General features: G+C 46.9%; 1 long non-coding RNA gene across 2 annotated transcripts; it reads right to left on the bottom strand.

The window, feature by feature from the left end:
• Positions 1-25,766: 25,766 nt before the first annotated feature.
• LOC121824388 (uncharacterized) lies at positions 25,767-141,834 on the bottom strand. Of its 2 annotated transcripts, none has more exons than XR_013046542.1 (3): positions 141,299-141,834; positions 104,581-104,847; positions 25,767-26,300 (listed from the first exon to the last, which is right to left on the bottom strand). It is a non-coding gene; the product is annotated as an uncharacterized LOC121824388 (long non-coding RNA). The 2 variants fall into 2 exon arrangements; XR_006066272.2 differs by lacking the exon at positions 25,767-26,300 and adding an exon at positions 95,424-95,638.
• Between the last annotated feature and the right edge of the window lie 2,345 nt (positions 141,835-144,179).

Here is a 144,179-nt window from a genome sequence, read left to right as displayed (position 1 = left end):
TGGTTATTTTGTTGTTGTTGTTTAGAAATCTGATGATTGACAGATCAGGGCTCACATCTAGACAAAGTCATCTATGATGGTGCCTATGGGGACTGTCTCCTCAGGTGGGACATGTGAGTGGGACTTCAGCACAGAGGCAGATTGTTTGTTTGTTAAGATCATTATCTCAAAATGCCATAAATCCAGTGGCTAGAAGAACAGTGATCCAGGGCTCCTCACCGAGGGGGCCGAGGTTGAAGAGGAAGGCATCCCCGAGGGCTGGCATCTTGTGAGTCGGGGGGGGGGGGGGGGTCTGGTTCTCTCTCTGGTTTCTGTTGGTTTGTTCCCTGACTTCAGCATCCCCTGGCTTACATCTGTAGCCTCAGGTTCCATTCCATCTCTGCATGCTATCTCCTTTGTGTATCTGAGCCCAAGTCCTGCCTTTAAAAAAAAAAAATATGTGTACAAACCATGGACATCAACACCACCCTCTGCTACAGCATGGTCTATGGACACCATCATGGCCCTCAGTGACAGACCAGGCCACGGATATCAACATGGCCTCCCGGGCACATGCCACAAGCACCAATATGGTCCCCAATAGCCATCTTGCCCATGAACATCAACTCAGATTCAGGAGACAGCATAGACCACAAGCATCCACATGGCCTCCATCAGTAGCATGGACCTTGGACCTCAACATGGTCTCCAATGGCATCTCAGACCATGGATATCAATACGGACCTAGGCTGCAGGATGAACCATGGACACCCCCATGGCCCTCAGCAGCAGCACAGTCCACAGACATCCACATGGCCTTCAGTGGTAACACCAGGCACAGACATCAATACTGCCACCAGAGACCATGCTGAGGTCTGTGGCTCATGCTGACACTAGAGGCCATGTGGATGTCTGTGGTCTATGCTGTTGCCAGAAACCATATGTAAGTCTATGATTCATGCTCCCATTGACTGTAAAGGGCAAGGAAGCTACTTTGGCAGTGGTGTTGATAACTGCAGACTCACAGTTGAGATAGAATGTCATAGGAGGCTTCTGTAATGATCACTACCCCCATATTGCCCCCCCCCCAAAAAAAGCAACATCCTAGACGGGAAGCTGATGGGGATGCTGTGAATGTGTTGTTCTGATTGATTGGTAAATAAAACACTGATTGGCCAGTAGCCAGGCAGGAAGTATAAGATAGGTGGGACAAACAGAGAAGAGAATGCTGGGAGATGGAAACCTGAGTGAGGAGAAGCCAGTCTGCCGTCCAGGGAGCATCATGTAAAGGCAACAGGTAAAGCCACGGAACATGTGGCAACATACAGATTAACAAAAATGGGCTGAGCTGAGTTTAAGTGTAAGAGCTAGACAATAGTAGGCCTGAGCTAATGGCCAAGCAGTTTAATTAATATGAGCTTCTGAGTAATTATTTTATAATTTTATAAGTGGTTGTGGGGTCCGTGGGGCTGGGCAGGACTGGAGAAAACTCCAGCTATAGGACGCTATTGAAAAGAACTCTTAAAAATTGTGATATAGATGCTGAAGTGTCGCTCTCCACAACTGATAGTTTCTGGCAGGGTGCTGGTGGGGAAGAACTAAGTTTTCTTTAAGGGGATGGCCACTGGAAGTTTGACCATATTCCAGTGATTATATGGGCAACACAAATTGGACTTGTGTGTTTCTGGTTTTGTTTTCTTTCTCCTTCTTTTAGGGGTGGGGAGGTCACAAGATAGACCTGGGAGTACTGGGAAGTATGACCAGGGTACATTATGTGAAATTCCCAAACAATCAATAAAAATGTTATGTTGGAAAAAATTATGTGTATGTGTTCACATCTGTGTGTGGGTATGTGCACATATGTGCAAGTGTCTGTGGAGTCCAGAGGAGGGAGTCAGATCCCTTGGAACTGGAGTTGCAGATAGTTGTGAGATGCCTGGCGTGGGTGCTGGGAACCAAACTCTGGTCCTCTGTAAGAGCAGTAAGTGCTCTTAGCCACTAGCCCCCAAGGCTCTTAGCTTCATGATGGCACTAATCCCACCAGATGATCTATCTGAACACATGGCATCACAAGTGACTCCCTTTCTAAACAAAATCACTTTGCAATACTTGGGGTTAGGTATTCATCAAGAATTTTGAGGAGACCCAATAGTCCCCGGTCCCTGTGATTTCCAGGTCAGGCATCTTTAGATGCTCTCTTGCATCCTGACTCCAGTGGGAGCCCACATAACACCGTTACCTCTTTGCACAGGATTGGCTGGGTCTTCCCTCTCTATGCTGCTCCCAGCCCCTTCTCCGTAGACCCAGCTGTCCTGGATATGAGGATATGCAGTAGGAGACTTCTCTGCTCTGTTTGTCAGAGATGCCTGCCTGGGGACCAGCCTCAGACTCCCTTAGCAAGTTTTCCTCAGACCCAGCCCTAATCAGACCCTTCACAGAACCTAGAAATTTCTAGATCCTTGGCCTACTACTGTGAAAATTCACCTGCATGCTTACAGAACAGTTCCCTTAGTTATTGTAATTAGTGTTTTCACTGACGGGGTCTGGCTCTGCTCTGTTGTGTTGCTGTTACTGAACACCACAGACTGGATGGTGAACACATGAAGGAAATTGATTCACTGCTCTGAAGGTTGAGATGTCTGAGATCAAGACTCCACTTCCACTTCATGGGGTAGATAGCAGAAGAGCAGGAAAATACAGGCCAGTCAGCACTTTGGCTTTGTACTGCATGGGGAACTGAAAGCCTGAATCCCACTCCCAGGGAGGACCCTCTCAGACTCCTCCCCTAGTGAAGCTCCACCTTTGCACTGTCAAGGACCCTCCCAGACTCCATCTGCCATGTGCTGGCCCCTACTCCCATCTGCCATGTGCTGGCCCCTACTCCCATCTGCCATGTGCTGGCCCCTACTCCCATCTGCCATGTGCTGGCCCCTACCACCATCTACCATGCGCTGGCCCCTACCACCATCTACCATGTGTTGGTCCCTACCACCACCTACCATGCGCTGGTCCCTACCACCATCTACCATGTGTTGGTCCCTACCCGCATCTTCCATGTGCTGGCCCCTACCCCCATCTGCCATGTGCTGGCCCCTATCTCCTGGCCCTGCCTGCCATCTGCTCCCCACCTGCCATGTTCTGTGCCCCCCCCATACTATTTGCCATGTCTTTCCTTCCCATCCCTGCATATTCTCTCCTTTTATCTCCCAGTAGCACTAACCACGAACAGCCATCCAGAAGCCCAGGTTACTGACCCGGCTTCTTGTCCATGAAGTTATCATTACTTGCAGACAGAGAAAGAAAGTCGGGGACCGAACCAGTTACTTTCTTGTTGCTATGTCAAAACACCTGACAGGAAGCAGTGTAAGGAAAGGGGGGTGCCCAGCTCAAGGGGACACGGTCCATCATGCCTGGGAAGGTGTGTGGCCGGAGCCAGGGGCTGACTGATCACATTGCACCTGCAGCCCGGAACCTGGCAGAGAACGGGAAGTGGGACTGTGCTCGAACACCACAAAACCCGCCCCAACTACTCACTTCCTCCAGCAAGGCTCCACAGCTTTTAAGGGCCTACGACCTTCCCCAGTGTTAGTAGCTTTAACCAAAGATTAAAATATATGAGCCTGTGTGGGACATCTCCCACTCAAAACACAACAGGGATGCATAAGTGCATCCCCCCACAATTTCCTGGACAGCTAAAGCAAAGTCAGGTTCTCGAAGGAAGCCATCAGTGTCTCCGGATGGATAGACCTGGCCTTGCTCCCATCTACCACCATCTTGAATATAGCCCTAAATTGGCACCCATGCAAAGACTCATACCATCCTGTGGTCCCCAGGAATGTGTGCCCAGAAGCCCAACATAACCACCCTGGTCACTGCTGAAACCAGCTCAAGCTAAGAAACTGGCACTAAACCTAGTGGAGAGATGTGAGGTGAAGTTGGGTGCTGGGTGCTGGATGCTGGGTTCATGGTCCACCCCCATCCAGGGTCCTTAAAAGGACCCTCTACATCTATCTCCCCCAAGTGCTTATTCAGATATGTTTCTCCCAAAGCTAGACTCAACCAGCTTTCCCTCCCATCCCTCCCCCCGCAGAGAAACCATCCACACTTCAGTGCTTTTACAGTCTTTATTAAGAGAACCGAGAACTCAGCCTATTTGATTTATAATTGAAAATCATAAACTATAGCATTCACCTGCTGTTGCCATGCACCAGCGAGATGACACAAGGCTGCTCCATCACTCAGCCTGTAATTGGCATGAGCCAGCATCAGCATGCACGGGCCAGTCCCGGAGGCCCCCTGTGTAACTCGCTACAGACTCACGGGCCGCAGAGCCAGGGTTCAGTGCAAACACTGCCACGTGCCGACCCGTTCTCCAACTCCCACGTGGAGAAGAGAAACAAAGACGCACAAAGACACCTCATTATTGGAGCCTGGAAGAGGCACGGGCCAGGGCCCTGCAGGGAAATGGTTTCCCCTACAAAGATTTCTCTCCTTGACCAAAGTACAGAGGGGCTCCTGATCTTCCTCAGTGCGGTGCCCCTCGGCACACCTCCTGGAAAGGCCAGACTCAGCAAGAACCTGAGTGAGCCAGTACATCAGACCCTCCCACCATCACGATCCATAGCTGAGAGGTTTTCATCCTCTACAGCCCCCAAGGGATGTCTGTCTCTCTGGATAATCTTCAGTAATTCTGTAAGATGGGTTTAGCCGGAGTCCCTCTCTCCTGGAATCTCCCGGTAGTGATTCCCACCCTCCCCACACACTCACTCCCCATCTGTGCTCTCCATTGCCCATGGATATGTTCTTATCTCCACTTGCACCCTCGCGATGGTGGTCCCTGGCCCTATCTTGAAGGGTCTAGATAAAGCTTACTTTACCATGCTGCAACAAGGGTCACCTTGGGGCCCACCTATGGGACTGCTCAACCCCAGCCCAGAGCAGAGCTGGGAAGCACCCTATATAGCATGCCCTCTAGTCCCTGTGCACCCACTACAGCCCATGAACCCGGGAAGAACACTGTCTTAGACTCAAAGACCTCTCCTTAGGCAGGACGGTCCTGACACAATTACAGTGCACAACTCTGTCCCGTCTACCTCGTTGTCTGGGTCCCAAGGACATATAAAGAGTGGAGCACACAGGTTGGGCGGTGGTGGCACACACCTTTAATCCCAGCGCTCAGGAGGCAGAGCCAGGCGGATGGATCTCTGTGTGTTCAAAGCCAGCCTGGTCTGTAGAGCGAGATTCAGGACAGGCACCAAAACTGCACAGAGAAACAAACAAAACACAAAACAAAAAAGTGGAGCACAAACCTCACCCTCACCACAGGGTGCCCTGTTAGTGGAGGCTGAGAGGATAAGACATGGGTTGGGGAGTTACAAATGGTCCAGACTGAGAGCTGGTGTCAGCGTCAGGAGTTTTGGCCTTGTCATGTGTATACTCTAGGGAGTGGGCGTAGTCTATTATTAAATCCCTGTGCTAATCAGGACCCCTCATGAGCCAGGACACAGGATAAAAGGGTCTGGTGTACTGAGTGAGACCCTTCAAAAGCTGTTCACAGGGGAGGTAAGCCTTAGGGAACCCTTCTGGGTGACCACGGACAGGGTGCTTGTCTAGGACCTGGGCATCCACACTCAGCATGTCTGTGAGCTCACATTCATCTATCCCACAGCAAGACAGTAGAGCATTCTGGGCACCCAACAGCAATGAAACCAATGGTATCAAATACACTGAAGAGGCCTGGTTTATATAGTCTAAAATTTGCTTATCTTTTTTTTTTTTAATTAATATGTGGTAAGTTGATTGGCAGATCTGTGGGACTGAGAACAATCTAGACACCTCAAGTCCTCCCATAAGCCACTCCTTTGTAGTTGTCACCGCCCCAACCCATGCCACTGACAATCAGTGATCTCTTCTTTGAAGTCATGGTTCAGTCTTTCCAGAGATGTCATCGTCAGAATCCTAGGGAGACTCATCCATGTTGCAGGTGTCAATCCATATTTCTTCATCATCCTGGAAATCATTCGTCATCACACAGAAGTGCTGTCCTTTATCCTACCACCAGCTAAGGTGCCTTGAGCTGTCCTCACCCTTGGAGGTTATTGTCACACAGCTGCCGTTGTCCCTCCGTGCCCATCGTAAACCCCAGAAACAGGTTGCAGAGACTTGCGCTGAACTCAACATTCCTGTCTTGAATTCCCCTATACCTTACACGTATGTTTGGACTGCACCACCTCCTCACCAGCACTTAGTCATGTCTGATTTAGTTTAGCATCTGTAACAGGTGCACAGAGCCATCACATAGCTGTTTTAATTTGTGTTTTCTAACGGCTAATAATGTTAAGGATGTTTTTTCTCTGTTAATTTATCACCCACACACTTTATTTAGCATGGTATCTGTTCAGTGGCTCGTCCTATCCATAGAGCTGTCTAGTTCTGGTGGTTGGTTTGTAACTGAGAGTTCAAGTATTGCGGATAGACATCTCTTATCAGATGTGATTGGCATCTATCTGGTTATCATCTTCACAGGGCCTTCCCCAGGGCAGAAGCTATTAGTTTAACAGGATTACCCCTCCCCCAATTTCTTCTGTGGGTCATACTCTTGGAGTTCTTTGCCTATCAGGTCACTTTATTTACTCCTAAATTTCACCTCTAAAGTATTTCACAGCCTAGCACTAGCAATTGGTTCTGTGACCCTTCCTGGGTTTGCTTTTGTATGAAGCATGAAGTTTAAATCCAGATTCCTTTGTACATGAGTGCCCAATTATTCACACCACTTGTTGAAAATGACAGCCCCCTTTTAAGGCAGCTGTGTTGAGTGAATTTAACACAATGGAGGAAGAGGGTTCTGAAACTTCTATTCTGGTCCTTTGACCCAGACTTCCGTCTCCACCACGCAGGCCACTGTCTCCCTGACCATGGCTTTGAAGTCAATATCAAGGCCAGGTCCAAAGGGTTTCTTCTCTTGAAAATTTGTTTCATTTATTCTACTCCCTTTGTTTTGCCGTATGTGGTTTTTTTTTTCATTTTTATTAGTTCTTTGAAATTTTCGCACAATGTATTTTGATCATATTCACCCCCTCCCCCAACTTGTGCCAAGCGCACACCCCTTCCCGACCCAACCAACTTTGTTTCTTCTTTTTCCTTGAACCTGCAGAGTCCAATGTGTGCTACCCTTACGCTCTCAGATGTGTGCTCTTCTACTGAGCATGGGGTCACCCTCTTAAAGAAAGCAGACTCTTCCAGCAGCTATGAATTGCCAATAGCTCCCATTTCGGGGCGGGACTTCGTTTCTGGCTCTCCATGCTGCGGTTTTGGCTGGCTGGTGCTTGCCCGGGTTTTAAACATGCTATCCCAACCACTGTAAGTTCCCATGTGCCCCTGCCCTCTTGTGTCCAGAAAACATTGTTTCCTCGTAATCATGCACTGCCTCTGGCTCTTGCAGCCTTTCTGCCCCTTCTTTGATGCAAATCTCTGAGCCTTGGGCTGGAGTAATATGGAAATGGTCCATTAAGGGCTAGGCATTCGGCAGTCGCTTATTCTCTGCACCTTGACCAACCTTGGGCCTCTGTGCTAATTGTCAGCTTGGAGTTTTCTGGATTTGTATTAGATCTATATGACTATTGGGGAAGAATTGACCTCTTAGGTGTATGGAGCCTTCCCAGTGGCAAGCATGGTATATCTCTTCATTTCTCTGTGTCTTTTTTCATTTCTGCTTCTATATTTTTGTCTCAGATACTATCCTGCTTGTATATGTTGTATTTAAAGACAAATATTTTGCTTTGAGTGGGATGTTATTGATGTTTATAATAATTTGGATTTCTGCTTGTTCATTCTCAGTGTGTAGAACTAGGATGGATATTTGCTGTTGACTTTATATTCTGCATCTGTTAAGCCCCATGTCGACTTATTTGAGCAATGCCTTTTAAGGTTCCTTGGGTTTTTGGTGCACACAGTCACATCATACACAAGTAACCATGATAATTGTATTTTGTCCTTTCTAGTGAATAATGCAGTTAAGTGTTGTTATATTCCATCTATGTTATATTTTATACATTTATATATGCTATACTATACTTTTCTTCTATTTCCTGGGGATATCAACCCTTCTATTACTGGGCACTGTCCCGCACTTTTTTTTTCAGTTTTACCAGTTTGAGCAGCCTTTCTTTCTCTTTCTGGAAACTCCCTGTCTGGTGTTGTAATGAGAGATAGCAACGTGCATCTGCCTCGTCTTCCTGGTCTTGGGAAGAATGCGTTAAGACCTTCATCTTGGTGTACAAGGGTTAACTGAACATTTCTAGAAGATTCCCTTGACCAGGTGAAGGTCACCCTGACTGTTCCTAGTTTGCTGACAGTTTTGCTCATGAATTAGACTGAATTTCATCAAATGATTTACTGCAATATTTATTTTATCCTTTTCATTTTCTTTCCCCTTTTACTATAGTGGGTTACATTGACCTTGAAAGTTAAGCAAATATTGTCTATTTAGACTCAGTTTGGGGACGTGTGTCTATACCTCTAGTCACAAATGACACCAACCTTCAGCAGTCCACTCTTGTGTTGTTTTTCTTAGCTTGACTGTCAAGTAGTTCAGTCTCATAACATGCATTATGAAGTGACACCCCCTCTCCAATTCTCTGAGAAAAAACAACATACCTAGACTATGCACCCATCACTTAGTGTGGTGCTCAGTCCTTGACCCAGAAGTGTCCTTGTGCAGTGGATGATGGGTAATATAGAAATTCCCAAACAAAATACAGAGACTGTCAGTGGAGTTCTCAGCTGCAAATTGGATAGCTGTACCACATGTGTGACACACACACACACACACACACGGACTCTTGTGGCAGACAGAAAGATTGTAAGACCCAGAGGTTGTAAGGACCAGAGCAAAACACTGACATCTGGACACAACATGACTGTGACACTCAGAAACTCATGTGCATCTATGGCTGCCTGCATATGACCAGCACAAGATCAGGCCAGTCACCATTCTAGCAAGAAGTGGGGAGGGGCTTGTGAGCACCCACCCGTAACTGAGGACATGGACAGTTGGTGGCTTCTTGGGGAGGGAGAATCAGTTCTCTTAAGAATGTGGCCCCTGGTAGGTCAGCTGTGTTTCAGAAGATGGCACTGTATCCAAGAGCATATGATCAGCACACATTGGACTTGATGGGTTAATTTTTTTAAAAGAAGACAAAGAAGAAAGAGGACACAGACACGAGAGGGTGTGGAGAGGTGGATATGGCTGGAGTTCAGGGTACAAACAGAAGTGAATATGATCAAGATACATTGCATGGAATTCTCAAAGAATTAATAAAACATCCTTTTTGAAGGCATATAAATGTGTTGCTTAGTCAACTCCTGTAAAACCCACTGGTGCAGCCCACTCAAGCCTGGGGATTTCTTTTCAGAGTGTGGAAGTTTTGAACTATGAGTTTGATTCTGTGATTGATGTAAGCCAGCTTCAGGCTCTTTCTCTTTATGTAAAATATGTCAGAATTTATTAAAAGTGAGTTCATCATTCCTCAGTATATATAGAATCGTATATAGACTCCCCTTTTCCAGATAGTATCTAGGGGATGAACAAAGAGATGGAGGAAGGGCATAGACCTTATGTGTGGGAGAAGATAAAGCACAAGATATAAAAATAGAGGTAAGACTCGGGGTGGAAAGATTTAAGCAGGTATCAGGATGGGGAGAAGGAAAGGAGCGCAGGTTAGGAGGGTTAACTAACATTGAAAGTTATTGGGGTCTAGCCCCTCGATAGCCTTCACTCAGAGTTCCAGAAGAGACAGTACAGGTAGTGGATTAATGTGAGGGGTTCACTAACAAGTTTATATACATGAAACTCTTTAGTCTATACACTTTATTCTTCTGAGTCAGTTCTCTCTATATACCGCTTCGATTCTGCTCTCATGCCTAGCTCCTTTCTTGCCAGATTTCTCTCTACATTTATCTGCTGTCCCTCTAAATGCTATCTTGAGTCCTTCATTAGTTCTGTCCCATCTTGGTCTTTCTTAACTTGTTCTTACCCACCTAGTTCTTCCCCATCAGGCTCTTCCTCATCTTCCATCTTGTCCTTCTAGTTCTCCATCCAGTTCTCCAATCCAGTCTCTCCAAGTCTCTGAGGTTTACAGTTATATACCCCTGCAGTAGCAATGCTCTGGCTAATGCAAGGTTGCCAGGCTTGAATTCTTACAGAGTCATAAAGGCAGATAAGAGTTTTCCTCAGGCAGTGACTGTCAGACTTTCTGTTACAACCCAAAAGGAGAGTGGTTACAGGAGGAGGTCAACTAAGAGCTAAAATTGGTTAATATATCAGAAAGAGGGAATTTATTTGCTCAAACTACATTCCTAGAAGTGGTTAGGTAAAATGTTAGGAGTCTATAATGTTAGTATAAATACCACTAAGGCTGTATAAGAAAGGAGGGTCTGAGCTTAATTTGCACAAGAAACAAAGCTATGCACCTAACATCACCTGTCTCCTAAGCCTAGGTGGTTTACCTTAATTCAGGAGACTCGGCAGTTGGTCTGAAATGCTTTGTCCTATTGCCTTTTGGCTTTGAATGCTAGAGAAGTATATTGGATAAAATACACTGTTAGAAGTTCTTAGGAAAGGTATGAGAGTGCACAAGAAATTCATAGCAGGAAACAGCTGATATATTAAAAGCCAAATAACATCAAATATTCCTTGAGATTTGGGTTCCTCTGGAAGAATTCCCCTGATTACTCTAGGTATAGCTTTACCATATTCAGCTGAATTCCTACTATATTCCTGTGGCTGGTAGCAAACTAAGAGTATATAAAACACAGTACAGAGACTCACAGTGGGAATACGAAGGAAGGTATCTTGCATGAGTAGAGAATGATACTACCATAGGTTATTAAATGAAAATCCCAATTTCAGGTGTGGGATACCTCCTTATGAGTTATTAATCAGTGAGACCCTAGAGACACCTGAAACTCTATAGGCTCTTGTCTTTGCCTTAGGTGGCCCAGAACAAGATTATAAGACCCCATCGCTGAAAATGTCACATACTTTGGTTACAGGGCACATAGAAATCAAGCTGAGACTAAACTGGAAGCTTCCTTCCGACTAGGTAGCTTTCATAGTACTGCAAAGTGCTCTGTAGGCAGTTGGGAAAGAAAAGTCATCAACAGTCCCATCCAGCTGTGAACCCTGAAAGCTGCAGCACTAACCTACCAGGGCACTACTGCGCCCACTGATACAATAGTGGCATGACTGTCATAGGGGCAATCAACTACTTTCTGACCAGATATAATGTCTGTTCCACAGGAAGGAACTCATGCCTCATACTGTAAACCTGGTCAGATTCCACAGCTTAGGAGATCACAGGCCCTTTGGGAGAATCTACTGCTGTTGTTTTGTTAAATGGACATGCTGTCAAACTACCCTCAATGCTTGTGTTTACGTCCATACATCCATACATTAGTGCTTCTGTCAGCCTTGGTTAGAGAAGATGGTTAATACAGAGACTCATAACGGGTCAAAGTGTTGACATCTGTATCAATCCCCTTTCAAGGCTCAGGGAAAATCATCACAGAATCAGGAGGTAGAAAGAATACAAGACCCAGAGGATGGGGAACAGTGCTGTGAATGCTGTCTTCTGGTCATGACAGTGCTGTCATACACATGAACTCATAGAAGCTATGGTTACCACCACAAGATCCACAGGATGGAGCTAATCAACATTCCAACATGGATAGAGGAGGTGCTCATGATGTTCTATGCTAGCTGAAGAGCTGTTGGCACCTGGTGGCTGCTAGGAGAGAGGGAGTCACTTTTATTTGGTGGTGTAGCCTCTGGTAAGAAGTCTATGCTTCAATAAACACTTCCACACCTATGCTTATATAAATAGCCCTAACTAAACTCAATGGATCATTAAAAAAACACATATGAAAATAAGACAGAGATGCACTGGGATAAAGGAGTCCAGAGGGAGTAAGAGGATAACAAGGGAGGAGAATGGGGAAAACTTAATAGAAATACATTATATACAGGTATGACATTGTCAAAGAATAACTAACTCTAAAAGAAATAGAGATAGATGATGGATGATTGACAGAAAATAGATGATAGATAGATAGATAGATAGATAGATAGATAGATAGATAGATAGATAGATAGATAGATAGATAGAGATAATAGATAGAAGATAGACAGGTGTTAGATAGATAGATAGATAGATAGATAGATAGATAGATAGATAGATAGATAATTGATAGATAGATGATAGATAGATAGATAGATAGATAGATAGATAGATAGATAGATAGGAAGGAAGGAAGGAAGGAAGGAAGGAAGGAAGGAAGGATAACTGAAGACGACACCATATGGTCACTGCTTAGCTTTCCCTCTGTGGATCTTCCCACTCAGAACATTTCCCTCACCAGGTGCAGTGTGCAGGATTTGCTTCTAATCTCTGTCTTTCATTGGTTCACATTTCCACCATTTTGATTCTGTCCTCTCCCTCCAATTCCCATGTTCTGATTAGATCTTTTAAATGCTTTTTGGCATTTTTCTCTCTCTAGCTTTTCATTATAATTTTTTTCAGTGTCTGTTCTGGGCAGAAATCTCTCTCCCACCACCCTGTTGACATTGCAGCCGTCATCAGAATCACACCGAGAGTCACTGAAAACCTGCCCACATTGTAACTTTCTTTCTCATGGCTAAACTCACTTTAGACTCTAAAGTTGAGAGGGTGCTGAGCTGGCTGCCATCCCTACCCACAGGCTCACTGCACCTCTTGTCTCTCCTCACCCCAGAGCCCCGGGCTCCCCACAGTGTAGCCTCCCTTCTCAAAAAGACTCCATTGAGTTGTCTGTTAAAGAGCTTCAGGCCCCCAGAGCTCACAGCATCCTCCAGTCTGTCTCTTTCCACTTTTACTCCTGGAAGAGACATTTTGTCGAACATCGTTTCTGGGTCATCCTTTCTTTCCTTCAGAATTTTAAAAATGTTATATCCATTCTTCTGGCTCTCTGATTTCCCACGAGAAATCTGCAGCCACCTCATTCTCTTCCCGGCTGCCGCTCTGTCTCCCACACCTCCTGCCTTCCTATATCTTCTTTCAGTTCTTGTTTTTGAAGTTCTGGGGACGACAGCCAGGGATAAGCTTGCATGCTGGGCAAGCACTCTTCCATTGAGTTCTAATTCCACTTCTGAATTGCCCACATGGGCCTCAGACTAGCAATCCTCCTGCCTCAGCCTTCCAAATAGCAGTGACAGCCCCAAGCCCCAGTGCTTTCTGTTCTTGTATTTAGTTTCCATCAGTTTTGTGATTGTTCTGGTCAGGTAGTTCTTTGGGTTGATTTTAGTCATTGGATCTGTACATTTACATAGCTCTTCATTACGCAGAGTCCTCGGCCAGTATTCCTTTCACACATACTCTCTGCACTTCCTAGTCTCCTCCAGGACTCTGATGACAAGGATATCAGACCTTTTGCTGTTATCTCAAGGCCATTCCCATTCCTCACTGGTTTTTGGTAGATGACATCATTTCTGTTGGCTATTTACCAAATCTTTCTTCACCTCTAGTGTGCCAGTGAGCACACAGAGACATTCTATTTGTTATGTTCTCCGAAGTAGAGCCTTCTAGTGGGTTCTTTGTGGGGTTATTTTTTTTTCTTTCCTGTTGTATCCAGAACGCTTGCCCTTACAAGGCAGAGCAGGTCAGGGTCATCCATGCTATGCTCAGATGTCTTTCTAGAAGTTCTGTAACAGGCCTCCAGACCTTAGAACAGCTGATGCTGTGATGGAAGGACCATTCAGGCCTTGAAACCTAGCATATAGGCAGAAACATCTTCCAAAACAAGAACAAACATCAAGGTAAGGAGACTCGGGACAGTTTTCACTAGGCTTTTTCTGAAGGATTAAAGACAGCTGCTAAAAATATATTGCTTTTGCTCTTGAGTCAGACTTAGAGATTAGAAAAGAAACTTCAGAAGTTAAAAGGGTTTGAAAATATAAATAGGTTGCTCAAGAGGTTTATAATAACCATGATTCTATAAAAAAAAAAAAAAAAAAAAAAAAAAAAGGAAAGAAAGAGAGTAAAACAAAAGATGAAAGAGTTCCCAGAGGGGGAAGCCAGAGACACCAGGAGAGGAAGAGGGAAGAAGGATGTTCCATCTTATAGAAGTGATTACAAAGGGGGTCTTTGCCCAGATATGGGACCCTGGAAGATGCTAATGGCCTATCTGTCCAAAGACTTGATCCTCTTTCTGCTAGTGGCTGGCTTGTTTTCAGACAGTTGCCATTATAGTTATACAAGTAAAAGAAACTTACAAACTGATTTTGGGTCCAGAACTGTTCCTAACCAACCCACACGCTACAGTGACCATCCTGAGTGGGGACCCCAGAGACATGGATGTACAATGTCTAAATAACACAGCATTAGCCGGGTGGTGGTGGCGCACGCCTGTGATCCCAGCACTTGGGAGGCAGAGGCAGGCGGATCTCTGTGAGTTCAAGGCCAGCCTGGGCTACCAAGTGAGTTCCAGGTAAGGTGCAAAGCTACACAGAGAAACCCTGTCTCGAAAAACCAAAAAAAATAAAAATAAAAATAAATAAAAAAAAATAACACATCATCAGGCACTTCTCCTGGACTAGCCCAGGATCTGATTTGGTAAAACTTCAGCCATCAGCCCAGCCAGCGTGCTGTCCAACGATAACCAACAGAGCCTCTCCGACACAGCAGCCAAGTTATGGTTGTCAGACTCCAACCAGATAGGAGACCCAACAGGGTATGATTCTGTGACATTGCAGTGGATGCAGACAGGGTTCCGGGGCATCACTTCATGTAATCGGAAATGCTCTGGTCCATCCATCTCCATCTAGCGGGAACTCATCCTTCAGCTCATCCAGGTGGGCACTAGCAATGCAGAAGTGCCTGGTGAAAGGTGGCTCCAGCAGCTTCAGTTCCCACCTCAGGCAGGGCCTAGCCCAGGCTGCTGCTGCCCCTAAAACTGCATCTGCTACGTTCTTCAGTCAGCCGCTGGACCGGATGACCAGTGGCCTCCAGCCTCTGTCCACACTTCCTGATCCTCACCTTGCCTGGCAATGTCTGATGCTCTCCAATCTGTCACACCTGACCTAACGGTTGCCCTGCTATGAGGAGGAGAAGAAGAGGTACTGTACACTGATGGGAGAAGGTTTGTTCCAGATGAAATCAGGTATGCTGGACACCGTTGTCACCTTGGACAGGATGGTGTGAGCCCAGTCCCTTAGCCAAGGGACTTCAGTACGAAGGACTGAGCTTCAGCCCAGACACTTTGCTGGGGGAAGTGCAAACCCATCATTGTGTACATGCACAATTGGTATGCATTTGCCATGGCCCGTGTCCATGGGGCCCTCTACAAGGAGAGAAGGGGCTTGTTCACCTCAGGCAAAAAGGAAATCAAAAACACAGATAAAATTCTGGCCCTACTAGAGGCCATATGGCTGTCAAAAGAGGTAGCCATTGTCCATTGCAAAAGGTGTCAAAAGGGGGAACTCCCAGAGGCCTAGGGGAACAGAGCAGTAGGCTTGACCATCCAGATGGTAGCCCTAGAACCAGTGTGGCCTCTCCACATCTTGGTTACCCTACCTGAACTTGAACTGATGCAGAGCCCAACCTATATACAAAGAAATCAAGTGAACAAAAAAAGGGAAGAGTCCAAACAGGAGGCCAGTGGACGGTGGTTCTTGCCAGACAAAAGACCCATACTCCCTGCCTTTACTGGGAAATTGGTGCTTGCCAAACTCCACCAGGCCACCTGTGGTAGTTTGAATAGGTATGGCCCCCATAGGCTCACGTGTTTGAATGCTTGGCCTATAGGGAATGGCACTATTAGGAGGTGTGGCCTTGTTGGAGTAGGTGTGGCTTTGTTGGAGTAGGTGTGGCCTTGTTGGAGTAGGTGTGGCCTTGTTGGAGTAGGTGTGGCCTTGTTGGAGTAGGTGTGGCTTTGTTGGAGGAAGTGCGTCACTGTGGAGGCAGGCTTGGAGGTCTCATACATGCTCAAGTCAGGCCCAGTGACATTTCTGCTGCCTGAGGATCAAGATGTAGAACTCTCAGCTCCTCCAGCACCATGTCTGCCTGCACGCCACCATGTCCCACCGTGATGATAATGGACTAGACCTCTGAAAATGTAAGCCACCCCAATTAAACGTTTTTCCTTTATAAGAATTGCAATTCTTATAAAGGTGTCTCTTGACAGTAATAAAGCCCTAACTAAGACACCATCCATCTGGGAGCAACTAAAACTTTTGTATTACTCACGCCCAGATATTCTATTAAATTTGGGTTACCTCTCTGCCTGGGGTCTTACAATGGCAAAAGTTTCCTAAATCTGTCAAAGGACCTAAATGCTGATTGGGAACTATATTGTGCCTAAAGGCCACAAAGCTCAAGACAGGTAAACTAAATATGTCCTTGAGATGGGGAAATTGGGCCAGCCTCCTAACTTTTGCACTCCTAAGGGCCAGGTGCACCCCCATATGGAGATGTGGGTGCACCCTATAGCAATGAAGATTGCCAGAGTCACCCTATGGATCCACCACACTCAGCTAAAGGAGGCAATAGAAAATAATAACAGATGAATTATCACCAGGTCCTCCAAAGTCCTAAAGATAAGACTGACACGAGCCCTGTAATTATGGTTGTCTTATTTTGTCTTTTTTCCCCCATGGGAAAGGCCCCACACCCCCATAAACCAGAACCTTCGATGGGAATTTAAAAAGACCTGAACCAGGAGCTCATAGTCAGTCTATCCACTGAGACCCAACACACCTTCCAGGTAGATTTATGTAACATATTGCATTCTTGCTTGCTCCTGGAGAGGAGTGCACCCATAGGGTTATGGGTCCACCAGTGAAGAGAAGAGGCTCTGGTATATCCAGTACTCTGCCTGGCTGGCTGATGCCTCCTCCATCGAGCCTCACCAGAAGCCAGGTGAATACCACTGTGCTCAGGAGACTTGCAAAACCAAGTCCTCCTGGGAGCACACTGATCCCTTCATAATCCTAAAACTGTTTACACTGAAGGAAAACACACTCCTTTGAGCCCTTGGACATGTTATACCACAAGTGTTCCTCTGTAATGGAAAAGAGCATGGGGCCCACCTCAATCTAGATTCTAGGCTTCCCGGTACACCCAGTAAGCTATCCCCATTCTCATCCCCCTGTGGGTGGGGTCAGATATCTCAGGCTCCACTGCAGTTGGAACTTCGGTCCTAGTTATGGGGGACAAAAATCTAAGAAACTCAATGCTCAAGTAGACATAGACATCTAGAATATTCTGCTGCCCATCTAGAAGTCCAGTGAGACTATTTAGCGAAGGGTTTCCTTCCAAATTAAAAAGGATTGAACCTTCTTTTTATGAGACAAGGAAGTCTCTGTGTGACACTGGGAGAGGCATGTTGCTTCTACACCCATCACTCAGGGTTAATTAGAGAAAGTTCAGCCATGGTCAAAATCACCTTCAAAAAAGAAAGGAGGTACCAAGAATCTGACAACTGGTACCCATCTTTCTCCTTCTGTTCCCCCTACTTAACTACTCTCCTTTTGAGCTATGGTGGGAGGGCTCTTTGCTCCTAGCTCTCACTATAGCATTCCACTTGCTCTGCTGCCTACTTAGCTGTGTAAAGCAGAGCATAAACTCTGTTCAACCACTAATGCTAAGGAGCCTTTGAGATCCTTATCCGCTCATCAGATAGCAAACCAGGCTCTTCTGTACTCCTCACTGTACTTCCTCTTTGTGTCCGTTTAGGCTTCCACACATCACACTGCCTCCAGTGACATTTGAAAGACAACCAAAGGAAACACCCAACAGATGCCACCCACCATCCTGGCCTCCTCCCATTCCCACCCACCACATCCGCCTTGGCACAGGTTTGTGTGGCTGCCTTCCCCACATGGCAGAGCCCTCCTGCTCAGGGTTAATATCTGCCTCCAGGGAGGACATGGTGTAACCTTTCATCCTTCTGGCTCAAAATACATTCCATAATGATATACTTTACTTTCTAACAGTCTTATAGAAAAAAAATATGGTCACTATCATGTTGCGAGTAAAGAAACTACCACGTCAGTGACTCGGGATCATGGAGCAAGTTAGAAGATTCCTGGGATATAGCCTGAGGATGCAGCCTAGGGTACCAACTGATATAACAGGTGCTCCAGTGGCCCTCAGTAACTGCTGTGCCATGAATGGACTCATTCTATTACTAATGTTTCCCCATCATATCAGACAAGGAACAGAGACGGAACTTTCTTGAAGAGCTTTGACTGAGGTCTCTCTTTGAAGACACACTCCTTCAGCTAGGTCATGAGGCTGCAGACCATGCCCAGTGCCCATCTTCAGTTTAGTCTGGTGACCAGTGTCCCACCTTCTGTCCATACAGCATCCTTGGCATCTCCCCTCATATCTGCCCCATCTTCCTTAATCTGAAACGTTACTTGAAGCCTAGAAATGTGGTGAATTCACCCTCTTGCCTCAAGACCCGTGTCCTCCTGGAAGTCCTTCAGAACTCTGACCCTGGAGCACCCCGGGCTCCGCCATGCACTAGCCTCCTTTCTTTCTATTCTTGGATCCCATCTTGTCTAGACTGGGCTGGAGCCTGAGGGAAGGTCCTCAGCTGATCCCAGCTGGACTGTCTCACAGTTTGTGTTTATCCTGCTGGGCAAATTCGGAGCCCAAAATAAAGCCTGGGGTTGCTGAACTGACAAGCAAATAGAGACACATAGGGTCTTCCTGTCTGAGAGGGTGGTACCTCCACTCAGCACATCTCAGTGCTCAGACTTCTCACACCCTCTGAGCCTACAGAGCTCATGCTCCTGAGTGTAGCTAGAGTTTTCCTGCCTGGCACACAGTCAGGACAAATCTCTGTCACCTACCAGTCCCACAGCCACTCAGACCTAACCAAGTAAACACAGAGACTTATATTGCTTACAAACTGTATGGCCGTGCCAGGCTTCTTGCTAACTGTTCTTATATCTTAAATTAATCCATTTCTATAAATCTATACCTTGTCACGTGGCTCATGGCTTACCGGCATCTTCACATGCTGCTTGTCATGGTGGCGTCTTGCAGTGCCTCCCTCTGCCTTCCTGTTCTCTCAATTCTCCTGTTAGTCCCACCTATGCTTCCTGCCTGGCCACTGGCCAATCAGTGTTTTATTTATTGACCAATCAGAGCAACAGATTTGACATACAGACCATCCCACAGCACCTGAGAGTCCAGAGTCTCTAACAGGTGACCCGATCTACCAACCACTTGGCATTTCTGACTCCTAGGCCTTCTTCTGGTACTCCCTGTCCACAAGGCCCCATGCAGCCCCTGGGCTATCCCCAGAAGGGCTCAGCATTAGGCTCCTCCATCTATAGGACCCAACCTCCACTCAAGGCTCTTTGATTTATTCAGGGCAGGAAAACAAGTGTTGTTACCTGAAGAACTTCTGAGCCTGAGTCTCCAGCACCCCCCCCCCAGATTGCACAGAACCTCTAGAGCCCCCAGATCCTGAACCCAAGGACAGTTGTGGCTGCCTCCCACTCCACCCGAAGCCCAGGGTCCAAAGGGAGCGATGATTTGCTCCTGTATTCCGAGCAGGCAGCAAGCTTTGTGCTCCACAAATGGGGTTTTTCTGGGTCATGGCTCAAAAGGAATAAAGGGTTCTGATGCAGTTACTAAGAAGCAGCGGGCTCCTGGGGTCAGACGCTGCCTGATGGGAGAGCAGAGCCAGGCTCCGAGACATCTGCCCAAGACGATAAGGAGGCCTGTGCAAGGGGACCTGGCCCTGCCATCCAGGCTCCCTGCCACTAAACGCCTGTGTGACCTTGAGCAGAGCACCAATTTTCAACCCTGTCCCCACATCAGGGAGACACAGTGGGAGGCAAACTTGGAGTTGTCTGTCACTGCACAAGAGCCCCTGGGTCTGGAGGGCTGAGGTAAACTGCAGCTAGGAGCAAACCAAGCTGGCTGCTGTCTCGTGTCACGGACAGAAGTCAGTCGTACAGACAGAAGGCTTGGGGTTACTTAGAACCAACTTGGCTATTGAACAAAGTAGGCAGGTCGTTCCTTGGGTCCCCAGGCTTCTTCCTGAAGCTTCCATGCATTTAACTCAAGGCTGGGCACATTGTGGGTTTTGAAAGAAGCTCATGTGCTCTTGTAGTACTTCCTTCTATAGGCCCTAACCCCTTGACATTGTAATAGAAAATTCGTTCTTGGTCATTTACTAAAGATGGCACTGGGGCCATCAATATCAAGGCTTCCATGACAGGGGAGAATGTTGACAGCTACACACTGTGGGGCAGCTGGAGCAGCTCAAGGACAGAATACAGCCTGCCAACTCAAGGTCAAGGGTCAAGTTGGCTCAGAGGACATGAAGGAAGTTTGGTCAAGGAGAAAAACTTGGTTAACAGGCACCTCCCTCATAATTTATCAGGCCGTAGTTAAGGATGGACTGTAGCCTCCCTGTCTGTCATATTTCTTCTCTGGCTCACATCTTTCTGAAGCACTCTGTCATCCTGTCTCCTTGAAACATCCTTCTCTCCCATCTCAGGTCACCCCTCTATAAAATGAGGAGGGGGCTTACGTTCCTTCATCTAGGGATCCCCCCTCTAGATACACAGGGGCTGAGGAGGCCTGGGTTGGTCAGTATCATTGTATGAATGTGGTTGAGAAAAGTCTCCAAGGGTCTAACATATTGAAGACTGAATGGTGGGAAGAAAGGAGCCGAATGAAAAGTCCTTATGGGCCCAGGAGATGTCTCACTGTATAAAGGTGCTTGCTACCAAGGCTGACAACCTGAGTTCAATCCCTTGGACTCATATGGTGAAAGAAAGAAAAAACTGCTTCAAGTTGCCCCCTGACCTCCATATTTGTGCTGTGGTATATGAATTCCCAAACACACACACACACACACACACACACACACACACACACACACACACACACATATATATACCCATACACACACATGTAAATGTTTAAAAAGAAAAAGAAGAAAGGAAGGGAGGGAGGAAGGATGGAAGAAAGGAAGGAAAAGAGGGAGAGAGACCCTCAAGGTAGATTGTGAGATCCAGCTCCTCCGGCTTCCAGTGACTCATTGCACACACCCATCATCACTATGAGCTAATGTGACCAAGTCAAATCCTCACCGGAGCCCATGCACACCATCTGGATGTATCTGCCTCCAGAACTGTGAGTTAACATAACCACAGCTGCCTCCCCTGTTTCCCTATAGCAACACAAAATGGACTAGCCATCAGGCTCTCCAGAGAGGCGCCAGATGGGTTCCAGGGTCCTGCCAGGTAGATTCATGACCCCAAACAGAGCACACAGACGTAGTGCAGCTGAAGGGATCAGATACGAATGGGAAATCAGACTGAACGAGCCATTCTAAACAAGACACCCAGGTTCACTCCTATTCCCACATTCTGGAAGCAGAAGTCATCCTGAGGCTTCAAGCAGCAGATGAGGTGGAAGATGAGGGCCATATACTTCCTAGTGTCCCAAGCCCAAGCCCAGCAGCCCTGTTCTCATTCTGAGATCCTGTGATACCCCAGGCATGAGGCCACAGGATTTAGAACACTTCTTGCCTCTAGATGCTCAGAGCACCATGGATTCTGCCCAATGGCCACACTCCTATTTTGGTCCTATTTTCAACCTATGGCAACCCTGTGCTTATGTCACAAAAACGAATGGCTATTTCTTTTCTTGAGACAAGGGCTTACTATGTAGCACAGGCTAGCCACAAACTCCTAGCAACCTTTCTCCCTCAACTTCCAGTGTGCCAGCATTACAAGCATGAACCATCAACCTGCCATCAGCTTCTTTTCAGCAGAATGGGTAGAAGTTCCCATCAGTCCACAGCTGGGCTTCATTCACTCATTCATTCAGCATGCATTGCTCAGGCCCTTGTTGCATGGTAATCTTGAGACAGGCCTGTGGCCACACTGAGCAATACAGACTGGCCAGTATTCTCAGAGCTGACATTCATGAATAAAGACAGCACAAACAAATGTACAATTAAGAAGGCTCTTAATTGTATAATGAAACAAACAATAGCTGAGGTCAAGTGACTGTTTGTACCTGCCAATCTCTGTGTGTAATTGTTCCCTTACAGCAGCACCTGAGGTATAGACAGGGTGAGGCATCATCAGGTCCCATCATTGATGGGCTGTTTTACTCTTTTTAATATTTTTTTCAAAGTAAATCTTGAGGTTGATGGTATAGCTTCTTCATACTGCCCATCTCTGTGCAACTAGCCATGAGGGCAGGAGCCAGGCACCTACAGAGCCAGGCTATAAAGCTACCCTCCCAGGACAGGCCTGGCAAGCCACAAATGCAAGGTTCTCATTCAAGTTTAAATTTTACAGTAGCTACATCTTAAACAAAAAGTAACAGATATAATTAATCTTTTGAATGTATTTGTTTTTTTTTAATTGACAAATAAAAATTGCATCTATTTACAGCATGCTATGTGATGTTTTGATATATGCATGTGTGCACCATGGAATGATGAACCATGCTAATTAGCATATCCATAACTTTGCATCATGTCATCTTTGTGGTAAGAGCACTTAAAAATCTATGCTCTGCAAAGGATAACCAGGCTACAAACCACAACCCCAGAGAAGCTAGGTAACAAGGAGGACCATAAGAAGGACATGTATGGATCACCCTAGGAAGGGGAAACAGGTAAGATCTCCTGGGTAAACTGGGAACACAAGAGGAGGGATGAGGGATGAGAACATGAGGGAACAGGATGGTTGAGTTGTGGGAGGGACAGAGAGGCAGAGCAAGGAAAGAGATATCTTAATAAAGGAAGCCATTATGGTGTTAGGGAGAAACCTGGTGCTAGGAAAATTCCCAGGAACCCACAAGGATGGCCCCAGCTAAGACTCCTAGCAATGGTGGAGAGGGTGCATGAACCGACCGTCCCCTGTAATCAGATTGGTGACTACCCTAATTGTCATCATAGAACCTTCATCCAGTAACTGATAGAAGCAGATGCAGAGATCCACAGCCAAGCATTGGCCTGAGCTCTGGGAGACCAGTTGAAGAGAGGGTGGAAGGATTATATGAGCAAGGGGGGGGGGGGGGGTGTCAAGATCATGATGGGGAAACCCGCAGAGACAGTTGACCCAAACTAGTGGGAGCTCACAGACTCTGGACTGACAGCTAGGAACCTGCGTGGGACCCAGCCAGGCTCTCTGAATGTGGGAGACAGTTGTGTGGCTTGGGCAGTTGGTGGGGCCCCTGGCAATGGGACCAGGATTCATCCCTAGCACATGAACTAGCATTTTGGAGTCCATTCCCTGTGGAAGGACACCTTGCTCAGCCTTGATACTTGATACTTGATACCAACTGTAGTTGGTATGTAAAATGAAAAAAATACTCAAAATAAAAAAAAGAAAAAAGTAAAAAAAAAAAAAAAAACCCTATGCTCTGGGCAATTTTCCAATGCAGATGACATTTTATAAAACAAAGTCACCTGCTATAGAACAGACTCTAGAACCCATCCCTCAGACTAACTGGAATTTTATACCCTTTGAGTGAAATTAATTTCAATAATATAGTTCTTTAAATCCAACACACCTAAAGTATTATCATTATAATAAGAAACCAATATGAAAAAATTATTGGATCATTCTACTTCTTTTTTTTTTCTTCCAATGGAAATCTTGGAAATGTGAAGGGCTCTTCCTATTTATATAGCAATTCAGAGCAGAACAGGCACACTGTGTAGCTCAGAAGCCACAGGCAATGAGGTTCCTGAGCTAGGAAGGGAAGCTACAGGAGCTGGCTTGGGACAGAAGCAGCTGACACTACCTGATGGCCAGACATTTCAGGGGAGCCAACCTTTAGAAGGAACTTTCTAGAAAAACAAACAAACAAACAAAAATCAGCCTTGAACTAGGGATAATCTTGGTATGTTTGAGGAGCAAGACAAAAGGGTGCTGAACCAGAGCACATGGCCCAGGAAGTATGCTGGGAGGCAGGTGACATGCAAAAGATATGAAAGAGAGAGCAGGGAAGATGGGTTTGGATGTCCCTAGCACTCAAATGCCTGTTGGAGCAGAAGGATCCAAAACAAGAAGAGAAACCCCATTAGAACAGGAAGTGAAACACACTTAGAACAAGAAGTACAAAGCACTCAGAGTTACACGGTTAGACGAAGAAGAACAGAGCATGCTCAGTAAACTTGCAGGGCACAGTGGGATGTTTTGGTACATATATGCATGGTGGAACCTGCCTTGAAAAGCAGAGCAGGGTGAATCCTGTCGATGAGCCCTGCAGGGAGACAGACCGGGGAGGGCAAAAAGGTGAGGAGGGAGGAGTCACAGGGAGGATGGAGGAGGGGTCACAGGGAGGGATGGAGGAGGGGTCACAGGGAGGGAGGGGTCACAGGGAGAGATGGAGGAGGGGTCACAGGGAGGGATGGGGGTCACAGGGAGGGAGGAGTCACAGGGAGGGATGTCTCACTCTGGAGGGAAGAGGAAATAGGAAGCAGAGATGGAGGTGCTGCTCAGACTTAGAGCATTTCTCTGGCTTCAACTTTCTCAGCCTCTCTGGCCTGCAGGAAGCCAAGGACCTTCAGCCACGTGAAAATTTTCCCTCCATTTGGAGCTTGAACAAACAGAGTAATCAAACCAGTAAGCCGAGGGGAGCCACCCCTCCTGTGTGAGAGTCAGTGGTCTGGCAGGAATTACCTTGTTTTGACTGATGAAAAGGGAAGCGGAACAGCAAGGCCATGAAGGAAAAGCAATTGCTCCCACCTGAGGCAGACAGCAGGGCTGGCGATGGCCTGGTGTGCCCCTGTTTCTACTCACTGTGGCATTTAAGACCCATGACATCCATTGTTGGTTGCCATGGAAACCACCATGCCTCTTTAGCCTCTCCAAGGGGGGTGAACACAAAGTCTGACCCAAGCCTATCACCTTTTCCAAGCTTAGTTTAATAAGCAGTTGTCTCTGGGAGGAACACCCAGTGTCTAGAGAGACACCCAAACTCAGTGGCCTCAGGTTTTTATCCTCAGAGCACTGTGAGAGTGTGACTTCTAGGCCATATCAGCAGCCACACCTGCAGGAAGGCAGTGTCTACCTGAGGACCTGGCCATGGTACCTCTGGACAGTCCCTGAACTCACAACTGGGGTTCACAAGAGAGGACCATTGCCTTCACTACAGAATTCCAACCCAGGAATAGCCAAAGAACAATGCAGAGCAAGGATAGAAGAAGGTTCTAGATCAAGATGTCAGAAGCTTTTCATGGCTCAGTCAGTCACTCTGTCTACAGATCTTCATGGAGTATGAACCACTTTCTGAGGACTGTTCTTGGACCAAGAAAGCCATTATGCAGGCAGCAGACTGAGTCCCTGAGCCCAGGCAGGAAAGATCCTGGTGGGTCTCCAGCAGTCATTCCAGCTACCCACCGTTACCCTGAAGCATGTCAGCACAGTCCCCAGGAATCAGACATGGCCACTGTTTAATGCAAGCAAGGGCAGACAGCCTTTTTGAAAACTCTGTGATCTGTGGCACAGGAAAGTTCCAGATAATGCACTCACAATGACCAAGAAGAAGCAACCCACATGCTCACTCACAGACCAACACATAGCAAAATGAAGTGCACTCATTGGGCGGAATATTGATGGCTATTTAAGAGAAAAAGAAGAAGAAGAGTGGATTGTGATGTATGTTATACTATAGATAGATAAGCTTTGAAACTATACTAAAAATAAATAAATAAATAAATAAATAAATAAATAAATAAATAAATAAATAAATAAATAAATAAGCAAGCAAGCAAGCCAGGGACAAATGCTGAATGATTCTACTTGCATGAGTTCTCCAGAACACACAAATTCATAGCAGCAACAAGTAGCTAGGTGTTGCCAAGGGGTATGGGGAGAAGGAGGGGATGGCTGTTGAATATGGTGGAGCTTCAGTTTTGCAGGGTGTAAAGGCTCTGAAGGTGGGTGGTAAGGAGGGCTACAGAACTCCATGAATTTGCTTAGTACCCATAGTTGTGCCCTTAAAGATGGATAAAATTATAAATTTTGTTATGTATGTTTTACCATAATAAAAAGAAAATGAGAACACTTTTTAAAGGGCTTTTGCAAAGGGAGGCATTAAGGTTATGGTAACTGCGGCACTCCAGCATGGCCACGAGCAGACCCTTCCTCTCTCCAACTCCTGTGCCCTTGTTATCACTCACCAGTGTTTGCAGAACATGACTAGGATGAGGAAGCATGCTGTGTGCAGGATGCCATGGTGAGCCGGTGACATTCTTGTCCTCTTCAAGTCTCGACTGGTGCCAGGATCACACTGCCAATAAGCAACATGCAGGAGTCAGAACCTTGGGTTTCAAGGGAATGATGTGTGTGATGGCTCATCTCCACGGTCAGCTTGAATGAGTTAAGAAGCACCCAGAACACATCTGGCTGTGTCTATGAGGGTGTTTCCAGAGTTTAACTAGGAAGGGAAGACCCACTGTAACTGTGGGTGGCACCATCCCATAGGCTGGAGTCCTGGGATGAATAAAAAGGAGAAGGAAAACTGAGCAGCATCACCCATCTCTCTCTTCCTGACCTTGGATGCAATGTGAGCAGCTGCCTCCCTCCTGCCGCCATGCATTCCCTGTCCTGATGGACTGCATCCTCAAGCCATGAACCGTAAACCCTCCCTCCATTCAGCTGCTTCCTGGCAGGTACTTGATCACAGAGACAAGGAAAATGGCTAATACAATAGATTAGAATTTTTTATTTTGACCAAGTTCGTGAGATAACAAGTTAAGGAGACATTTAACAGTAATTTCCTATGATCTGAGACCTTCCATTTGGAGGAAGACACATAAAACTCAGGGAGCGCTAAGGGTAGGCTCCTTAAGACTCCGGAATGTCAGCAGCCCATAAGTCTCAGAAGTTCCTGAACCTACAATAGCCACAAGGCACCTCCCTCCCAGGCTGAGGAGAAGGTCCAGTCAATAAGACACTTTCTACACAAGCTCAAGGACCCAAGTTCACTCCCCAGCATCCACACTAGGAAAAAAAAAAAAAAAAGACCCAGCTGTGTGTGGTAGCCTAAGTTTGTAACCCCAGTGTGCTGGGCAGACAGAGACAAGCATATTTCTGGGGCTCACTAGCCAGCCTACTTATCCTACTTGGTAAGTCCCAGGCCAGTCAGAGACCCTGTCTCAAAATGCAAGGTGGGCAGTACCTAAGGAATAGACTCAAGATTGCCCTCTGGCCTACACACACACACACACACACACACACACACACACACACACACACACAAGAACATGGGGCAGGGGCAGAGAGGTCAAGAGACTAAGATAGAGAAAGGGAAGAAAGCAAGGCAGAAATGTAAAGGGGCCTAGAACCCAAAAGCTGGGACCAGACAACGCTCAGTGGTGATCATTTACCCTCATGAGCCAAGGCCATGGGTTCTGTCCCCCATTCAATACAACAAAGGAAAAACAAATAAATCACAGAAAATGAGAAGACCCGATAATAGAGACCAGACTCCTCTGAGCTTGTTTAGAGACAGAGGGTGGGCAGGGCAGAAGGGATTGACAGTCCCTGCCTTGTCACTGTCTCCTCACCTGGAAGGATCACTTAGCAGTTCAAGTTACCAACAGCAAAGATGGGAAGGCCTGGCGCCTACGAGCTCAGAACCATACCTCTAGATATACACCTATGTCCCCAAATGTGAAGACCCCACAAATGCCCCAGGAAGCCCTGGGAAGGAAGGCGGGGATTGTCCCAGACATAGTGGACCCTGTGCAAATGTTCACAGAGGAATGAGGGACCACTCCGTGGGTCTGGTACCAGTTGGGTTGATACTGCAGTGGAAGAAGGGAATGAGAAACCTGTTCTAGCTCGGATTTCATCTCAAAACCCAGCCTCTGAGATATGCAGGGCTCACAACATTTCTACAGGGGAGAGGCATGCAAGGTGAAACACAAGATGGCTCCAGTCAGGATGGGAGGTAAGGAGCTGAAGGAAGAGAGAAATGGGGATCCAAGCAAATCAAAATGGGTTCGGCTCCATGGCCAATGACCTTTTCCATTTCACATCAGCAACATGGCAGCCGCCTGCACTGAGACCCACACAAGATCAAGCCAGTCAGAATTCCAGCATGGATTGGGGAGGGGCTGCTGGCAGTGGATAGGTGCTGAGGGAGGGAGAGGGCCACTGATCCTTGCCCCCAATGGATTGCCCCGCATACATATGTGCATATGGTCAGCACTAACCGATCTCGGAGATGATGATGATGATGAGACATGATGTCAATGGGGAGAACTGTTACCTTTCTGTTGCTCTGATAAAACATCAAGATCAAGGCAGCTTATAAAAGGAGCAGAATATTCGGCTTACACTTCTAGAAGGAGCATCCATCGTTGCAAGGAGGCCTAGCAGCAAGCAGCAGGCATGGGAACCGGGACAAGCAGCTGACAGCTCACACCCCCACTGCAGGCTTGAAGCAGGGAGAGCAAACTGGAGGTAGGGTGACTCTCAAAGCCCACCCCTAATGACATACTTCCTCCAGCAAGGCCACACCTCCTCATCCTCTTCCAGTACCAGCAACAGGGGACCAAGTGTTCAAATGCCTGAGGACATGGGAGACATTTCTCTTTCAAACCTCCACAGAGGGGATCCTAGGGGGAGTAGCGGGAAATGGGATATTGGTGAAATTTATTGTATACATGTACAAAATTAAAAATAATTAAATAATATCATAAAAAAACAAATGAACAAAAAATGACAATAGACTGGGTTTGGAAATGATCTGAAGCAAAATTCTTCTAGATTCCCCAAAGCAGGGAGGGGCAGGGGTCTGAGCAGACGTTAGATCTTCACAGTGTGTTCACCTTATTTTAAAAATTAAGCACAGATTCCACCAAAAGCAAGTGCCCGAGAATGCAAAATTTTGTAGAAAGAGCACACACATATGAACTCTTCTCCGATGTGTGTGGTTCATGCAGACTGTCACTGCAGAACCGCAGTGGTTAAAGCAAGATGGCAGTTGCTCATTCTAAGAACTCTTAGAATCTAGCCAGGGCAGAATTCGTCTATGGTCAAAGTGTCCAACCCACTTAGAGAGTGTTGCTGTCAGAATTTCAGTGTGGAAACAAATTAGGAAAGTGGCACCCTGCCATGTGAAATACAAGTTACAGGTGGCTGTCACTTCGTTCTCATGATAGGAAGCACCCACTAGGCAGCTCACCATGGATGCATCTCATGAGAATGCATGGTGGAAAGACTGTACTGTGAGTGTTTCACAGGAAAAACGTACCAGCGATGAGCTTGAAATTAAAAACTTGGAACCTAAGGGGCTGGAAAGAAGATTCAGTGGTTAAGAGTGCTTGCTGCTCTTGCAGAGATCCTGCAAGAGTTTGGTTCCAAACAGCCATATCTGGCAGGTCATTACTGCCTGTAACTTCAGATCCCAGGGATCCAGCGCCCTCTTCTGGCCTTTGAAGATACCTGCATTCACATGCACACACCCATATGCAGACACACATATATACACATAATTAAAAATAAAATAAATCTTTAAAAAAAAATTGTGAGGCTGGAGAGAGGGCCTGAGTTCAATTCCCAGCACCCACACAGTGTTTATCAACTGTATGTCACTCCAGTTCCAGAGACTCCCATGCCTTCTTCTGGCTTTCTTAGGCACCAGGCATGCACATAGTACACTGACATACATGCAAGCAAAACACACATGTGAAACTAAAAAGTAAATATAACATTTAAAAAGAACTTGAAAGCTGTGCCACAGACCCAACACTGATATCCATAATATGTAAAGATCTCTTACAAATCAATGGGAAAGGGCAAACTATCAGATGGCAAAAACATAGAATGAACCACAATGGAGGAGCTCTGCAGATGAACCTTAAACGGCCAGTGAGATTCTAAGTGGGGCTTTTGTTTCCTAGGGATCAGGGCAATGAAGATGAAACCACAGTGCAATTCACCACAAGCCTCCCCGTTTCTGCAAGCCCTGAGTGCTGATGAGGGGAAAAGCCCCAGGGACACAGTCCACCAAAGGGGGATAAGTGGCAGAACACCTTGGCAGTGTCCTCTGAGAACACCCGCAGATGTGAGGCTCCCTCCTAGGTGGGGGGCAGAGCAGCCCTCATGGTTTGCACCAGGGACTTCACAAGATCCTGCCCTGCTGCGCTCTGCTGCCATCAGAACATCTGAGACTCCTCAAACGTCACTCAACAAAGGAGTGGGTACATTTCGTGCAGTTACCGGGTGAAATATGAAGCAGTTACAATGATTTCTAGACCTCAGAATACCAGTAAAAAAATTAAAAAGCCAGTAAAATATGATGCCATATCTGTAGACTTTAAACACTCGAAACGGCATTATGATTGCTGAACACACACGCGGCTCATAAAATCATGAGATACTGATTGGAAAACCCACACAGACGTCAAGGTGACAGATGCCGGGGAGAAGCAGAGAAGGGAATGAAGGGACCTAGCTGGGCTTCCTCCTGAGGTAGGCTGGGAGAGAGTGTCACCACTATGAGGTGGATTCCTGAAGAAACAACTCATTCTGCCTTGAACCCTGAATTTGCTCCTCTGGTCAAGGGTGATACCATAGACCAACAGGAAAGTCCACACATTCGTGCCTGTGGTTAGGACCGAAGAGTTTTTGTTCAGTCCCTCTCCATTTCCAGAGCCAGGAGAGGGCACAACACACCGTGCTGATGAAAGCCGTTAGAAATGTAAACAAGTATATAAGGAGAGGGTGGAGGGCTGGCTCCATGGCTAAAGCACTTGTGGAGCAAGCTTGTGGATCTGAGTTCAGATCCCCAGCACCCATGAGAATGTGGGAGTGCGTGGCTGCAATACCAGCACCCGGGAGGGAGAGACAAGCAGGTCCTGGGGGCTCGGCAGCCAGGCAGTCCAGGCAAACAGTGAGTTCCAGGTTCAGTGACAGATCTTGTCTCAAGAAGTAAGGTAGAGAGATTAGGAAGACACCCGACATCAACTGTGGCCTTTGCATGGGTGCACCTGTTCATAGGAATAACACACACACACACACACACACACACACACACACACACACACACATGTGCGCGCCCATACATATACACACATACCACATACACGCACACCACACACACACACACACACACCACACACCACACACACATACACACCACACACACATACACACACACACACACACACACACACACACACACACCACATATACACACACAGGGTGGGGAAAGGGGAGAGGGAAGGAGAGAGACGGATGAGGGAGAGCGAGAAAGACTCACACACTTGGGAGGGAGAATAACAGGAAACAGAGAAGGCTGTTTTGTCTCAGGATTTGGTTCACTGTACATGTGGGTGGTAACTAAAGTGTGAGAACCACAGAGGGGTGCCCAGCACCTCATTTCTGGACTACTTCCTCACCTCATCATTAGACCACTTCCTCACCTCATCCCTGGACCACTTCCTCACCTCATCCCTGGACCACTTCCTCACCTCATCCTTAGACCACTTCCTCACCTCATCCCTGGACCACTTCCTCACCTCACTGGCCAATGGAATGTACAGGTGAGGCAGAGGAGAGCAGACCCTACTGTGTATGTGGGGGGCAGGGCGGGGAGGGAGGCAGTGGAGAAGGGCTTCCCAGCCTCAGCAGAGTGCCCCTCCCCCACACTTCATCCACAAACACACTATAAAGGGAAGATGGATAGAATTTTTTCTATTTTACTACATAAAAATAAAAAAAAATTTATTCCTGCAAAAACACTATAAACAACATTTAATAGCAAATGACAAATTTTACAAGGTCGGGGGGAAAGAGCTGAAAGAGGGGGGAGCTGAGAAATCCCCGCATACCCAGCACAGGGGCTTTAGATAGGACGGTGGGGAGTTCGTGGCTGGGGATGGGGCTGATGAGCTGTTCCAGGGACCAAAGCACCCCATCCTTTCTTGCACCATCCACCACCCAGGTCCCCAGCTGCTACCTCAGAACAAATGTTTTCTGACCAGGACTACAGGGCACCCAAAAACAAATAAAAAAAAATGGAACCAATTGCTGGATGACCGAACCCCAGAACAAAATTTCTAGGAACTGGCTGAGCAGCCCAGCAGTGAGTCTGAACCCTCATGATGTGCTGATAAAACTTTCCCTCGGCACCCTTCAGCTCCACCAGCCTTGGGATACAAGGGGTTCCTGACCTCAGTGTTCAGCCCTTCACCTATAGTTCACCCACAGGTACATCCTGTCCTGATCTTAGTCACTGACAGCCCTGGGCAGGCAGGCAGTCCTCAGTGCCCTGGGCCCTATGGCCTGGAGAGTACTGCCCACCCATAATCCCACAGAACCATGAAGTGCAGGCCCTGAAACCTCATCCAGGAGGCTCTAGCAGATAGTGAAAAAGGAGATAAGGAGGCAGGGTAGCCCATATAAGACGAGTTTATGTGCAGATTCCAAGCTGAGGTCAGCCCTGTTAGGAGAGGACAGGACAGGCCCTGGAAGTGTCCCTCACACAGCACTGGCCTGAACCTCTAAATGGCATCACTCCTGTGAGCTGCTCCAGAGCTTAGCCACAAGTGTTCCCAGACCCTGAATCATCACAGCTGACCCCAGGAGGCGCATAGGTCAGGATGGCAGTGGAATGGCTGAGTGGACAGCAGGGCTTCCTGGGAGGGGAGATGGGAGGTTCACAAATTCCACTGCAGCCACATTAAGGTGCAGGTGCCCCAGAGTGGGTAGAGAGTCACACCGGCAGTTGGATCCAGGGCTAACTCAGCGATGGCAGTCCAGAGGGGCCTTCTTGTGTGGCACATGCCAAGAGTGCTACTGTTCTCTTCGGGAGCTGCTGTTACCTCTGTGTCAGAGAAACATCCAAAGCATAGAGCAGTCAAGAAGACCGCCCAAAGGCACATAGCTGTCTGTGAAGCCAAGCATTATAACTCAAAGACTAAAGTTGCATTTACCCAAGGCCTCTGGGAAGAGCCCTGCAAACTAATGGGCCTCCTCTCACTTCTCCCAGATAGAGGTAACAGGATCAGTTGTAAAGATGCCCCTGCCCTGCTGCTTCTGATGTTTCTGAAAGAAACATTCCAAAAGAAATGTTTCCAAAGGAAATATTCAAGTGAGGTGAGTAATCTCATGACCATGGGGGGACCCTAAAGCAGAGCCTGTGAGAAGGGGAGGGTACCCTACTCTGGGAGCTGAGCAGAGACAGGATGGCCTGAGGTGTGCGCATGTGCTCTGTTCTCACCACCTAGGGGTGCATTCAAATGTCCTCATCCAGAGCCTGTGTCATTGCCCCTCTATGCCTTGGTCCCTCTATCTCCCTTACAACGGTAGCCTTAAAACAAAACACTGTCATGGTGACTCATAATGGTGCATTGGAAGTCTTGAATATTTTATCAGTCTTGAGGGGTGGCTGGGGAATGTGGGCTGGGTGCTCTGATTTGAACATGTGTCCCTCCCCTACACACTGATGTGTGTGCTGCTATTTGGGGAGGAACAGGAACTGCTAAGAGGTGGGGCCTTCCTGGAGGAATAGGTAATCCAAGGATATCTCAGCATATCTTTGAAGGATTCACCTACCAAAGCATCACTCATGACAGTCTCTGGTCCTGTTTTTAGGAAACTGACCCTGTCACATGTTGTCTGGCCTCCTAAGCTTTTCTTTAACATCTGGGTGGAAACTTCCACAGCTCTTACATTTCTATTCCTAGGAAACTAGCATCCCATGGAGGTCAACAAGGTCTGTCATCAGCCCGAAGAGTAAACAGGCTCCCTCTTGGGCTATGGATGCATTGTCTTTTCAGTTCCCAAAGGCTGAACACAGAGCTTTCTGACCACCATACCCTTCTACTGCAATGCTCTGCCTTATCATAGCTAAGAAATGATGGAGCTGGTTGAACATGGATTCAAACTTCTGAAAGGATGAGCAAGACTAAAGCCTTCCTCCTCCACATTGTTTCCTTCAGATATTGGGTTACAGCAACAAAAAAGCTGTACAAACACACAAAAAGAATAGTACCAGAAGTGGGGTTGCTGTCTGTCAATATGATCAGGATGCTTTTGGAAATAAATGATAGGCAGGAAAGAGAAGACAGCATGTAACAGGGCCATATCCCTAACATCAGACTAGAGAGTACAGACTAGACAAGTTCTAGAGTGCTGTAAGCAGAGCTCAGAGAGGAGTCTGGTGGGAGCACAGAAGGACAGACTGCCACTAAGAATATGGGTGGTAAAGACTGTGCTTCTGAACTTCTATAATGGCATTACTGTTGGGAACTGGAACAGGAGCTTTGTATATTATAAGGTGTCGATGAATCTGTCTATGCCTTGATGAGGCTATGTAGGAGATAAAGTCCAAATGTGATGGACTAATTTACAGAATGGAAGTGATTTCAAGGAAGTCCAGACTGTGGCATGAATGTCACTGGATGTTTTCAGTCAGGTTGACAGTGAGAATCAGGAGCAAGAAACAAAGCAGAAGGTTTTGAAATTGGAACCAGAGACTAGAGGGATGGCTCAGGAGCTAAAAGCTCTTGTTGCTTGCTCTTCCAGGAGTCCCAGGTTCAATTCCCAGTACCCACATGGCAGCACACAACTATCTGTAGCTCCAGTTCTAGGATATCTGACATATCAGGTACACACATGATACACAGATATATATGCAGGCAAAACACACACACACACACACACACACACACACACACACACACACACACAGATAAATAAACAACTCCAAATACTTACAACCAGAACAATAGGTATGATGTCCTGAGGACATCTCAGGACTATCATAGGCCTAAGAGTATACAGAATTTCTCTTCAGAAGAAAGTGACAGGGCACCCAACTGACACAAAAAGTATGCTTCTCAGGATTCCTCATACTGTACTCAGCCATGAGGCATTCAAAATACAATACTGCCTTAGCCCAAAGGGCCTGACTACTCTCCATGCTGGCAGCAGACCTTGTTGACCTCCATGTGCTACTGGTTTTACAGTCATAGAGGATGCAAGAGTTATGTGGTCACAGATGACAAATGAAAGCCCCCTGGGGAGGGGCAGATAACATGTGCCAGGGTCATATACCTAAAGACAAGATTTGGGGTAGTGGATAGTGGCAAAATTGTGACGGTGAAGCATATGCTACAGAGGAGACCCCAGGATGTTGGGGACTCTAGTAATATCTGTTGGGGAGAGCTGCAGGCAATAAGCAAAGTCAGTCTAGGAAAGAGTCATGTGAGCTACAGCCTACAAGGTGGTAGGGGTGGTTCACCAAGACTGTGGAATATTCTTTTGCACTGTGTGAATACATGTCACTGTGATTGGTTTAATAAAGAAGATGACTGGCCAATAGCTGGACAGGATAAGGTTAGGCAGGAGAGCCAAACTGAGAATGCTGGGAAGAAGAAGGGTGGGGTCTTGAGTTACCAGCCAGATGCAGAGGAGGCAGGAGATGAACGTGCCATGCTAATAAAGTTACTACCACATGGCAGAGCATAAATAAGGAATATGGGTTAACTTAAAATGTAAGAGCTAGTTAGTAATAAGCCTGAGCTATTGGCTGAGTATTTATAATCAATATTAAGATTCTGACTGGTTATTTAGGAGCAGGTGGTTGGGACATAAAACTACACCTACACAAGACACTATGAGCTACAAAGTTTGGATATGGAGCTACAGAATTTGTGGAGCTATAGAATTTCAGATCTGCTCTGTTGCTTCATTTCAATTTCTCTTTTCAATTCTCTGAATCCTTCCCTTAGGGATGGGGATGTTTGCTCTTCACATTGTATCTTGGAAGTATAGCATTAATTTTTCTTTTGCAGAAAAAAAAATAGGCTCAAAACAAAGAGTTTGCCCTGGACTTGGGCATTGGAACATTGCTGGAGCTAGTAAGATGGGGGATGGGTTGAAATGGGCTGGAAGCATTCTGCGTTATGAGATGGCCATGATGCTTTGGGGACCAGGGATGTAACATTACAGTTTGACAATGAAGTGACCCCCACAGACTCATGTGTTAAAGACTTGGTCCCGGTTGGGTGGTGGTACTATTTTGGGAAATGCTGAAAAGGGAAGCTAGGGCCAAGCTAGAAGAAGCGGGTCACGGGGGAGTGCCTGTGCAGAATATCCTTTTCCTATGCCCCCTTTCCTACCTCCTCTTTTCTTCCTAAACAACATGTGGTGAGCAGCTTTGTTCTTTCATACACTTTCACCCTACCCCAATCTAAGTGGGGAAAATGGAGCTGGCCAGCCACGGACTAAAACATCTGAAGCCATGAGCAATAAATAAAACAATAAATCTCTACTTCTTTTTCTTTTTTCTTTTCTTTTCTTTTTTTTTTTTTTTTTTTTTTTTTGGTTTTTCGAGACAGGGTTTCTCTGTGTAGCTTTGCGCCTTTCCTGGAGCTCACTTGGTAGCCCAGGCTGGCCTCGAACTCACAGAGATCCGCCTGGCTCTGCCTCCCGAGTGCTGGGATTAAAGGCGTGCACCACCAACGCCCGGCAAATCTCTACTTCTTTAAATTGTTCCCCTCAGAGATGGTTAACTGGCACCCTGGGCCAAGACAGGTGTCTGCCCCCAGAGAACCAGAGAAGCAAAGGATGCTGAGGAGTGGAGCAGGATAAGTTAATTCAGATTAGAGTGTGAAATTATAGGACGGGAGGAGTTCTAGGCAAGGCTTCTCCAAAGAGGAAGCAAGTGTCCCATGATAGACCATCTGAAAAAGCAAGAGCAGTTAGAAGCAGAGGTGGGGGACCAGTGTGGGAGACACAGGAGACAGAATTCTATAACATGAGTCACAGTCAGGGAACAGGAAGCATGAAGCCATGACACCCACCATGGCTGGCAGGTAAGGGACAGCCACAGAGTGTCCTTGAGTAAAATGGCAGGAGAATGGTCTGCTTTAAAGTATGGATCTATCAGCCTGGGATCAGGGTGGATTCTGGGCCAGCAGTCATTTTAAGTAGGCTGGGTGTTCATGCTAGGTGACCTTACAGTGCCCCCCCACCCTTCCTGTATCTTGATCCCCTTTCTTCACCAGAGAGAACCCCACTCAAAAGCAGAATTCCTCATAGGGACAAGATCTTTGAGAACTTGCTGTAGTGGCTGCTCGTCATGGGAGGTGGCCCCTGCTTTGGGCATCACTGCCAACAGCAGCCACAGGGCTAACATGGAGAAGTGAAACGTGTCTCCGCTGGAGGTTGTGTTGAAAGAACTGGGCACAGACAGACAAGGAGCCAGCCTCTTAACTCTTCCAAGGTCCCAGCCATCTCTGTCCATGGCACCCCCACTTCTGTAGCTGCTCCACGGATCCCAAAGTCTGAGGAGCCCAGAGACCTCTAGATGCCCACAAAGAAGACCCCATGGGACCCAGACCCAGTAGTCTTCATCATACCTTCACCTCTCTCTTCAACGTCAGCTGAGGGCTCCACAGATCCAGAACACAGACCCCATCCCTCCGTGTTTCCCAGTTCCACAAGCTGGTCTATCCCCACCCCTGCCACATCCTGTGCCCAGCCGAAAGTGGCTGGGAGTGGGGTCACCTCCAGCACCACCTTGGGCTTGCAGTGTTAGAAGGACCAGGCAGGTTGTGAGTGCAGCATCTCCCCACACAGCCTCCTTTTCAAAGGAAATAAATAAATAAGAGAAGGGCTGCTCTCCTGCTGGCCGCTCCTGCAGGGTGAAATGGATTATTTTCTCTGTCCTGTGCCCAATATCAGTACTTATTGAAAAGCATATATCTGCAGTGCTGGGTTTTTAGCTCGTCAGCACGCCTGGAGCCCTCAGGAAGCATCTTTTTTCTTTGAACAGCCTGGCTCTCGCAGTGGGGGTCTGCTGGGCCTTTTTATACACAGCCAGGCATTTTTCTTCCCTGAAATGAGGGTCTGGTCGGCCAGGCTCTGGGGGTAGCCAGGCTGTTGGCAGAGAGCACAGCCAGGGCCATGCCTTCTGTCCCTGGAGACCCTGTGCCTCCAATCCAGGCTACATTGTCAGGTGGGTGAATCTCAAACCCTAGGGGTGGGATATGTGCCCATGGGGCTGAGAGTCAGCCATGGGGTGGTGGGAACAGAAAGTAGGCACACGCTGGTCCTAGAGTGAAGGATGAAAGACTCAGAGAGCAGACACTGTCCTCTCAAGGAGGTCTGTGCAGTTCTGACCCCTGCACTATCCCTCAGCAGCTGCTTCACCTTCCTCTGTATGAACTGTGGCAGGGTCAAAGGCATTCACATACCTCAGTAAATAGAGCAATCATGTTATGCCTTGAGGTGGCATCTCAGAATGCTCACACCACCTGGGGGCTCCTGTTGTCTGATCACGTCTTCAAGCAGATCCACATGAAGCAAGAAAATGGCCAAAGGTCGCTTCCTCTCACCCATCGAAGGACCTACAAGCTCAGCCCATTTTGGCTCATTTCATAAACGGTGAGACCCAAACTCAGAAAAATGGGCTCAACCAGCCAAGAAAAATCTCATCTGCCCTGTGTCCCTGCTTGTCCCACTAGTAATGCTGCTGATCTAGAGGAGGGTTGGGCTTCCCAGCTGGGGACCCACCAGTCCCCTTTGCCTTCTCCTTCCCCGCAGGAGAAACCAGCAGCTCAGAGGGGCTTTCCAAGTGGCCAGAGGGCTTGAGAAGGCCCTCTTACCCTCCTGCCCACATGCCCAGGGCTCTGCTTCCCCTTCCCACTGGCTGGCTGCTGTTGTTCAGACGGCCCTTGGGGTAGTAAACTAAACACTATCATTAGCATTTTTCACAGCCCCGCTCTGTAGCCAGAGCAATGTGCAGAGCTGTAAAGGGAGAGGACAGCAATCGAAGCAGAAAAATATGGCACTTTTTAGACTAGTTTATGAGTTAAACAGAAAGAAAACTCTGGTATTCCGTATCGGGATATTGAGCAATGTTCCCACGGCTGTTGGACTGTAAAGCAATATTGAACGGTGCCTGTAACCTAAACGATACAAGATGGACATAATTAAAAACAATTGATTCAATATTTTTTTTTTTTTGCTAAACCTCAGGGTGAGAATATAAACTAGTCATGATGGAAAAATGCCAGGTGCAGAGTGACCCGAGCCAAAGCCATCCCCGGGAATACATTGGGTGTGACATGACACATGAGTGCCATGGAAAGAAGAGCAAGATCCAGTGGCAATAGTGATACTCTGTGGGGTAAGTAACAGCACACATGTCATAGTGGTCTAAAGGCACTCCAGACAATGGCAAGTGATGTCATAGGGGCAGAGTTGGCCAACACACACACACACACACACACACACACACACACACACACACACACACACAATGACAGTGACATCACACAGAGGGACAGCTGACCATACATGAGGATGGACATGATATAGACACAGTATGCAGTGCCTCATACCAGCCGTGACAGTCCCACAGTCACTAGAGATTCCACACAGGCACTGTGGATTCTATCAGCATGCTGAGAGGCCTTTCAGTGCTGGAGCCAGGCTGCAAAGCTGGGGACGTCGTAAAGAGCAAAAGCAGATGCAGGTCACATCCCAAATGGTGCAAGGAGAGATAGATTCTATATGAAAATCACATGGGTAGCCAAGCTGCCTGAGCTAGGAGGTGGGCTGAGCCTGCTACCAGGCTGGGTACCCTAGGCAAGCTCTAATTGAGCCAGAGCTCAAAGCAGAAGAATGGATTCAAACCTAGACTGTGTAAGCCACCAAACAGACCACTGTGCCAGGAAATGGGAGGGATGGTCAGTATTATGACCTCTACTCTGCATGACATCACACCCCTAAGTACTGAGCCACTGGGCAAAACCTTGCTAAAGAGCCAAGCCCACATTCACCATCACCGATGACAAGATGGCTCCCACAACATGTTCTCCCTCTGAGGCAGAGGGTATGGCCATGGCCAGGGCCAACATGGGCAGGGGATACAGCCACAAGACACAAGCTTTTCAGATGGCATATAGGTACACTGAGGCTGTCAAGACAGAGAGTCTCAATGGAGAGATTAGGATGATCACAAAGCATGTTTGGGGAAAACGACAGGGCCTCAGCATGGCCTGTTTCCAGCTGTTGGATGGACATTGGCAGTTACTAAAGCTCCCAGGTGTTTAACTAGCCTTTCTTGGAATGGACCAGGCCAACTCTAGCATCAGCAAGCTCCAACTCTAGTGAGCTCCAACACCAGCTAGCCCAAGCTCCAACCAGCTCCAGCCAGCTCCAAACAGCGCCAGCTTTAGCCAGCTCCAGCATCAACTAGCTCCAGCTCCAGCCAGCTCCAGCCATCTCCAGCCAGCTCCAGCTAGCTCCAGCTCCAGTCAGTACCAGCATCATCCAGTTCCACCTCCAGTGAGCTCCTACACCAACTAGCCCCAGTTCCAAAGCTCCAGCCAGCTGCAGCTCTAGGCAACTCCAGCTTCAGCCAGTTCCAGCACCAGCTAGATCCAGTACCAGCCAACCTTAACTCCAGCCAGCTCCAACCAATTCCAGCACCAGTCGGCTCCAGCTCAAGACAGATCCCACCAGTTCCAGCACCAGTTAGCTCTAGCCCCACCCCCTCTAAATGCTCTGCTTTCTGGAGAAACGTGATAGGCACTCAATTCAGACCCCTTTGTGATGATGGTGGTGGATCCCTGTGGTCCATCTGCTACAGGCCTAACACCACAGTATCCATTCCATTTACGGGAACAGTCAGTCCACTGATTCCTTGGCATAGCAAATACACACAGAGTGCATGGTGTTTTCAGGTTTCTGCTCCACCAGAAAACTATATATGAGGCTGAGCCCATGTTTAAGGAACCCTAGAGACCCAGCTGTACCATGCTGGGTGCTGAAGAGTGGGCTGAGGCGAAAGGAAGTATTTGTTGAGCATCGTGCAGAATGATTGAAGGGTGGAGGAAGCAGCCTGGAGATGCTGGACATGGCCTTGTTCCTGATTGTAGTTAGAGGATGGCAGAATGAACAAGTACATGTCAACAAGGACTATGTGGGAGGAGACAGGAAGGCGGCCTAAAGAGCAGAGAACCCTGGATGGTCCCCGCAGGTATGTGAGAAAGCAGATAGTTACTATGCCCCTCTCAGTTCGCTTTGGATCCTGTCACTCTGCAGTTATAGACCACATTTTATCATGGGTCCTCCCCCTTCCCCACCAGACAGGAGCATCCCTGAGCCCACTCATGAGCCATCAGCAGCACCCATCAGGGCTCAATGTTGGCTGCATACAGAGAGACCTGTCCTCAAGCTTACTCCCCATGTCCCAAGGCCTGAGTCCTTCCACCTGTGGAATGCTAAGATCATGTGTTGACCAGGGCCCAAGTGTGTGAGCGCCAAGAACAAGGAATGGAGTGAGGGGTGACTGAAGAAACTAGGGTCCAACAGGATGATGCTTGCCACTGCCGTAAACCCACAGCTTATTGAGAAGAAAAGCTAGCCAAGATGAGCAGTCCCCTGATACACGGTCAAGTCCTCTGGCCTGGGTTAACAGAGCCCTGGCAGCTGTGGTCAAGGTCAAGGAGTGATTGCTGTTCTGTCACGGCCTCCCTCTGGGGCCTGTGTGGCCAGAATTGATTAGTGTGATTTAAACTCATCAAGGGCAGCAGGCAAGGGGGACCCCAGGGGAGCTTGATAAAGACACGTCTCTGCTCCAGCGCGCCTGCCTGCTAATAGAGTCCTGGCCTCCCGCCTTGCCACCCCATGGTGGAGCCAGCAACTACTCAGACTTCGAGAGACTCCAGACACAGATGCACTTGGACAGAGGCTCCAGCTGTCCAGAGCATGACTTTACAGGTAGCCAGAGAGCATGGATGAAGCTGTCCTCCAGCCTGGCTCTGAGCTGATGCTTAGAGGGTAAAGAGGTCAGAGGATCAGGGGTCTCCCTTTAGTAGAGTGTAGTCTGGGAGTGGGCCACACATGCCAGATGCCACAGCTTTTCCGGACAGGCAGCCCTGTAGACCTCAGGGTCTCCTCTCACGAGACTCAGAGCCAGGATGCCAGCAAGTCCTGAACCACGTGCACAGCCCTGGGAAGGTTCCCACAGTGACTTGGAGATGCTGAAGCCCCACTGGAGGCCAGGAGAGGAGAGGCAGAGTCTCATTTGCTCTCCATTCAGCCCTAATTTGTACCACTGGGTGTTTTAATTTACAAGTCAGAGTTAATAAATTGTGTGCAAGCTCGATTACCTCACGCTCCCCTGACTTCCTCCCCTGCCTGTGGGAGAATGATGCACCCTGGGAGAGATCTGGAAGGAGGCTATGGGTATCCCTCTTGGACCCAGGGGATCTTATCCCTGTCCCAGGAGCCCTGGGGAGCAGGGGGAGCGGGGGAGGCAGTAGGTAGGCTGGGCCTAGTGCTTCACATATGATTTGAGCAAAATAAATAAAGCTTGGGTCCTTTAAGAGGGAAGGGGGAAAGGCAAAACTGATTGAAAACATGTCAGCAATAACAATACTAAAAAGCAAGGACCCGGTGTCTTCTAGGGCACACACACTTACATGTGACACATGTCTCTGGAATAGACGACCCTCCTGAGTGCACACACTAGAGTCCAGGGATACCTCCATGTGGCAGATCCTAAAGACCAGGGGTGCCTGGAGAGAGAGCCATCCTAGAAAGTTCCAGAGACATCTAGAGGTCTTCTGTGTCCTCCTGAGATAGGAGCCTCCAGAACAAGGACTGAGAAGTGGCTCATTCCCTGTGCGCAGAACACTCAGAGCATGGCAATGTATGGAAGGAGAATCACTCATTTACAGGACCAGAGAGGACTCAGATGACATCACTGGCTCCAGCTGAAAGTGCACACACTAATGGCCTCTAAATAGTAGTGCCCAGCCCAGCCCACATGCCTAGCCCACCTGCAACACTCTGTCTCTCTCCCTGGCCCATGTCCATCCAGGGAGCTTGCAGAGTCTGAACCACTCAGCTGATGTCACCCTGTTCAGGGAGTCCTCCATCCTGGACGTCTTCTCCCTTCCTATCCACCCCTCATCACCGTGCTCATCAAACAGCACCATGGGTTTCCACAACAGGGGCCCAGCATTGCTCTGGCTGCCCTGGAAATGAAAAGAAGCAATGTCCCAGAGTGGCTCCTTAAATGTGCCCCCAAACAAGGCTATTACTACAAAGGGGTGTGGCCTTCTCTTTCCTTGCACGTCCAGCTCTATGAGAGCACACCTGGTGGGGGGTGAGGAGTGAGCAAGTTCAGAAGGCACAGAAGCAGCCAGTGTCCTCTGCAGGTGCCGCCACCTACCACCTATATCATCTATCAGCAAAGAGGAGCATGGGTCCCCTAAATCTTAGGCACTGTTCAGAGCCCAAAAGACAATGACGACTAGGACCCAAGCACTTTCTGCTCTTGTGGAGCTTAAAAATCCCTGAGAGGGTGAGGCATGTGCTCCATAAGAACGAGCCTTACCCGCTCTGCGGTCCATACCATGAAAAGATGACCTATCATACAGACGTGTGTTATCTAAAGCTGCAAGCATATTCTAATCTGAAGGAAGGCAGGAGATGGCATCCATCTGAAGCAAAGTCAGAACTCAGGACCTGGATAGCAGAGGGACCTCTGAGCTGTGTATGGTCTACGCAGTGGTCCTGGGCTATTATGGCCACACTGAGCTAAAACTAGATGGCTATGCAAGGTACATCCACCTGAGGCCACTCAAGCCAGAACAGGATATGAGAGACTGCCCACTGAGCAAGGAACTGAAGAGAGACGCTGTGTCTGCCCCAGCTTCTAGGGATCCAAAAAGGATCTTGGGAAAATTGAACATATAAGCTCTGGCCTGAACTGACAGGAGCTCCATGAATAATGGTGCTCAGATGAACAAAGCCCTTGGGGCCCTCTGCATAGATGAGTGAAAAGAAACACACAGCCATATACTTGGATACTCACACATGCACAAATGTACATGCTCACATGCATACGTACTGGCACCAAGCCTCATGTATGGCTTTTGCAGCACTTGGAGGGCATTGGGGATAATTTTGATTACCAGTCATTTCAGCTCCCAGGTAGGTGACTTTAGAACCAGGCTCTTCATAAGATGCTCTTCACTGTAAGCAAGCCGCTGCACCTAAGTGATGCTGTGGGGACGCAAGATGCGCTCCACCATAAACAAGCCACTGCGCTGAAGTGACGCTTTGGGGACAAGAGGGGCGGAGGCATAGAAGGACAATAGAGAAGGCTGATCATTATCTCAGTGTGAGATTTTTCAAGAGACTCTTCAGATGGAGAGAGGGCAGGCTGGACTGAAAGGAACTTGACAGGTGGTGGCATGGGCAGGAAGCAGCCATGACGGAAGCTGGACAGCTTAGTGTGCAACCGAGTCATACTGAAGGGAGCAACCAGAGAGGAGAGCAGGCAGAACTACCCATGGTTACTCAGGCCTCCAACATCCTGGAGGACACGTGGAAGCATAGAGAGCCCTTATGAGCACGGTGTGGTCACACACTATTGAAGACTCCTGTTGCAGTCTAGTAAGGACAATTATTGCAAGGGCAAGACAGCAGAGATACATCAGCAACTTTGATAGTCCAAGGAAACAGGCAGGCTGTGAAATTTGGCTGGACGGTAGGGGTGGGCAAGGTGAGAGCATAGGCAGGCCACATAGAGAGTGGCTGAGAGGGATGACGAGGCCAGGAGAGGGTTGTCCATGCGGGTGAGATGGGGCCACTGACCATCAACAGACATACTACGCCTGCACCTCTTATTAGCAACACCTGGGGCATCCACCCACACCTGTGCCATCCCCCACTATGTTCAGCATGGAGGAGTCAGGCTGTGATGTGGGATGGGCATTCAATGGGCGTGGCTGGATGAACAGATGGCAGATTTGAAAGGATGGGGTCCCAAGTGCAGAAGGACGTGTCCGATGTGAAGTCAGCAGCCTCACCGAGAGTTCCAACAGGCAGCTGAGGGAAATGTGAAGTCGCTCTACAAAGGTCCTTCACTGCACCCTATACAAACTGAGGGAGACCTCAGGGCACCCCCAGGCTACTCAGAGCACCATCAGAGAGAGGGTGAAATTGCAGACTGACTCCCTGTTCCTATGCTCGAGGTCTAATGCTAACTAGGGGAGTGGGTGCCTGACTGGTGATTGGCTGATATCCTTTAAGAGTCCCGAGCAAAGAGAGAGGAAGGCTGAAGCTCAACCTCCCAGATGGTGAGAACACTTGGGTCCCTCTACTGTCCTCAGGAGGCGGTCTTCAGGTGACCATGCACTCTGCTGGTGTCTGCCCCAGCCATACCTGTGCTTCCTGATGGGGGAGGAAGGGAGCGGTTTTAGAGGCAGGATGGCACTGTTCATAGGCCACTGCCCAAAGCCTTAAAAAGGCATCGGCAACAGCCAACACTGACTCCTTCATCTGGTACCACATACCTGGTGCATGGGCCAGCTGGGGATACTAAACAGCACCTTCTCACTGAGCCAGGCAAAGTGGGCATTTCACATAAGAATATGTCTTTCCCAGTTCCACAGTGTTGTCTGTGGCTTCAAACGCCATATCCATTGTCACAGGATCCCTCAATGTTGCTTCTGTCCAAGAAACCGTTTGGATGGAAGGGGCTAAAACCCATGGGTCTGTGGACATGTGGAACACATTACTGAAGCCTTGTTCTGCCCTGCTAGATATAGCGCAGTGGGAGATGCGTGCTCTAAACCGGCAGTCCAGACAAGGTGGCAGAGCTGTAAGGTGACCTGGAAGCCTCCACGCCACAGGGATACACACTGCCTAATTCCTTCCTAGTGTGAACAGGGTGTCAGGGTGTCGGGCCAGCACTTTTGTGATCAAATTAGCTTACCCAACAAGGAGACTGAAGTGTAACTCTGCCCTAGTCAGCTGGCTGTGTGGTAAACTAGGGGAAGGTTGCCCTGGGTGGGTTAATTAGTTGATAAATTGGCGAGTAGCTTGGCTAGATGATTGGTAAACTGGTTGTATGGTTTTGTTAGTTAGTGGGTATGTGTGCTGGTTAGTTGTCTTTCTAAATGGTAAAGTCTTCCATATTCAACAAGGAATGGTCTGGCTACCCTAACTAGTCGATCTGAATTGGTTATCTGTGGGGAGCCACACCATGTACATTACTAGTACCTCAACTCTATTTCCTTGGTACTGTAGGAAAAGCAGAGCTAAGAAACTTCAAGCAGGGTGGTTGGCTTTTCCTGTCTTTCCACTCACTGGGTGCTCAGACATAGGGGACAATATGCCTCCCTCCCACCCCCACACAGCCCTCACAGACCTAGCAGCTTATTGGCTATGTGTGCACACGGTGTTACACAACAGAGCTTCACTACAAAATGGCCCTCAATGCCAAACAACGGCTTGATCTCATTTTCAACCAAAGAAATGTCCCCCGGTTACAGTGCCCGGAGCTCTCAGATATCACACCACAAAGATGCTTACAGGTGCTTTGAGGAATTATCAAAGAGAAGTTCACTTACACGGGGCTTCTGTCATGTCGTCACAGAGAGCCGAAGCCCCGTGTGAAAAGCTCCTTGACTGGCACTCGATTACATGCATTGAGCCTGTGGGGCATGCCACAAGCATGCTGACCAATCTTGACATGCGATCCACGAGCCTGAGTTGGCCCTCGCATGTCTGACCTACCAGTATCCCTAGGGAAGTCCGTCCTCAAACTGAAGAGCCAAATGATACAAAGAAGCTTAATGGTATTTGCTCATCATTCATCTGGCCATTCATTCAATAAGCAAACACTCACTCACTGATTGAACTCTATATACCACATCCTGTTATGAGCCTAAAAAGCCAACAAAGACGATACCACTCAGAGACATAAAATCCGGCACCTCAAATGACAGTAGAGCCCCAGGTCTATCCCAGAATGCAACAGGTTTCTGGGCTTGGTTTTTCAATGTACACTTAAATGATGTTACGGTTCAATCTGAAATATCTTCCTAAGGCTAGTGCCTGAGCATCTAGACCCAGCTTGTGTGACATTTTCAAGGCTACAGAGCCTTTAGAAAGCAGGGCCTGGCTGGCAGAAGTCACTGTGGGTGGGATTTTGAAAGTCTGTCTTTCTCTGTTCCCTGATCTGCCACCACATGAGGAGTCTCTGCCACACACTCCCACTGCCATCCCTTTCCCGTGACAGGCTGCTCTTTCTGAAACTGAGGGCCCAAATAAAGTCTTCATGGGGTATTCTGTCACAGTGACATGAAGCAGCTGGTAGATGCTCAGAGTTGTGTGCATGCGTGTGTCTTGGCGCTCATGTATCACATTGCCAGGAGAAGCAATGGGCTCAGAAATGACTCCTGAACAGAGTGGAGAGTGATGCTGCTGCCATGGCCTGTCCTGGTCCTGACAACACAGGCTTTAGAAGTGTTTGCTGGAGCTCCTACTGGGAGACTCCCAAGAGGTAGCCAGGGAGTTTGTAGCCCTGCAGTCTATTGGGGTGTGAAGAACCACATCCCATCCATGTTTATTCATGTTCTATACTCAATTAACTCAGAAGCAGCTGGAGGCCCAAGTTCAGAAGTAAAACTCAACCCAGGAGTCTTTTTAAAAATCCCTCTCCTGGCAGGGTTTTTCTGGGAACAAAAGCAAACCCATTTAACTTATTATTGAAATTGATTATCCATTCCGCAAGGCGCTCCTTGGCACTGGCCTGGAAAGAAGGCGCGTGACCGATTATGCCAAAGGGAAAATGAACCAGAACCAGAGGAGATTTGGCCCAGCAGGGTCCGCCCACACACAGTGACTCACAACCACTCTGTCACATGGAACTGAAGACTGAGGGAGACCAGGCAAGCACATGATGTCCTGACTCAAAATAGCCCTCTGTGGGCACTGCCATTGCAGATGGCACCTGAGAACCCAGCTTGTAGTCATGGCCTCCTGTTAGCAAAAGAGGTTGGTGCCTCCTACCCTTGTACTAGCTGACTGGCGGTGACATGGCTCTGGGCATCATGGGTAACCCAAACATGAGAAGCACCAGTCTAGTGGGTAAGCTATTTGGGAAGTTAGTAAAGTACCAGGCAGCTGCAGCGGAAATGGAAGTGAGGGGTTCCCAATTAGGATCACTTGACCAGTAGGACCCTACCACAGGTCAAGCTGCAGAGAGGACTCAGAGGCTACCCAGGGTATTTGGGGATTCTGCTCAGAGAGGCTGAACCAGGACATGAGATGGCCTTGGTGATGAATGTGTAAGCACCTTGCAAAACACCCTCCATTGAGTAGTATTCAAGTAGATGAGGATCGTGCTCCACCATCCCTACATCAATGAATGTGGTAAATCCTGAGAGAAGCTCAGGAGGCCCTGGCTATGGGACAGTGTTTGACTTCTTAAGTAGGAAGGAAAGATGAGACCACACACACACACACACACACACACACACACACACACACACACACACACTAAGGGGCAGAAAGCTATTGAGGGTTATGGTATTATATGATCAGGGCTGTGATCCATACCTGGGAGACAAAGCCAGGACATTTGAATTCCAACTTGAAAGCAGGCCTCCTCCATTCACCACTTGCTGTACCCGTGACACCGCAGAGTCCACACTGGGGCCAGGACAAGAGCATAACAACTTCCATGACAGATAGGAATTCTTTATTCACTCATGCCCAGCAGTTTCTGGGTCCTGGAGTCTCTAGGCAGGTTCCTGATATCAGATCTCTTGTCCTGACACAAACCTCCAAGGCAGCATTCCTCGTCCTGCTGGATCCATTTTGTTTGTTTCTTGTTTGTGTGTTTTGTTTTGTTTTGTTTTGTCTTGTCTTGTCAACTTGACATGAACCAGAGTCATTTGGGAAGATAGAACCTTGGCAGAAAAAAATGCCCCATCTGATTGACCCATGGACAAGCCTGCAATGCATTTTCTTAATTGATGATTTATGCTGGAGGGGCCAGCTCTCTGCGGGTGGTGTGACCCCTGGGCTGGAGGGCCTGAGTGCTATAAGAGCAGGCTGAACAAGCCATGAGAGGCAAGACAGTAAGTAGCACTCCTCTATGGCACTGCATCAGTTCCTGCCTCCGAGTTCCTGTCCTGGTCTCCCCCAATGATGGACTTAAAAATTGTAAGGTGAAGCCAGCTTCCTCCCCAAGTTGCCTTTGGTCATGGTGTTTTGTCACAGCAGTGGAAACCCTAGCTAAGGCACACCTCTTGGAGCCTCAACTCTCCCTAAGCAGGAAGATCCACGGCACAGCCAAACTGGGAGAGAAGAAAAGTGGCCCCCTCCATCCCTGAAGAGCCCAAAGACTGGGAGAGTGGACTTCATGGGACTTTGCTGCCAGCTGCTTTCATTGTCCCAGAGGGAGGCAACAGTTTCTCACCTCTCTGTCCCCACAGCCTGACTCAGAACCTGGTAGCCTGAGTGCTGCTCTCCTGGGATGAGTATGTGGCTTAAGAGGAGGGCATACGGGTCTCACAGATGGAACCAGCTGGGCTTACCAGCACCTCAGTGATAGAGGAATGCCCCCCACAATCTATGTAAGATGGACCGCAGTCTATGTAAGATGGAGTGAGCCTGTGCACCACTAAGACCATCACTGAGAGGCAGGTTCATCCCATTCTGGTGACCTAGGGAAGGTACCTGACTAAGAAAAGAAGCTGCTTCAACTCCATTTTTGTACTATACATTGATCCTGTAGGCTTTGTTCCTTTAAAGAGCCCTCACTAATACAAGGGCACTTTCAGACCACAGTGGGCACTCATTCAACACGGAAATGCCAAGGCTTCCCACGAATGTGCCTGGCACATGCCAACCTCAGAGATAGGGCAGAGACTGAGTTGTCATTCCTTGTCAGGGCAGAAATCACATGACTGCCCTCTGCTTCCTTCTTTCCGGCAACCTCACACCTGTAAGGAGGGCCCTTGCAGCTCCGTTGGGCTGTGCTTGATAATAATGCAGGCACTGTCCTTTGTAAGTGGGTCCTTAACTTCCTCACAACTACCAAGTCCACCTTTCGAAGTAGCTAAGGTTCTCAGGTTCCAGAAAGTGGGACGGGGGTGTCTAGGAGTGCCTTCCTCCACCCAACACTGAGAAGGGAGAGAAGTTTCAGGCAGCCAGAATGTGGTGCAGAGAGATGTCCAGCCTCATGTCCAGCCCTGCAGACTTCCACCATTCCCAAGGTAGCCTTCTTATTGATGAGACCCAGAGGCCTGGGGGTAAGGGGAGGAGCCTGGGAGGGAGCAGACTAGGGAGGCTGGCCCAGTGGAATGGGCATCTGGGATTCTGTCTAGTAGAGTAGGCTGAGCCTTGAAGGAGGACCTCTTGGGGTTTGGTATGTTACTTCCCATCCTGTGGTGCTCAGTACCAACACCCGGGCACCTGGCTCCACTTCATGCCAGCTGTAAATAGACAGGTACTCTCATCTCCTCTCAGGACTAATAGGATGAAAAGATCCAGAGGGGATGAGCAGAAAAGCAAGGGGGTGCTTGGCTCTGGCTAGGATCCAGGGGTGGAGATAGTGAGCAGGGCTCTCCTCCCATCCTCAAGGAAGCCTTGGCAAAAGTGCCCCCCTCCCCCCGCCATGTCCCAGTCCCCTGTTTACTTCCCTGTGTTGTTTGTAGTCTCTTACCCCTATTGATTTGAGTTTTCACAGAACGCCCCTCATTCCCCAGTGCCCTGGCTGAAACAGTTTCAGCCGAGTACCTATCCTTCCCACACCTGCTACCCTCTTTCCTCCCTCAATACTATCACTTTCCAACCCAGCACTAGGGAAGCACCCTGAAATGATAATTATTCTGTATGGTAAGAGAAAGAAACACACCCCATCTACCCTACATCTGCTAACCAGGGAAACCCTGGCCAGGTGTGCGATGAGGAAGAGTCTTCGTACAGCCAACTCTGCCTCCGATGGGCTGGGGGAATACTTCTTTAATATGCCCCACAATGATGGAGAATGATGTTAATTACAGCCCACGCACATAAAATATGCTCAATTGAGATGGTGAATTTGCAAGCTCCAGATAAGAAACCCCAAACAGCACCTAGTATCAGGAGATGACAACAACCTGGGGACACAGTGAACACATGTGCCTATATGGCTTCTTCTGACCTTTACTGCCATCCACATGGCATCCCATTCATCAGGGGAGCCGATGAAGCCTTCTTACCAGAACCTGAGTGTCCACATACTCCCTGGCTCCTTGGGGCAGAGACTAGGGCCTGGCAAGGTTACCTTCCACCTGCTGCCCAACCCCCAAGTCCCCCTGCCCTTCCTGCACCTCTGCATGGTACCCTCTACACACTAGGCTGGTGTGACTAAAGCCTAGCCTTATTCTCATGTCCCACAGCACAAATGCAGGCCACTCACAAACTTGCCAAGTGCATAAACATACCACCATGCATATATGCACACATCCCAGGCAAGCACACACAGCACATGTGCAACACACACACACACACACAGACACACACACACACACACACACACACAATCATACTGCACACATGCTCTTCCTGCATTTGGGCCCTTAGAACCACTCAGGAAGCACCCAGAAAAAGGACCTGAATGGAGACATCAATGATGGGTGAGGAGATGATTCCATGAAGGATGCATCCTTCATGGAAACTGTCCATCAGGGAATAAGGTCATATCAAGGTGTAGAGCTGAAGGACTGGAGCGGCCCCATGAGCCTGGGAGCAGGGCCCCTGCCCCTGCTCTCTCTATATATAAGGAGGCAGAGTGAAACCTCATGTGCAAGGCTATGGGGTACCCCTATGCTCCCGGTTGCCATCTCCCTGTGCCCCTGTAGCCTGGCACGTGAGGCATCCCACACCACATGTGTCAGTTCAAGTCATTCTGCTGTGGCTGGTCTTTGTTGGCCATAATGCAGTTCAGAGTGTAAGTCTTATATACTGATGATAAGCCAGAGCTGACAGCTCTGACAAGAACAGAAAGTAAGGTGCAGCTTTTTTTTTTTTCCTTTTTGCCCTTGAGCAACTCCTGATCTGGACACAAACTGCAAGATGGCACACCTTCTCCAAGTAGCAATACCATGTAAAGCCATTTTTTTCTCTTGACTCTGTGGGCAGGGACTGGAGAGCGTTCACCTCTGCCCTGTCAAGCTTGGGCCTCAGCAGCTGGGATTGGAATGGAAAGAGGGAGGTAAAGCTCACAGTGGCCTCGTGCCTTAAGTTTGCGGGGTCATACCTTGTATCTCAGCTCCTGGTTGGGTTCCCCAGTTGCTCTCTCCGGGAAGCTAACAAGGGTTCTTCCCAGCATGCTGGTCTCTGGTTAGTCTGACCTTGCAGAACTCCAGGACTCCAGTTTTGACTGCCAGTCAATTATAGCTTGGGTCTAGAACCAGTGCTATCTTACCCACCCTACCTCACTGGGCAGAGCAGCCAAGACCATCCAAGATTCACTGAGAAACAAGGACCCTCTCCGTCTGTCTTTTAAAAGCCATGTCTGTCTTTTAGTCCACCAGGCCTTTGTGCTTGGTGGATGGGTATTGGTTGTAGTGTTAAGGCAACTCCATGTAGTTAAAAGGGAGGTTTATTTTGTGGGGTAACTTACAAGTAAAGGGATAGGTTACAGGGTCCAGGAAAGGTGTAGTGCGGTCCAGCAGTGTTCTCTGGAGAACTCTGCTCACTTTACCTCCAGTGTCCAGAATCCAGGAACCAAGAGAGCTGGCAGAGCCAGATCTCAGGTATTAAGGGCTCCTGTCTTGGCCCCACCTTGTAGGCATGACAGTTACCAAAGCCTCAATGGGGGTAGTACTTCCAGGTCAAAGCTGGAAGAGCTACCCACTACAGATGGGTCATTTCTGGGTCTTACAGTGCCTGTGGTCCCAGCACCCTCCCCCTCTGCCCAAGGAAAAGACAGCTAACACCTACTCAATATCTATTGCACACACACCAGCCTCCCAACTGGGGGCATGGCCTACTGCTTTTCTGTGAATTCCCTGCCTCACAGCCAGCTGGGGCAGGAGGGAGGAGGGCACATGATTCTCGTTTGATGGATGTGGGAATTACATCCAAATTACAAAATCATCGCAGTTCAACGCACAGGCGACAAGTGGCTGGGCCGGGTGTGCGGCCCCTTCTGCTTCTAAATCCCCTTTCTGGCAGCTTTGCTAAGACCCAGACACATTGCCAAGCAGCTAACCACTTTCTGAGCCATCCCTGGCATCTGTCCTTCCTCTGTTACAACTAGGAGCGGGGAGAGGAAGAGCGACAAGCTTCTTCAACATGGAGGAGCCAGCATGCACTAGGCTGTTAAGCTGTACATGGCGTCTCCAGCACAGGCCATCGGAGAGCTAAGATCTAGCATAACTGCCCATCTACTGTCTCCTTCTCATCCTCCCTGGGGAGCTGAACAAAGACCCCACCCACTAGCAGTAGTCACATAAATCCTTGAAAGTTGATGCTAGACACCATTGTTGAATAGATGGACGAACTAGTACTAACTTGACTGGGTCATGAGCCTTCTAGGAAGTTCCACAGAGGAAGTAGCCACAGGGTGTTGCTCTTGAGGTCTGACCTCCCTTCCAGTAATTGAGGGCATAAAGCATTCACTAGTTTCCACCCTGCCACGCATTGGATAGTCACCCTTCAAAAGCTCTGCCCATGCCCCAATGAACATGAAGTTATTTGGAAAAGGGGTGTTTGCAGCTGTGATTGAGCTAGAGGCCTTGACACGAGGTCACCCTGGGGCATCCAGGAGGTCTTAAATCCAGTACCAAGCAGGTAGACAGGAGGAGCCCAGATATAGCTCGGAAGCCAGGTAAAGACCAGTGGAGACATATCTTGAGCCTACAGCCTATCCTAACTGGGGAGGTATGGGGCAGATTCTCTCAGCACTTACAGAACGAACAAGACCCTAAGACACCATGATGGAGAGCCTGCAGCCTCAGAGGCTGACAGCAAATAAATTTCAGCTACTGAAAGCCACCCAGTTTGTGATAAGTTATTATGGCCATGGTACACCACCTGACATGCCCAGGGTCACAGTGATGGCTGAGGATGTCCCCAGCTGGAACCCGGCCAGGCAGAGCCTAACCAAGAACCAGTGCAGGAACACACACTTCCCTCTGGTGCCCTGAGCACTTTGGCTCCTCAGACAGGCTGGCCTGGAAGAGGCCTGGAGCCCGTGTTGGTGGGGTTATTTGACCTCGAGTGACTCCTCTGACCTCTCTTATCTATATGGGAAATTCTCAGGACTAAATGTGTTGAGTTGAAAGGGCCAACTCACTCCATTCACAGAAACAGTGAAGCCAGAGATTTCAAAGATAAACAGGCGGGGGGTGGGGAGAGAGATGTGGAGACCATCTGAGGGCAGCTGGAAAGAAAGAGCAAGCAGCTGGATCCTCTGGCAAACCGGTGGTGGGTATAAATCAGCCAGCGTCAATCAAGTGATCGAAGGAGGCCGCCAGTCCGCTTAGTATTGATAAACGGCTCATTAATATGAAACTTTGCTCCATTTAGCATTTCTTATTGCCAATTAGCAGTAATGTCTCCACCACACTTGAGACGATGGCAAATTAATGGTATTGGCTTCCCCAGGACAAACCCAGCAAAGCTGGAACTTTGGGTAGGAAAGCTTGGAGCTACCTCTTGGAACTTTGGGGGATTCTGCCCTGGGGGTTACGGAGGATAGGGATCTGCAGAGCCATGGGTGAAAAGGCAACAGGCACAGAAATCCCTCCCCTACCCCCATCCTCAAACAGGGAAGAGGTCCCTCAGCTCAGCAGCATCACCCATCAAAGCCACATCCAGCTGGCTTTCAAGCAAGCCAGTGAGCCAGCCGGGTGACCGGGCTCCCATCTCTCTCTCCCTAGGTGATTAATGACAACCCATTGTGTCACAAAGTAAACAATGGAATTGTGCTACCAAGAGTTATGAGGGAAATAAAGCCATCTCTCTCCTGGCCCAAACAGATAGCAGGAGCTGTGGCAGGGCATTTAGCATCTTCGCAGAGCAGAAATACATTGATTTTTGTTTAATGCGTCAGCTGATTATGTGGTTGGTTATTGAAAAGCCTGACCAAGAAAAAAAAAAATATATAGCATTCAGTTTTGCATTTTATCCCCTGCTGGGGATTCCCGGGACATATGGAAATGGTGTGGGTTGACCATGAAAACTAGACAGGCTTACATAGTTAGTTGTAGGCTCTAGCCCCAGAGACATGAGCCATGACAGCCAAGGTCAGGTCACCACTCTGAGCCTCAGTTTCCCCGTTTGTAAAACAGGGTTCCAACTGACTAAAAGTCCTCAATGCAATGAGAGCAGCAAAGAGGCCAGTCACACCCCAAAGAGTTGCTGTACACACATGGGTGTACATGCACACACACACACACACACACACACACACACACACACACACACACACACACACACCCTGGTCAGTGGTACTGAGTCTATAACCAGTGCTGAGTATACCAAGCCCCAGCACCCCTATACTCTATGAAGGGAACTGTGACTCGGACTCAGCACTGGTTCCCCATGCTTCTCTGTCACCTCCCGCCCTCCCCCATTTCCTACCTGAGCACTCAGAAGTGATCATCCAGCCCCCACCCTGAGCAGATTTCCCAGCTGTGGGGAACCTACAGGCCCCCAGCTTTGACACTCATTCCTCCTGGAGTCCCTTGCCTCATCTCTGGCTGTACTCCCTGAAGGAATGTGTAAGACTTAGGATTCCAAGCGGCAAGGATAACTCCACTCCGCCCCAGCTGGTTCCCCATCTCTCAGTTCAAGAGGACCAGAATATGAGTCCCCACCATCATAAGCACCATTGTCAGAAAGTCACACACTAAGTGCCTTAAGGATATACATTGTTCCCTTCTATGCCTGCAGATCTAGACACAAAGTCAGCATCCCCAGGCTACAGCAGAGGTGTACACCGGGCTGACTCCCTCTGTGGTCCATTGCCTTCTCAAGACTCTGAGCTGTCTCCTGGCCTTCTCAGGTTCACAGCCCCTCCTCTACCTTCAAGCCCATGGTCTGAGTCTACAGGCTCCTCTCGGCTTCTGTTGCCCTGTGAAGCCTGATGACATCTCTCTGCTTCCCTCTCCTCAGAAGCCCAGTGGTGACACTGGCCCACCCAGTCTCTAGGGCATAGCCACGTCCCCAGACTCTTTGATTCATCAGGTCTGAAATTCCCTTACACTGCTTGAAGTCAGAGTCACGGGTTCTGGTATAGGCTATGGACATCTTTGGGGTCCAAGGTTTTATAAAAGTCAAAGGAACACTGTCATCCTGAAGGCTAACGCCATCCCTTCCAGTGGTACTCCTGAGAGAGCCAAGGCTGGAGGGTCACTGTGCCCAATACCATGAGGCCTGGAGACACCTTCAAGTGCACATGCCTCTTGTTCACGGCTGTTTGTTAGTCTAGGTCCAGCTCCCCTATTTTCCTTCACCTGGTCATAGGTCTTTGTGTTCTGAACTCTCTGGCTATTTCCAGACTCATCTCCCAGCCACTACCCAGTACTGTCCTACCCTGGGCACACAGGAGTCCCTACATGCCCATTTGCCAGGACAAGCTCTCTCCATGGCAACATCAGTGAACTCCTATCACACCTCCCGGACCAGGTCCTGGTTAATGACATCCCTCTCTATCTAGTCTCAGCATGTTTAACACACCATGAGGAAGCTGTGTGTGACTTTCCCCAGAAAGTCAATTTCTATCAACCCCAGATAGGGAGAGAGCAAAAGACCAAAGAAATGATCCTACTTAAGTCTAGATTGGTGAACAGTGAGTTTAATAGGGATTGCTTACAGGAGTACAGGCCACTTATAGGCAGCTATACGACCAAAGAAGAGTTCCCCCACCCAACACCTGACAATAGCTCACATATCTTTAGGAGGTCGAATTGGGAGTGGGGGTTCATGAGTCTCCCCCCACCCCCCCACAAGGGGATGTCAAGAGAATGTCAAGACCTCTTACGGAGGTCTCAGGCAGGTCACTATGGCTGTTCCGATTTCAAGATGACCCTGGCCACATCATGTGTGGAGGACAGCAGTCCACAGCCAATGTTGTTCTGTCTGCCTGTCACCAGCAAAAGAACCTGGCCCCTCCTTTTCCATTGCTACTAATCTAACCTTGCTGAGCAGTGCAGAGACACAGGCAACCTCAGAGGCTGTTTGGGGACCCCAGACAAAGTTAGGAAGGCAAGATCAGGTGACCACATCATGCTTCCGTCCCAGGACTCTTAACAAGAGGCCAGCACCAACTGAGGCCAATCGTGGCCTTGTGGTGGCTTTGTATGGCAGGTGAGGGCAGGGAGACTTCAAGAGGACTTTGATTAGCTAAGGCTGACAGCACAGATCTATGTAGTCCCATCAGTGGCCCTTCAGAGAGGCTTCTGAGCAAGCTCTTTCTTTGTGAGAAGATATGGTCAAACCCAGACCCCAGCATTGCTCTAAATGCCAGCTGACATACAGCCGGAGTCTCAGATTCCCGGGAAAAGCATACATTTCCACACTAAGCTCTTAGCAATCTTCTGGGGTTTTTTGTTTGTTTGTTTGTTCATTTTTGTTCTTTTTTTTTTTTAAGAGTTATCTGAGTCTCCTTACACTTACTAGATGGGCAGCCACAGCTCAGCCAGACTCCATAGACATGGGACCTAGTGAGACATGGTGTTTGTGTCACAGTGAGCTGTGAGGCCTTTCTGGGAAGGTCGGCCATTGGAGACCACTCAGCTCATAGCCAGGATATGTCCTGGCTTCTAAAAACAAAATTGGGACCCTAATTCCCTCCCCTCCTGTCCCCAGCCATTCTTGCACAGGCCTCTGGGGCTTATAGTAAGAGCAGAAGAGGTGACCAGGGACAAGGAGGACACTGACAGGCCAGGATGAGATGAGGCAGGTTCCAGAATCAGCTCGGACAGCGCACCCACCAATTCTGTTGGCAACCCCAGCTAAAAGCTGCCCCCTAGACATTCCATCCAATTATTTAAATCCCAGCCTCTCTCCTCGCTCTGAAGATTGGACAGGATTGGACATTTATTAGCTAACTGAATGGCTGTAATAAGATAGCAAATCCGGAGGAGCAGAAAATTAAATGTTCTTGAGTTATCTTATTGAAATTTCCCTTCTACGGCTTTTATTGGAGACGACAGCGCCAGAATTTCAAAGATGCATTTTAAGAGACTTCTTTATGGGGTTACCCAGCAAAAGCTGAAGCCATCAAAATGAAACCAGCCAGCGAGCCGTCAGGATGGACTAGTCTAGGCCCGGCGGAAACACCAGCTCTCGGCTCTGCTAGCGTTTGGCAGCAGAACCATGCCTGCTTAACAGTCCCCAGGGAGTGTGGAGCCAATGCCAGTGTCGGCTTGCGGGTACCGCTGATGCAGACGTTGCCTTTTATTGGGAGAGTTCACTACTTTATTCATTGAATTTTGATTACATATTATCATAAGGAGATACATTGATTTCATAAGCGAGACAGGAAGAATAAACCACGGGACAAAGCTGCCATCAGTTCCCAGCTCAGGCTCCCTTCCAGAAAACGAGGTTCCTGCCCGAGCTCAATGCTCATCTTGAGGTAGACATATCAAAGTCATTTGTGGAAGATGTCTACATGATGATCCTGGGATAGAGGTGTCATCTGGCCCACTGAGGGAAGGCTCAGCCCAGAGTGCTGGAGAGAAGACCCACCAGAGGCTGTTTCCCTGGGGACCGAGGCTTCTCTGTACCACCCACTGACAGAGTGGACCTGTAGACTCTGCAGGGTATTTCCACTCCATGTCACTCTTTCTGGAAAATGCAGCCCTATCCCTTGTGGGATTGAAAATAAAGATCCACAAGGAAATGCAAGATGATGTAAAGGGACCTGTACCATCTAACGGAAAATTTTTTCTCACTGCTCCTCTGGAAACGACAGGTAGAACACAGCCTTCAGAAACACAGAATGCAGAGTTTTAGGCTGAGTCAGAAGAACAGAGCCAGGAAAAGGGCTAAGCCACAAGCTTGGGGGAAAGGTCTTCGTGAGGAAGGCAAGGAGGTAGCTTGGAGTGAACTGATCTGAACAATGCAAACACGTCTTACAGCTGTTAAGCTCTAATAGGCTCATCCAGAGCCTAGAGACCCTGCTTGGGGGCCACCTGTCCATTCACAGTGGTATCTACCTTTATAGCCAAGAGACACTGTGTCTGTGTGCTTGTCTATCCCAGTGCACAACTTGGTCATGAAGGCAGGAACGTAGTCTGACTTACATGAACATGACCATGTATACAGGTGCTGAGCACAGTGACATATGTATGAACCAGTCCTTGAAACCAGTGAGCTTGCATGGTATCTCCTCGTGTGCCCTGGATGCAGCCTCCCGGTGTCTGCCTGGATACTAGCTTCTGGCTCTTCCAAGAACCTGTCTGGCAAGACCCATAGGGATCCTCAAGGTTGGTCTTGCCCTGGCCCTCCTTTGTTGGGTGTCATGGCAACAGTCCCAGAGCCCAAGCATCACTGTGGACACACATTGAGCTAAACTCTAAATCAGCATAGCTCTTCACTGAGGACTGTTCCTCTCACACCACAGAGTGATGACCCCATTGCTTACGGGAGCAGGGAACGTGTACTGTTCGCCAACTGGGCCTCTGATTTCTCATCCTTTATGATGGCTTGAAGAGCCTTGCTGTCTGCGGAGAGATGTGTCCCCAGGGCTAGCTAATTCCAAGATCCAGCTAGCAACCTGTCACAAGCCACATTTCACACACAAGCCAGCCAATCCCAAGTCCTTACCACCAGCAACCTTCTTTCTCTCAGACGCACACTCTAAGCCACTGTCTCTCTCTGGCCTAAGTTGCATAGGCTCAGGGGTGCCCCTCCCCAGACTCTGATAAGTGTGCCCCAAGCAGGAAGGGACCCAGGGTAACAGACATATAGGATCTATAACAAACAGGTGGATACAGTCTCCTGGGACTAATAAGGGGTGTGGGAGTGATATCAGAGAACCAGGTGGAGTCTGTTCCCAGGAACTTGGAAGGCAGTGACAGGAAGAGAAAACACTGTCCTAGGCTAGCAAGGTCTTTGAGAGGTTCTCAACAGAACACTGAGGGTCAGACTGTCCCCTGTGTCCAGGTGACTAATCCAAAGAACCCTTGAGGACATCAGCTCTTCACATGCTCAGGCTCAGTCCCTATGGGAAGTACCAGGTATCTGTGTGTAAAATGCACATATCCTCATGAGGACTTGACACCCTTTCTGGGTCACTGTGGCTAAAGGACCCATAGTGTCAAGCCAAGTGATAATTCACTGTGAATGTGGTGTCTTGAGGTCCAGCACAACCAGCCTGGGTATGACAGTGGCCAAGAAAAGGCCCAGAGGAGGAGAGTAAAGCTCTGGCTAGAAGGCCATTTGAGGTGTCTGGGTGACCTGGCCTCCTGAGGTTAATGTAACATAACAAAGGACCAAAATCCAAGTGACTGGCTCCTCAATCTCCCTTCTCTCAGGACTTCCGAGGCAGGAAGCAGGAGAACTGAACTGCTGATGGGTAAGGAACTTGCCCAGGCTTCTCTCCAGCAGCCTGGAGCTCCAGGTCTGGCTAACATGTCATCTCTCTCTCTCTCTCTCTCTCTCTCTCTCTCTCTCTCTCTCTCTCTCTCTCTCTCTTTCTCTCCCTCTCTCCCTCTCTCTTCCCATAGCTATTTCTCCAGAATCTCTGTCCTCTTCTCTCCCTTATCCAATCAGTGGACTTATACCCAAGATGGCTTCTTCTCAGCTGAATTAAGTGCATCTTCAAACATTTCCAGACACTGCAAGGTTTCTGATGACAAGAGGTATAGATCTGAGGCCAGGGGATGCCCATCAGTGTCACAGACACTTGACTGTTATTTTCAGGTTGCTAGTTCTCAAAACAAAGAACTGTACCAGAGACACAGGGTTGGAAATAGAAATAGAGATAATTCATTAAAAAAGAGAAAGGACTCCCGAGGGCGGGGGAAGGCAAATGAGCTGAGGAAAAGTGGGACTCCAAAGACAGGTTTGGGGGCATTCTGTTGACAACTGCTAAATCCATCAACACTCAGGCCAGGAGCCCTGTGACCCTTTGTAGGTCATCTACTTAGCACCCACCAAACCCACATTTACATATCTCAGGCTTTTCTTGAGCATGCTCTGTTTGCTATAAGGAAGCCCAGGTGATGAAGAATTTCCAGTCTTTCTTTCTCTACCAACTGGCTCAGTTCATATGTTAATCTATTTAGATGCTTTATTATTATATGTATTTATTTACTGAGTGTGTGTGACCTGCGTGCAACCTCATGTGGACTTAACATCCTCTCTGGATCACAATGGCTGGGGGATTCCTGAGAGAAGTTGCATGCATACGTGCGTGCGTGCGTGCATAGTGTATACCTGTGTGTGGAGATCAGAAGATAACTTTCAGAAATCAGTTCTCTCCTTCCACCATGTGAGACCCAGGCTGGAACCCGGGTCCTCAGGATTGGCAGCAATGGCCTTTACCATCTCATGGGCTTTCCTGCATTACTCTTGATGTGGCTTTGCTCAGTCTTTGACTTTCCTCCTCTGTGATGGACATTAAGTTAGGGGACATTATTTGGCCCACAAGTATCAGTTAAGCATTTCAAAATGGAGGCCACACCCAGGGCATCAGGAATCTAGCATTTGCAGGAGGGGAGGGGAGGGGAGAGGAAGAGAGGAGGGGGAGGAGAGGGGAGAGGAAGGGAGGGGAGGAGGAGAGGAGACAATGTTGTGGTCTTGTTGCTCTAAGAAGGACCGGGAAACACTCCAGTAGGGTGAGGCGAGATGGGTACAGCACCCCAAACTCTATGCAGCAGCAAGTAAGCCGAAAATTCCACTGAGAACTTTTTATGGAGAAGTGGCCTCCATCTGACACACATTGCGGCGTTCTGTTGACGGCTGCTAAATCCACCCGCACTCGGGGCCGGGAAGGGCCATTCCTGCTCCCTGTGTTACTCCAGACATCTGTAAACTGGATGCTCTTTTCCTCCCTGTAAAAGATAATTTCCCTCAACCACCATACACAGACAATTTTACACCGAGGAACGTGGGCCGCGGGGCTGGAATTGCTGAGTGAGAGAAGAAAAGGCAGATGCGAAATGGTCCCCCAGCCACTGAGGTGCTTTCTGGAAAACGCAATCAAATACTTGATAACTTGCTAATAGTATGGTTATTAAACAGGCGGCCTTCATCTTTCCCAGAGAGCAAGAAAGTGTACAAGAATTTGCAATACAATGGAAAATGGGAGATTATGGAAACGGCTCCTTGCGGCTAATATTTACAGCACTTTACACTTCTAAAGGCCTCCTGATCCTCTGAGTGTTCCTGCCCCTTCAGCTGCTGCAGAACCCAAGCCTCCAGGACTGACTGTGCTCTGGCAAAGACTCCCAGTCCATACATATGCACACTGGACAGTCCAGGAAGCCCCAAAGCCAGACCTGCCCTTCATTCTGATACTTGACGGCCACACGACCTCAGTTTCTCTGTTCTCAAGTGGGTGATGAGATAGTAAAACAAGAGGCTGCCAGAGAGCCTCTGACAGGCAGGCAGCAAGCTTCTGTCAGTGTGAGTGAGGGGGTTCCAGGCAGGAAGGTTCAATCTGAGACAAGGCGCCATCACCAGGGATGCCAGGATCCTTCCATAGTCTGGACCACTGAGCTGCCTGCCTGGGGCAAGACAGAAAGGCAAAAGTGACAATGATGTCAGAATTGTCAGGAGAAGAAACTTGCTGAAGGTCCAACCGGAGTGGCCATTATTAGTGGGATATTAACCTGGGGTCAGGACCTAGGCACTGAAAAGGCTCTCATTCATTTATTCATACACAAGAGTGAGAGCATGGTGGAGGAAAACTCTTGAAGTCCAGCTGGTCTAGCCTCTTCCCCAAGGTGAGCCTTCAACTTCCCACACTGTCAGCTTTTTACAGACAGGTAAATTGAGGTATGTAGGAGTATGTGGCTACCAGGGAAGGTCACATGGCCAGTTGTGGTAGGGTACCAAATCTTCAGCTCTACTTCCAGATAGTTAGCGAATGCAGCCACTGTCACTGAGACATGAATTGTTATGTGTAACTCAGACAGACTCTTACTTAGAGGTTGTGTTAGCAAAGCTCCCTGGTACCATACACACATGTACACACACACACACACACACACACACACGCACCCCAACTGCCTATCACAGCTACTGAGCTCCCCAACCCTGTCTTCTGGGAAGGATTTCTCAGACATGTTGCAGGCATATCAAAAAGACAGAAGATCTCTGTTTCAGGGGACTGAACTTAAACACTGTCCCCAACACAACCCAGAAGCATGACAGTTTGGGATACAACAGTCCATGAGACCCTAGACCTCAGGTGATGAACAGCCATCCCGAAAAGTGGGAGGAAAGAAGGGAGTCTTAGGGATGTTCCACTTCCAGCTTTGAGAACTTCCAGGCAGGAGAGACAAGACAGAGCAGAGTGGGCAAACAAAGAGAGAGCCCATTAGATAGCATAAGGAGGAGCCTTCAAGAACCCCGGAGAGCTGGGACCATTCAGTAGAATACCGATGGACATATGAGTAAGGAGAGTTGAGGTCAGGAAAGGGCCATGCAAGATCTAAAAAACAGTCACAGACACAGACCCAGGATGTGGAGAATTCTAGGTCCAGCAGAAGGGACTCATTGGTCTCCACTCAGATACACACAGGTCCATACCTGCCTAGTCCACACTGGGAAGACTCACTCAGTAGTCAGGAGTCATTAGCTCTGGATGGAGTTGCTGGACCACCTGACAAGTCTTGTAAGCAAGACCCAAAAGGACCAAATTGGTACAAGTCACTTAACTGCACCCAAGAGGGGGGAAAAAAAACCCACAAGAGTATTCCGGGATTAAAACCACTTAACATCAGAGGAGGCGGCATTCACCATGTGTGGCATGCAGCCAGCAATTACAAGGCATGCAGAGGAGTGAGGCTATCCAGCTCGGAATGGAGAAACAGCCAAGCGAACTCAAAATGATACTGAAAACAGAATTGTCAGAAAAGGACATTAAGAGCCATTGTAGCTGCAGCCCATATGCTCAAGACATTAATTCCATATGTTCGTGGCAGATGAAAACCCAAAATGCCCCAAATTGAACATCCAGAGATGAAAACTTCCATGCATGAGATGAGGAATACACAGAAATGGAGTTCAGTGGAAGCAGAGCTTAGGAAGCTGGAAGCCATGGCAGAGAAGCATCCGGAACATGGTCAAAGTGCAGGATACACTTCAAAGAAAATGTCCTCACAAAACCCAACACTATGTATGTATATAGGAACATATGCTGTTAAAGAATTAAAGATCTGTGTAATATTAAAAAATAATTTCTCATAAGGGAAACACTTAATTTTGGAAAATGAGCAGAGGCCATTTTCTAAAAGCTGTTCTCACCATCTTCTCTCCTTCATGCTCTCTCTTCACGCTGACGGGGGAGGTCTACTGCCTCTCTGTGAACAGGGTGGGTCTGTGAGCCATCCTTGGAGACCAAAAATACAGCAGAAGTGGTACCTGAGGCTGGGTCACACCAATGCCCCCCATTGCCACCAGTTTCCTTTGGGTGTGTTCACTGGGAAGCAGCTTCAGCTAAGAGGTCCCACCCAGCACCCACGTGATACCTCCCAAGGGTGTTAGCCTAGTTTCAGTCCTTTTTTACAGTTTTTATTTATTTTATTTTATGTGTATGATGGTTTGAATATGAATGGCCCCCATCTATATTTGGATGCTTGGTCATAAGGAAATGGTGCAACTTGACAGGGTTTAGGGGGTGTGGCCTTGTTGGAGAAAGTGTGTCACTGGCAATAGGCTTTGGGGTTTCAAATGCTCAAGCCAGGCCCAATGTCTTGCTCTCCCTGCTGGCAGCTGATCCAGATGTAGAACTCTTTGGCTCCTTCTCCAGCACCATGGCTGGCTGCATGCTGCCATGCTTCCTGCAGTGACAATAATGGACTAAACCTCTGAACCTATAAGCCAGCCCCAATTAAATGTTTTCCTTTATGATAACCAGACTACAACCTACAGCTCCAGAGAATCTAGCTAACAAAGGGGACCCAAAGAGGGACTCATGGATCACCCTGGGAAGGGGAAATAGATGAGATCTCCGTGAGTAAACTGGGGATGCAGGGGAACAATGGACAGTAGGGGATGGGGATGAGAACATAAGGGAGCCGGGTGGTCATCTGGAACAGGGATGGAGTGGGAGAGCAAGGAAAGAGATACCATGATAGAGGGAGACATCGTGGGAATAGGGAGAAACCGGGTGCTAGGGAAGTTCCCAGGAATCCACAAGAATGGCTCCAGCTTAGACTACTAGCAATAGTGGAGAGGGTGCCTGAACTGGCTTATCCCAGTAATCAAATCAGTGAATACCCTAACTATCATCATAGAGCCTTTCTCCAGTAACTGATGGAAGCAGATGCAGAGATCCACAGCCAAACACCAGTCCGGGCTCCAGGAACCCAATCAAAAGAGAAGAGGGATTCTATGAGCAAGGGGCCTCAAGATCACGATGGGAAAACCTATGGAGACAACCAAACCAAACTATTGGGGACTCATGAACTTTAGACCAACACCTGTGGAGCCTGCATGGGACTGGACTGGACCCTCTGCATAGTGAGACAGTTGTATAGCTTGATCTGCTTAAGGGGCCCCCTGGCAGTAGGATCAGGATCCATTCCTTGGTGCATGAGCTGGCTTTTTGGAGCTCATTATCTATGGTGGAACACCTCTCACATCCTTGAAGCAGGTAGAGGGGCTTTGACCTGCCTCTACTGAGCGAACAGACTCTGCTGACTCCCCATGGGAGGCCTTACTTTCTTGTAGGAGGGAATGGGGAGTGGGTTGGAGGAGGAAGGCTGGTGGGCAGGAGGAGAGAAGAGGGGGATCTGTGATTGGTATGTAAAATGAATAAAAATATTCTTAATAAAAAATGCTGTCCTTTATAAGAGCTGCCATGGTCATGGTGTCTCTTCACAGCAATAGAAAGCCCAACTAAGACAAAGTATATGAGAGTTTTGCTCATATGTCTGTATATCTTGTGCATCCTGGAATTAGAGTTATGAAAGTTGTGAACTGGCATGTGGGAATCAAACTTAGGTCCTCTACAGGAACAAAAAGTGCTCTTAACTATTGATCCATCTTTCCAGCTCATTTTATTGCTGTAATAGAATACTTGCCAAAGGCAGCTTAGGCAAGGAAAGCGTTTGTTTCAGTTTATACTTCCAGGTCATAGTTCATCATTAAAGGAAGTCACGGGCAGGAACTTGAAGCAGAAACCATGGAGGAACCCTTCTTGCTATCTTTCTCACAACCTCGTGCTCAGCTAGCTTTCTTACACAGTCCAGGCCCACCTTTTCAGGAAACAGTACTGCCCACAGTGGACTGAGCCCTTCTACATCTGTCAAAATTCAAGACAATCTCCATAGATACACTCACAGGACAATCTAATTGGGCCATCCCCCAGCTGAGACTCCATTTTCAGGTGATCCTAGGCCGTGGCAATTTGACAGGCAAAGTTGACTAAGACAGATAGGGAAGCTTAGAGTTACCTATGTTAAAGAAGCCCTGGCGCTGTGAGGAGAGAGAGGAAAGGGGCCAGCCTCCCCATCCCAGTTACATCTCACTATAACCTTCAAAGACTCCATGCCATGATACACATGGGCCACTAAAGGCTACAAAATACACCTTACACTGCCAAGTGTCAGATCAGCCGTTACAAGGGGATCCAGTGATGGCAGTCAACACCACTGACAACAGGAGAATCCAAGCTCATATGACACTCAGGAGAAGGTGACAAACACGATAGAGTTCCGTGTGGAATGCTCTGCCTGAAGTCACAGGCTCTGGGTCCAATCATGAGGAAGCCAAATGGCTGGCCTGTCATCATCAAACCTGTCAAGGTTCCGGGAATCCACTAAAGAGACTGAGAAGTGAATGTGACAGGAAGCATGGGACCCTAGGTGAGGACATTATTGAGACAACAAGGACACTTGAGCAGGAGCTGCAAAGGAAAGGCACCATTTTTCTGCAACTTATTTTGTAAGGTTCAAGACGTTTCAAAATAAAAGGAAGACCATATAAATAACCCAACACGTGAGTCACTGGAAATTCAGGGGCTTCTGTGACAGAATGGAGAGTCCAGGGTCGTGGCATGAGACCTTTATAAAAGAGACTTGCTGCCTTCTTCAATCCACTTTCTGCCCATGAGGGCATGGTGGTCCTCTCTCCTTGAAATGCAGTGCTCACCAGACAACCTGTTGTCACCTTGAGCTTGGTCTTCCCAGCCAGAGGGACTGTGAGAAGTAACTTTCTGTTCTTTATAACTTCCCTGCTCTCGGGCATTCTGTTACAGTAGCACCAATGGACTTGAATGTCCTACTTTGCCAAACCCTGATAGAAGGGCTGGTTCAATGGAGGTTCAGAAAGGAAGGTTATTCCCATCTCACTCAGACTCCTCTTCCAGCCCTGGGCTTCAATCAGGCAATGAGGCTCCCTTTATACAGCAGGTGGAAGACTGGCTTCCACTCCATTAGGAAGCTGGCAGGGCCACTGAGGTCACAGGTGGGCAATCAGCGGAGGAGGCAGGCTGGGGGAAGGAGCCTCCCGAGGTCCTCCTTCTGCATATGCTTGTTAATAAGGCGACATTGAGTCTATTAAACAGAGTGAAAGGTAACTCTGGCCTATGGGAAAGAACCATTATGCAAATCCAAGCAGAAGCAGGCTTTTTAAAATGCACATATTTAACTAAAGCATCCAGAGTTCTGGTCATTAGTTCCTTTTGAAAGTGTTCCCAAGAAGGCATTGTTTCCACCAATTGCCTTGGAAGGAGAGCTAAGGATGTGGGCTCAAATGAGCCAGGGCACCAGCTCCAGATTGCAGCCTTACCCGCTGTGGGGCACTAGGGATGATCTTGAAGTCTCTGAGGCCAACATTCTCACGATTGAAAAGCCTTTTCAAACCCAATTACTGTTCTTCTGGAATTCTGAGTTAGTAGAGCCGCCCAGGGTGGAGCTGTCCAGAGGCACACAGTGCTGACGGCTGGCACAGGAACTGACGGCTGGCACACTCACTAAGCTCCAGTATCCACCTGCACCATCCGATCTGTGGGTGGCGGGATGTCTGCTCTGCAGCCATGGAAACTGCTCTCAGAAAAGCAATTAGTGCACAGGTGTGTGCTTTAGAGCTGTGATGTTTGGAATTTATTTATAACTGTAAAAGCAATTAGTCTACATAATGAGCTAATCACTTACTGGAGTTTCGGGTTCTTTTAGATTCCCACGTAACACGCATGTATCAGGAAAAATTTAGTTTTCTAAATGCCAATAATTAAATCAACTCCAATTTCATCTCAATTACATTGAGCACAACTATCATAGAGGATTTTGACATTTACCTGCATGTATGTGTATGCACACACACGCACACATGCATTTTTTTAAAGCCCTTACCTGCTGATTTAGTGAGTATAGTTCAGGGAGACTATCCTAAGATAAATAATGGGTTTTGGAGTGCTTCAGTGGCGCAAGTATTATCTCTTTAACAAGTAAGGGTCTGATTTAGAACAACGAGGGCTAACTTTAAAGACTGTTGAGTGCCACTTACCAGATAAAAACATGAACTCATTTAACTCCCGGGACAGCCCAAATGTGCACTATTACACACTCTATAACACACGAAGAAGCCGGTCACCAACGTGGAACTCAAACTAACAAAAATTAGTTATAACCACCAAATGAAAAAGGATTGTTTTTAACATGTGTGACAGGTCCAGAATAGGGGGTGCATTTTCAGATTTTTGATGACAAATCAGAAAACGCAATGGCTTTATCCTTAATAAGGGCAAACCCAGGTTTACCCTTGGCAAGTGATTTTTTTTTTTTTTTTTTTTTTTTTAGAAACAAGCCTGACAGTCTTGATAACTTAGATGTTTCCAGAGACCCTTACATCTCCAGGCCACTCAGGAAGTTGTCTCTACCTGAGTCGTCCCTTCCAAATGGGACACCACCCCACCCATCTGGAGCACTCAGACTCCTCCCACTGAGAGCGCCCACCACCACCACACTCTGCTTTCCTGTCTCCACACAAGAAAGCCTGTGTGATCTTTTCAGCGGCTGAGCCTGGGGGGACAGCAGGAAGCATCTTTGCTCAGTCCCTGTCACGCCACACTCCTCCTCCACAGAACACACATGTTTGGGATTTGGGGCACCTGAATGCTTGCCTTCTGCCTCCCTTGATGGAGTCGATTACACCTCCCTTGACTCTTCTGCCCTCCTTCCCCATCTGGCCACTTGCTCTGACTTCTCAAAGGTTTTGGCTCCTCAATCATTGTCAATCATAGAACAGGAATCCCTCTCCCGTCCCCTGTGACCTTGCTCTCAGATCCCTCAACCCTCTGTGATCATGTTTAGACCTTGAGATGAAACTATCTACAGCACACTGTGACATTTCTACTGTCAGAGTGCTCTCTACATCCACCTGCCTTTCCCTCATGTTATCCCAGACTGAGCAATCTTCAGCCCCCCACAACCTCATATCTCACACCCCTGTAGCTGAAAGTTTCTCCAGTCCTGCCCAGCCCCACAGTTGGGACAAATCTCTACCACCTGCAGCCCTTAGCCGCTTGGTCCCAAGCAAATACACAGAGGCTTATATTATTTACAAACTGTATGGCCTAATGGCTCAGGCTCCTTGCTAGCTAGCTCTTACAACTTAACTCAGCCCATCTCTATTAATCTATGCATTTTCACATGGCTTCATGGCTACCAGTACTTTCACATCTTGCTTCTCCTGGCGGCAGCTTGCAGCATCTCCCCACTCTTCTTCTTCTTCTCTCTCTCCAGTTTGAATGTACCTCCTCACCAAATTCTGCCTTACCATTGGCCAAACAGCTTTATTTGTCAACCAATCAGAGCAACACATATTCACAGCATACAGAAAGACATCCCACAGCACACCTCATTTACCTTCCCTCCACCCCCTCTGTCTTCCCTGTTCTCCTTTCAAATATCACTGAAAGTCATCCCAGTGTCACCTAACGACCTTCTAATTTTCTCCTTCTAAAACCCGTCTCTGTCTCACCTGGCATGAGACTTAATCCAGTAGACCCTGAGCTTGAGGAAAGGGCTTCATGGGCTTGCAAATAGCTCAAACAGATCCACAGGCATGCAAGTAACTCAGTGGATCCTGACCGTATGAACTCATCCCGTTTCCCTCCATGCTATAGCGGGCTAAGAACATTTATCTTAGAGGAGCTATTTGTTCAAATAGCAAAATCACTGTTCATCTTTGTATTCCATGGGCTAGCAGCAACCAGAGTAGAATCTGTAAATGTATGTTTAAAGAACAATGAATTAGTAAATGGGGAGTAGATAATTGGATGGATGAATAGATGAATAGCTAGATGGGTGGATGAATGGGTTGAGAGAGAGAGAGAGAGAGGTAAATAAATGGATGTCTGTGTAGATGAGTGGACAGGTCAATGGATGCATGGATGGTTGAATGGATGAATTAGTGGATATATAGATTGGTGGATGGATGAATGGGTGCTTGTGTGCATATGGATGAATGAATAGATGTATGTATATATGGATGGATGGATGGATGGATGGATGGATGGATGGATGGATGGATGGATGGATGGAAGGGAGGATGGATGGATGGATGGATGGATGGATGGATGGATGGATGGATGGATGGATGGATGGATGGGTGGATGGGTGGATGAATGGGTGTCACTCATCAGGTGTTGTCTACTTCTTTTGGGATAGGGTCTCTCATTGGCCTGGAGCTTGCCAAGTAGACTAGGCTGACTGACTAGTGAGCCCCAAGGATCCTCATCTCTGCCTCCTCAGTGCTAGGATTACAGGTGCATGCTTAGCTTTTTAATGTGTGTTCTGGATACAAAACTCAAGTACCCATACAGGTAATATAAGCTCTTTGCTGATTCAGCCATCTCTCTAGGCCAGACAGTATTTTAAATGGTAGCTCACGAGGTGACCTTTCTATCATTGTCTGATTTGTTTGTCAGGATACCCCTGTGATAGCTCACTCCTGTTGGACTAAAGAAACCCAGGCTTGGGGACCTAGTAGGACCTACAACCAGGATCTACATACCTCACACTGTCTAGTGTTCTCTTTGCATCCCATGTAGCCACGGAGCTCCAGTGAACACCATCAAAAGGAATAGGATATGCCTGCTGGAGGTTAGCTATGCTCTCCTACAATCCAACTGCCACTTTGAGGAAATCTCGAATGGTGCCTGGTGACCAGGCACAGGCCAGCTTACAGCTCCATAATGTTGATTTCCTTCTTATTTTTGTTGACAAGTTACTCCACTAAAAGAAAGGTTAGTTAAATGCTGTACTGGGAGCTGCTGTAGCCAGCCTGTCTTCTCCCCCTGTCTTGCCTGCCCGGGAGTATTCTAAGAACTTTTACTGCTTCATAATCACTCTGTACGGGGCGCCTCACTCACCTTGTTATTTAAACCCCAATAAAAGGTAAAATAAAAAAGTTAATGGTCTAAAACTTGCCTTTTTGAACAACCTGAGAAGAGACTGTACTTATAAACGTAGATGAGGAAAGAAGATTCCGCTTCTTGGTTATGAGACAAATAAACATCTTCCCAAAACTACAGATAGTTAGTGCAGGGCAAACTCCCAGCAAGGCTCAGTGCTCAGCACCCTTGGAAAGCGTGTCCAGGCCTCCTTCACCCCTGGTAGATCATCTTCTGAGGGAAGAACATCTGGATGAAGGTGGCAATCTCTTTCCACTGGGCACAGGACACGGCACTGATCCACTCCTACCTAGAGAAATGTACACAGCATAGTTGTGGAATAGAAGAACTGGGGGACAGTTCCACACTTGGGGTCACCAGACAGAAAACAGTAACCTGTCATCTCTGAGGGCATGCAGGGTATCAGACACTCTATAGTCCAGACATTTGGGGTGGTTCCCAGGGGACTACATTCACTTTGGAGAGCACAGCAGGCCTCTGCCGGGTACAGAGAACAGAGAATTCGGGCCCTACAGAAGTGCTTGGGGAAAGCAGGAGGAGCAGGAAGCCCAGTTTTTATTTAGGGACCTGGACTAAGCTGTAAAGTGCAGAGGGTGACAGATCAATGATGGTGCACAAGAGCACTCTTTGGGTCCTACAGCTCCTCTACAATTTGTTGACAAGTAGAAATGGGTATGGAGTGGCTCTGGGGTGACTTCCCATCCTTCCAAGGCCACAAGATCAGAAATTCACACCCACTCTCCCGATATCTCCCTAGGGATCTGGGAATGAGCACAAGGAACACAAGAGGGGGTTGGGTCCCGAACTGTGACCTCACCACATCACAGACCCGGCAGTGCATGGGGAAGGCAGGGTAGAAGCAGAGTGTCGGCAGCAGGAGAGGACATAAGACGTGGTCCTCCCATCAGGCTCTGCGGCACCTGCCTCACCCCAGACAAGCTTCTCCCTTCAGGCTGGGCTGAGCTGTTGTGCAAACACTTTCTTAGCAAGCCTGTATACAGTGAGCCCAGGGGCACCCAGAAGGCCAGGTCATCTGTTCCAGGAAGACCTACATTTCCGTTTAACACACTGTACAGGCCCCATGAGGTAATATAGAGTCTGCCCTCAAGGGCTCTCAGTCTACAGAGAAAAGAGACTAAGAGCAGAAATGACCGTGACCATGAGATGCTCTGGTGTGTTCCCATCACTATCTGAGGGGTATGAACAGTCAGCAGCTGCTGCATGCTGCTGCTACTACAACCAACCTTTGAACGTGAATACAGGCCATGAACACAAGAATTCATTTCATGAGTCAAGAGGTCCACAGTGCCTTGGTATTTTGTCAGGCATTTTTCGGGATGTTTCTGTAAAGACAGCGTTTGGATAGGATTGACATATAGAGATGGACTTAGAGCAAAAGTACATTGTGTCCCATAGTGTGGGTGGGCCCTGGCCAATCAGCAGAAGGCCTTATGAGAACAAAGCCTGTCATCCCTGAGAGAGAAGGGCATGTGCAAGAGGAGGGACTTGAGCTAAAACAGCAGGTTTTCAAATCCCTGACCCGACCCTGTGTCCTGAGGTCTCACATTTGAATTTGCTTTGCCAGGAAGCTTACACTGTGTAAGCCAATACACAAAATTAAGTCCTCTCTGTCTCTCTCTTTCTACACACACACACACACACACACACACACACACACACACACACACACACACACACACTGTGCATATGCATATGAGTATGTATTCTCTCTCCACATATACACATATGCACATATATCTGTTGTACTTCTCCATTCTATACACAGCCCTTTTCCACATCAGTCTTTACCATGCATGACCTGGCTGCTGTGGATAAGGAGCAAGAGGGGAGTGATCAGCTGAAGATCTAGAAGGATGGGCAGAGATGACTCGCATCCACCTCTAGATGGAAATAATCTGATTCTAGGCCGAGTTCAGTTGCAAGGACCCTGCAGCCAGAGTACCCAGGTTCCACAGTGTAGGGAGCTTCCTGGAGTTAGAGTTGAGGCTTTCTGTGATAGAGAGGTCCTGGGCCAGAATTGCTCTGTAGCCTGGTATAAGATTCTTAAAGAGGGCAGGGGTCATCTCTGTTTGCCCCTCCTGAAAGCTCTGCCAGCTGATCCAGCCTCTTAGAAGTGAACTTTCTCTTTGGGCATCTGCTACAGATTCTGTTTGCTTCCAAGCCTTCCTCTGCCCAAAGATTAAGCTCCTGCCAATTGGCCTCTGGGGTCAAAGAACATCCAGACCTCAGCTCATGGGTCCAACTGACCTGCACACTACAGTTTGGATCTTGGATGTTCTTCATGGGCCCTGGTGTGGACAATCCAGTGGTACTATTGGAAGGTTCTGAAAGCTTTAGGAAATGAATCACAAGAAATAGGTCCTTGGAGGACATCCTTAAGGAGATCCTTTGGGAGACTCTGGTCCTTTCTCCCCCTCTCTTTGGTTCTTGGCTACCATGCAAGGAGGAGTTTTTTTCTACCCATACACCCACCATGAATCTCTCCCTTACCATAGCCATAAAGGCCACTGGACCAAGTGACCTTGACCATAATGGGAAGCCTGAAAACTTTGGCCAGAATAGATCTCTCATCTTTATGAGCAGCTTGTCTCAGGCATGTTGTCATGACAGATGCCTGACTAGCCCAGTGTGTGAGTGCCATTTCAGAAAGAGAAAAGGACCCCGAAGCAAGGTTGGTCAAAGGCCTTGACCTTTTAGCCTGGGGGTTATCCAGACCTGGACACAGAGGTCAAAGGCATAGTCACCTCAAAGAGGAATGTGTCATAAGACAATTCTACATGAGCTGGGCTTCAAAGAGCTACCCCTCCATATGTGAGTGACCTAGAAACACACAAAGACCTAAGCAAAAATTTAATAAAGTAGTTTCTCCCCTTGGACTTGCTGCCAAGCGCATAGAAAATACAAAACTCCCATGGTGATGTGAAACCCCTAGCCGGTTCTCAAGCAGATTTTTTTTCTTGAATACCAATTGTGTTAAAAGGGGTGAGGAAAGTATCAAATTATTTTAGAGCTGTCCTGTCTGAGCCAGTGATGACCCAGTGCCCCAAGTAGAATCTAATGCAGAGAAAATTCTCCTCAGCCACACGCCTTCTACTCAGGCCTCAAGTCACTCACACATCAGGTTATAATGATGAACTGTGATCAAGAAAAAAAAAATCACACAAAAACAGGCTTTGTGTGTGACAGCCAGCAGAGCACCAGGCCAGAGAAACCCATCATGAGGTCTTAGCAACTGCAATTAAACAAGCTAAAAATGTAAGACAAATGCCCAAGATGTGTTCTCAGAGATAAAAATCTGGAATATGTATAGGGTATGAGAAACTATAAAAATGACGCGGTAGATTTGATAAGTAACAAAGCAGTTCTAGAAATAAAAGCAAAAGGTACCTTGTCACTGACTCCTACTGATGCCACCATACCCATAGATGAGCACATTTCTCAACCCTCATCAGAGCAACTTCTTTGGGCAGTAAATGGTGATTAACTCAGAGAACCATGACTAGTCAAGGTGCAGAGAATAAGAGACTGTGGCATGCTCAGTCCTAAATGGTACATCTATGTCATACCTCACCTGTTGGAAAGATTGTAAGAGCCAGGGGCAATAGGTAAATAGAACAAAACAGTGTTTGAGTAGCACAGGAAGGCAGGTGCACATATGAACCCACAGTGCTTAGGATAGCATGCACAACACCTGTGTAAGCTCAAGCCAGACAAGATCCCAGCATGACATGGGGCATAAAGTCCATCCCTAGTTCAGAAGTTATTGACATTTGATAGATGCTGGGAGACGGAGAGTCAGTTTTGTTTAAAGGCATGGTCCTTGGTAGGCCAACCACTCTCTGGGGCAGGCCCCATACCCAAGAGTATTTGGACAACATCAATTAAATTCAATGAAGAGAGAGAGAACACACAAGAGCATGAAGTTGGGTGGGTAGGGAGGTGGAAGTGGATCTGGCAGGAGCTGGGGGAAGTGTAAATATGATCAAAATGCATTATATGAAATTCTCAAAGAATTAATAAAAGTATTATTTAAAAAAAAAAATTAAAACTGAGTGGTGGCTTTTAGCAGATGATACACAGAGCCCTGAACTAAAATGAGGTGTGTCATGTGTAAGTGTGGTAGTTTGAATGTAATTGGCCCCCATAAGCTCATAGGGAGTGGCACTATTAGGAAGTGTGGCCTTGTTGGAGTAGGTGTGGCCTTGTTGGAGGAAGTGTGTCACTGTGTGGGTGGACTTTGAGGTCTCATATACGCTCAAGCCAAGTCCAGTATCTCAGTCCTCTTCCTGTTGCCTTCAGATCAAGATGTAAGAACTCTCAGCTCCTTCTCCAGCACGAAGTCTGCCTGCATGCCACCATGTCCTGCCATGATGATAATGGACTAAACCTCTGAAAGTGTAAACCACCCCAATTAAATGTTTTCCTCTATAAGAGTTGCCATGGTCAGGGTGTCTCTTCATAGCAATAGAAACCCTCACTAAGACAATATGTATGGATGCAGCTTTCATAAAAGACAAACAACTAAGAGGAAGAGAGAGTGGTGCTGGTGGGCACATCTAGTCCGGTTCTGCAGAGTTGAGATACAGGGAAAAGACATCGTGGGCTCAGCTGTTTGAACACTGAGTCCCCAACTCTTGGCACTGCTAGGGAAGGTTGCAGAATCCTTAGCAGGTGGAGCCTTGCTGTAGGAAGTATATCTCTGGGCGTGGGCTTTAAGGTTTTACAGCCTCATCCTATGTCCTGTTCACTCTGTTTCCTGACTCTGGACACGATGTGCCCAGCTGCCTCCTGCTCCAGCCACAGTGCACTACCTACCATATTAGAATACAAAGAAAGAGAAAAGGAAGAAACTCTTTGTTCCTTAAGGTGCTTCTTCTCAGGTATTCTGTCATAACTATAAAAAAAAAAAAAAAAAAGTACTGAGGTCTGCGGTGGTTCCGTGGGTAGCACTTTAGCCATATAGGCCTGATGACCTGAGTTCAGTTCCTGGAACACATGTTTAAAAAAAAAAACTTGGATGGGATGTGTTGTAGGCCTTACACACCCACAGTGGGAGAGGGGTGGGGTAGAGAAGACTCACCCAAAGCTCCCAGGCCAGCTAAACCTGGACTACACAGTACAGCTCTAACAAAAAAGAGAGCCTACCTCAAAGACTCCTGAAAGTTGACCTCTGACTGCTCGCTACACATGCACCAGGGCACACTCACACTTACATCCATAATAATTGCCTAATTAATTGAAAACAGTAATTGTCTTAGTTGAAGTTTCTATCACTGTGATAAAATATCACGACCCAAGCAGATTAGGGAGAAAGGGTTTATCTCACCTTATGGTGTTGAAGTCTATCAGGAGGAGAAAGAACTCAGGGCAGGAACCAGGAGGAAGAAACTGAAGCAGAGGCCCTGGAAGAACACTACTAACTGGCTTCCTCTTCATGTCTTGTTCAGCCTGTTTTCTTCTAGCACACAGCACCACCTGCCCTGGGTTTGGAACCTCCCACCAGTGAACTGGAATGTCCCTTATCAATCAGCAATCATTAAAATGCCCCACAGGCTTGCCCACAGGCCAATCTTATGGGGGCACTTCTAAACAGCGATTCTCTCTTCCTAAATGGCTCGAGGTTCCATCAAATTGACAAAACGCCAGCCAGCCCCATATCTAATACGAACCACTTCATTTTTGATATTTGTTAAGAATTTTCTGAGATCAAAGGGAGGCAGGAGCGGTCAGATACCAGAAAATGACATGAAAAAGAAAGCTCTCCACAGTCAAATGGGTCACAGTTGAGCTACAGGAGAATGTCACACAAACAGAAGCTAGTAAACGCAGTGAGGGGGAAAAAAAAAAGTCTCAACCAGAAAGGAGCAAAGCCGAGACCGAATGCTGCTTCTCAGCAGCAATGGCAGAGGCCACGGGAAAAGGATGCAGCAGCCAGCATGCTGCATGTGGAACTGTGTGCTGAGAAAAGCTATCATTCACTCTGAAGCTGAAGCACCGACATCCTCAGATACAAAGGCACCTAATAGGATAATTTCCATCAGTCAACATGTCAACAGGCAATTCTAAGGAATTTACCTCAGACAGGAAGAAACCCATGCTGAGAAGGAATTGGAAAATACAAAAGGCACTGGAGAGCAGAGGGGAGAGTAAACAGACAATTGAGGCTCAATAGAGCTGTGGTGTAGAATATTATTTTAAGGTTACTTTTGTTTATGCTGTGGGACATTTGTTTTTAATGATGCAAATGTGTTGCATTCCTTTATGTTGCATTTGTTTAACTCTGTGAAGCTGTGTTGCTGTGCCTGTCTAAAAGACCTGATGGTCTAATGAAGAGCTGAACAGCCAATAGCAAGGCAGGAGAAAGGATAGGCAGGGCTGGCAGGCAGAGAGAAATCTTGGAAAAGAGGGGAGAGGGAGCAAGAGAACAAGGAGAGGAAGATATCAGAGGCCAGCCACCCCACCACCCAGCCAGCCATGGAGTAAGAATGAAAGTAAAATATACAGAAGTCAGAAAAAGAAAAAGCCCAGAGACAAAACGTAGATGGGATAAGTTAAGAAAAGCTGGCTAGAAACAAGCCAAGCTAAGACCAGGTATTTATAATTAAGAATAAGCCTCCATGTATGATTTATTTGGGAGCTGAGTGGTGGGCTCCCCCAAAGAGCCAAAAGAGCAAAAACAACCCACAACAGAGGTGAGCTGCAGAAAACCTAGTTACTTTTCCATTACTGTCCTAAAACACCAAGACCAGCAAGTCACAGAATGAAGAGTTTATTTGGACTTATGGTTCCAGGAGGTTAGAGTCCACACAGGTACAGAGGAGATAACAGGATGGCTGCAGTGATGAAATGCCATAGCCAAGGCAAGTTGTGGAGAAAGGGGTTTATTTCAGCTTACCTTTCCACATCACAGTCCATCATGAAGCAAAGTTGTTGTAGGAACTTTAGGCAAAAACTCAGAGCCAGGAACTGAAGCTTAGGCCATGGAAGCATGCTGCTTGCTGGCTTGCTCCCTGTGACTCACTCAGTCTGCTTTCTAATAGCACCCAGGACCACCAGCCCAGGGATAGCACTGCCCAGGATGGGCTGGGTCCCTCCCATATCAATCACTAATTAAGAAAATGTACTACAGACATGCCTACAGGCCATTCTTACAGAGGTATTTTCTAAATAGAACTTCTTCCCAAATAACTCTAATTTGTGTCAAGTTGACAATAAAACAGCCAGGACAGTGGAAGAAACAGGAAGCTGGGGGCTCACATCCTGAATTGAAAGCATGAAGCAGGGACAGCAAACTGGAAATGGTGAAAGTATGTAAACTCTCAAAGCCCAGTGACACACTTACTCCAGCAAGGCCACACCTCCTAAACCTCCTCCCAAACAGCACCCCCAACTGGGGACCAAGTGTTCAAATGTCCAAGACTATGGTGCTCATTCTCTTTCAAACCATCACATAACCACACAAGGAGGAGCAGCAACATAACTAGAAGGTTTAAAGGTGAAGATTGAGAATTGATCAAATAAAAAAAAATGGGCAGAATAGCAGATATGTGAAGCATAATTATGGAAGCTAAATAGTGCAACATCCTCGTGGGTTCCGAGGAGAAGGAGAGGGCATTTGACTTTGTTGTGTTTAATAGAAAAATGAAAGGGGCTAGTAGAGCACTTATAATGTGAAAGAAGGTGGGTAGGGAATACTGGAGGTAAAAGACTTAGGCAGGAACGGGGCAAGAGGATGGGAGAGCACAGTGTCAGGGTCAGGTTAACCAGAACTAGAGAGAGATGAAAAAAAGTGGAAACCTAATATTTTGTAAGCTAATTAAAAATAGAACTTTTCACATTTTATTATTGAGATTATAATCTAATTACATTTCTCCTCCCCGCCTTTTCTCTCAAAATCTTCCCATATTACCCCGCCCAGCTCTCCTTCAAATTCATGATCTATTTTTCATTCATGGTTATGGCATATATATTTTTTTCCTAAAAAGTAAAATGTCCTAGCTGAGGGTGGTAGCTCATGTCTATAATCCCAGCAGGAAGGATGCTGAAGCAGGAGGATTACTATGAGTTCCAAACCAGCTTGGATTATAGAGTGAGATCTTATCTCAAAAAACAGACAAACAATAAAAAAAAATGTTCTAGTCAGATGTACTGGTCTATAATCCCAACACTCGAAAGACCTTTACAGGAGGATTAAAAGTTTCAAGTTAGCCTAGGCTTCACATCAAGAGCCTGTTTCAAAAAGATAAAATAAGATATTCTAAAGTAACAACTAAGATACATATGAAGGACAAAACATTCCAAAGCAGTAGTAAAGATGAGTGCAGTAAGTAAAATAAAATAAAATAAAAAACAATAAATATAAAAGCAGTTAAAGGAAAATGGAAAGTCAGGAAAAAATATGATATAAAAGCAGGTTTATTGTTTTCTTCTCTGTTGCTGTCATGAACCCTGATCAAGGCTATTTCTAGAAGAAAGAGTTTATTTAAGCTTACAGTTCCAGGGGGCTAGAATCTAAAATGGCTAGGGAGGCATGACAGCAGGCATCTGGTGCAGGAATCTAAGAGCTCACACATTCAATTCCAAACTGGAAGTGAGGTGAGGCTACATACTCACAAAGCTCACCTCAGTGGTATACTTTCTCCAGCAAGTCTTCATGTTCCTCCTAAACAGCACCACCAACCAGGGACAACGAGTTCAAATGCCTGAGCATATGGGACACATTCTCATTCAAACCACCACAGCTGAGAAGCATAAATTTAGACTTATTCATTACATTAATAAGATTAGTCAAAAATCATTCATTAAAAGACAAAGATCTGTATTGGCTTTTAAAAAAGATGATTGACTTTCACAAGAAACCTTACAAGTTCTCACTGTAGGAAGGACCAAAGGAAAATATATATGAATAAAATAATAATAGGAGGAAACTGGATTTAAAGAAACATACTCAAACATACAAATTGCCATTACAGAGTGGCACAAGGTTAAATGAAGCAAGATGTTGACTTTCGACAACCTGTGCAGATCTTATCTGCTCGACCTGGGATCTGAGGACTGTTGTGGGATACTTGTTTACACTGTGCAAAGATATGTTGTTGTTATTGGCTTAATAAAAAGCTAAACAGCCAATAGCTAAGCAAGAGAGGTTAGGCAGGACTTCCAAGCAAAGAGAGAAACTCAGAGGGTTAGAATCTACGCACCTGGGAGACACCAGCAAGAAACAGAAGGAGTCGGACATACAGAATAAAGGAGAGGTAAAAAGTCATGTGGTAGAACATAGATTAATATAAACAGGTTAATTTAAGTTATAAGAGCTAGTAAAACAAGCTTAAGCTAGAGGCCAAGCTCTCATAATTAATAAATTTCAGTGTCACTATTATTGTTATTGTTATTATTATTGTTGGGGAGCTGGCAGGTCCACAAAGGAAAGTCCAACAGCAGAAGACCTGACAGAATGGGGCAGACTACAGCCTAATGCTGCAGACAATCTTACTTCAGTTTTAGTGTATTTTTTATACACAAATGTGTAGACAAAATTCTAAACGGTCTTAGTAAATAAGAAATGCAGAGCCAAATACAGAGTTAAAAGCCCAGGAGACCAGAACCTTTAGCTTACACTCGCTGTCGTCCTTCCCCTCAGAGAGAGACCTTCTTTATGTGTCCTGTCCTTTTTTTTTTTTTTTTTTTTTTTTTTTTTTTTTTTTTTGCCTTTCTGTACTGCCTTCTCATTGGCTCTAAACCCAACCACATGATTTCCTCCTCACTGCCTGTCTATACAGACCTCCAGGTCTCTATGGTTGATACTGGGATTAAAAGTTCAGGTCACCTTGCTTTGGATGTGTCCTTGACCACAGAGACTCTGACTGCCATGTAATCGGACTAACGTTGTGTGCTACCACTGACTGACTCCCGCTTATGGCTCACTGTTCTCCAGGCAACTTTTTTAACATACAAATAAAATCACATTTCAGCACAAATAAAATATCACCATATAAATGTAACAAAAAAATCAATGATACAAGGAAGGTGGAGTTCAGAAAAACATGATCAGAAAAACACGTAAATAAACGCCAGTAAGCCCATACTAAATATTAACACAGCAGCCCTTTCCCTAAACTTTTTCAGGATAGACCAATTTAAACACAATTGCCTGGGATATACTATAGGTTATATCTGGGGAAAGCATGAAAGCAAGGCAGAAGGCCTTATCCAGATTTGGGGTACACTGACCAGATTGGGTCCTATAGCTATGTTCTGACATCCAACAAGAATACACATGTCTTATTAATTAAATGTAAATGTTCAGCAGGAGGCACGAAATCATGTCCAAGAACAAACCTGGGAACAAAATGCACCTGAGGTAAGAGGCCATCTGCCTTTTCTTCCTGGAGCCTCTCTCACAGTTGCCCAAGGCCTTGTCCACTGTGGGTCCTTCTTTTGACCATGTTCTGACACAAGATATATTACAATTCCAAACAGGAGTCAGCTATCCAAAAACAGCTTCAAAATACATAAAGATAAAACCTACAGAAAAATATTCAGTCATAGAAGAAAACCTCATGTAGTTACTAACAAAGGAAGGAGATCCAAGTTAGTAAACACACTGGATACTTGGACATCACACTCAGTGAGGTTTTCCAACCTGTCAGTCAGAATATTTATCCCTATAACAAATCCCTGAGAGAAACAATTTAAAACGGAAGAGACTGTGTGGGATCACAGTTTAGTTTGGGGTGGATCAGCTCTATCATTTTCAGGCAAAGCAAGAAGCAAGGTAGAGGCACCTTGGGGGAGGGGCATGGTGAAGAAAGCTGCCCACCTGTGGCAGCCAAGAAGCAAAAGGAAGACAGAAAGGAATTGGGGCAATGTGACCATTGAAGGCTGGTACCAGGACCCACCCATTCAATTATTCCTCAGCTTCCTCAGTTATACTACCTCCCAATAGAGTATGCCATCAGTAGACTCAATATTCACTTGTTAAGTCAGAACCCACATGACTAAGTGCCCTGATAAAACCCTCCCAGATACACAAGAGGTGACTGTGAGTGTCTCCCAGGACAACCAAGTTGACAAGATTAACCACTACATAAAACTAAAGTAAAAACAACAGATTGCACATTATTTCCAAAAATGTGTTGAGTATTTTTTTAAATTAGCAGACACTAAACCATAAAGCAATCCTAATTGAGTTCTATAGGATGATAATATGGACCAATTTTCAGGCAAAACCAAGCAAATTAGAAATTAATGACAAGAGAAACTGCACATATTTGGAAACTCTTTTTAAATATGCTTCTGAATTAATCATGGGTAAAATAAAAAGATTATAAAGTAAATAAGAAAATTTTTAAATAATGAAATTGCAAGACTTACGAGCTTCCAGTAAATCAATACAGAAGGGAAGCCAAAGCTTTGACTGCTTCTATTAGGAGACAAGAAAGGGTAAGAAGCAGTAAACAGCCAACAGAAGCCAGGAGAGACCAGCACACTATACCAAAAGAAGTTCAATTCACAAGCAGAAAGTAAACAAGCTACCTTCTCCAGAGCCAAGTACATCACTGAAGATATGAATGATGAACTCCAGCTCTGTGTGTGTGTGTGTGTGTGTGTGAGAGAGAGAGAGAGAGAGAGAGAGAGAGAGAGAGAGAGAGAGAGAGAATGGGGGAGAGAGAGACAGATAGAATAGCATGATTAGCAGTGTAGCACATGAGCATATGTGCTGTGTGCATGCTTGCATGTGTGTGTGTGTGTGTGTGTGTGTGTGTGTGTAGGCTAGAGGCCAACATCAGGTGTCTTTCCCCTGAGCTGGCCACCTTACTTTTTAATTGAAGCTCTCTCACTGGACCTGGCACTTACTGATAGATAAACCTGGCTGGCCAATGAGTTCCAGGGATCTATCTGCCCACACTGGGGTTGCATGTAGTAGGTAGCCATTCCAGCTTTGTTCTGGAAGTTCCAAGCCCCATTGAGGTTTCAGCAATTGTCATGCCTATATTTCACCAACATCTGGTGCCCAACATGGGGCACGAACTCATGACCGTGAGATTAAGAGTAATATTGGTGAAATTATTAAGGCCACTCCATGTAGTTAAAAGGAAGATTTATTTAGTGGGTAACTTACAAATGAAGGGATAGGTAGGTTGTGGGGTCTGGGGTAAGGTGTATCGCAGTCCAGTGGTGTTCTCTGGAGCTCTGCTCAGTCAACCTCCACCATCTAGGGTCCAGGAACAGAGAGCTTGCTGGCCCATCCAGATCTCGGGTCTCCAGGGTCCTCCCTTGGTCCCGCCTTGTAGGTGTGACAGTTGCTGAAACCTCAATGGAGGTTGGAACTTCAAGATCACAGCTGGAATGGCTACCCACTACAGTTGCAGGTAGGTGCCACAATGCCTGTCTCTTACATGGGTACTAGAGAATCCAAGTTTAGGTACTCATGCCATGCAGCAGGCATTTTACTGATTAAACATCTCCCCATCCCTGAAATGGTGATCTTGGATCAGTGTTGAAAGAGGTGACAAGGGAGCCATGTGCCTAGGGTGGAGGGGGACAACAATAGCCCAGGAATAGGGTGAGTTTTAGAACTTAAGTGGGAGGTACACATACACCTTCCCACTTCTGCACACTTCCCAGCAACAGCAGTAGTAAAAATTGCCACGCCTACACTTCCCCATCTTCCCTTTAATTCTCTCAATAACACTTCCAATATAATTAAGAGACACACATATATAATTATAATCTTTCTAATGCAATTATAACTCTTCATTTTCTAGCACACTGTTTATTTTAATCATTGTCTCCATTAGAGTTTAAACTCCACAAGGACCAGGTTACTGTCACTTTTGTTCACTGTCACGTCTAAAAGAGCTAAATACAAGTCAGATACTTCCAAGGTGCTCAGTACAGAATTTAGGAGCCAGGGCTGGGTGTGGTTCAGATGATAGAGTATTTCTCTAGCATGCCTGAAGCCCTGAGTCTGTTCCCCAGCACCACTTTAAAAAACCAGGTATGGTGATATCCAAGCTCGAGAGGTTGGGGCTGGAGGAGCAGAAGTTCAAGTTTATCCTCAGCTACATAGCAAGTTCATGGCCACCTTTGGCCATGAACCAACATGAGACCAACTCAAAAAAACTAAAATGAAATAAAGGCTGTTGAGGTCAGCAAGACAGCAGTCAGAAGGCTCAGACTCCAACTTCACCACTACAGAAAGCCTAACTTGCAATCATACAAGGATCATAACATCGTTTTACCACTCAGAAGGAAACCTGTGAGACTTGTATAGTCAATGGTACTGAAGAAAATCTGAATTAGAAGAGGAAAAGCAATGTCCCCACAACTATCACTTTCCACTTTCCCTAGGTCACAGTGTCCAATGGAGATGATTTCCTGGGCCATAGTTTCTATGGGGAGGCAGAGAGCTAGCATTCCAATATGAGAGCATACTCTGACTCACCACAGGTGCAATTCTGAAGGCTATGGCACAGGTAGACATCCTAGGGTCAGATAGGGACACAGAATAGAGACAGAGGTCAGAGGTCAGAGTAACATCACTGAGTATCAGTGATGTGACTGCTCCTAACAGGAGCAGTGCCATATGACACCCACAAAGCAGAGCTGATGCCTTCAGAAGCATGGGAAGTTTCATCTACCTGGAGTACTTTCAAGGCTACTCTCCATGCTCAGCCTCAGGACTGATCCAATCATCCCCATGCTAGCCTCAGGACTGATCTAACCAACCCCACACTAGCAGGGATCCCACCACTATATATTTTGAGTAAGTGTTGGGTCTGCTCTGCTTCACCAAAGAAGCCAAATGGCTGCTCAGATAAACTTTAAAAAACTCTCCTCATGGTGCTATCCTGACAAGAGGGGCATCTCCACTAGGCATCTCTGAGCAGCATTGTCTCTGCTTCCACCTGCCCCTGACTCAAGCTACTGTCAGAGCACAGCCTACAATGCTGCCCATGTGCAGGTATCAAATAGTTGGATTGCCTGAACAGTGAGGATATCTCCATACCAGCATGGCTGAAAGCCACTCGGGTGCTTAGTCATCATCTCTACTGCAGTAGAACCCAGCCAGCCATGCCAGCCAGGCAATAGAGCCCTGCAAGCGACCTCACTCAGCATCAGAGCAAAGGGAACAGCCCACCCAACTAGGAACTCCCAGAGAGCTCTGCCTGTGCAGTGATCACTAGCTGGTCCTTCCAGAACCAGCAACTAGACAAAATCATGAAAGTCTGCCCCTGTCAAAGATTTGGACAGGAGAGAGTTTCCTCGGATATATAGACAACAGCACAGTGACAGAAGGAACACAGGTGTAGCTGGAGAGTTTTCTCTCTGGGTCCCGCCAAGCCCCAGCAGTCCCTTAGCCCACTTATAAAATAAACATACAGACGCTTATATTATTTAAATTGTTTGGCCATTAGCTCAGGCCTATCATTGTTTAGCTCTTACTCTTATATTCAGCCCATTTCTATTAATATATACTTTGCCACGTGGCTTGTGGCTTATTGGTACCTTACATCTTTCTTGTCCTGGTAGCAGCTTCAGGCAGTCTCCTCCTTCCCTTCCTGCTCCCTTAATTCTCCTCTCTGTTAGTCCCACCTATACTTCCTGTCTGGCTACTGGCCAACCAGTGTTTTATTTATTAACATATTTGCCATACAGAACATCCTACAGCACACAGGGAATTACAACATCTCTAAAAACTATTGCACAGCTCCAAAAATGAATCCTAAAAGCATAGAAGTCTGTGAAATGACTGACAAAAAAATTAATAATAAATTCTCTTCTCAATAAACAAGGGAATTAGAATGGAGGGCCAGTGAGATTGTTCATCAGGGAAAGGTGCATTTCCATGAAGCCTAACTTCAATCTCCAGGAGTTACCCAGTGGAAGGAGAGAGCAGACTACCACAGTGGTCCTCCGACCTACACACACACACACTGTAGAGTATGTGCATGTGCACATGTGCACACATACACAGACAGACACACAATAAAAAAGCAGATGTTTAAAAAGAGTATTTGAATCAAAACTTAAATGAAATTTGGAGGCAGTACATGAAAAAAGTAGGAAGTTTGACAAAGATAAAAGAAATATTAGAAAGAATCAAATGGACATCCTAGGGATGAAAAACAGTGTCTGAACTGAAAGTATTTTTGGTTATTGTTGTTTATTTTTGCTTATTTTTGAATAAAGTTTAATATAAAATATGCAAATAAAAATCATGCACTAAAATCAACCAGATGCAAAATCTATGCATCTAAGTGAACTTGTATACAGTTACAATAGTCATTCTGAAGCTGTGGAGCTTCACATTGGATTTCACACTTTCACTCTCAAGTATATTTAAATTCACTCATCCATGACCAAAAACCCAAAAATTCCATGACAAAGTTAGAATTAAAAACAAGTTGGCTTTATATACTCTTTCATCTCATTTCTATGACTTACATTTATTCCTTCTTCATCCCCTAATATTTAACTCTTTCCTGACTTGTTTTATACACATTATATTGTGCCCACACGTACATTTGTTTATACATATATATGTATATATACATACATATACATATATATGTGTATATATTATATGTGTATTATTATATACATATTATTGGTTAGGTTCTGCATATGAGGGAAAACGTTTTTTTTCTTTCTGGTATTGTGTGGCCTTGTTTAAATATTATACATTCTAAGTGCTTCCATTATCCCATAAAAATTTGTGATTACATTTTTATTTAGCAATAAATAGTATTCATATATATGTAAATATATTTGTAAAACAAATGTTCATTATCCACTAATCTGTTGATAGACAACTTGGTTTAACAGTAGACTGGATCAAGCAAAAACAATGACAGTAATCTAAAGATATATTAGTTGAAAGTGTACATTTGGAAAAAGAAAAAAGCAATAGAATAAACAAGAATGAAGATTTAGACTAATAATAAAACCTGTCAAGAGATAAAACCTGCATAGAGAGAGTTCCAGGAGGAAGAGGGAGAAAAAGAGAAGATGGAGGAAGGGAAAGAGGAAGTGGGTGTGGTATTGTATTCCCCCAAATATTGTGCATGCTAATAAACTTATCTGGGGTCAGAGACAGAGCAGCCACAATATTAAACATAAAGGATAGGCATTGGTAGCACATGCCTTTAATCCTAGCATTCCAGAGGCAGAAATCCATGTGTTCAAGAATACAGACAGGCATGGTGACTCATCACGCCTTTAATCCCAGAAAGCGAGCCTTTAATCCCAGGGAGTGATGGTAGAAAGCAGAAAGGTATATAAGGCATGAGGACCAGAAACTAGAAGCATTTGGCTGGTTAAGCATTCAGGCTTTTGAGCAACAATTCAGCTGAAACCCATTCTGGATGAGGACTCAGAGGCCTCCAGTCTGAGGAAGCAAGACCAGCTGAGAATCCAACAAGGTGAGGTAGCTGTGGCTTGTTCTGGCTCTCTGATCTTCCAGTTCACCCCAATACCTGGCTCAAGTTTGATTTTATTAATAAGAACTTTTAAGATTTATGCTACAAGAGGGAAAGAGGGAAAGAGGGGGAGAGAAGGTGGGAGGGAGGGGAGAAGGGAGGGAGGGAGAGAACATTTAAAGAAACAATGGCTAAATTGGACCTTAATTTGAAGGCCAGATGCCAGGGCCCAAGTGTAGGAGGCATAAAAATCTTCAATCAAATTTAGCTCAGAGAGAAGTACACACACACACACACACACACACACACACACACACACACACACACAAACAAACATACACACATACACTAAGGAGAAAAAAATAGATAAATAGCATCACATAGAAAGGTTCATTGATGTGAACATAGGCAGATTTATCAGCAGGAACCCTGTAGGGCAGGAGAGAGTACAATAGAGTATTCAAAAATGATAAGAGAAAATCTGCCAACCAAGAATATTTTACCTAGCAAAGCTGTCTTTCAAAAACAGGGGATAAATACAAACTTTCACAGATGAGCAAGTCTAAAGCAGTTTACCACCAATAGACCTGTATCTTGGGAAATGTTGAGGGAAGTTCTTGAAGCTGAACTAAAACCTTGTGATTGGCAACATAAAAAAACACAAATATACAAAACTTAATGGTGATGAGAAACAGAGATGTTTCTAGGGCTGCAGAATGTTCTAGGGCTGCAAAGTGGTGTGTGATGCAGTGTTATTCTAAGTATGAGGGTGGAAAGACAATTCCATTAATTCTTGATAAATAAATTGTCCAGCGGTGGACACAGATTGTGTAAATTCTAATATCAAAAACATAAAGTATATGGGAAGGGAGTAAAAGAATAGAGTTGAATTACATAGTGCAAGTTGTTGAAATGTGCTTTCAGGAACTAGAGATGGCTTAGCAGTTAAAAGTGTGTGTTGCTCTTGCAGCAGACATTAGTTCTGTTCCCAGCATCCACATCAGGCAGCTTGCAACCTATAACTCCAGCTCCTGGGGATCTGATGCCATCTTTCTGGATGGCACACACATAACACAAACACACACACACACATACAAATACATTTTTTAAAAGATTTTAAATGTGTTTTTATGAAACATTCCATGTAAGACTCATGGTAACTGTAAAGAAAAAATAATTGCTACAAACATAAAACAAAATGAGAAATGAATCAAATAACACAAATAGGAAAACCATCAAACCACAAGAAAAGACAGCAAGAGGAAGAAACAAAAAATATACTAGAAAACAGGTGACAGTAGAAAGTCATCTTATGTAAGAAGCAGCTTTGGATATAAATATATTGATTTCCCACAATGAAACAGTAAACAGTGACTGAACAGAATTTTTAAGGTGTAATATCCAACTATGAGCTGCCTACAAGAAACTCACTTAACTTGTAGCTTTTAATCTTTTACACAGTCTAAAGCCAAAGAGATGGAGAATGCATGCATTCTACACAAGGAAACAAAAAATGACAAGGGTAGCTAAACTCAGGTCTGAAAAATAATAGACTTAAAGTAAAAAATAGAAATACTTTATGGAAGATGAAATCAACTCATTAAGAAACTATAACAGTTGTAAATACTTATGAACCTACAAATGGAGCATTTAAACATATAAAGCAAATATCAAGGAAGTGACAGATCAAAATAGAGACATGATAGGGACTTCCAATACTCTATTTTCAATAATGGCAGACCAAGCAGATAGAAAACAAAGAAAAGTTGGAGTGGAAGAGTTTTTTTTAGATTAATGAATGGACAGACATAAAGGGACCATTCCTTCCATTAAACAGCAGAATATTTATCTTTTCAGGAGCATACAGAGCATTTTCCAAGCTATTTCACACAATAGGTCACTTAGGAATTTATGATGACTAATTTAGTGCCAACACCTTTATATCTTTTTTACTACAATCTCAATAAATAACAAAGTCACAATTGGGGAGGGGGGAATTTCAGGAAGTCCACAACACAGAAGTTGAATAGCATGTTTCTGAACAACCAATGCAGGCATTAAAAAAGAAAATTTCAAATATCTTGAGACAAACAAAAATGGAAATATGGCCTATTAAAATATAGTGGGCACAATAAAATCAAATGTAAAAGAAAAATGCATAGTAAATATACCTGCACTAGGGAAATGGGAAAATATACATAAATAATTAGTAGGATTCCTATATACTAATGGGCTACCAAAAAAATAAAGTGACATAAGAATTATGCCACTCATAATAGATACAAAAAATAAAATCAGGAATAAATGTAAACAAGGCATATTGTAGACTATAGAATATTAATGAAAGAAATTAGAGAAATCAAATGGAAAGGTATCCTGACCTCATAGAGTAGAATTAATATTGTTAAAACATTAACACCACCCAAAGTAATCTATAGCTTCAATGTAGTTGATACCAAAATTCTAGTCTTATTTTTCATCAAAACTGAAAAAAATGAAATTCATATGGAAACACACACACTATCCAAGACAATCATATGTGAAAAAAAGGTCAAAGCAGGGGGCATCAGTTTACCTGATTTTAAAGTATATTGTAAATATATAATCATTTAATAGCTATAGCATTATTTTTTAAAAATGCAATCTGACCAGTGGATCAGAATAAACAGTTTCCCCCACCAATAAAAACGTAAGTGCCAAAATTACAAGAACTCCCAGTGGAAGAGAGCTCAGCAAGGTGGCTCAGCAGGCAAAGATGCTTGCTGCCAACCCTGACAACCTGAGTTCAATCCCTTCAGCTCACATGGTGGAAGGAAAATACCAAATCCGACAAGTTGTCCTCTGACTTCCATGACATGTGCCATGGCATACACACACACTAAAAATAAAATTATTAAAAAGAATACACAATGGGGGAAAGGATAGTCTTTTTAATAATGGTACCGGGAAAACTGGATGGTCACGTGCAAAAGAATGAAACTGAACTTATCTGATATTATGTATAAAGTCAACTCAAAATAGATTGAAGATTTAAATATAAAGTTAGGAATATATATATATATATATATATATATACATATATATATATATATATATATATACATATATATGAGAGGGGGGAAGACAAACAGCTTTGATCTGAAAAATTATATATATATATTTTTTTGGATCTGACCCCAAGAATTCACATGCCTCAATAGTAAAACCTAGACATCAAATTTAAAAGCTTCTGCACATAAAAGAACTATAAAACTATCAGTTGATAGTCTGAGGAGATGACCAATGGATTGTGAGGAATTGTTTGCAAGCTGTACATTGATAAGGAGTTGATATCCAAAACATGCAAAGAATTCAAGTCAATATTAAGAAAACAAAACCCCAATATAGTGGGCAGGAGATTTGCATAGGCAAAAAAAGATATAAAAATTATCAATAGATGAAATTAACAAATGTTCTACATCATTAATGAAGGAAATTCAAATTAAGTTATAGTAAGATTCTACCTCCCCTATTAGAACAGTTACTATCCAGAAATGAAAGATAAACACTTCTGAGGATCCAGAGAAATGGAAGCTTTTGTATACCATTGGTAAAGAATATAAACTAGCACCTCCAAGCTGAGAAACTGAAGATCTAAAACAAAATTTCTACATAACACAACAATTCTACTTCTGGTTACTTGTATAATAATTCCCTTCAAATTAAAATATTTTGTCTACAATAGTGACTGGCATGGCAAGTTATGCCCACACATGCAATTATGGCATGGATGTTGTGGGAGTAACCAACCTCTTTCATATTGAATATAAGTCCTACTCCCCAGAAGAAACACATTTTTATACTGCAATCAGGCCAAGAAGCTGAGGTTGGAGAGTGCAGACAGACCCCATAGATGAATCTACTGCTGTTATTCTGCTAAACAGACATAGTATCAAATTGCCGTCTAAATTTGTATCTCTCTGCTTATAGATTAGTGCAGCTATTACAAATCCTTAGAGAAGCTTCTTACTGCAGAGGATGGTGGTTAATGAAGAAACAACTGATCAAAGGTCAGTTAATAAGTTTCAGTGGAGTTCTTAGCCATCAATGGGACATGTATATCACACCCATGTTTATAAGGCTTACAGACCATTGCAGAAGAGAGGGCAGAAAGATTGTAAGAGCATGGGGTCAGGCAGGAGTGGAGCAAAGCAGTGACTTCCAGATGTAACAGGACAGCTGCACTCATGAACCACAGAAGCTATGACTGCCTGTACAAGACCTGAACAAGATCAAGCCAATTCATTTTCCAGCATGGAGGGGGTAGGAGCTCATGAGCCCCAACCCCCTAGCTGAGTAGCTGTGGATGGCTGCTTAGAGGAAGAAGATAGCTTTCTCAAAGTATGCAGCCCCTGGTAGGTCAACCACGCTTTAGTGGATGGCCCTACACACTTGCATATATGGCCAGCACAACATGGATGAAGTGGGTTATAAAACAGAAAAAAAAGGCAGGCACTTGGAAAGGAATGGTAAGGTAGTGGCAGATCTGGGAAAAGTTATCTGCAGGTGAGTGGTGATATAATCTAAATAAATTCTGTGAAATTCTCAGTTAATATAATATTGTATTTAAAAAATTCCATCCCAGGAGAAAATTCCTTAAAACTTGAAAATTCTAAAGGGAATTTCCTGAAGATTCAAGAAGAAAACAACTCATAAGTCTTAAAAAGTTCCTGAAATTTATCATACTCACAGACCCTTCCATCCCCAAGGGTATAGAAGCAATAAAGACTGCTCAGGAGGAGAATTCCCCAACCTTGGAGCTGCCTTCAAGTCATAGGTAGCCCAGGTAGAGACGTGCTTCAGCAATGCAGAGATGCCCCTTCGTCATCCAGTAAACTCATGTCTCACCATACCGAACACTAGTGGAATCATTACTTTGGTCTGATCAATTCCCTGTCTTGGGTGAGTAGGTATTTGTTCATATTTATCTCTCCAGGAAAAGTGTCATGCCACAGAACTTTACTCTGAGATTTGAATTGGTATTTTGAAAAGATGTCTACCCCTCCATGTTCATCACAGCTCTAATTTGCAACAGCCAGGATACAGTACCAACCCAAATGTCCATGTCAGGAGAATGAATACACAAAACATGATACCTACACACAACGGAATACTATTCAGCCTTAGAAATGAAGACAGTTCTAGAATTTGCAACAATGTTGTTGAAAATAATGTTCTGTTGAATGAAATGAAAAACTCAAGTACAAAAAGACAAATGTTCAGTGTCCTTACTCATGTGCAGAAGCTAAAACAGTCAGAACTTCCAAAAGCTGAGAGTGGAGTGGTAGTTACCAGGAACTTGGGGACAATGGGTGGGAAATTCTATCTAAAGGGTGGATGTCTCACACAGGATGAAGGAGGAACTTTGAAAATACACTGTACAGAATGATGACTACCATTGATAATGACATACAATATGCATTTTAAAACTATTGAGAACCTAGTATGAGGACTCTCACTACAAAATAGTCATTATTTTTCTATAAGGGGCAGGCAGGTTATTGGTCTGTTTGACTCTTCCATACTTTGTTTGTAAGTCATAAAATCACCCCATACCCCAGAAATAAACACAACCACACATTTTCAATTTACATTAAGATAAAAATAGAGAATTGTTTGGACAGACCACTTGTTCAAGCAAGGAAAGACCGACACTCATAGAGCCATGGGCAACAGATTCAGCAGGGACTTCAACAAAGAGGAAATGCAGACACCAGGCTGCTCCACCTTTCCAGTGACTATAGAAGCCCTGAGACATGGTACTTGCCCACCAGACATGGACAAGCAGAAGCCATACAGCACCGGGTGGCCTTCCCTGTGTCTGTGGTTCAGCAGAAGCTCCAACCTTCTCTGATGGTGGGAACAGAAATTAGAGAAAAAAAAATCCCTTGGTGAAGTCCTTCCCAGCTTGCAAAGGTGAAAACATGTAAGCTGGGTTCTGCACTTCCATTCAACTGTCTACACCCCACTGGTCCAGCTCTTTGCTGCTGGAACTCAGCTTGCATTCCACCAGAGGACATCTCCAGCTGAGCTTAGCCACAGGAGGAGCTCAGAGCCAGGAAGGGGACAAAGCCTAGGGCTCTCTTCCCCATTACCCCCACTTCCTCTGTGCCCAGCACCCCATTTCTCCGGGTCACAGTCTGTGTCACACACTGCTCTGGTGGTAAGTGCAAAGTGCAGACCACTTAAGAATTTACAGTGTTTGTTCACTGCATAAATCCAAAGCCACGCTAAGCTAGATAGACTGTTATTTATATATTAAACTGCCAAGAAAGCAACAATTAACACCTCTCTGGAAGTAACACTTCTCCCTCCCAGAGAGAGGGAGCAAGCAAGAACTTTCCACAGGGCAGTGGGCTGCCACCGTGCCACAGTGCACACAGCTGCGCCCTTTAATTACTGCTCCTGGTACCAGCCCCATATATTATGTGTGTAGCATATATTAATTTCCTAATAAGACCCAGTTTTAAAAAGATAATCAAGATTTTTTTCTAAAACAAAAACTCTATTATTTCAACAACCATCACAGTAAAGTTTTTTGAAGGTATGCAAAATTATGTTTTTGCAGAACTTCCAGAAATTAAAAATACTAAACAAAAGAATCAAGGTTCCAAATATTTTTTAATGATTATATTCAGTAGAGTAACATTTATTTAAAAAATAATTAGTTCAATAAATTACAACTTTTTAAACAGTGCCTCGTGAATAAGCATATACCTAAATATCCAACAAATACACTAGTTGTTTTTTTTTTTTTTTTTAAAGGACGAGGCTTATATTTCATGTCAAGAACTGGAAATATAGTTAGCCCAATCCTACAGAGTAGGAAAAGAAAAGAATAGAAAAAGATGGCTGGAGTAAAGCTCAGTGGTTAGAGCCTGGCAAGCAAGCCTGAGGACCAGACAGACCTGGGATTCCCAGGCCTTATGTAAATAGTGGGTGGGCTGGCAGCCTGCTTGTGATTCCAGCAGAAACAGGGATCCTTGGAGAAAGCTGCTAGCTAGACTAGACAGATCAGTTAATCTACCTCAATAAAGCTGGAGAGAGCATCGCCTATTACAGAAAGGACACAAAGATAGTGTCTAGGGGATGTTAGCACCCTGAGGTCTTTTGTGGAAGAGTGCTTGCCTATTGGTGTTGCAGAACTGCTTCTGGGCTCTGCATCTGGGTTCCTTGAGTCTCTGTCTGTGGATCCTGAGGAGTAACACTGCCGTTCAACAAATCCTACTTCCAAGGAACCTGAACTCTCTGAACCTCTGATCCCTTCTCCAAGCAGATACCCAGTGACCATGGCAGATAATCCACCTTCTGAGTTTGTCTGGAGAGTAGATGAGATCATGCATGACTAGCCCAGTGCCTGAGACAACTAGAATCCCATGTCTGCTATTTTTACAAAATCATGGTGCTAGAAAGAAGGCTGGAGCAGGCTATGATGGGTCCCATGTACCAGAAAGCAGCATTTATGTATCATTCTGCAAGAAGTAAAGATTTCAGCAAGAATATTGAGTAGGTCACTGGGATTGAGGTGGGAGCAGTCACCAAATATACCACTAACAATAGGCAAGATAGCAAGGGACAGAGGATGACACTGGCCCACAGAGCCAGCTACACTAAAGAGATATAGAGTCAACACAGCATCTATGACACCCCAGTTTCTTACCGGAGGAACTCCTGAAATGACTGAAGTTCATTCTTTCCAGGGTCGACTTGCATCCCACAAAAAGATTCACTGATGTCATCAATGCCAGTACTTCATCACATGACCTAATTTGTAAATAAGGTCATTGCAGAAATAAACATGAAATTATGGGACTAGAGGAGCCATTAATTCATGATGACCCACATCTTAAGCCAGGAGAGAGATTCTCAGCCAGCAGATGGTCTGTGCCCATGAAGATAGAGATTAGAGTGAAACATCTCCAATCCAGGTCAAAGAACAAAAGCAAGAGAATCCAGAACAGCCCTCAGAGGGAGACAACAGCCTCCCTTTGCTGTCTGCTTCCAGTCTCCAGAAAACAATAGAGTTGTGTTGTATGAAGCCAATGAATTTGTAGAATGTGGTGACACCAGTCACCAGAACCCAGGCACCCTCCTAGCCCCAAGTGAAAGTCCATTCCTAGAAGCATTCCCATACAGATGGCCCCACATACAGCAAGGTCTCATTTAGTATTCTGTCACTTTATAATGGCATTGGCATATATATACTGCATGCCCATATTTACACTGGGTTTCCACTGTCAGGGCAAAATTCAATGAGCCAATCTGATGAGCCACTCATCACTTCTTCATAGGGCAGGATTTATGCTAGAGGGTTCTGTCTCTCTGATTGTCCTGACCTAGGGGACCTGCCACCTCTGATTGTCCTGATCCTGGTAAAGACAGGCTGAGCCAAGCTGGGGTGTGCTCTAGATCAGGGACATTAAACACATTTGTGTATGTGGGTGCATATTCCTATGTGTGTAAGTATGTGCATGCTTGTGTGTGTGTGTGTGTGTGTGTGTGTGTGTGTGTGTGTGTGTGTGTGTGTGTGTGCATGCCTGTGTGCATGTGTAGAGATCAGAGGTCCACCTTGTTTTTGAGACAGGGTTTCTCAGCTTAACCTGGCTAGACTGAGTTGCCAGTAGACTAGGGATCCACCTCTCTGCCTCCCCAAATGTGTGTTACTTAAGCATGTTACCATACCTAGCTTTTTTATGTGGGTTCTGGGGATCAAACTCATCTTCATGCTTGTACAGCAAACATTACTGACTGATCCATCTTCCCAGCCCTTAAATACAGTTCTGGCTTATAATATTTTCATTGTATACTAGGTTTATCATGAAATATGTGGCCCCATTAAGTTGATAAAACCATCCTTATAAAATTCAGGTTATACCACAAGTGTGGTCATTTCCAAAGTGAATAATCACCTTGTTTACTTCCCTGATTCTCACAAGGACAGACATGACACTTTCAACATCTCTGAACCTCTAAAGCTCAGCACAGGGGTGATCTATCCAGTCCCTATAAGAAATACAACCCCCTAAGTACCATGGCCTGAAGTCCCTTCCTCAACTCCTCTCAGACCCAGCCTTCCATTATCCTTTATCATGAATGCTCTGCTCTCAACCTTCAGTCAACAGGACCCTAGGGTATTCCTCTCCAACATACCAAATGCATGGGCTATGCACAGTGAGAATGTCCTTAGCTCATTTCCCCTTACCACATGGACAGGTGTCCCATCCATGCCTCTCTGCAAACAGAGGGCTATGTTTTCTAGTGTCTTGAGCTGGCGATACAGGGTGTTGCCATACTGTTAGGATGTGCCTGTCCCCTAGAGGCTCTTCAGCTGGTCATTGATGATGAGCAGGGTGCCCCATCTTTACAATCCTTTCATTTTGATCCTCTGCAAACCACTCATGACTTCTGCTCCCATTTCAACAGTTTGCTCTCCTCTGCTCTCATCCTCAGGCCAGAAGGCATTGCTAATACCTGTTTCTGCCTAACTTTGAGATGTGGCTCCTGTCAACATCTGCATGCATAGAAATAAATCTATATTCTTGCAATACAATCCTGCTGGTATTGGTGCAACTTAGTCACGTTTGGATATGGCTCCTGAGCTCTCAGGGCTCAGATTCCACAGATACAGGATCCTCTTACCTCTCATGGCCCAGTCCTAGGTCTAGGACAGTGGAGGCAGAAGGCACTTGAAGCACATATGAATCTGTAGCCCCCTAAGAAGCTTCCAGAAAGATCTCATGTGTCTTCCAAGTCATGACTACTGCCCTGAGTGGGCTGAATCTCCATCTCCTACTCCATGGCTGCCCCAAAAAGACCTTTGATACCTGTAGCAGGCTTTCTTTTAGGCCACCAATCAGTTCCCAAATCACGACACAGAGACTTATTATTAGTTATGAATGCTCAGCCTTATCTTAGCTTTTATTTTAATCTGTTTCCCTTTATTTACATTTTGCCTTGGGGCTTTTTATCTTTTTTTCTTTCTGTGTATCTTACTTTCCTGCTGTCTCCATGGCTGGCTGGCTGGCAGATGTCTGGCTTCTGGCCCTCGGTGTGCCTCTCTCTTCCCCTCTCCTTCTCTTCTCCTTCTTCTCTTCTTTTGCCTAGATTTCTCCTACTACTTATTCTCTCTGCCCACCAGCCCTGCCTATCCCTCTCCTGCCTACCTATTGGCTATTGAGCCTTTTATTAGACCAATCAGCTGCCTTAGGCAGGCAAGGTGAAACAAATGTAACACACAAATGCAGCATAAACAAATGTAATACATCTTTATATCATTGATAAAGGCAGCAGAAACAAATGTAACACACCTTCACATAGTTAAAGAAATATTCTGAAGCATAAACAAATGTAACACATCTTTGCATCATTTACAAAGGCAGCATAAACAAATATAATACACCTTTACACAGTTAAAGTAATATCCTGCAGCATAACCAAATGTAACACATCTTTGCCTACTTAAAATAATGTTCCAAACAGACCCCTTCAACAGAAGTGCTTCCTCGGTTCTCCAATCCAGCAGTCCCAACAGATCAATCACTCATACTGTGCCTGAGGCAGCAGAAGAACAAATGTTTCAACTCATGTCATCCAAACTACTTACTTTTCTGTTCACACAGTGGAAACACTGGTTACCATATGGACAGTTCAACCCTCAGCATCCCTGCTAGGAACCTACAACCAATACATGAGGAACTGAACTCAAGCTCTCTCCCTTGTTGAAGGGAAATGCAAAGGAATTCAAGGTTCTAACAGGGCAGACAGTCCAGGAAACTGAGTCTCAGGTGGACCTGGACACTGAACTCTCAGTAAGGAGGCAGGAGGAATTCTAGCCACATGAATCCCATGTCTCCTCATCCCATTCTGTGTTCCTTATAGCCTGCTATGTTCATTCTGCCTCCCAGTTCTTTCTGATAAGTGGGAGAAACTTTTGTGTAACCATCTACTGAGATCTTCAGATTATGGTCATAGACTAGATTTCCCAATTCCGTTATTTCAATTTTATTTGTTTATAATTGAGCTCTTCAGTTCTTAATGATGCCCTGCTTCTACTTTGTGAATTCCATCTGTCTCAACTTGTCAATTTTTATTGTGTTCATTTTATTATGTCAAAGCTTGGTAGGACATTCTGTAACTTCTAATTCCTCAAAGGTAAATTCTCCAGCAAATTCATTGCTACATAATCTTCTATGCTTGTTCCTTTTCTCTTCACTGTAACCAAATATCTGACAAAGCAACTTAAGGAAGAGTTGCTTTACTTTGGTTCAGGGTTCAGAGAGGAAGGTGGAATAGAAAGGCCTGACTCTTTGCAATGAAAGTATAGAGTGGAAGCTGCTCACGTGGCATCAGATAGGAAGCAGAGAACTGGAAATGGAAGTAAGGCTGGAAATAGAAGCACATGCAAAATTCAAAGGCAGGACCCTAGCAATCTGCTTCTGCCAATCAGGCCCTACCTCCCAAAGGCTTCACAATCTTCAACATAGCACTTGGAACAAGTTCTCAAGCAGGAGCCTAAGAAGAACATTCCAGATTCAATCCATAGAAAGCTCATCACTACTAATTTTTTTTTTCTTGTGCTTGGTGTGTGATGTTTTTTTATTAGCATGTCTCCTGGGAGTAGACCTGGATCCCTGGTAAATGTTTCTATGGTACTGTCTGTTGGACATGCTTCATGCATTCACTATTTATAGGTCATATTGGACCTTGATTTCAGATTTGTTATGCTACATACATTCAGCCTCCAGAACACTCAACTTCCAAAACAGCCAGAGTGCACAAATCATGCTGCCTGTGAGAAACAGTCTCTGCCAAGGTAGCTTGTACCTGCCCACTCCTAACACCAAGCATCTGTTGTTCTATTTGCTACCATGATTTGACAAGTCCCGTGTCGTCCGTCCGTCCCCCCGTCCCCCCCCCCCCACATACCGTCTCCCAGCAACTCTAGCTCCCTTTCTATTGTGTCTTCCAGTCTTCCCCGGGATGCTAGATAGTTTTATGTCAATTTGACCTGAGCTAGAATCATCAGAGAGAAGGGAGCCTCAGTTGAGAAAATGTGTTGTGGAATATTAGTTGAAGATGTGTTACATTTGTTTAATGATGCAAAGATGTGTTGCATTCTTTTATGTTACATTTGTTTAACTCTATGAAGCTGTGTTACTTTGTCTGTCTAAAACACCTGATTGGTCTGAATGGCCAATAGCAAGACAGGAGAAAGGATAGGTGAGGCTGGCAGGCAGAGAGAATAAATAAAGAGCCTAGGAGACAGGCAGACTGTAGATGCATAGCTTTGTTCCTTGTGCAAATGAAGCTCAGACTATTCCTTTCCCTCAGGCCTAGTAGCATTGCAAAGCGATTGACTCAAGACAATAGGGCTTTTTGCATAACCAGGTGCAGTAAAGACTGGAGCAGAATTCCTGGTCCAGGCAGAGCAGCATGGCCAGAGAGAAGAGAATAAGGCAGAGTTTCTATAGATGGTAAGGAAGACTGGCTCAGGCCGAGGAAAGGAGCAAAAAAGGAAAGATGAAGGGTAAAGAAATAGAGGACAAAGATAAGATTGAAAGCACAGGAGCTTAGTTAGGACTATGAGAGGACAGGAAAAGTAGGTACAAAGAGAAGCTGAATGTGAGGACAAAGCTGAAGTTGTAGAGATAGAATTTTGTCTTAGAGAAATAAAGTAAATGGACGAAATAGCATGATGCACATAGATTCTTTTCCCTAAGATAACTCCCTGCTGGATGTAGTGTCTTCCCCAGGACTCTGGGGGGGGGGGTTCTTCTCAGGGCAGGCCCCTGAGAAAATTCCAATAAAAAGGTAGACAGGATAATTAAGTTAAGAAAAGATGGCTAGAAACAAGCCAGGTTAAGGCTGGGCATTCATAAGAAAAAATAAGACTCCATGTATTTATTTGGGAGCTGGGTGGTAGACCCCACAAAGAGTAAAAAGCAAAAAGTATAAAAACAATCAACTCCAAAAATGCCTCCATAAGGTCAGGCTATAGGCAAGTCAGTAGGCAGCACTCCTTCATGGCCTCTGCATGAGCTCCTAGCTTCAGGTTCCTGCCATGTTTGAGTTTCTGCCCTGAATTCCTTCAATGATAGGTGATGAGAGGAAGCATAAGCCAATAAACTCCCAACTTGCTTTTTGTCATGGGGTTTTATCACAGCAACAGAAACCCTAACTGGAACACCTGGAGACCCTGTGCAGTCACTGAGGCTCCCACAGCAGGTGTCTGGCTTGCATAGCCCTTGTCAGAGACACTTAGAAACCATGATTGCTAAAAAGCATCAATTCCTCATTTTGGCCCAAAGGCAACTAAAAGTAGAATAGAAGCCCAGGATCCCTTTCTTCAGGTTTCATCTGTCTCCTTTAGGTTACTACTGCCAGCTTTTAAAACATTGTGTTCCAGACCCATGAAAGGTGCCCTGCTCATTGTCCTGAACCTGCAGCCACTTTAGGATCCAGGAACAAATAACAAGACTGGTGGATAAACATCTCTACAGTAAAACTGAAACTACCCACAAGCATCAGGGAACCTGAGCCAACAGACCACCCCTCCAAACAAGGGCAATTTTCCAACCATAGAACAGGAGACATTTCCTGAGATCTACTTTGTCCACTCATTCATTAAGAACTCTTGGACCACACTATAAAAATAATATAGAGACAGTTATCAACTAGACCCCAACATACCTAGGAATACTTGATTATGTCCTCCCCAGTTCTTCTACTTAAGTCTAAAGGCCAGGTCAGCATCCCAAAGGTGGACTTGGGATCACTGCACCCACTGTGCCATGCTGATCAATCTCTTTCTGCTTTTCACCAATACTGGTCTCTCAGTGGGTAGATTGGGATGCACAGCCAAGCCTATTCTATTAGATGTGGCAGGGACTAGCCTCTCTCAAAGCTCTGGGGGTACCCAAGGAGTATGCAGCTTCATCCCCTGTGGCTCACCTGAGCTATCATTTTGCCAATCACTGGGGAGCTTTCAGCACTGCTTTCAAACTGTGATCTTGGTTAAAACATGGATCTTTCCTTATTAAGTAAATAAGCACTATTTGTTTATTTTTGCTTGACCATGAACCCATGCAGTTGAGTAAAGAAATGTGCCTACACAGCTCATCTCATAATTTTTCTGTTCATCTGATCTTGTGTAAGAAACCACTACCCACCGGGCAGTGGTGGCGCATGCCTTTAATCCCAGCACTCGGGAGGCGGAGCCAGGCAGATCTCTGTGAGTTTGAGGCCAGCCTGGTCTACAGAGTGAGATCCAGGACACGCACCAAAACTACATAGGGTTTTTTGAAACCCTGTCTCAAAAAAAAAAAAATGAAAGAAGAAAGAAAAATTAAAGCACCACCCAACAGCTCCTGACTCAAGCTACTCACTATCTTGTCTTTACTTATCAGTCTGTGGTCTGGGCCAGGAAAACAGTAGTGGCCCCTGTGATCAGTGAACATGGCTGCACATAGACCAGATGATGTTCTTTGGAGACTATGCACTGTCTGACTGGCAAGTTGTGCCAGTGGGCAGAGTCTCAGAGGGGCTATGAGCCATGCCTTGATTCCTTCCCATGTGGGTAAACTGTACCTGCTTCCAGTGTAGGAGCTCAGGACCAAAGCCAACATTCAAACCACAGTGAGTGGAAATTATCAGTCGGTTAAGGACTATACCCAAAAGCTTCAGTGTGAAGATCACAGAGACCATTGGGACTCGTGAGAAGAGAGGTTATCAAGGGATTTGTGGTCCTCCCTCACCCACAAGGCACAGAATATGGTCTTCATTATCCATATTCTGTATGTGTACACTTGTTGTTGGCAAAGTGTTTTGAGTGTCACCAAAACCCTTTCTTCCTCTACCCTTCCTTTTTATAATAAGGTACCCAGTGTAATACAACCCTTCCACTTTGGATACAACCCTTCCTCTTCATCCCAGTCCTCCAACCCAAAGCTATCTCTCTGGCAATAGAAGGACCAGCCCCTGGGTGACTGGAACTTTATCTGCTTGTGTCCTAGTGAATCATATCTCTTCACTCTCTCAATGGGGGGAGGGGTGAGATATTTACAGAGCAGCTTTCAATCATCCCTTCACATGTCAGAGGAAAGACACTTGCTGTAATTATGTGTTACACATGAAGCATTTAAAGATGGCTGGGCCTATTTTGCATCCTTACATGTCTCTTTAAATTAGTTATGAATTCTTAAAGGGATTCTTAGTCATTAATTACAATTAAGTCCACCAATTGCCATGCCAGAGAACATTCCTGACCTGTTCTCTGAAGCCTGATCAATTTGCTTGATGGATGTCACTGCACCAGCCACTGGGTTGGAGGAGTTTGATGACAAATGGCATGGTAATCCTGGAGCCCCTAGACACCACTAGGACCTGCTGCTGGCCTTAAATGTTTGTCCTAGAACATGCCCTTAGCCACAAACATTACACACTGATAGTGACTCAGATGACCACATGGGAAGGATGCCATGTCCAAGTGCCAGGGATAACAGAGGCAGTAGTGGTAGAGAAAGAGTCCAGATAGAGCAACAGACTCCTAACCCCAAAATTAAAGCCCTTAGCCACTGCTAAATGTTAGTAAGTTAATCACTAAATCGGTTGATATTCAGATTTTTACTAGACTAACCAGAATGGGGATGTTATACCCAAAGTAAGTCTGAGTGAAGCTGGCCATCAATGGTACCCTCATGGCTCCATTACGACTTTCTGGGGACACAATGGTCCAACATTAAATGTTTCACCACTGCCGTTGAGATGCCAGTTTGTCTGGGGATGAGAGACACCTGCTCTGAAGCTGTATATCTGGGTCAGCCCTACACACAGTAGATGTTTACTGAGTGCAACTGATATTTTCCTGTGTCCCACCCAGTTCACAGCCACTCAGTTCCAAATAAACACGCAGAGGCTTATATTAATTATAACTGCTTGGCCATTAGCTCAGACTTATTACTGACTAGCTCTTACACTTAAATTAACCCAAAATTCTTATTTATGTTTAGCCATGTGACTTGGTACCTTTTCACAGTTCTGTCTTATCATCTTGCTTCCTCTGTGTCTGGCTGGCAACTCCTGACTCAGCCTTCCTCTTCTCAGACTTCTCCTTATCTGCTTATCCTGCCTATAATTCCTACTGGCTACTGGTCAATTGGTGTTTTATCAACCAATTAGAGCAACACACATTCATAGCATACAGAATGACATTCCACAGCACTTCCCTTTTTCTGTCTAATCAAAAAGGAAGGTTTTAACTTTAACATAGTAAAATTACATATAATAGAACAGTTATCAAGCAAGAATTACAGTAACAATATCTAGTCTTTTTGTAAAATTAAAGAAAATATCACTATCCTATATTTGTGAGTCTAAAGTTTCATATCTAATTTGTCTTTTATCATAACCAAGGAAAATTATAATTATAACTATGTAGTCTTCAACTACAACTGAATCCTCCCATCGCCTGCTCCAAGCCTAGCAAGTAAGGGTGTGTTCTGTTCCAGGGAGTGTTGGAATTGATTACTGGCCAGGAACCTGCTTGTGAAAGACAGGAACAAATGCTCCCTGCTGCTTTGACTTTGAGACCCCACTTCCTGAATGGATGATGAGTCCACAGAGGAGAGAAGCTGAGTTTCCTCATCCTCCCCAACTCATTTCCTAAGACTGGAAGTGGAAATGCTTCTGTGCTTTGAGTGAATACCCACCTTAGGAACAGTAATGGAGCAATAAACTCTTGTTTTCATGACATTTTATAATCCTGTATTTCCCTCTGGTTCAACCTGACATCTTCTTCACCATGCACTTCCATCCATGAGCAGGATGATCCCTTTGATTCGTTGTAACACTTTGTGGTCATTCTGAAGATTTCAGATAACTCTGCCATTATCATCATCATCATCATCATCATCATCGTCATCATCATCAGTGCAGTGGGCTCTCTCAATGCCTCTTTTGTGGAAATTCCAGGCATCCTGGGAGATGAAGACATAATATAGCCGTAATGTGGTATACTTGTCTACCAGGACCAAATGACTTTGATTATACACTCTGGCAAGTATATAGACTAATATGTCATGGGTTAAATACTAAAATCAGAAACCCAAAGCAGAAGGCAGCAAAGAGATGGAGGCCCCTGACTGAAGCAACAGCTTTTGTCAGACCAAACTTACAAAGGGATAACCATTGTAGCTCCTCCCACTTTTGCAGCCAGGAGACTTCTCCCTGAATGTGATCTTGCTTCAAAACTCACACTACTGACTTGAGTCTAGGGCCTATTCCATCTAGGTTTCTACTGTTGTGAAAAGACCATGACCAAAAGCAACTTGGAAAAGAAAGAGTTACTTAGCTTTACATGCCCCCAATCATAGTCCATCACTGAAGGAAGTCAGGGCAGGAACTCAAGGCAGGAACCTGGAGGCAGGAACTGAAGCAGAAGCCATTTCTTATAGTATCAGGACACTTGCCCAGGGATGGCACCACCCACAGTGAACTGAGTCCTTCCACATCAATCATTAATCAAGAAAATGTCCCATAGACTTGCCTACAGGCCAATCTAGTGGGGGTACTTTTCTCAACTGAGGCTCCCTCTTCACAGATGACTCTAACTCAATCACTCAAGGTGACAAAAAACTAACCAGCTCAGGGCCCCACCCACTTCTGATAAATGACGCTTTCCACTGCTTCCAAGGTCTACTATGTCTTTCCATTATAGAGTGTCCATAATTTCTGCATGTTTGAAGCAAGAGGGAACAGTCTGTGTCAATTCACTTGATTGTACTGACTGTAAGTCACAATACTATCCCCAGTGAGTGACAGTAGCAACACTGTTTGCCCCTTTAGAAGCATGACCCACTCTCTCTTCTGCAAGCCTCTTGGGGGTGTTTTAAGTGTGGTCCTCACCACCATTTCCTAGGCTAGCAATTCTTATTGTCATCTTAAAGATAACAAACTGAGGTTCACAGAGAACAGTTGGTACTTGGAGTTAATGTTTTCTGACTTTTCAAAGGAATACTTTTTTTTTTTGAGCTGAGGATCGAACCCAGGGTCTTGCGCTTGCTAGGCAAGCACTCTACCACTGAGCTAAATCCCCAACCCTGTTTTCTGACTTTTCAAACAGGAAAGGCCAGAGACTAGAGATCTTGTTTCAGTGATTAAGAGAGCTTGCTGCTCTCCTGGGGGAGCAGATTTTGGTTCCCAGCACCTATGGAGACTAGCTTTTAATAGCCTGTGGATCCAAAGAATCTGATCTGATGCCCCCTGGCCTCCGAGAGTACTGCACACACACACACACACACACACACACACACACACAATTTGACTCTGTTCTATACAAACTATAGACAAGCTTCTAGAACTCATAGTATCCAAGCAGATCAGTAAGAGGGATACCCAAGTCCCAAGTTCAAACTACCCAATGGGGGATGGAGTTGAAGAAAGGAGATGGCAGACTGAGCATGGGAATGGAGTAGGGAGCAATGACATAATCTCTTTGGTGAGCCAATCCTGTGTTTGTGGCCATCAGAATCTAAGTAAAGTCCTGCTAAGAGCAAGCTGAGGCTGCAATGCCCCAACTGATGTCTAGAGCTGCTCCCAGACAGACCTAACCAAGTAGAGGGAGTTAAGAAGCAGAGGAAGAATGGGGATGGTGAGCTTTGTGGGGAGAAAGCATTCACTGCAGTGCTGTTGGTGATGAGCTAAGTCCATGCTATAAACATCCCAGGTCCCATATAGCACACAGAGGCAACTACACTGGGAGCCCCGGCTCCCAAACACCTGAGGAACCAAAGCACAGAGAAGCCATAGAAATTCCAACCCGCATGCAGGAGCAGTTTAGAAGAGTCACCAAGATATCACCAGGACCGAAAAGGGCTTGTGTGGGAAGGAAGAGACCAGCTCCAGTGGATCTGCACCACCAAACCAAAATCTACTTGCTCATCATGCTTGTTAGCATGGGACAAGCATGGGCTGAAGGGCAGAGACAGCAATCACTCCAACTTTTCAGAATCACCCTGAAAAGGCAGACTCTGTGTCTCTGGGACCCAGGACTGACTGATGACTTTTGACTCAGAGCCAGCTGGGTTCAAGGCCATTCCAAAGTCTCCCAGGAGTCAAAGAGACCTGGAGACAGGCTCATTTCAGTGTGAACCACTAGCAGTCCAAGATTAAGTGGCTTTGGGTGACACACTGCCCTGGATGATTAAGGCTTAGAGCCCTTTGCTGTGGAATAATCTTTTTGTACACTGTGAAGATATGTCACTCTGATTGGTTTAATAAAAAGCTGAATGGCCAATAGCTAGGCAGGATTTTTGGAGCAGAGAGGATGTTGGGGAAAAGATGGTGGAGACACCAAGACATGCAAAGCAAGCAGGATAGGCAATATGGAGATGAGGTAATAAAGCCACAAGGTAGAAAGTAAACTAATGGAAATGGGTTAATTTAAGTTATCAGAGGTAGTTGGAAACAAGCCTAAGCTATCAGCCAAGCTTTCATAATTAATAGTAAGTCTCCATGTCATTATTGGGGAGTTGACAGTCCTGACGAAACAGTCTGATTATAACCTTCCCTCCCTGCTCCATCCTCCATGTCTCCTGATCCTGCCTCACACAACAAATGGGGCTTGGCTTCAGCTTATCTCCATAGAAATCCCACTGAGGCAGGGACATGGGATTTGCAAACACTGCATCCCACCCCCAGGGAGCCTTCTGGAACCTGACCCAGAGCCCAATCCCTACCTAACATGTCCACATCAGACTTGACAAAAGCCAAAAGCCACAGTGTATCAGGTAGGACAGTTCCAGATAGAGTAAGGGATCCCTATATGGAGGTAGGAAGTCCTATATTCATGAATAGAAGGAATACCTTGATACCCTTAAAGCAGCCCCACCCCATGGTAACCAACACACTGAAAGGAAAGTTGTGCCTCAGTCAAAGAGAGAGCAATGAGCTGGAACCTTGACTCTGTCACCTTTCTGTCCATGTTCCTGTCCAGCTATGTGTCTATATAGCCTTGCATTTGGCCATGACATGAGTCACAATGTCTTACCTGGCACTCACTAAGGCCTGAAGCCAGCCTCTCAGCAGCACATCTGAGGTTCCTTGGTCCTCTGTCTCTTTCCCTAACCACTTCATCCCCCACCCCAGAATGGTAGAGAAGGAGTAGATGGAACATGATTTTTTAAAAAAAGAGTTTGGGTAGCACTTGGGGACAGATGATGGTGAGACATGCTGGCAAACAGAATTGGAATTGCTGCTCAGATGGACTTTACAGGGAGCATGGGATCGAAGCTCTCAGCTTGCCTTTGAATAACAAGCATGGGGTCATCACCACTCCCTGTATGTCTCTGTGCAGCCCCATGGTGTCTTGTTGGGGAGGACCCAAGGCCAAGAAAACAGAGCATGCCTTGTCAATAACCCTGCAGGAGGCAGTGGTGAGGAGTATGCTGCCTCATGGGGCAATGCCACTGCAGGAAATTAGTCATGGTTAGCAAAACGAACTGATGCCCCATGCAGTGCTCAGCAGGCAGGACAGCTGAGGACTGCTGGGGCTGAAAAGGCCCTCACCCTCCTATGGCTGCTCAAGTCCAGTTAATCCTGATGTCCTGATGTTCTAAATCAACTCCAGAGGAAAAAAAGCATGTCTTCAAAGCTCAAATAGTATTTTCAGAGCTCTGATGATAGCCATCACTCAGAGTGTTGCCTGTGTACATGCAAATAACAGGAAAGCCCCCGGGACAGACCATAGGATGGGGGCTCATACCCAACAGCACACCTCGATGTTCCCAGGCTCTGTATTTCATATATTTGTAAAGTACAATCAGGAGCTTTGCCCAGGGAATGCACAGGACCCTGAAATCATGTCAAACAAGGATGGCCTCAGCCAGACCAAAGGATAAGTGGTAAAGGAAGAAGGAAGCACTGGGATGCTGCAGAGAGAAGTAGTACCCTCCCAGCTCCAGATGTGGGAGCCCAGGAAGTGATCCCAGCCATGCCTATGTCTGTGACGGTTGAGAGTGGCTCTTACACCAAGCAAGGTAAGACAAAGAAGAAAGAAGAGGGAAGGAAAGGAAGATGCAAGCAAAGAGGAGACGGTGGGAGAGGTGTAGCGAGGAAGCAGAGCAGGAAGGCACACATTGTGCATCACCTATGAAGCCCATCCAGCCTGTGACAAGGAAAATAACTAAGAAGGGTGCTGTGAGGCCAGGGAAACAGTTCACTCACTTAGCATGTCCAAAGCCCTAGGTCCCCTTCCCAGCCCTGCAAACAACGGCAACAAAAACTGAACAGAAGAAAGCAAAAACCGCTTCTTAGATGTGGCTGCCTGCACAAGACCAGAACAAGAGCAAGCTAGTCAATATTCCAGCTGGAAGGGAGGGACCTCAGAAGGCCCCATCCCTACCTGAGGAACTGTTGACCATCAAGTTAGTGGCTGCAGGAAGAGGGAGAGTCCATTGTCTTAAAGGGTGTGGCCTTTGGTAGGTTAACCATGCTCCATGCTCTGATGGAGAGCCTTACACCCATGAGTATATGGGAAGCACAAACAGGACTCAATGCATTATGAGACAAAAAAAAAAGAGAGAGGGAGAGAGATAAGACAGGGGTGGATCCAGAAAGAGTTAGGGGTAGAAGTAGAGGGAGGGATATGATCAAAATACATCATATGCACATATAAAATCTCAAAGAATTGATAAAATATTCAATTTTATTATAATTAAATTATAAATTATCAATAAAAAACACATATTTTTTTCAAGTGTGCTATACAAAAGCCATGGAAAGGGAGAGGCGGTTGAACAGGGAAGGCAACAGTCGGCAGGTGGGGAGTGGAGTGCAGAGTCTGTAAGCCCACAGAACCCCAGCCTGTGAGCTCTGGCAAGAACAGCAAAGCCCCTTCTGGGGTGGGTCTTGAGCCCGGGGCTGCACTGGGGACAAGCTGAGCAGTCTACAGCTCAATGGTGAGCTTGTAGCATCCTGCCGTGTTGGAATGATCTAAATCCTTCCAGCAAGCCAACCATGAGCCCTGTACCTGCCAAGCTCTGGACCTGAGGCCAGTACACCTCAGCAAATGACCACTCCTCCATCCACTGACATCAGATCTGCCCGGCTGCAGCAGTGAAGGGGAAGCCATGCCCCCGCCCCCCACAGCTGTCTCGACACTCACGGGGTGCTGACTAGCCACAGAATCACAAGTTGCTAAGTTGCTGTCAGTTTCCTTTTCTGCAGCCCTGGAGACTCTCAGAGTATCTGCTGGGGGTGGGAAGCTCAGATGCAATATAGAAGTTCCCCACAGTCAGGCAGTGGTGGCGCACACCTTTAATCTCAGCACTCAGGAGGCAGAGCCAGGCAGATCTCTATGAGTTCGAGGCCAGCCTGGTCTACAGAGCGAGATCCAGGACAGGCTCCAAAACTACACGGAGAAACCCTGTCTGAAAAACAACAACAAAAAATGTCCCCCACAGAACCTTGGGCAGCCTGGCACCCAGGGAGCTTGGTGTGCCATGGTCATGGCTACCTGATGTCATCACTGCCCTGGCAAGATGCACAGGCCCATGTGCCTGTGACTATGCAGTCCAGGAGAAGCAAAGCCAGCCAGAGATGTCTCTGAAAACAAATTGCAAGTTGACAGGGCTCCAGAAGGACGTATGGGGGTGACACCTTCGGAGGTAAGAAAGATGCAGCTCTTGAGAAACAAAGCTGGAAAAGAAAAAGCTGAGCACACAAAGGCCCTGAGGCAGGTGGGACCAAGGTTAGCTCTGTGAGTGCTGCTGTGAGACCATACAGCATAGGGGTGAGGTGAGGATGAAGGCCAAGATGGATGAAGGCTCCACTCAGTAGGGCCTGGGAACTGAGAGATGATGTTTTCCTTCCTCCTAAGAATGGTTAGTCTCCATAGAACCCTTGTAGCTGCGCGCTGGGAGTCTCCTCACTAAGATAAGCTTACAATTTACCATCCCTGCCCTGAAACCCTGCTGCTACCAGGGCTGGAAACATTCAGTACACAGAGGGCTGACTCCTCAGGAGCCCCTGAGCCACACTTTCCACCCTCATTCCCTGGGGCTTCAGAGATTATACAGTCAGGATACCGGAGTCTTATTTCCTCTCACCAAAAAACACCAATGAGCAGAGACCAGAACTGACACTTTTTAAATTGTATTTGTTTATTTGTTTGTTTGTTTGTTTACTGTGGAGAGGAGGGGTTGTATATACTGTTATGTACTTGTGGAAGTCAGAGGACAAGTTTTGGAAGCTGGTTTTCTCCACCCACCATGTGAGCACCAGGAATCAAACTTGGTGGACATGGTACTTACCGGGTCATCTTACTGACCCAGGAACTGAATCTTTAAGATGAGCTTTACCCAGAAAACCTGTAATAATCTGAGAAGGCAGCGCATTAACGCCAGCTGTCTCTCATCTCAGTCTCTCACTGGCAGGCTTTGCAGCAGTTTTCAACTCGTGGGTCACAAGCCCCACAGGGGTCGTATACCAGATATTTACATCATGATTCATAACAGCAAAATTACAGTTACAATATAGAAATGAAATGATTTTACGGTTGGGGGTCAGCACCACATGAGTAACTGTATTAAAGGGTCACAGCATTAGGAAGGTGGAAAAGCACTGCTTTATAGCGAAGGGAAACAGGCCATCCATCTGGAGTCTGAGCTTGCCCCTCGACTCAGGTGTTCAGTCATACTTCAGAGCCCCTGGTTATCTCCCCTTGCACTCTCTTCCCTAGGTCTCTTGAAACCTGAGCTCGGGTACCTGGAAACACCTAGTCTAGGTGATGTCCACCAGCATCAATGTCATGTTCCTCCAGGAACATCAGGCTACAGAGTGAAGTCATCCAGAAAACATTAACAGTATGTTATCTCACAGCTACAATATCCAATAACATGCATGTGCAGATTCTTGTCTACAACACAGAATGCACAGTGTTCTGCCCATTCCATCCCCTCTCAACTATTGCCTTCTGGTCAAGAGGTCAGAGTCTTGGCATGGGTGTCCTGGTGCAAAACTCAGGGCGGGCACTGAGATGGTCCCTTTCACGTCCCTCCCAAATCCTAGAGCCCCTTCTCTGCCTTTTTTAGCTTTTTTGGATGTTCACATTCCTTAGCTTGCTGCCCCTTCCAATTTACAAATGGACAGGCTGGGTCCTTCCCTCACCTCTCCCTGAGGCTGACCGCTCCCACCTTCCTTTTGTAGAACCCTCAGACACTGGACCAACTTGGCTAATCCAGGACAGTGCCCCCATATCAAAGTGGGGGTAACCTCGATTTATTGACAATCCTCATTCCTTTTTTTTTTTTTTCTTTTGGTTTTTCAAGACAGGGTTTCTCTGTGTAGCTTTGTGCCTTTCCTGGAACTTGCTCTGTAGACCAGGCTGGCCTCGAACTCACAGAGATCTGCCTGTCTCCTGAGTGCTGGGATTAAAGGCATGTGCCACCACCGCCCGGCTGACAATCCTCATTCTTATTGCCACCTTGCCTGGCAGATTCTTAGGCTCCAGGCTGAGGGCATGGCCATCTCCAGGGCCATATTCTGTTGACAACACTGGCATTCACTATGTCATTTATCTTTAAACCAAACAGCCTTAAGAAATGGCCTAAGCATGGAGGCCCAAATACCAGACTCTTCCTAGATCCCCTAGATCTTTCCATATGCTATACCCAGCACCCCTTGAAGGTGTCACCAGACCAGCAGCCCTGAGCCAAGCAAAAGTCATGAGGAAGACACTGCCACCCCTGGAACATCTGCCCTTGGGGACCTCAGGTGGAAGCCAGGCTCAACCACTCAGCAACTGCCCAGCCTCCATGGCAAGTATACCACAATGGCCCTTCTTTCTCCCCTTGATAACAGAGATGGAAAAAAAAAAAAAAAAAAAAACCATCAGCTGAGCAAAGCCCTGGGCTTAGACCTGCAAAGAGCTGGGCCAGACAAAAATGTTTGAATTTTTTTTTCAGTGCTGAGCCTGGATGAGAAGAGCTGATGAGTCATGCTGCCAATGGCAGAGGCAGGAAGGGTGACCAAGACCGGCCTGGCCTTTCTCCTCACATTGAACAGACTCATTGAGGCAGGGCCACTGCCGCCTGGGCTCACACAGCAGATCAGAGACAAGGGTCCAAGTGGAGAATATGTGGGGCCCACTAGCAGGTCCCTCTGATCACGAAGGGGGATGATGGAGTATCCAGGAAGTCATAGGATCCCCCAAAGCCTCTGTATTTTTCTTAGGGCACACTCTATACACAGGAGAGAAGATCTTTAGTTAGGGCTATAGATGGGTGGCAGAGCACTTTCTTAGCATGGCCAAAGCCCTGGGTTGGATTCCCAGAAAAGCTGGGCGGGGGGGGGGGGGGGGGGGGGGATGGGGATAAGAAAGAATTGAAGTTCTTTTTCTCTGCCTCTTAGTTCCTTCAAGGGTCTGAAGCAGTCGCACCACATTTATCCTGCAGAGCTGAAAGCTAAGGCCAGACAGCGGTACCACTAAGACCTTCATCCAAAGGCTCTGGATGAGGCTTGAAGGCCTTAGTAGGGATGTGCCCTCGACCCCCAGGGTGGATGCCTACCCACAACAAGATGATGGCATCTCTGTTAAGGCTGAAATCCAGGGATCAGGGCTTCAGCCTAGGGCTCGGCCACACAGAGATGTTTTGAGCAGTTAAATCCCAGACACATCTCCAAGTCCCCAAAATAACTGGCAATCGCTCCTCCTGAATGCACTAGCTGCTCCATCTCCAGGCAGAGCACAGATGTCTGACCATTGCCTGAACTCGGGACCTTTCAGGACCAGAGACTGGTGTGCAGCAAAGCTCTAGTCACTAGTGAGCCATTTTCCTCATTAAGTGCTCCGTGGTACTTCACAGAGTTTGTGAAGTCTGGGAGAAAACATTGACAGCAGCCTCACCAAACTTGAGCCCCAAGACAGGACATGGTCCTGTAGTATCGGTACTCCAAAGACCAGGCTCTTCCTGCCCCACATGGCACCTGGCTGCATCCTGACCTGAGGTGGCTCATCTCTCACTAACACCCAGAACTAGCATCCCTTTACCCCTTCATCACCATGTGTTTTTGATCCTGGTATTCCTTGGGCTGTTGTTCTTCCTAGCCCAACAGGCTGGTCCCACACACATGCCCAGCTTGCTCCCTGCCCTAGGACATTCTCTTGTGTAATTAAGCCAAAACCCACACGTCTGTGTCTTGCCCTGTTTTTCAGCCTCTGTAGCACAGCATCAGGGTGTCTGCATTCTTAAAGGTCCCACAAAGCAGGGGTCCTGACTGTGTAAGCTCCTCCTGTTCCCACAGCATTTGGGGCTTTGGTGATTCTGGCTGGCCCTCAGTCCTGCACCAAGGCATATTCTGCACAAGAGAAGCCCAGCTGAGGGAAGAGAGAGGGCTGTTGTCGTCCCCGCCCCCACTCTGGCATCCCTCCTTCTCACTGGGGTTTAGGTTGGACAGACAAATCTCAGAAGCTAAGGAGTGTGGGAAGCAAGAAACCAAATGCCCATCCATCAGCAAATACACATACACAAAAGGCAACACAAATCACTGCTTCCTCTTCAGTAAAGACAGAGCATGAGGTGTGACCAGACTCCCACTGAACACAACCAGGGTATGTGGTCAGAAACAGCATCTTAAAAACCATTGGATAAATGGTAAGATAGTGAAATTTTCTAGGACTTGCAGGAATATTGAGGCCAGGTCTCCTTGTGTGGTAGTTTTGAGAAGAATTAACAGAAACTGGGAAGCTCAGTGCATCTTTCATACTCAGTGAATCTTTTATATCTAGGCAAGCCGGTAAGCAAGGCTCCGGCAAGTAAAGAGATAAATACCAAGAGCCTCAGAAGGGAACAGAGGTCTCCTGCCATCGTGCCTACACCTGGAATCAACTCAAGAGGAACCTGGGATCAGCTCAAGTTCTGTCAAGTGGCTGATAGAAGATGTTGATGGAGTCCCAGATAGACCTCCACTTACTCCTACAAATAACTTTAGAATGACATCACAACAAGGCACAGAAGACTGGGACAACGTGACCAAAGGGAGCAGGAAATCTCACCATGGAAAAATCAGGAGAACTCGGGAGACTGGAGTCACCAGCACATGTCTTTAGGAAAACTAAGTTTCGAATTTTCAGGGTGACAGAGCAGACGCGACATAGCTGAAGAGAGAATTGGTGAAATGAAGGGTGAGTCCAAGTGGAATGTCCAGAAGAAAGAAGGATAGAGGTACAACATGGCAACAAGAAGAAGCAGTAGGCTTGAGATACACACGGTTGGAGTCCCAAAAGAATATGAGAGAGCGGCTATCAAAGATTTGGACTGAGGAGTTTCGGCTGAGTTGAAGATATCAACACACAAAAGCAAGAACCCAGAAAACTCAGATTAAATAAATAAATATCTCTATTGAGACGAATTACAGAAGAAAAAATTTGCTAATAGTCATACAAAAGGGTTTTAATTTTTTTTTTGTTTTCATTTTATTTTAATGGGTATGAGTATTCTGCCTGCATGTGTGTCTGTGTACCACTTGCATGCCTGGTGCCCACAAGAGTTAGAAGAGGGCATCGGAATTCCTGAAACTAGAGTTACAGATGGTTGTGAGCCACCATGTGGGTACTGGGAATCAAACTCAGGTCCTCTCTGTGAGAGCAGCCAGTGCTCTTGACTGAAGAGCCGTTTCTCCAACCCAGGTAGGGATCATTTTTCAGCAGTAAAAACGACATGTGGTCTCCAAAGAACAGCTTTTAGGATGGCTTCCTAACAGAATCTAAAGTGCAGTGAATGATATTTGTAAAACACTAATGAGAAAATAAAAGCCAACCAAGAGTGCTACACCCAGTGAATCGTCTTTAGAAATTAAGGCTAAGGGCCAGTGAGGTGGCTCGTCAGGCAAAAGTGCTTGCCGCCAAGTCTGATGACCTGAGTTCAATTCCCAGGACCTGTGTGGTGAAGGAAGAGAACCAACTCCACAAGGTGTCCTCTCATCTCCACATGTGCACCATGGCACACGTTTCTCCCCAACACATGAACGCTAAAAAAAGAAAGAAAATGTAGTCAAATATTTTAAAAGAAATTCAGGCTAGAGACATTTCTATTCAAACAAAAGAGAATTCACCACCAGCAGATCTGGCTAAAGGAAGCACAAGGTCACAAGAAAAAAGAAAAAAAAAACAATCCCAGCTGAAAAGTGGGGATTTTTCTTACATTCTGTTGTTGCAATAAAACACCCTGACCAAAAGCAACTTGGAGGAGGAAAGGATTCATTTCACATTATGCTTCCAGGTCATAGTCCATCACTGAGGGAAGTCAAGACAGGAGGAACTCAAACAGGGCAGGAGCCTGGATGAAGGTGCTGATGCAGAGGCCATGGAGAGGTGCTGCTTACTGGCTTGATCTCCATGGCTTACTTCGCCTGCTCTCTTTTATCAGTTAGGATCACCTGCCCAGAAGTGGCACCACCCACAGTGGACTGGACCCTCCCACGTCAATCACTAAGTAAGAAAATACTTCACAAAATCGTACAAGGGTCCCACCCCCTAGACATAGAACAACATGCCACTAAGGAATACTTCAAGTGAGAGAATTGATCTTTCCCAAGGATGAGCCCTTACTTGGTTATTCCTGAAATTATATACATACAAGCAACACTAAATGGACTCAGAAGATTTTGCATATATATATGATGTATATGTATAATAACTATTAAAGAAAAAGAGGCCAAGAATTTGGGAGAGAGCAAGAGGGACATGCAAAGAGTTGGAGGGAGGGAGAAAAATTGTGTAATTATATTTTAATTTTAGAAACTAAATCAGATAAGGGAAACTAAGAATTAGAAAACAAAAACAAAAATGAAAATGGTCCTCAGACATGCCCACAGGCCAATATAATAGATGCAATTCCTAAATTGAGGTCCTCTCTTCCCAAGTGACTCTAGCTATGTCAAGTTGACCAAAATTAACCAGCATAGGAAGATACAGGAAAAGACATAGATAGCAATAAGTGTGTGTGTGTGTGTGTGTGTGTGTGTGTGTGTGTGTGTGTGTGTGTAAAATGTGCCTTCTTGGGCTTACAATACAACAAAATTAAAACACAACAGTGCTATGCAAGGAAATAGACCTTACATGGCCATAGATATTCAACTGTCCAGAACCAATGAATATTTAGCTGTAAATTCTAAGCAAACATTAAAAGAATATTCAGATGTCCAAATACTTTAGGCTATTGGGAGAAGATAAATAATAAAATATTACAATCCCCAAGCAGAGATAAAGGAAAGAGGAATAGTCGGGGCTGGCAGGAAGTACCCAATGGCCCACATAACCCATCAGGGAAACTATCATGCAAATATACTAACCTTCCAGGTCCAGATGTTAAATCACAGTGGGAAAAACAAAACTAACCCCATTATGCTGAGGGAGGCAGCCACAGAAGACAAAAGCGCACACCTATGCTGCTCATCCTGTCCACATACACACCATACCTATACACAGCAGACACTTACCTAAGTTGTTTGGTTTGTGTGTGTACGTTTGATTTCAAAGCCCTTGTACTATGTTGATATTAGATGAAGCAGACTTTGGGGATAAAGAGGAATACTCCCTGATAAAATTTTCAGTGCATCCAGCTTTAGAAAAAAAAATCCCAATTCACATGCGCCAAGTAACAGATAGATAAAACTTGATGGAAGTACAAGGAGAACAGACAAGCCTACAACCAACCAGACTCTGTTGACACACGTCTTAAGAGCTGAGAAAGCAAGCAGAAAAAAAGGTCACTGAGGAGAGAAAAGTTGAAGACCATGAATAGCAAATTGAGCTCAGAGAAACTCACAGGGAAATGGACCCAGCAAACATAGGAGAAAAGTCCAGTACTTGTCAAACTGCATGAGAGGTTGGGGCCTCAATCAAGTGCTGACAAATCTGAAGGGAATAAAAAGATGTCTTGTTGGTTCCATTAGAACAACTCCGGGGAAATGACAGCCAGCTGTCTCCTTTGGCAGGATGTGGGAGGAAGAGGCAGTTCTCCTGGACAAGAAGCCATCAAGAGGCTCTGGACTTCACCGATACATGTGACATTCGTATTCCAGCTCTTCACCACTGTGTATGGGCAAAGAGGGCCAGGGAGGGAAGTTGAGTGAGAAATGTTCCGCACAGGCTCAGGCGTTTGAACATGGTATCCTGTTGGTCTTGCTGTTCGGGGAGGTTATGGACTGTTTAGAAGATGGAGCCTTGCTGGAGGAGGCACATGGCTGGGGATGGGCTTGGAGAGTTCATGCCTCGCCTCACTTTCCATCCTGCCCCCAGCCCTGCCATGCATTGTCGGGGTGTGTTTGGAGAGGTGATCTCTCAGCTTCTTCCTGTTGCCTGCTGCCATACCTCCCCTGCATTATGAACTCTCCCTCTGGACCCATGAGCCAAAACAAACTCTTTCTTCTCTAAGTTGATTTTGATCGTGGTGGTTTATCACAGCAACAGAAAAAAAAAGTAACTATAGAGGGAGTCATACTCAAAGCTGCCTAGATGTATCAGATGACAACCCTAGCCACAAAGGGCCAGCCCGACCTCCACTCCCATGAGACAAGCCGTCTTCCCAACCTCCACACCACCATAGGAACCCACTACTTCTGAGAGGAAGAGCTGAAGCAAACACCGTGTATGGTGTCAGAGAAGAGGCCAAGACGTTCCTGGTCTCAGGAGCCCTTCTCAGATGCGGAGGGGAGACAAGTCACTCTGCATTGAAACTTGTTACAGAGACAGGCACAGCTACTGGAGGGCTTCCGCCCACATTCTCCGGCAGCCGGGGGGGGGGGGGGGGGGGAGGATGGCCCAAGCAGACCGACAGAGGGGGCAAGCCAGCCTCTCTGTGGTCTTAGTGAAGGCCAGCTTCACAGCGGTCCTTCTGTGAACCCCTCTGTCCTCTACCCCAGCTCTCAGGCATCCACTCGACAATGGCAACAAGTGATCTTGGCCGATAACTCACTGCTATCTGATGGTCTTTGTGTGCCCTTGGGCCTCATGGTCAACATTACTGAGCCTGGCTGAGAGATCTATGCTGGGGGGGATTCAGGAAAGCTGCGCTGCAATTGAGAAGTGAACCTACACAGGAACCTTCTTGGTCTCTGACTTGGCACACCTGGAGGATCCACTCCCCACCTCCCAGAGGTGAGGCTCACATTCATCCTGACAAGGCCCTCAGGTTGTACCCAGGCAGGAGCCTGCATCCCATGCTTTGGAAGTAAGAGCTACTGGTCGTCCCAGGGAGGCTCAGCCAGCCAAGCCTGGCCGCAGCAGCTCCTCCTGACTGGAGTCGGAACTCACTCCCACCTTTGACACTTCACCAAAGTTCTGCCTCCAGAGTAGGTGATCTCAGGACACCATCCCCAGTCTGTGGGTAGCCTCGAGACAGTCCTGTTCCCTGTGCCCCTCCTTCTAGGACTACAGTGAGTTTTAATCACCACTGTCATCAAAACAGTGTAATAAAGAGCTTCCCTCCATGGCTTATAGGCCACAATCAGCAGCCCCACATTTACAGCCCAAATAAACTCTTTAATAAGAACACTTTCCCTTTCATTATTTTATGGGCAGCTAGTTAGAAACACTTAATAAAGACCATTTAAAACAGCGATAAGACCACAGTAGCTGATGGGACCTCTTCAAGGGGCATGGCCATAAGCATCCATTAGTGCGGTGGCCATCGTGGAAGGAGCCAGAGTGGTGGTGGGTGGCTCTGATGGGAAAGTCCAATACATGGTCCCCTGGGGGAGGAATCCTGGACCTGGGGAAAGGCAAAGGACTGGAGGCTAGCAGGGCTGCTGATGAAATAAGAGTATCACAGTTCACCCACAGTCCAGGTAGAGAGAGTGTTCCCCAGATGCTGTGACCTGGGAAGAATGAGAGGGGCCCTCAGCACCCCCCGATGTGATGACAGGAAACGTCTCATAACAGGAACTGGCATGACTAACACAGGGTCAAGGTTAACCACCCCAGTAGTTGTGGGTGCTGGCATTCAAGGAGTCCCTCCTCTGTGCCCAGCAAGATGCAGATGCTCAGGTTACAGCTCACTTCTGCCTGCACAACCCTCCAGGTGGGACTATGAGGATTTCTGTCTCACAAATGTGGGAGCAGAGGCACCTGAAGTATTAGAAAAGCAAATGAATGAATGAATGAATGTGTAGGTGAATATATGTATGAACTAAGGAATTAATGAAAGAAGCAAGCCACAAAAATCTGAATCCACATTAACACAGCCCTAAGACCAAACACCTTGAAGAGCCATGGCTGACTTGGACCGTCTATATCCATCACTGAAATAAAATGAGAGCAACACAAAATTGGAGCAGGGATGCAGGAACAAGGGCTGGGTCTCTGGATTTGCTAGCAGGGGCCTCAATGTTCACTGGCTTAACCCTTCAGAAGATGATGACTCCAATTTGAGTATATCTTACTGTTTATTCCCTTGTGTCCGATCATTTGGCAATAGCATCCATCTCTTGTGGTCAAAAAGATGCTCCGAATTTCAGGTTCTTTCCCTTCTGTTAAGTCCAAAGAAGGCTATGGGATGTACTTTTTTTAAAGCATGATTACATAATCCCCCTCTCAGGAAAGTGTTTCAGATAACCCAATTTCGAAGATTCTGTACCTGTCAGGGGTGCCACCATCCATTGGTCACGTGTTTGCATTTCCACCCGAAGAGTTTTCTGGAAAGATGGACAGTGGGAGCAGAGAGGTTTTTAAGACCACACAGCGCTATGTCCCACCCCCAAACGCACTCTAGCAATGTGACCATGTTCTTCTCCCACCAAGAAGTGGAGCCCTGCCCCATCCTGGCATTTGTGTTCGCCGTGGTCACTCGCCTGCAACCAAAAGAGGACAATAACAAGATGTTGTCCACCTGCGGCCAGAAGAGAAGAGTAACAAGATTTTGTGGGATGCCCAGGTCAGCCGGGCCTCTGCAGGTTCTGACTGTCCAAGGGCCCACCCCTGCAGCTCCCTCCACTGACTTAGCCACCATGCTGTGATACACTAAGCCAGCTGGAAAGGCTATGAGGAGGTCTGTGTCCTTGCCGAAGCCAGCTTCTGCATCCATGCAGCCCCCAGTGGACCGCTAATGGCTGGGGAACCACCCGAGGCTCCCAGCTCTAAATGTCCTGGGAAAGTGGCACACCCCAAGAGGTCAAAGGCTGGCCCAGGGAGCATACAAAGTGATTCTGTCTAAGGAAATCTCACCTGAGGAATGGCCTCTATCAGTTTGGCCTGTGAGCATGTCTGTGGGTCATTTTCTTGATTGATAGGTGACATAGAAAAGGGCCCAGCCCACTGTGAGCAGAGCTGGACCTTGGCTATTTAAGAAGGGTGTATGAGCAAGCCTGGGGAAGCAACCCAGGAAGCAATGTTCCTCCATGGTCTCTGCCTCAGGTCCTGCCTCTAAGTTCCTGCCTTGAGTTCCTGCCTTGAGTTCCTGCCTGGGCCTCCCTCAATGGCAGACTATGACTTGTAAGGCACATGAACCATTTCCTCCCCCAGGTTGGTTTGGATCACAGTGTTTTGTCACAGAAACAAGAAGCAAACTAGAACACAGGCCACACCCAGGCCACACCCAGGCCACACCCAGAAGGAGCCCTGCAGGGGGAAGTGAGCAAGCACACCAGCGCCAGCTGCGCATGCTTACAACCAACAGTTGTGCGCCTCTGCCCATCTCAGCACTCCCTGGCTTCACCGTGACAGCTCCAAGTCTCCCCCAGTGAAAGAATTTACACCATGGAAATTGGCCAACAACACAAATCAAGATTTGATATTCACAGTGGGTGAGTAAATATCCACTCACATTCCTGGACACTGCAGAAGAGAACTGGAAGGAAAGGACACTTTCAGGGACGGCTGCAAGGGAGAGCAGGCTTTAGACTCTGTGACCTCTAAGTCCCCTGCAGGAACTTTTCAAGTGCGGTGGGTGTCACAGAGCACAGGGGATGGATATGAGCTACTGAGTTAGAACTGAAGTTGAATTGCTCCAATTTAGAGATCAGGCCCAAACCTGATCCGAATGAGAAAGTCAACATGGGAGTGCAGGGCTGGAGAGGTGCCTTCTTGGTCAAGTGCTTAGCTTACAAGCACAAAGACCTGAGTTTGATCCCCCAAATCCATGTTTTAAAAAAAAAATCCAAGCACGTTTGTAATCACAGCACTGAGGAGGCTGAGACAGGCAGATGCCTGGGGCTTGCAAGCCTTCCAGACTATCCTACGGTTGAGGCTCTGTCTCAGAAATGAAGGTATTCAGCACAGAGTAGTGACACCCGAAGTGGAGACACCATGGCCTCCACATGTATGCACATATGGGTGTGCACATACAGAAGTAATCATGTGTACACATACTCATGTACATACATACATGCATGAGCGTGTGTATGTGTGTGTGTGTGTGTGTGTGTGTGCGCGCGCGCGCGCACACACACACACAGCAGAGCCAAGACCAGACTCAAGTCCTCTGCTTTGTGGTCACTATCAACGCTCCTCTCATCTGGGACCTCTCCTGTGCTTGCCTGGAACCAGAGGGCAATGACAGAGCATCACTGATGGAAACAGCATGTGCCAGAGTCACATCTACCTGGGTGTGTGACTCAGTTGAGTTTCTGCAGAGCCCAAGGTGTCTGTTTTTCAGAAAACCAAGATCAAGTCATAGAAATAAACCTCTAGGGGCTGGAGAGATGGCTCTGTGGTTAAGAGCACTGGCTGTTCTTCCAGAGGTCTTGAGTTCAATTCCCAGCAACCACATGGTGTCTCATAACTATCTATAATGGGATCTGTCCTCTTCTGGAGTGCAGGCATATATTCAGACAGAGCATTCATATACATAAGATACGTGGATAAACCTTAAATAAATAAATAAAAAATAAACCTCTGAAGCCATGGGTGCACTGCACAGCTGCAGCCAGTGAGGAGCACAGCTACACCCAGAGGGGAGCACAGCAACACCCAGAGGGGAGCACAGCCACACCCAGAGGGGAGCACAGCTACACCCAGAGGGGAGCACAGCTACACCCAGAGGGGAGCACAGCTACACCCAGAGGGGAGCACAGCAACACCCAGAGGGGAGCACAGCCACACCCAGAGGGGAGCACAGCAACACCCAGAGGGGAGCACAGCTACACACAGTGGAGAGCAGAGTTATACTCAGAGGGGAGCACAGCTACACCCAGAGGGGAGCACAGCTACACCCAGAGGGGAGCACAGCTACACACAGAGGGGAGCACAGCTACACACAGAGGGGAGCACAGCTACACACAGAGGGGAGCACAGCAACACCCAGAGGGGAGCACAGCTACACACAGAGGGGAGCACAGCAACACCAGAGGGGAGCACAGCAACACCCGGAGGGGAGCACAGCAACACCCGGAGGGGAGCACAGCTACACCCAGAGGGAGCACAGCTACACCCAGAGGGGAGCACAGCTACACCCAGAGGGGAGCACAGCTACACCCAGAGGGGAGCACAGCTACACCCAGAGGGGAGCACAGCAACACCCAGAGGGGAGCACAGCTACACACAGTGGAGAGCACAGCAACACACAGAGGGGAGCATAGCAACACCCGGAGGGGAGCACAGCAACACCCGGAGGGGAGCACAGCCACACCCAGAGGGGAGCACAGCTACACCCAGAGGGGAGCACAGCTACACCCAGAGGGGAGCACAGCTACACCCAGAGGGGAGCACAGCAACACCCAGAGGGGAGCACAGCCACACCCAGAGGGGAGCACAGCAACACCCAGAGGGGAGCACAGCTACACACAGTGGAGAGCAGAGTTATACTCAGAGGGGAGCACAGCTACACCCAGAGGGGAGCACAGCTACACCCAGAGGGGAGCACAGCTACACACAGAGGGGAGCACAGCTACACACAGAGGGGAGCACAGCTACACACAGAGGGGAGCACAGCAACACCCAGAGGGGAGCACAGCTACACACAGAGGGGAGCACAGCAACACCAGAGGGGAGCACAGCAACACCCGGAGGGGAGCACAGCAACACCCGGAGGGGAGCACAGCTACACCCAGAGGGAGCACAGCTACACCCAGAGGGGAGCACAGCTACACCCAGAGGGGAGCACAGCTACACCCAGAGGGGAGCACAGCAACACCCAGAGGGGAGCACAGCTACACACAGTGGAGAGCACAGCAACACACAGAGGGGAGCACAGCAACACCCGGAGGGGAGCACAGCAACACCCGGAGGGGAGCACAGCTACACCCAGAGGGGAGCACAGCTACACCCAGAGGGGAGCACAGCTACACCCAGAGGGGAGCACAGCTACACACAGTGGAGAGCAGAGTTATACTCAGAGGGGAGGATAGCCACACTGTACCGGCTAACTTCATGTCACCTTGGCATGGGCTAGAGTCATCTGAGAGGAGCAAACCCCAAACGAGAAAAGGCCTCCATAAGATCAGGCCGTAGACAAGCCTGCAGACTATTTTCTCCATTAGTGATTGATTGGAGAGGGCCCAGACCATTGTGGGCGGTACCACCCTAGGCAGGTGGTCCTGGGTTCTATAAGAAAGCAGGATGAGCAAGCCATGAAGAACAAGGTAGTAAGTAGCACCCCTCCATGGCCTCTGCACCACCTCCTGCCTCCAGGTTCCTACCCTGCTTGAGTTCCTGCCCTGGCTTCCTTCAGTGATGGACTATGGATATGGACACATAAGCCAAATAAACCCTTTCCTCCCCAGCTTGCTTTCGGTCATAGCGTTTCATCATAGCAATAATAACCAAAAATGAGACATATACCCAGTGGGGAGCACAACTGCACCCACTGGGGAGCACAGCTCTCCCCAGAGAAGACCAGATTTTAACAAGAAAAAGCTTCCATCGATTCCCATGTTCATTTTCCCAAGCCACGGAGATTGGGGCTTTCATTTTTTTTTTTTTATTTGAGAACATGTTGAAACAACCCTCCAAATTAAGGAAATAACTTTACAAACTTGAGCTTTGTGTTTTCTTATTTAAGCAATGTTCGCAGCTGCACTGCCTCTCCGTGCACTTATAGAAAAGCATTTCTTTCCCATTTGCCAATTTTCAATGATTTTTTCTTTCCTTCTACTTACAATGAAGTAATCATTTCAAATTAATTAAGTTTCCATTAAAATGCATTATTGCCATGTCCCAGTTCCCGAACAGCAATTTTGCTTCCTGGACAGCGAGCTTGCAAGGAAAATTTTGCCATAAATTTTGCAAGTAGACAGCTGCAGACCCCTCCCACCTCTAGTACAGAACACAGGGAAGCTGCACACACAGTAGGCACCAAATATATACTTACGAAAGGAGCAAGCAGTAATGATGCTTTAGCTCCATGAATAGGGAGAGGATGTCTGTAGAGGGCATCCAAGTGTGCATGGGTATTCTGCATGAGGTTTCATTTGGCTCCAGATGCGCCCTGAGATACATGTGATTTCCTCTCTTTGGGAACAGGGACTGTCTGACTCTTTTGCCTGCTTTGAGGACCCTTTTCCTCACACTGGATTACCTCATCCAGCCTTAATATGAGGGGATGTGCCCAGTCTTATTACAACTTGGTACACCATGTTTGGTTGATATCCCTGGGAGGTCTGCCCTTTTCTCAAGAGAAAGGAGGAGGAGTGGATCTGGGGGAGAGGGGATCTGGATGGGGGAGCTTTGGTGGAGGGGGGAACTACAGTTGGGTTGTAATATATGAGAAAATAATAAATAAAAAAGAAAAAATAAATCATTTGAAAATTTTATACATACACACACACACACACACACACACACACACACACACACATACTATTATCTAATGAAAAAAACCCAAACCCAAAAGTGTGAAGTCCTCCAGTGATGATCACGGAGTTGCCGCCTGAGGAGGGGACTTCCCAACACCAAGTGTACTTGAGTATGAAGCTTCCAGGCAGCGATGCTCTCAGCTCAGGAAGAATCTATATCCTCAGCCCTGGACAAATGCTGGAGCAGTTCAAGACCAACCATAAAGGTAGCAGCTAGTCAGTGCCTAGGGCTCCCTTCTCCCATTAGGTTACTTTAAGCAATTATGAGCTCAGCCTAAGAGGGAGCTACTGACCCCCAGCAAGTCTACAGTGGGCCCCAGAACCTGTACAAAGCTTGGGAGAAACTGACCACTCTTTGCAACAAGCTCTGAGGTCCCTGTGATGTGTGGTGGTTGACCACAAAGGGCCTTTGGCAATGAGCACATGAGCAGAGAGAGAAACAGACAGCCAGGACACTGGCACCCAGGTTAGCTGACTTTCAGCTTAGAAAACCACAAACTTCCTGGCAGGGCATCTCATTTCTCATCTGCTGTCCCACATGGTCTCATCCATCCTGCACCCTTATCTCCAGGTGCCCCCAGCACCATCCGAGCTCCAGGCCCCAGCCAGTGCTTGCCTACCCAAGGCAACCAGAGCAGCTACACTGGGACAGCAGACCATAATAGGCCAGAGCCAGAGTCTGCACCTTTTCCCAGACACACTGGGTGTTGGAGATGCTGTGAGCTCTCTGAGGCAATGACCCATTGGCTGGGATAAAAACGACAGGATGTGTGCACTTCAGTTCCTGAGGACATTGGTTAAATCACTTCTGATTTATTGCTGAGCCAACATACATTGTCATTTCTAAGTAATTAAGGGAAATATTGAAATGTAAGCATTGGTACATCAGGAGCGCAACTCCTCCTCCAGTCAGCCTGGCAGCGGGAATCAATAACTACGGGTTTTTCATGGTGAACATGTTGAGAGGTCTCACATCCCCACTACTGTGGCTGAGTTATAAATCCTCCTTTGTTAGAGAGCAAGGAGCCCACAGGCATCCTGCGTACACACACACACACACACACACACACACACACACACAGAAACACACACAGGACACATGCACACACATACAGGTTCATCCTTCCTGCAGACTTCTCCACCCACCCTTTAGCTGATGCCACTTAGAGGCCAGCATGGGACCCAGGGTCCTGTATCATGGTTCCAGCACAGCCTCTGCCCCAGGTGCAAAATATCAACCTCTTCTCACGCAGCCTTTGTCAAAGATTTCATTGGCTAGTGTCTACTCAAAGCCCAGGAGCATGCAGGCACCATGAGGGACACCAGAGCTAGGGTATAACTCAGTAGAGCATGTGCTGAGCATGCATGATACCCTGGGACCCATCCCCAGCACTGAACAATGAAGAAAAGAAACTTGTGAGTGATCTCAAGAAGATGTGAAACACTACCCAGAGAATATCCCAGGACCAGCAGAAGGGTCACACACAGGTATCTGTGTCATATGGTGCTTTCAATTATGTTTCTGTTCCGCCTCTCACAGGCTAAGGCCCTAACCTAGTTAGGACAGATTAACCCCTTTAACCCATTGTGCCTTTGTGAAATACAGCTAGTATCATCCCACTTCCTTCAAACTGCAACTGGTCAAGACAATTGAAAAGAAGATGAAAATGCTCATGGGTCTCAGATGAGGAAGACCCTAGTGTTATCTCACGGGACAGGGCGTGGAGAGTAAGGGCAGAGAACAAGGACATGAAGGTGAAGCAGTTGCCTCTATCTTACCTGCAATGGTTCAGTGACATGCTTTGTCAAAACATATTCTCGAGTATCACAGACGGTAGCCCCTACATGTAAAGTCAAGGATCATTTTAAAGAGAAAGGAAATCTCATGCTCCCATATCACAAAGGCAGTAGATTGACTTTTAATAGTGAATTTTAAAATAATGTACTATGAAATAAAAGTATGTTCAACTAAGATGGGTAAGCCTGACAAGTAGACGAAAACTATGAAATGCCGTGTGCTGTACACAACATGACTGTCACCTTTGTGAACTCCCCGCAGTTGTGGTTACCTGCACTAGACCTGCACAAAATCAGGGTGGTCAAAAATCCCAGTAGAGACGGGGTGGGTGAGCCCCAGGTACCAATGCTCACTAAGCAGCAATTGGCAACGGATAGTTGCCGGAGGTACAGCTCTTTCTTTTTGAGGGTGTGGCAATGACCACTGGTTCTCACTCACTAAACAACGAAGTCTCACTCCTAAATGTAAGAACCAAATTAAAATTCTTCTGCAACGAAGTCATAACTCTCTGCGGTGTCAGGTCGGACAGTGGGTTCTCAAGCCACAGATCAGAAGAGGACGAACCAGGTACAAGGAAGGTAGGTGGGGGAGCTGAGGAGGGAGTTGGAGGTGGAAATGATTATATTTCATTCTCAAAAATAAAGAAAAGTTATGAATAAAAATGGAGACAGCCAAAAAGAAATAATCTTCCCTAAAAAACAGAGAAAAATAAAATGACACACCATAGTCCCTAGGTAGTGTGGACCATTACTAAGTTGGGTTGTACAGTAACAGTTCTACATTAAAAAAAAAAAAATCTATTCTTGTCAGACACAAAGATAACAGAGTATAAGAGAGCACACATAATCACAAAAATAGACATGAAAAGAGCACGTGATAAAACTCAAAATGCTGGCAGAGAACGGAGGCTCTCTGAAAGGCGATCAACATGTTAACCTACAGCAACTGTGGGTGCCTCTTCATTCCAGTGAGTGGCCAGCGAGGGCGTGGCTTCCCACTCATGCAATGGAAACAGCGACAATGACAAGAATCTGTGTAATTCAGAACCACGCAGCGCACAGGATTGGCCCTCTGGAGATGTAATTTGCCCAGTGTATAATTCTCTTGGGCAAAGTGAGTCGTCCAGCAGCTCGTCATGGAGTCACTCCATTGTATGCCAACACAATACATTCTAGAACATTTCACCACCATGAATAGGAGTCCACCACCCCTCAACTCATTGCAAATACCTGTCCATTTCTTATCCCTCTTGAGTAGCCAACTCTGAACATTTTACATAAACAAAAGCATACACTATTTGGCTTTTGCAATCCAACTTTTTAAACCTAGCATCATTTTTGAAGCACAGGTGGCCACTTCGTTTCCCTTTATTGCCAAATAATATTCCATTGTATGGATGTCTCGTACTTTCTTTGTCCATGAACAGACTGATGGACATTGCTTGGACTTACTGCCCCAAGTGATTGTTGTACTGAGTACACATTGTCAGGCTACTATGTATCCATTGCTTCAGGGAACAGTGGCCTTTCTGTGTTATTGGCCGTTTCATGTTTGGGAACCTTCTGGGTTAGTCATCAAAGAATCCATCGCATTTAAAACCCTGTGAAGCATCCTCACCTGAGGGTTTTGCCCTTTCCACATTTTCTTTAATACCCACGGTCTTGTTGTGCTCAACAGCCACCCTGAAGAACTTAAGAGAGTGACCCACTATGACTTAAACTTCCTCTCTCTGATGGCTGTGGGCGACAGCGCATGCTCTGGTCTGCCAAACTATTTATCTGCCTGAGAAAAATGTCTAGCCAAATTTTTACCCTTTTTTGTGGTGCTAGAGATAGACTCTGGGGCCTCAGGCATGCTAAGCAAGTGCTCTCCCACTTACCAATAATACTCTCAATGACAAGGTCTCACTACATGACCTGGCTGATGTGAAATCACTCTGTAGCCCATGCAGGCCTCAAACTAGAGGTCCTCATGTCTCAGCCTCCAGAAGAGCTGCCATAACAATGCTTAGTGAGTTTTTAATTAGGCCACTTGTCTTTTTATTACGGAGTTATTATCTCTTCAATATTCTGGGCATAAGTCCTCATAAGTTCTATCATATATGGAACTCACAGGGGGTCTAGAGAGACAGCTCAAAGATGAAGAGTGCTTGCAAATCTCCCAGAAGGCCTGGGTTCAGGTGCCAGCACCCATATCAGGTACCTCACAACTACCTACAACTCCAGTTTTAGGGATCTGATGCCCTTTTCTGACCTCTGAAGCCAACTGCATTCATGTGCACATACTGACGAAAATACACATGCATACACGTATTTATTGAAAGTCTTTAAAAGCAAGGACGTTGATTCATCCTGGAGTAGTGACTTACTCCCATAATCCCAGCATTCAGGAGGCTGAAGCTGGAAGAAGATTAATATGAGTTTGAGGACAGCCTGAGTTGAGCCACATAGTGAACTCTAAGCCAGTTTGGGCGGCAGAGGGGGTTCCTTATCTTAAAGAAGAAAGAGAGAGAGAGAGAGAGAGAGAGAGAGAGAGAGGGAGGGAGGGAGGGAGGGAGGGAGGGAGGGAGGGAGGGAGGGAGGGAGGGAGGAAGGGGAGGGAGGGGAGGGAGGGGGGAGGGAGAGAGGGGAGGGAGGAAGGGGAGGGAGGGGAGGGAGGGGGGAGGGAGAGAGGGGAGGGAGGGAGGGAGGGAGGGAAGAAGGAGGGAGGAAGGAAGGAAGGAAGGAAGGAAGGAAGGAAGGAAGGAAGGAAGGAAGGAAGGAAGGAAGGAAGGAAGGAAGGAAGGAAGGAAGGACAAACAAGTTAGGCCTCTGCAAAGGAAGCAAGTCAGTAAGATAATAAATAAGGAAATAATAAGTGAGGAAAAGTAACCCCTCAGTGCACAGACCCTCTGTTGAAGACCCCACACTGCAGAATGACAGCACTAGCAACACACACACACACACACACACACACACACACACACACCCCTGAGGCCAAGGTAGCTGAGCCCCACTGTGCTCAAGCTCTGCTCTGAGCTGTTCTGTGTGCAGAGCAGAGTGTGGCAAGCCTGACCTCCCCAGGGCCCCTCATTCCAGCTAGAAAGCAATGAGCCCCCTCCAGAGCAAGCTAACAAGACCTGGGGCCTAACATAAACTACTGTTCTCAGACACAAGGCCTATGATGCAATCAATACCCACCATCCGCACAGCAAGGCAAAACCAAAAATCGGTAGAGAACAAACACATTGTTCTGTAAATGCTGCTAGAATGAATGTCCGTGTTCAAGAAATAAAATCGAATTTAAGCCTCAGGATAACCCTGCAGTGCACTGGCTTGGGACTTGCCTACATATCTTAAGTTCAAAGGTGAGTTCCAGCTGAGCCCTCTGGCCAGTCAGGCAGTGATGTGCATGCAGAGAAACTCCCCAGGTCTCCTGCGGCCATGCCAGCCACAGTGTCAGGAGCAGTGGTGACAGAGTACGGCCATCTATCCCAGGGTCAATCTGTGTTGTCAACAGTCTGGCAACAGCATCTCCTATCTCCAAGCAAATCACACTGCAAGTGCAGCATGCTTTACACGATGGAGGAAATGTCCTTTAATGTCACGGGCCTGGATCTACTCCTGTTCTGGGGTACCACTTCCCTCCAGCACCAACTCCAGCTAGCTGCGGCTGCCCCAGAATAGGCAAGCACAGGCAGGAACTACAGGTGGTCTCAGTTCAGGGCCTCAGCCCAGACCTGTGCCAGCAGGGTCTCAGCTTTAGGGAAAGGCTGTCCATATAGCCGGAAGCCACTGCACCCCTACATCACTCAGCACTCAGGTCTACCTTGACTGTCTGGGGAAAGGGACTCCAGGGCAGAAGGAAAGCAGAAAACCTCTTTAAAGAGAACATGAGAGGGTGTCTTTAGAATCTCAAAGTAGGGAGAGATTTCTATAGACACATACATCACATATGCACACACATTCTCACATACATACACACACCACACATGCATGCACACACGCACACACCACATGCAAACACACACTCACACATGCACACACACACTCACATACACACACCACACATGCCCACACACACTCTCATATATGCAGACATACTCACACACATACACACACAATCACACATGCATACACACATTCACACACTACCCATGTAAACACAGTCACACATGCGCGCGCGCACACACACACACACTCCCACACATGCACACATACTCCTACATGTACACACACACCCTCACACACATATACACACACTCACACACATATATAAATAATAAAGGAAGATTGTTCCCCAGTGTTGGGGATTGAACCCAGGACCTTGCACATGCCAAGGAAGACAGCTTTGCTCAACAAAACAACAGCATCCAGGATGTCCTAGATGGAGGGAAGAGTATGGCTACCTGGAGTATCGAAAGTATTGAAAGCTCAGCCACAGCTTCCCATGGCCCAATCTGGTGAGGTATCTGTGTGGCGCATTTAAGGAAGGGTCCACATGACCTTGAATACTGTCAAGTCTGAAACCCACTGAGCATGCCCAGGCTAGAAACACAGGCACCCCCAAGGCAGGGTTTCTTCTTCTCCAGCAACTCAATTTCTGCTGGGGAGTTCTGCAGCCAGCTTGGCTGACCATGGCCCCAAAATGCCTTCAGTGTAACACCCCCCCCCCCCGCATTAGGGTTCAATCAAACAGCTGGGTGCTAGAGGGCTGCCTGGGTAGTGTGTAAAGCTAGCTATCGGCCCCAGGTGAGGGGAACAAGCTGTTCATCACTAAGTGCAGGGGAGGCATATCAAACGCACCAGATAAGGCTGCCAGAGCACAGAGCTGTAGGGGCTTTGTGTGCAGTGGCTGGTGTGAAGTCTCAAACCCTGGGACAAATGGTTGAGGTGCCTATTTAACATATCAAAGCAAGCGGACCTGGCTGCCAGGTTCTCCCAGAATCCCTCAGTCCCTACCTGTTACAGAGTATGGCTGGCATACACTACCCTCTTCCCTAAACTTCTCCAGCCTGGAGGGGGAGGGGGGGCTGCACTACCCCTCCCCCAGCTGCCCTTCCCAATTTAATCCAGCCATTTTGGTTATGCCACTCTCTTGATCAGTCTCTTGTTGGCCCAGGCTGCCCTTCTTGGTCAGTGGCTCCTCTGCCTTCTCCCTTGCTCCTCTCCTCACATGGCTCAGGGTCATGTTCACTCTGGACTCTCCCAGATGTCTGCCTCTGGCTATGCTCTCCCTTTTATCTACAAGAAACTTTGTCCTCTGCCATGGCTAGGGGCACTCACGTCCTTCCCACCTATTTCTCTTTTCCATTCTGCTGGAAGCACAGAGCACAGGCGCTCCCAGGAAGCAATCGGCTGTCACTTATTTCCTCAGCTCTAGAATCAGGTGGTTGGAGCTTGGCATCTTGGCTCTGTGGCTTCTTGCTGTGGGGTGACCTTGGGGAAGGTAGCATAGCTCCCTATTCTTTCTGTGACATTGTGGGGCAGCTACATGGATCTAGAAGCTAGTAGATGTCACACATAAAGGGGACCAGGGACATGCGGGCTGGAATTGCTGGGTACACCAGCAGACAAACACAAGCCAGACATGCAACCCCTCTATTTCCATATGGCCCCCAAGACTGCACTAAAGAACACACATCTGGGCTGGCAAAATGGTTCAGTAGTTAAGAGCACTTGCTGCTCTTCCAGAAGACCTGAGTTCCGTTCCTAACACCCACACACTCATATCAGGAGTTAAAACCACCTGTAACTCCATCTCCAGAGAATCTGATGCCCCTTGCTGGCTTCCCTGGCCACGTGCATACATGTACATACCCACACAGAGACACTCACAGAGGCCAAAAACAACAATGAAAAAATACAGATCCACAGAGGCTCAGGTGGCTCCATCTGGCAGTGGAATGGGGTGTGGGTCTGTGTGCCCAGATTGGGAAGGGTGTATATATCAGAGAGGGGGAGAAACAAGGAAGCTGAGCACATTCCACAGATTTCTTTAATACAAGATAAGAATGTGAGTTTTTACCCACATAAAAATCAAGCAGACAAACACCTCTAAACAGTCTGTCGGCACCTGTCCAAAGCGAAGGACTAATTGCATGGGTATCTGACATGCCGAGTGCTTGCGTCTACAGACAGAGGGGGAGGAAGGGGCAGGTGGCATGAAGGATGGGGGACTCTGAAGTCCCCCACTATGATTTTGGGGACCTCAAATACTACTATGATTTGAACTCTTTAACGAACAGGCTGGTGAGATGGTACAGCTGCTGAAGCACTTGTTGCCTAAGTGTGAGGACCAGAGTTCGGGTCCCCAGAAATGCACATAAATGCTGGGGGCCTTGGAATTACAGTTCCAGTCCTGTAAGTCAAGGATAGGGAATAATCCCCAGAGCCAGTGGCTAGCAAGACCAATTGTACAGGCAAGCTCTGGGTTTGCGTGAGAGACCCTTCAGGCCTCCACATGCACAGGCACACACGTGCACACTGACACATGCAAAACATGCATATACACCTGTACACCAAATGCACGTGAGAAATGGAAAAAGGAAAAAATAATAAGACAAAAATGTTTTAAAAAAGTGCAGTGATGAACCCCTAAATATTCCAATTCTTGGGAGGATGAGGCAGGGGAATTAAGATAGTCCTTGACTATCTTATCATAATGAGTTTGAGATAAGTCTGAGTGTTTTCATTGGTTTTCTTTTGCTTCCTCCATAGGCAACCCTGACTAAAAGCAACATGAGGACAAAGGGGTTTATTTGGTTTCTGGGTTACAGTCTGTCACCCAGGGAGGTTAGGGAGGGAACTGAAGCAGAAGCCATGGAGGAACACTGTTTCCTGGCTTGTTCAGCCTTTCTGGTACTCCCCAGCACTACCTGACTACTAATGGGAGTAATTCCTCAGCTGAGCTTCCCTCTCCCTAATTTGTCTAGGTTTGCGTAAAGTTTAGAAAAAACGATGACACTCGGTTACATAAGGTCCTATGGAAAACTTGATTGATTAGTTCAGGAAGGTCTACAGCCAGTATTCAGTATAGCAAAACATTAACACTGCTCACACCTGGTTGGTGAGTGTGCCGACAGTTACAAGGTGTCTGTGCCATCCTATGGATCCAGACACCTTCTCCCAAATTCTCAGAGTAACAGCCAGTGGCACCTCAGCTAATGGACAGGACCCTGTTGTTGGGAAACTTTTATTTTCAAACTTTAATTCTCCAAACCACACAGTAACTAACTCTAGCCCATGGGTGGTGACCTGCCAGTCCCTGTTCTAGGTAGTTGGAACATTTCACTACATTTCCTTCCTTCCTTCCTTCCTTCCTTCCTTCCTTCCTTCCTTCCTTCCTTCCTTCCTTCCTTCATTCATTCATTCATTCCTTTATTTTTCTTTCTATTTATTTATGAAGCCCTGGATGGATTGGATCTCACTATGTAGACCATGCTGACCTCCAATTTGATGGAGTCTTCCTGCCTCCGCCTCCCAGCTGCTGGGGTCCCCGTATTTGCCATCAGACCCATCTTATTTCACTAGCTTTACAACTCGGTTCACTGCTCTATGCTGAACTTTACAATGCAAATAGATCTAACTTAGATATCACTAAATAGTCATATCTGCCCTTATGTCAAGATGCACTTAGAGTGAGGACCCTCACCTGGCTCAACCTATTGACCACCCTTCTTAACCAGCACCTTCCTATGGGTTTCAAACAGACCCTACTCCTGCAATCCCAGTTCCCACTCAGAACTTCCAAAGTCCTTTACTCCAGAGAGCATCGGAGTCTCCTTTTTCATAGAAATGTCCTCGGGGTAAAAGGCGGAAAATTATTCCCAAACCCTCAAAATGGAGAACTCCACTTCTGGGCAGTGCAAGAGTCAACACTCATACCCAGGACGCCAGCCACATTGTTCTCATCCCCACCAACAATGGCAGCACGTGGACCACAGAGAGCCGGCTCTGTTCCTGCCCTCCTGTCTCTAGGCACCATTCACCCAGCATTTGGTCACCATATTGGACCCCAGTAGAGCTGGGATTGGGCATCTGCATGTGAGCTCCAAGAGGTGGAGCCCAAGCAAGAGGATGAGATCCTCCACCAACAACGGGCGCTTAAGGAACACTCAATTGGTGGTATGGCCATGCCAGATGTTATCTATCTATCCATCCTAGGCCTAAAGCTTCCTGAGTTCCTAATAAAAACTTCTTATACCCATGAACTCCACAGCAGAGAACAGGGAAGCAGAGTGAATGACACACTAAAACCTGCAGTGTGGCCCTCCCCCAAGGCCCAGGAGTGGAATACTCAGTATCTTTTCCAACAGGGGCTTTCCATGGAGTGCTGCTGCCTGCCGGCTACTCTTGGGGGCTGAGAATCCCCAGAAGATGATTCTGTGGTATTGCCATACCCAGAGGCCCCATCTCTGCCTCAGAGACATCGCCTGAGGCCTAGGCCCCAGGCTCAGATTTGGAAGCCTACCCTCCTGATACCCAAGGACAGCTCAACCCAGAGGAACAAAAGGGCCTTGGAAGCAATGTTCTACACCTTGGTGACCTTTTGCAGGAACAGCAGACGAGAGACAGGGTTCTTTTTGAGACACAAGTGGAGTGGTTGCCTCCAAGGTTTTAGGTTCTCGCTGGGTGAAAAACTGAAATGAGGAAGGCTATGTCTTGGTGACAGAGCCACATGACTCTGGAATGATAAGCAATGGGGCCAAGGCTTGGAAGCCGGGGAGAATCTTAACACAGGCAAGATTTATCTGCCTGTCACACGCCAGATGTACTTACAATAAAACCTGACATCATGAGGGTTTCTGGAACAAATATTTATTTGTTCTGTGTGCTGGCTTGGGGGGCAATCCATCTGAGAGGCACCATGTACATGGAGAAATGCCAACCTCTGGATTTGTCAGCTGTGAAGATTGGGATCATCCCCTCCATGCCAGGAGCTCTGGGATTGGGGCATCTGGGGACAGCACACCCACCCAACCCAATGCTCACTGATGGGCATACCTACACTGCAGGGCTACATCACCCACCCAACCCAATGCTCACTGATGGGCATACCTACACTGCAGGGTTACATCAGTACCCAGGTAGGAACCTGGGACAAGGGTCTAGACTTAGCCCCACTGGCGCCTGGCTCTGTGTCTTGCCACAGGTGACATCTTTCCCACTTAGTACTCATTATGCTCCTGGTATAGTCATCTAGGTAGAGTTGGAGTGAGACTCTAAGTGAACCAGAGCCTGATGGAGGGGCACAACCATCATGTCTGGACAAAGTTAGGCAACAGATGGTTTAGGAAGACAAGGTCATCATGCCTGAACCAACTGTGGATGCTTTTATCATGGCAAGGGACCTGAGGAATGTAGGAAGAACAGGAGACTGTGGGACAGAGGGAAGAAATGACTTCTGTGGTCCTTCTGAAGAACTTGGATGGGGACTACCCTTATGTTGTTCCAGATTCTGTCACTTGGAATTAACCCCATGCTCTAGAGAGACTGCCAAGTCTCAGGAAGGTCACACAGCTTTCTGAGCTGAGGTAGTCAGCACCGTGGACACAGAGCTTTGAAGCCACCCACCACTAGAGGACGTGTTCCCACAGATAACGCTTGTACAATCTGCCTCCAGGACACTGGCAGGCACTGATGCTTGAACAATTGCATGTTCTGGGATCCTAAGCATCCCTAGACTCTTCTTTAGCATCTCTAATGACCTCAGAGTGCCAGGAAGCCCCCAGCCTCTGCCCAGAAGCCCCCACTCTTCTGGGTTACCTTCCTCCCTCTCTCTGGCACAGGCAATGGCTCCCTCTATGTCCCACCCACTTTCTTTGCTCACAGATAGTTTAAGGAAAGGTGGACAGGTGGATCCAGAGTCTGCTGTCTGGGTAGCCCAAGGCCAGGACAATAGAGAGGAACAGTAGGTCTGTGATAAGCAGGCCATCTGCCACTTTTGAGGCAGGGCTCCATGAAAATCAGGCCAAATATGGCTAAACCTTTTGAAACGTCAAAGAGAAAGCAAACAGAAATACAGAGTTCAGATGGATCTGCTCAAGTTCAGGGGTTGCTTTCAAATTTTGTTTTAGTCACATGGGCCTGTTTGCAGGAGAAGCAGGCATCGTGGTCTATACCACAATGGCGATCTCAGAACAAATGGAGATGTCAGGCATGTCTGAGCAAGCCATGCCTGAAAACACTGTGGCAAGAACATAGAGACTGAAACATCATGCCTGACACAGGGAAGCCGCCACTTGGCAGAGGAAGATTGGAAGCCCCTCCTTAGCCGAGCTTCATAGAACAAAAAGAACATGCTCGGGCCAGTTTGCAGAGGAAGACTCAAAGCCCCTCTTCACCTGGGCTTTACACAACAAATTGAATATGCTCGGGCTAAAGAGGACAAGGGATATATATTTTGTAGCCTTATAAATGCACTTCAGAAAATCAAATTACGACTTTGTATTATGATAGCAGAATAACAGTCCTTGACTAGAAACTAAGGGATTGTGTAGGAATAGAAGGACTTCAGGTTTTAATTAAGTGTGCCTGGTTGTAATAGCTTGGCAGAGCCCCATCCTGTTATCACGAGAAGCAAATGCTCTCAAGAAATCGCCTTAAGGAATGATGGCCGCAGCTGCCTGGTCAAACCATAGATCCTGGTTTGAACTGCTCCCTGAAATGTCTGTTCCAGCAAGCATGTCAAACTCTAATGGGAATTTCCCTCGGGGGCACGGGACTCAAAGACCACCCTCTTAGACGGCCACATAAGACAGAGATTTCAATAATGCTGTCTGTAAGCATTGGGGTGTCGTGAAACTGCCCAACTAGATTGTGGGTAGAAGGGAAAGCTTACTGGGGGACACACTGCCAGGCTGCCTCAGAGGACAGAAGACAATAACAGGTGGGAAAGCTTTGCCAGTTTTATGGGGAGCAGGTAGCATGATGGGGAGGGGTTAGCCTGGGAATTAGCTGCTGGAGGTTGGCTTGCGGGGCCTGGACAGCCTGGGGGCTAGCATGGGAATTTTGAACTGGGGTTGGCTGCGTTAATCAGTAACTAGATATCCTTTGCCAGAGGTAGCTGGATGTAGGGACAGATAAGGGAAATAATGGCGTTTCCTGACAAACAGAAACCCCACTTCGCAAGATTTCTGAGGAGCATAGACAAGATTTCTGACGGCTGAGGAGTAGCCGTCCTCCTCCCATTTACCTTGTCAGAGTCCAGCCAGAGCTGAGGCCACACTGTCATGTAGGACACTGTCGGCAGCACTGCCATTTTGGGTCCCACTTTGGACCTAACACTGTCTAACCTGTAGAAACGGAAAGAAACTGTGGGCCACTGCTGCACTTGCAGAGAACACTAGCTTGGGTCCAAGACTGTGCAATAAATAAATAAAGCTGAATTTCTCCAACTCTTTGAGTGCCTGCTTGGTTCTTCAATGATTAGAATTTCCAATTTAAAAAAAAATCCAGTTTTCAGAGGAACACTGGAAGCCCTTCCAAAGCTAGGCTTCATCTGGCTAACAGAGCATGCACCAGCACAGTCCAGGATGTCCAAACTTGGGAGAGGCAGTGCTATGTAAGCATCCTGGAAAGGACAGTGCAGCTCCTGGGCCAGCTCTTTTGGGGCTCCTCCCTCTTCCCACTTGCCTACTTTCATTCTTGAAAGTGCTTTTCCTTTTTTAATAGCCTGTCTCCATTTCTCTTTCTTTTATTATGTTTTATTTCTTTAATTCCCTGAGTACTATATTTCCATCATTTCTCCCCTCTCTCTTCTATTTCCAATTCCTCCCACGCTCCCCTACCCCTCTAATTGATGACCTCTGAATTTTTCTGTTTTACACACACACACACACACACAGATGAGCCATCTAGTTTTATCTGTCTGTATATGTACATGTCTGATCAGTTCTTTATCCTGGGACTCAAGAACCCAGAACCAGGAGTCTTCTGGACCCATGGCCTGGTGCTAAGCATGGTTTTCCTTTCCTTCTCCTAATCTAATTTTTATGTGCTGTGCGGGCCTCGGTACACGTGCCCAGATGATCTGGGCTTTCCTGCTGTTCCTCTGACCTTGGTGCCTAACTTCAAAGTCGTGGCTTTTTCTCCACCAACTCCTCCTGGCAGCTTCTGAGATTTACAGCTTGCCTGCCCTGTTGCTTTGCTCTCAAACATTAATAAAATTGTTCCCCAATTTCTTTCGGAGTCCATTTTTAAATTCCTTTAGTAGTGAGGCTAAGAACCCCCAAAGACCACTTCATTTTCCCTAGTTCCATGGCCGCCTTTGGAAAGGAAGGTTTTGCCAAGGAAGGGCACTCACAGAGGCCAGGCCAGGCTTGGTGCACACAGTGGAGCCTGACTCAGTTTCCCATGGTGGAGATGCCTTCTGGCCCACTACATTCAGATTTGAGTGCATGGACCTGGAATCATGGGACCCAGTGACTGAGGCTAATGGAAAATCATCCCACCCACCCTTGCTTCCCCCTCTGAATTTTCCATCCCTAGCCTTCCTGGGGCATTCATCCTGGAGTGGAAGGCTCTTGTTTGCTGGAGAAGAATGCATGAAAAGCTCCCCAGGCTGGAACCAAGAGAGCTCTGAGATAAAGCTGTTAATTACAGCAGTGCTTTCTGGTCTCCACCTGTTACCACAGGGCTGGCAGGAATCCCTCAACTAGCAGGAGGCGATGTCAGCAGGCTCCAACAGAGCAGCATGGGGCCTCCCCTTCCTCACAAGACCCAGAAGTCAGTCTCATAATCCAGTCAGGTGGTAATCAAGGAACATGGGGAGAGGTCAGGGGACAAGAGGCCCTGATACACAGTGTACTCAAAAGAGAGAAGGTCCTTGTTCCCTGGCTACTGTAAATACCCTGTGTGCTTGGAGCCCATGATGCTAGATGGACAGGGGAGAAGTGGACAGAGAGAACTCAGGGGCTGTGGGCTACAGAGGAGTGTCAGGATTACCTGCCCAACCCTGAATACCATGAGCTGGTCTTCAGCTAAGGACACTTCAGCTACCACCCAGCTGGAAGCATCTGAGTGGGTAGGCTGCTCTGACCAACAGCCAACACCCATAGCTCAGAGAATTCAACAAGGAGGTTTCTACAGTGGAAAAGACAGCTTCTGAGCCAAGAGCCCTGGGATTGATAGCCTGATAGTCACACAATACCCTCTATAACCATGGGGGAACACCATGACCTTGCTCCTCTATCACCATGGAGGAACACTTTGACCTTGCTCCTCTATCACCATGGAGGAACACTCTGACATTGCTCCTTTATCACCATGGGGGAACACTCTGACCTAGCTTCCCTGTCGCCATGGGGGAACACCCTGACCTTGCTCTTCTATCACCACGGGGAACACTCTGGCCTTGCTCCTTCTAAAGTCCCCATGGAATCGAGATGCTGGGATGTGGTCCTAGATGCTCCTGAGGTTTCCATTCTTCATTTACCTGCTCTTCTCTGTATCCACGAAGACTCCCACCAGCTCCCATAGAAATCCCAATGCTCCAGAGCAGGAAAACGGGACCACAGTGGTCCCTCTGGAGGAACAGCTGGGTGATGACTTGGCCCCTAGATGCCATGAGTGAGCATGTCTTGCTTCTCCAACTGGCCTGGGGTCTATCTCTCTCTTGCCCCAACAAGGCTGGGATGTCATAGACCTCAGGCAACTTCCAGACTGCAGAGTCAGAGGGAGAGGGCAGATGGATGGCCTTGTCACCGTAAGCATTTCAGAGGACACACTTAAATGAAACAAATCCTTCTATTGGAAATAAACCTCAAAAACATTCTTAACAAATGGGCGTTAACGTGTCTCCTGGCAGTGGGAACGTGAGATGCTCAGCAAACTTTTGGCAATCATTCAGACACATTTCCCTACCTCGTGCAGCAACAATTCTCAGTGGATTATCCTGGAATAATCGGCCCATTCCGGTTGTTAGGACGTGGTCTTTTAAACTGAGTTATTCCCAAACATCTCAAAAAACCGGGGCTCTTCATCTCGCCAATTATGAAATACTGCAGGCACTGTCTGCTACCCGGGAAGGAGATTTATTTTCCACCATGATGGCAGGCAGCGGCTCCTGGGCCCTGGGATGCTTCTCTAGAGTTTCCATCATGTTACAAGTATCAAAGGGGCAGAATTAACTAATGGGGGGTGGGACTGCCCAGACACCACATGAGGGCTAGGAAAGGCTCTGAAGAGGAGCACAGAGGACCACACAGGCATGATGCTCCAGGGGTCCTGCGGGCCCCTTCAGCTGCTCTATTATCAGCCACCCCACTTCAGTCCCTGGATACTGGAAATAAGGTACCACCTCCCAGAGTTCATTCTCAGAGACCAGTTCTGATGGGTAAGTCTCAGCTGGCCTCCACAGTGCTCAGCAGATGCAGAGAGCCTGCTCCATTGGGGTGGGAAGCTTGGTTCCATCCCAAGGGCACTCTGGGCCTTGTGACCTCACGAAAGGCTAGTACGACCAGGAGAGTGCAAGACTGGGTGGGGTTCAGGAGACCATTGTTAGGCTATGGTCAGTGAAGGAGTGTGGATGCGGGTAGGGGAGTAGTAATGGCCCCACAGGCCCCAGCTGTTCCCCTCATGAGACTGAGGAGCTGCAGTCTGGCCTTTTGTCTTGGTGGTTAGCCTGCCTGAATTGAGAGATGCTTAGGGCCAGTGAGTCACACCTGAGTCAGTAGGGCTGAAGGAGATAGGAAGGGCCCTCCCCAAAAGTCCTCAGAGGGAGCATGGCCTCGCTAACTCCTTCACCTCACACTTCTGGCCTCAGACTACGGGAAGAGACAAGTCTGTTGTTCTAAGCCTCCGCTGGGTGGTCATAGGTTAGAGCCACCCAGGACATCCATCCAGGTGCAGGAGACTCATCTTTCTCGTGAGTGTTCTACACTAGGAGAGCTGAGCACTCACTCCCCCATGAGCTCCTGACCCCTAACTCAGGGAAGGGCTCTGCAACCTCAGCCTCCCATGGAGGACCATGACAGGGTGACATGAATGGTGCCTGTCCCCACGGGAAGGAGATTTGTCAGGTGCGGGCCACAGGCATGAACAGAAGACACATCTGCTCTGGTGGCTCATCGTCAGCTCAACAGGTTATGGGATCACCTGGGAGACAAAGCCACTGAATATGCCTGGGGAGAATTTCCCAGACTGGAATAACCGAATCGGGAAGACCCGTTGTAAATGTGGGCAGCGCCATTCCCTAGGCTGGGGTCCCTGGCGGCACAAAAAGGAAAAATCGAGGTGAGCGCCAACATGCATCGCGCTCTCTCTCTCTCTGCTTCCTGGCTGCAGATGCCGTGTGAGCAGCTGCCTCAGGCTCCTGCCGCCATTTTCTCCACCAGGAAGGACCACGCCCTCAAACCATGAGCCAGGAGAAAACAGCCCTTCCTTAAAGTTGCTTTTGTGGGGTATTTTGTCAGAGCAATAAAAGTACCTCATGTGCCTGCAGGGCTGGGGAGAAGCACGTGTCCATGGGAATTACCGACTATGAGGACACCGAGGCCTGCACAGTGGCCAGACAAGGTCAGTGCAGGCCCCAGGCCTGGATCCCAGTCTGGCCTGGCTCCCCCCGCACCCCCCCCCCCCCCGTGTGACTTTGGTGGGCCTGGAAGAGGGAGGAATCAGGTGTCTGAAGGACAGGAGCAGTGGGGCCAGTTCCTTTCTGGTCCTGTTCCCGCTGCACAGCCGCTGCCGCAGAGCGGAGCGGTAAGTCGAACGTGCGCAGAGCTGGGGCTCTCGCTCTAATTGCAAGAAATTAATTTCAAAGCTCTGCAGTGATGAAATGCCTTGCTTTCCCTCAAAGAGCCTGGTGGATAGCTCTCTGGACCCGCCCTCTTCATTTTCAATAGTGGCCAGCCCTGCGCGACCTCTTGGACATCTACCCCACCCCCATTATTCTAGGGCCTCTATAGAGAGTTGGAGAAAGGGGGTGTATCCTTTCCCTCTCTGTCCAACCTGGCTGTAAATCAACTGTCCCTGCTGAGAATGTCTGCGATGTGAAGGACAAAGCTGTAATGCCACCTCCCTTATCACCACCGCTGAACAGGAGGCTCCGAGAGTCCCCCAGACCTGGTGTGAAGTCTGTGGCCTTTCCCGCCTCACCATCGTTGTGTGGAGCCCTCTGAGAGGGCCCCAGATCTTGGTCTCTGTACCCAGGGCTGAACGGGGAGGAAAGGAGAAAAAGAAGTCACATGTGGTCCCCTTCCCCATTCCTCTGGACACAACTATCAGCCCCTCTGCCCCTCCATGGAAGTCACACTAATTCAGGCTCTGCCTCTGTGGTGCTCTGGTTCATACTCCCTCCATTCTATTCCCCACAAGCCAGACCCCTTTACCTCTACATCATCTGCCTTCACTTAAGACCCCCCAGTTGCATCTCCTGGCACCTAGAACGCAGGGCTGGTCCTTAGACACCTATGAGGGAGTGCACAGATCATGGCCTTATAAGCATCCTTAGTTATCTAAGCAAGTGTCCGTGTGCACTGCAGGACAGACCCCCCACCCCAGCAGGGGCTCCTACAGCTCTCGGCCCTCCAGAGCCATCTCCTGACTCTCTGCTCTGAGCACATCAGGCCCCGGAATCCTTGACGTATCCCACAGAAGAGAGCACCATGTTCTCTGAGCTTCTGTGGAAGCTGATCTAAATACTGCTTTAGGGGATCAACAAACAGGCCGAGATCCTCTTGGGTGCTGCCCATGAATATGTGAGGCACAAGGTGGACATGAAGATATGGCCAACATGAGGCTTCTT

This window comes from Peromyscus maniculatus, chromosome 20 (assembly GCF_049852395.1).
Source record: "Peromyscus maniculatus bairdii isolate BWxNUB_F1_BW_parent chromosome 20, HU_Pman_BW_mat_3.1, whole genome shotgun sequence".
In the NCBI taxonomy this organism is placed as follows: domain Eukaryota; kingdom Metazoa; phylum Chordata; class Mammalia; order Rodentia; family Cricetidae; genus Peromyscus; species Peromyscus maniculatus.
This window is presented reverse-complemented; position numbering and strand designations above follow the sequence as displayed.